General features: G+C 39.2%; 16 protein-coding genes, 2 non-coding genes and 3 pseudogenes across 25 annotated transcripts; 15 read left to right on the forward strand and 6 right to left on the reverse strand.

Moving 5' to 3' along the window:
• Positions 1-30,519: 30,519 nt before the first annotated feature.
• LOC148926727 (putative E3 ubiquitin-protein ligase RHC1A pseudogene) lies at positions 30,520-32,194 on the forward strand (annotated as a pseudogene). The gene is made up of 2 exons (XR_016130554.1): positions 30,520-30,584; positions 31,062-32,194. The product of XR_016130554.1 is annotated as a putative E3 ubiquitin-protein ligase RHC1A pseudogene (transcript).
• LOC125187005 (nascent polypeptide-associated complex subunit alpha-like protein 1) lies at positions 31,751-34,051 on the reverse strand. The gene is made up of 4 exons (XM_048083504.2): positions 33,892-34,051; positions 32,915-32,984; positions 32,319-32,446; positions 31,751-32,237 (listed from the first exon to the last, which is right to left on the reverse strand). The coding sequence occupies exons 1-4, from the start codon at positions 33,949-33,951 to the stop codon at positions 31,905-31,907; spliced, it is 591 nt and encodes a 196-aa protein (XP_047939461.1). The 5' UTR covers positions 33,952-34,051; the 3' UTR covers positions 31,751-31,904.
• Positions 34,052-34,435: 384 nt separating this feature from the next.
• Positions 34,436-37,087, reverse strand: LOC125187004 (nascent polypeptide-associated complex subunit alpha-like protein). The gene is made up of 4 exons (XM_048083503.2): positions 36,928-37,087; positions 35,613-35,688; positions 34,999-35,126; positions 34,436-34,897 (listed from the first exon to the last, which is right to left on the reverse strand). Exons 1-4 carry the CDS (start codon positions 36,985-36,987, stop codon positions 34,565-34,567), a joined length of 597 nt encoding a protein of 198 aa, XP_047939460.1. The 5' UTR covers positions 36,988-37,087; the 3' UTR covers positions 34,436-34,564.
• Positions 37,088-41,272: 4,185 nt separating this feature from the next.
• Positions 41,273-43,348, forward strand: LOC148926728 (uncharacterized; annotated as a pseudogene).
• A 247-nt stretch (positions 43,349-43,595) lies between these two features.
• On the forward strand, positions 43,596-45,991 carry LOC148926729 (uncharacterized). Its single transcript, XM_089059231.1, has 10 exons — positions 43,596-43,692; positions 43,768-43,842; positions 44,019-44,113; positions 44,247-44,354; positions 44,444-44,590; positions 44,705-44,841; positions 44,914-45,094; positions 45,180-45,302; positions 45,387-45,530; positions 45,623-45,991. The coding sequence occupies exons 1-10, from the start codon at positions 43,596-43,598 to the stop codon at positions 45,989-45,991; spliced, it is 1,476 nt and encodes a 491-aa protein (XP_088915357.1).
• A 568-nt stretch (positions 45,992-46,559) lies between these two features.
• Positions 46,560-49,246, reverse strand: LOC125189442 (protein FAR1-RELATED SEQUENCE 5-like). The gene is made up of 3 exons (XM_048086720.2): positions 49,237-49,246; positions 48,129-48,891; positions 46,560-48,012 (listed from the first exon to the last, which is right to left on the reverse strand). The coding sequence occupies exons 1-3, from the start codon at positions 49,244-49,246 to the stop codon at positions 46,560-46,562; spliced, it is 2,226 nt and encodes a 741-aa protein (XP_047942677.2).
• Positions 49,247-51,555: 2,309 nt separating this feature from the next.
• Positions 51,556-55,398, forward strand: LOC125198042 (uncharacterized). The gene is made up of 5 exons (XM_089059641.1): positions 51,556-52,086; positions 53,024-53,136; positions 53,452-53,799; positions 53,884-54,583; positions 54,783-55,398. Exons 1-5 carry the CDS (start codon positions 51,849-51,851, stop codon positions 54,854-54,856), a joined length of 1,473 nt encoding a protein of 490 aa, XP_088915767.1. The 5' UTR covers positions 51,556-51,848; the 3' UTR covers positions 54,857-55,398.
• A 1,034-nt stretch (positions 55,399-56,432) lies between these two features.
• LOC148926730 (4-alpha-glucanotransferase DPE2-like) lies at positions 56,433-62,878 on the forward strand. Of its 2 annotated transcripts, none has more exons than XM_089058939.1 (23): positions 56,433-56,654; positions 57,226-57,611; positions 57,894-58,011; positions 58,088-58,143; positions 58,250-58,377; positions 58,489-58,615; positions 58,690-58,886; positions 58,982-59,060; positions 59,176-59,214; positions 59,390-59,509; positions 59,584-59,685; positions 59,781-59,864; positions 59,948-60,190; positions 60,280-60,405; positions 60,496-60,570; positions 60,659-60,730; positions 60,887-61,006; positions 61,083-61,180; positions 61,278-61,437; positions 61,537-61,635; positions 61,768-61,965; positions 62,155-62,248; positions 62,410-62,878. In XM_089058939.1, the coding sequence occupies exons 2-23, from the start codon at positions 57,258-57,260 to the stop codon at positions 62,622-62,624; spliced, it is 2,904 nt and encodes a 967-aa protein (XP_088915065.1). In that variant the 5' UTR covers positions 56,433-56,654; positions 57,226-57,257; the 3' UTR covers positions 62,625-62,878. The 2 variants fall into 2 exon arrangements, with proteins under 2 accessions (XP_088915065.1, XP_088915064.1); XM_089058938.1 differs by having other exon boundaries at positions 56,434-56,654; positions 57,239-57,611.
• Positions 62,879-63,015: 137 nt separating this feature from the next.
• On the forward strand, positions 63,016-64,853 carry LOC125200288 (uncharacterized). The gene is made up of 3 exons (XM_089058940.1): positions 63,016-63,450; positions 63,522-63,874; positions 63,963-64,853. The coding sequence occupies exons 1-3, from the start codon at positions 63,399-63,401 to the stop codon at positions 64,593-64,595; spliced, it is 1,038 nt and encodes a 345-aa protein (XP_088915066.1). The 5' UTR covers positions 63,016-63,398; the 3' UTR covers positions 64,596-64,853.
• Positions 64,854-67,490: 2,637 nt separating this feature from the next.
• On the forward strand, positions 67,491-70,007 carry LOC125198965 (uncharacterized). Its single transcript, XM_048097174.1, has 5 exons — positions 67,491-67,588; positions 67,936-68,074; positions 68,283-68,408; positions 68,493-69,192; positions 69,392-70,007. Exons 1-5 carry the CDS (start codon positions 67,491-67,493, stop codon positions 69,463-69,465), a joined length of 1,137 nt encoding a protein of 378 aa, XP_047953131.1. The 3' UTR covers positions 69,466-70,007.
• A 1,034-nt stretch (positions 70,008-71,041) lies between these two features.
• LOC148926731 (4-alpha-glucanotransferase DPE2-like) lies at positions 71,042-77,487 on the forward strand. 2 transcript variants are annotated; one of them, XM_089058936.1, is made up of 23 exons: positions 71,042-71,263; positions 71,835-72,220; positions 72,503-72,620; positions 72,697-72,752; positions 72,859-72,986; positions 73,098-73,224; positions 73,299-73,495; positions 73,591-73,669; positions 73,785-73,823; positions 73,999-74,118; positions 74,193-74,294; positions 74,390-74,473; positions 74,557-74,799; positions 74,889-75,014; positions 75,105-75,179; positions 75,268-75,339; positions 75,496-75,615; positions 75,692-75,789; positions 75,887-76,046; positions 76,146-76,244; positions 76,377-76,574; positions 76,764-76,857; positions 77,019-77,487. In XM_089058936.1, exons 2-23 carry the CDS (start codon positions 71,867-71,869, stop codon positions 77,231-77,233), a joined length of 2,904 nt encoding a protein of 967 aa, XP_088915062.1. In that variant the 5' UTR covers positions 71,042-71,263; positions 71,835-71,866; the 3' UTR covers positions 77,234-77,487. The 2 variants fall into 2 exon arrangements, with proteins under 2 accessions (XP_088915062.1, XP_088915061.1); XM_089058935.1 differs by having other exon boundaries at positions 71,043-71,263; positions 71,848-72,220.
• Positions 77,488-77,624: 137 nt separating this feature from the next.
• Positions 77,625-79,462, forward strand: LOC148926732 (uncharacterized). Its single transcript, XM_089058937.1, has 3 exons — positions 77,625-78,059; positions 78,131-78,483; positions 78,572-79,462. The coding sequence occupies exons 1-3, from the start codon at positions 78,008-78,010 to the stop codon at positions 79,202-79,204; spliced, it is 1,038 nt and encodes a 345-aa protein (XP_088915063.1). The 5' UTR covers positions 77,625-78,007; the 3' UTR covers positions 79,205-79,462.
• A 2,637-nt stretch (positions 79,463-82,099) lies between these two features.
• On the forward strand, positions 82,100-84,616 carry LOC148926733 (uncharacterized). The gene is made up of 5 exons (XM_089059232.1): positions 82,100-82,197; positions 82,545-82,683; positions 82,892-83,017; positions 83,102-83,801; positions 84,001-84,616. Exons 1-5 carry the CDS (start codon positions 82,100-82,102, stop codon positions 84,072-84,074), a joined length of 1,137 nt encoding a protein of 378 aa, XP_088915358.1. The 3' UTR covers positions 84,075-84,616.
• A 1,034-nt stretch (positions 84,617-85,650) lies between these two features.
• On the forward strand, positions 85,651-91,976 carry LOC125198962 (4-alpha-glucanotransferase DPE2). Of its 2 annotated transcripts, none has more exons than XM_048097172.2 (23): positions 85,651-85,872; positions 86,444-86,829; positions 87,112-87,229; positions 87,306-87,361; positions 87,468-87,595; positions 87,707-87,833; positions 87,908-88,104; positions 88,200-88,278; positions 88,394-88,432; positions 88,608-88,727; positions 88,802-88,903; positions 88,999-89,082; positions 89,166-89,408; positions 89,498-89,623; positions 89,714-89,788; positions 89,877-89,948; positions 90,105-90,224; positions 90,301-90,398; positions 90,496-90,655; positions 90,755-90,853; positions 90,986-91,183; positions 91,373-91,466; positions 91,628-91,976. In XM_048097172.2, the coding sequence occupies exons 2-23, from the start codon at positions 86,476-86,478 to the stop codon at positions 91,840-91,842; spliced, it is 2,904 nt and encodes a 967-aa protein (XP_047953129.1). In that variant the 5' UTR covers positions 85,651-85,872; positions 86,444-86,475; the 3' UTR covers positions 91,843-91,976. The 2 variants fall into 2 exon arrangements, with proteins under 2 accessions (XP_047953129.1, XP_047953128.1); XM_048097171.2 differs by having other exon boundaries at positions 86,457-86,829.
• Positions 91,977-92,340: 364 nt separating this feature from the next.
• LOC125198964 (phosphatidylinositol 4-kinase gamma 8-like) lies at positions 92,341-95,321 on the forward strand. 2 transcript variants are annotated; one of them, XM_048097173.2, is made up of 5 exons: positions 92,341-92,548; positions 92,848-92,899; positions 93,026-93,095; positions 93,192-94,519; positions 94,602-95,321. In XM_048097173.2, the coding sequence occupies exons 4-5, from the start codon at positions 93,298-93,300 to the stop codon at positions 94,793-94,795; spliced, it is 1,416 nt and encodes a 471-aa protein (XP_047953130.1). In that variant the 5' UTR covers positions 92,341-92,548; positions 92,848-92,899; positions 93,026-93,095; positions 93,192-93,297; the 3' UTR covers positions 94,796-95,321. The 2 variants fall into 2 exon arrangements, with proteins under 2 accessions (XP_047953130.1, XP_088914075.1); XM_089057949.1 differs by having other exon boundaries at positions 93,026-94,519.
• A 768-nt stretch (positions 95,322-96,089) lies between these two features.
• Positions 96,090-97,309, forward strand: LOC125189440 (3'-5' exonuclease-like). 2 transcript variants are annotated; one of them, XM_089057950.1, is made up of 2 exons: positions 96,090-96,872; positions 96,961-97,309. In XM_089057950.1, exons 1-2 carry the CDS (start codon positions 96,291-96,293, stop codon positions 97,189-97,191), a joined length of 813 nt encoding a protein of 270 aa, XP_088914076.1. In that variant the 5' UTR covers positions 96,090-96,290; the 3' UTR covers positions 97,192-97,309. The 2 variants fall into 2 exon arrangements, with proteins under 2 accessions (XP_088914076.1, XP_047942676.1); XM_048086719.2 differs by having other exon boundaries at positions 96,096-97,309.
• Positions 97,310-100,089: 2,780 nt separating this feature from the next.
• TRNAP-UGG (transfer RNA proline (anticodon UGG)) lies at positions 100,090-100,163 on the forward strand. Its single transcript has one exon. It is a non-coding gene; the product is annotated as a tRNA-Pro (tRNA).
• Positions 100,164-100,338: 175 nt separating this feature from the next.
• Positions 100,339-100,412, forward strand: TRNAW-CCA (transfer RNA tryptophan (anticodon CCA)). Its single transcript has one exon. It is a non-coding gene; the product is annotated as a tRNA-Trp (tRNA).
• Positions 100,413-101,477: 1,065 nt separating this feature from the next.
• On the reverse strand, positions 101,478-103,327 carry LOC125189439 (cytochrome P450 98A2-like). The gene is made up of 3 exons (XM_089059683.1): positions 102,774-103,327; positions 102,305-102,705; positions 101,478-102,229 (listed from the first exon to the last, which is right to left on the reverse strand). Exons 1-3 carry the CDS (start codon positions 103,258-103,260, stop codon positions 101,582-101,584), a joined length of 1,536 nt encoding a protein of 511 aa, XP_088915809.1. The 5' UTR covers positions 103,261-103,327; the 3' UTR covers positions 101,478-101,581.
• A 4,326-nt stretch (positions 103,328-107,653) lies between these two features.
• On the reverse strand, positions 107,654-110,606 carry LOC125187722 (70 kDa peptidyl-prolyl isomerase-like; annotated as a pseudogene). The gene is made up of 12 exons (XR_016130393.1): positions 110,390-110,606; positions 109,958-110,044; positions 109,597-109,857; positions 109,446-109,523; positions 109,284-109,364; positions 109,001-109,186; positions 108,830-108,919; positions 108,605-108,729; positions 108,395-108,518; positions 108,163-108,308; positions 107,968-108,095; positions 107,654-107,875 (listed from the first exon to the last, which is right to left on the reverse strand). The product of XR_016130393.1 is annotated as a 70 kDa peptidyl-prolyl isomerase-like (transcript).
• A 462-nt stretch (positions 110,607-111,068) lies between these two features.
• Positions 111,069-113,113, reverse strand: LOC125187474 (WAT1-related protein At5g07050). Its single transcript, XM_048084071.2, has 7 exons — positions 112,852-113,113; positions 112,713-112,775; positions 112,526-112,642; positions 112,208-112,451; positions 111,976-112,134; positions 111,738-111,889; positions 111,069-111,654 (listed from the first exon to the last, which is right to left on the reverse strand). The coding sequence occupies exons 1-7, from the start codon at positions 113,055-113,057 to the stop codon at positions 111,420-111,422; spliced, it is 1,176 nt and encodes a 391-aa protein (XP_047940028.1). The 5' UTR covers positions 113,058-113,113; the 3' UTR covers positions 111,069-111,419.
• Positions 113,114-117,905: the final 4,792 nt, after the last annotated feature.

A 117,905-nucleotide genomic window follows, 5' to 3' on the forward strand; every position in this document is an offset into this window, starting at 1 on the left:
TTTCGTATCAGTCTTTCTCGCTCCTACCAGTTTTTTATATATGGAAAGCGGTAACACATTAATAGATGCTCCTAGATCACACATAGCATGTTCGACTCTGACACCTCCTATAGTGATAGGTAAGGTAAACATACCTGGGTCAGTTTACTTCGAAGGCATTATCCTCTTCTGAATTACTGCAGATACATTCTCCCCGATCACGATCTTTCCATCGGATTTTGCCTTGCCCGCAATGAACTCCTTAATGAATTTGCTGAACGGGGGCAGCTTCATAGCCTCCAGGAACGGGAGATTGATCTCCAGCTTCCCAAAGATCTCCATGAAATCCACGGGGTTGTCCTTTTTCTTCTTGGCATCCCCTCGGTAGGGGAAAGGTTTAATCCTCTTTGCTGCGTTGGTCAGATCTTCCTTAGAGGGCTCTTCCGCCTCTCCTTTCTCTTTTTCAGTCTCTACCTCAGGCTCCGGGTCTAAGAAAAATGGGTCAGCCATCCGAGATAACGATCCTTCCAAGTCACCGGCTTGGATATCATCCTCTGCTCTAACTTCTTCTTTTTGCTGGACCGGGCGGATAACATCTTCGCTCATCGGCACAGGCATTTCATCTTTATCTTCAGCTTGGGTCCTTTATATGCTTTCCCGGATCTCAGGGTAACTTGGCTGATATTTGCCCTTTCTGGTGGCTTTACTGAGGCTGGAATCCTCCCTTCATTTCCTCGCATGTCGCTCAGGGACGTTGCGATCTGAGATAATTGTTTCGACATCAGATCCATCGCGGCCTTGTGTTCCTGCTGAGCATCCTGTAGCTTGTGGACCACGCCATTGTTTGCCAGTAAGTTATTTTGCATGTGTTGTTGAGAACTCACTAGGTCATGGACCATATCGTCCAGATTCCTCTGGGTCCGGGAGTTCGGTTGACTGCCACTTGGCCCTTGACTTTGATTTGGTCCACCCCCTTGAGGCGGGTGAAAGTTTCCTTGACCTCCTTTGTTATTGTTGTACTGATTCCCTGGTCCCTGATAGTTGTTTTGATTATTTTGATTCCTATTGTTCCAGCTGGGTTGATTTCCTTGACCTCCCTGACTCCAATTACCTTGTGCTCCTTGATTCCAGTTGCCCTGTCCCTCTTGATTCCTTCCGGGCCAGTTGGACTGGTTCTCTTGGTTTCCTTCTGAGTTAGTAATCTGGAGTTGATGATTTTGATTCCCAGCGCACCACCTGAAGCATGGATTGTCCCTCCATGGAGCGTCTTTAATTCTCCACTGGTTCCAATTGCTGCCTTGATTATTTTGGTTCCAATTTCCTACAACATTTATGTGGGCCGGACAATCCGTCCCTCCTTGAGATCCGCAATAATTGTAACCATCCTCTGGACCCAGTGCTTGTTTTTCTTTTTCTGTTGGACCCGGTGAATCGTTCTTCCATAGGGCAGTTAGAATAGTCTTCTACAGCTGCTCCATTCTAACATCCATCCTTGCATCCACTCGGGCATCCATCACTTCTTCATTTTGCACTGTGACTGCATCCTCACTTCCCCTCCTTAAGATGGTACGAGGTGAATCGTATGCCTTTTTTGCATCAATTAATCTTCCCAGTATCTCTCGGGCCTCGCTCACCTTCCTCTTGGTTAAATTTCCTCTACTAGCGGTATTCATCAGATCTTTGGACTCAGGTTTTGCCCCTTCATAGAATAGATAGTAGGTTTTGGCTTCCATCATCCGGTGGTTTGGGCAAGCATCGAGCAGCCCCTTAAATCTGGACCAGTATTGGCTCAACGATTCATCATACTCCTGCTTGCATTCTTGGATCTCCTTCTTAAGAGCATTTGTTTTGTTAGAAGGGAAAAAGTAATCCAGAAATTCCAACTTGAAGTCCTTCCACGTATGGATCGAGTCGGGAGGCAACCTTAATAACCACGTGTTAGCCTCTCCCTTCAGCGCTAACGGGATCGCGCGTAGTCGGTAATCCTCCTCTGTTGCATCGTTGGGCCTCTTCTGAATACTGCAAAGCTTACTGAACTCATTGAGGAATTCATATGGACACTCATTCCTCCGACCCGAGAAATTGGGTAAAATTCCCAGCACATTAGTTTTGATGTCAATCGCCCTCTGGCGCTGGGTAGAGACGATAGCCTGGGCTGGCTTGCCATCTAAATGGGCAGTGAGCCAGCCGATCTCCGGATCGTCGTAGCCTGCGTTGGCCATACCTTCAAAGCTTTCCTCCTCTGTTTCTGAGGTTGAATTTGGTTCCTTCTTAACTGACGAAGTTGACTCCTCGTCGCTCTCCGAACTCAGGTGAACTGGATCCCCTGTTGTAAGCCCCGATCTGGTGGTAACTGGGAATATCGCTTCCTTGACCCGCCAACTAGTTTGGGCGCTCCTCCAACCAGGTGAGTTGTTCCAGTGTCCGAACCGGTAGCTCCTGTTCATAAACTGAAAAAAGAAACAAAAGAAAACATAGTAAATAAACTATTTACACCAAAACATTCGCAAACACACAAATAACACCATGTTATCCCCGGCAACGGCGCCATTTTGACAGGATCTCTAGAGTGCAGTGCAGGTGCGGTGTGATATGTGTCACTCGATCTAACAGGTCCAGAGTATTCGACTAAACTTCAGAGGCTAGAAGATCATGAAAATTATCAGAAAGGGGTCGTTGGGTGCACTCTGTTCCTTCAAAAACCTCAACCCACTATACTACAACTTAGCACAGGGAAGTAAAGGATCAATCCCACGATGACGAAGGTGCTACGAAAATGCATTTGAGGATGTTTTGGGAAAAAGTGGTTGGCTGCTGCCACGCAATTTTGTGGGTCGAGAACTTAAAACTACTGGGTCTGAGAGATAAGCAAAACTTTACTCTACCTACTGGGTCTAAGAGATCAGAAGAACTTTACTCTACCTACTGGGTCTAAGAACTGAGAGCGTACGGAACATACATGACTTAGAGAAACTGAGATATTTTAAAGTTCTAAAGCAGCTGGAGTAAACTTAACTAGAAAGGCTTTCCTAATTTGGACAAACAAGCATAAAACAAAAAGCAAGACAAGTTTCCTTAAACTACCAGCGTCTGGAAAAGCATGCAGAAAAGTAAAAGAGACAAAGTGGATCTTACTGACAGGTCTAGGGGACATGCAGAAAAAGCAAAGTACATGCTGAAAAGTACTGACATAAAGCAGATCTGGTTCTAACTATCAACAACTTCATCTTCTTCGGGAATCAAACGAGAATAGCAGAGAAAACAGAGTTTTAAACACCATGAAAACAGAGCAAACCTTAGATCTAGACTTAAAACGAGAAATTAAAGCCTAAACTAACAGATCTACGCTACTGGACCTAAAGGATGCAGAAAAAGAAAGTAAATAGCCATAATCATGCACGACGTAAACATCAAGCACCAAATATGCGCAACTTCAACTCTAAAACACCAAGATTCAACAAATCCAAACATCTCCATATGCAAATACCCAGCCTCCATCAACAAACCAACGTATTTCAGCTCCAAACATCCAATAACAAACAAGAACAAAAGCTAAAAGCAAGAGATAAACATAAACTCAGAGACATCCAACCAAAAGCAAACATAAACTTCCATAATCACTCGAAATAGGTCTGAATCCACTAGATCAAAGCAAGAAACTAGAGTTACGAACTTAAAACCAACAAGTTCTAAACGAAAGCAAGTAAAGATTGTTTCTTCGCCTTCACAAGGCGGTGTTACATAGCAAAATAACGATGACGATGAGAACCACGGTGGCCAGAATCTTCCATATCCAAGTGCGCAGCAGTCGAAAATGAAAAAATTGAAGTATGGAACTAGAACTAGAGCTAGGAGAGCGTAGAAGTGGCTGTTCACGGATTGTCTTGTTCTTCAAGGTTGAACTCTTTATATATGTGAGGCTCTGATCCCTAGGGTATCCCCTCTGGTGATTTTACGCCCTTGCCCTTGAGTAAGACTCTTTAAAATAATCTGCTCTCACTCCGTTGCTCCTGTCGCCAACTTTTGATTCTCCCAGGTCTGAACGACGACTTCTGATTTTTGCTTCAATTTCATCTCTTTTGCATCTGTCAGGTCCGGTAACAGCAACTCCTAGGTCCGGCAGATTTACTACGCACCTGAACTCAATAACGCACATTAGCGCCCCAAATGCACAGAATTTTAACCCTAAACCAATGCATGAAACGAGCCTTATCAAGGCATGAAGTTTTGGGAAGATTTTATTCTACACAATTAAATAAAATATTGTGGAGTAGGGAGGAAGAAATAAAAAAAAAAGTGAGCTAGGGTTCAAGGCATGAAGTTTTCGAAAAATATGGCTCTTATTTAGCCAAGATTTCGTTTAGTATATTTTACGGAGTAGAATAAAATATCATGAAGCAAAATAAAAATCCTCCAAATAAATAGGAAAAATAGGCGTGTAGAAGGGGTTCTTGAAAGTACGGATTTGTGTTCACGGTGCGCACAGAAGGAAATAACAGGTTCCCTTGGTCCAGCAAATCCACTAGATCACGCGGTCTAGGAACTCGTTGGTCGTAGGAAATCCTGGTCGTCGGACACACAGAGCACTTTTTTCAAAAACCCTCAACCACTTTACTAAACCTAGTATAGGGAAGTAGGGATCGATCCCACAGAGAAGGATGCGTAATAATCATGTTCAAGGATTTGGACTTGTTTTTGGTGTTGGCTGCTGCCACGCATTTTTCTTGGGTTGAGGAAATCAAATTAAACTTGACTTGGGAATTTTAAAACTCCTTCGCTAATAGCTAGACTTAGGCGAAATAACAAGAGAACGTTGCAAAGAAAATTAACTGCTCAATTACCAGATCTAAGAAAACTACTCTAATTACCTAGACCTAGGAAACAAACTGACTGTGGGGACCATGAATGAAAAAGCAGGGTACGGACGAAAAGCTGGCAGAATAACTAACTCGGGTACTAACTAACAGCGACATCATCTTCTTCAACCAAATTGCGTAAAAAAACTCATAAGAAAAACAACATGAACGAAATCAGAGCAGAGCAAACTAAATCTAAATCAAATTGATGCATAACAACGAAGAACTGAACGGATCTACAGATGCTAGACGAAGTAAAACAGGAAACAAGCAGAAAACTCAAATCCATCCAACGACTTCCTTTTCTCACTTCGGATCCAACCTCAGACGCTAAATCCACTCCGGATCCAAGCGTCCGACACAAACTCCACCCAACAGAAACACTTCATCACTTCAGATTTAAACAACAACCTCCAATCAGTCAACAAACCACAGATCTATCACCAAATTCCCAGATCGAGTACCACAACATCAAAATAAAACAGAGATCGACATAAAACTTGTTAAAATAAACTCTCAGCAGCAAGATCTACGTAAATCAACTTGAAATATCACAACTAAACGCAAACCAACAGAAGCGAAAAGATAACAAGTAACATCAACAGCCAAGTCGACTCCCGAAAGTGAAGTTCGACCGCAAAAGTGCAAAACAACTGAAATTAAAAGAGATTGTATCTTCGTCCACACTCGGACGGTGTTGCAACTGAGACTTTCTAAAGAAATGGACCCTTTCGTAACCTGAACTACCCCAGATCTCCCATTCCCAAGTGTGTGTTATGTGTGTGAGCTAAAAGAGAGTGAAAAAAGTGATCCCCTTGTGCGTTGCATGCTCTTCTATGTATAGGCGTTGGAGTGGGGTCCAGCGAGGTATAGATCGACTTTGTTGCCCTCAGCCACTGACTCCCTCCGTCACGCCTTCTTTTCTTTTGAATTCTGCTCACTTCACTTCATTCCTTTGCTAGACCGTTCCTTCAGCATTCCCTCGATCTAGCGATTTTATCACACACCTGGCTTAGGAAATATGTTAGACCCAGTGATGCACTTTTTATTTGCACTATAAATACCTGCAAGTATACAGAGTAGGTATAGTATAGCAAAAGGTTAGTACCGGGTATCGAACACGGGGAAGATGTACACAAAGTGTCTATCTTCTACTAGAACTCAATTACTATCTGGAGAAACAAGAATTTTTGGAAACTTTTGAAAACAGTAAATATTAAAAACAGTAAACAACTAAATGCAAGCAAATCACGGAAAGAAAAGTATAGAGATAAGGGGAATTCCAGGGATGTGCTTTCGCTTTTATGGTTATACAAATTCCAAACTACAATACCCTAGCACAGTTAATACTTTGAAAGGACGAGTCACCTAGCTTATGCTCATGCGATACAAACGTTGATTACTAACATTAGGGTTGTCAATCCTAACATGTAACTCCAAAAAGCTCCTAAGACCCTTGAAAAGTCCTCACTCTCAATTAACAGTGCCGTTTTAAAGGAAGCTAACTGTAGTGTCTACTAAGTGGATCTAACTCGCTAGAACTCTGTCACAGTTATGAAGCAAGTTGTATTGAATCATACATAATTGTGTCACTCAATTATGAAGCATCATGATTAACTTAGGGAAGAAACAAAGTAAAAACAAAACGGATATTAAATAGAAAACGGAATTGTATAACCGAAGTTGCTACTAACACATCCCTAGAATCCTATGAGTTTAGTTACACATGACTGAATAAACTAAAAACATAGATTGAAGGGAAAACAATCTGAACATAAAACTAAAGCAAATAAAACCCGTAGGTTGAATCCTTGTCGTTCTTGATGTTCTTGAAATCCTTCTTCAACTCCTTGCACAATTGAAGTACTCTAGCTTTTGATCTCTATGCATGTGTTCTTGTTGTGTGTCCTCAAAAAACCCTCCCCTTTTTTGATGAAGCTTGAGGTCCTATTTATAGGGGAAGATTATTCCTCATCATAGAAGGAAAAGATTTTCAAAATTTGGTAAATCTTGGAGCAAATCTAGGGCTGGTCGGATTTACCGCCTTTCTCCGGCGGGCCGCCGCACCTTGGCCGGCGGTCGCCGGGCTGGAGTCCAGAGAATCTGACCCTTCGGTGGCGGACCGCCACATGTCCTCTGGCGGTCGCCGGGCGCAACTCTTCTCCTAGCGTAAATTTCCGAGGCGGGCCGCCACATAGCTCTGACCGCCGGGAGCCGGCGGTCGCCGTACAACTTCGCGGCGGTCGCTGGTCGCCGTCTGACTCCAGATTTCCAGACTATGCGTTTTTACTCCCCTTTTCGGCTCAAATATGCACATTTCTCACAAAACACGTCAAAATACCAAAATGTATAGAATATGCAAATAATGGACATGTAGAGTGATTTTGATAACAAAAACGGACCAAATAATGGCCTTAAAACAGTGCAAAATCCGGGCGTATCACCCAGCAAATTGTAACGCTTTTTACATATAACCGATGCATGAAATTAGCCTTATCAAACTGCTCACACTTAGACCATACTTGTCCTCAAGTATAAAGACAAGAAAAGAAAAAGAATAAGGCGAATTTCAAGCAAGGTTATCTCCTGACCGACTCCTTAGACTCTAGACACAATTAAAAACTTAAAAGGTTTAAGAAAAAAAAAAAAAAAAAAAACATACAAACACGTAAACACATATACATGAGCTAGCTCCAACTTTTAGGCATCCGTCCCCACAAGATTAAGGTCAATTCAATAGGTTCCACTCCTCCAAATAGGCCCTTTCCCTTCCTTTACCTAGCCAATCTGTCAGCTTGTCAAGATAGCCTTTTACTTACCCGATTGTTGGATTCATTCGATCACTCATTCCTCACCAGGGATGTTAGGATCGATTCTCTCTTAAGTTAATGCTACACCACTGAAGCGTCGGGTTATGAGAGTTCCTCCTTTTCCTGGGTCAGGCTATTATCATTCCTGCCTTCTAGACAACTTCCCTCTGGACTTCGTCCAGCTTATTCCTCTTTTTTTATATATATCTTTTCTTTTTTTATTCTCCTTTTATATATATATTTTTTTTTCTTTTTTTCTTTTCCTCTCTGGACTTCGTCCAGCTTATTCCTCCATTCCTCCTCTCTTCTAGAATTCGTCCAGCTTATAACACCTTACCCTGGACTTCGTCCAGCTTATACCTTCATAACCTAATTTCCCATTTTTTCCTCCTTCACAACTCTTCTCCCTAATCATTCAGTGGCGGCCCTTAAACATGTGTTAGCTCGAAGTTATTTAAGGCTTATAACTCACTATTATAGTAGGGCTTCACAACTGAGTAAGTAGAGGCATCCTCCATCGTTCTCGCTTCACTCAGATTAACTAGGCTTATTACAGGAAAAAGCTTCTAAGTTGAAATGCCTCCTAGTTTCAATTACTTTCAATTACTCTCCCCCTCCCACTTCACTCAAGCTTGTCCCCAAGCCATCGTCGTGAAGGGGGGAAATAGAGAGATCAATGCAAAACAACAAAACAGGTTACAAAAACAGAAACTTCTCACACTTAGACCAAGCATTGGGCTAAGTGGGAGAAAAACACAATAAAACAGAAAACACAAACTTCTCACACTTAGACCAAGCAGTGGGCTAAGTGGGAGAAGACACAAACAATTATAAAACACACATAGGTAACAGAAATAATAAAAAAAACTAAAAGAATGAAAATTAAAAGTTACTTGGTCATGGGATGGTGATTCAATTCTGGGGCTGGCTCCCTCGAGAGCCAGACTGGGGTGGGATTCCGGGTCGGGTCATTCTTACTTTCTTCTTTGCTGGCTGTTCCAGCTCTTCCTCCTCCTGTGCTGCTTGCTCGAGTACTGGCTTCCTCACTATAGACTTTGATTTAGATGGGGCTGGAACTTGTTTGGGAACAGCCGGGGAGATCAACTGCTTGAGCGATTGCTGCGGTTGCCTGACGGAGGGACTGCTCTGAATGGGCTGCTTGACTTCACTGCTGGACCCAGGAGTTGCCTTCGACTGGGTCAAGGGGAGCGTCTGCTGCATCCACTTCAACATTTTCATTGAAAGCTCCACCGCTTCCGTCATTCGCTCATTTTGTTTGGCGCCCTTCACCGCCAAATCTGCAATGTTGCCCCTCAGGGTCTTCACTTCCTCCCGATTCCCATTCAATTCCTTTCTGATCCCACCAAGTTCCTTTATCATTTCCCTCCTCATTGACTGCATTTCCTTCTTCACATCCTGGACTTCCTTGCGCAGTTTTTCAACCTCTTCACTTGGCATGGCTTCCTCGACTTCCTCAGGCTCTGCTTTAACCTTATCCCCTAACGAGTAGAAGAGGGTCTTGGCGCCATGAGTTTGCAGTAACCCCTTGTTGAAGAAATAATCAACACTGAACACCTCCGGGGGTTCGCACATGACTACCAAATGAGCAGTCTTGGCAATTTTCATTTCTATGTTCCGCTGGAGGAAAGCACCAAAGAGGTGGCAGGTGTACATATGACGCGCAGGGTTGCTCGTCATTTGGTGGCATGCCTGCGCCAGCCAATATCCTAGGTGCACCTTTACACCTTTCGTCATGCACCATGTGAAGTAGAGGTCGGTGGTTGTAAGAGCTGAACTAGAGGTACCCATCAAGTTGTAACTGACAAACGTCTGAGCAAAGCGGAGAATTCGGTCTTCGATGTGGGAGGCCTTGGAGTAGCTGTACTTAAACGTCCCCGCCTTGGGGTGCGTGATCAGTTCCCATGCCGTTTGCATCTAGAAACCGGGCGTGTTCTTCGGCACTCCAACCATCCTATCATTCCATGCCCCCTCTTCATCCTCGGCTTGGGTAAACAACCCCATCCGCAGAGACCATTCCCGAATGCTCATCTCATACTCTTCATTAAAAAGCCTGAACGTTATAGAATCCGCGTCGAGATTAGTGGTGTTCTTCAAACGAAAGGTGGAGAAAAACTCCCTTGCTAGATCCACTGGCACCTTTTCCTGGCTGTGCTGCAGCAACCACTCAAATCCAATCGAATGGATACAGGCGCGGAACTCCTTGTCACATGCAATCATTTTAAGCTCCCTTGAGCTGCACTGCTTCCCCGACTTGGCCATCTTCCCGGCGCCACATCGTTCCTTGTACACTGCGATCCTCTTCTGATCTTCGAACTGCCTCATCTCCTCCAGCAGTTCTTTAGTCAACCAAATTTCTGGACGTCCTGGAATAGGCTCCTCTTCGGCTTCTTCAGAGTCATAGATGGGCTCAGAAATGGGTTCATCTTGTTCCTCGACAGGGGGATCCTCGGTTATAGGGGAAAGGGTCTCCTCGACCTCCTTGATGGAGGGAGCTTTCCTTGACCGAGTAGATGAGGTCGCCGCCGCCTTTCCTTTTCTCGCCCTTTCCTTGGCCAGGCGGCGTTCCTCTGCCTCCGCAGCATCAGGAACTAAGTCATCGACCTCATCGAGGAGACTCCTCCTGGTGCGCCTCCTTTCTACCCTCTCATCTATCTTTGGTAATTTTTCCTCCCGGTCATCAACCAGGTCCACAATCAAGTGTAGCCCCTCCACAACGGGCTCCGGTTCTCCAGTCATCTGTAATTCTTCCATCAATTTTCCTGGGGTTTCCCCCTCGCCATCCAACATCGGGGTTGCCCCCTCAATATAAATGGGGTTCTCCCCCCTGACATCTCCTGGGGTTGCCCCCTCTTCCATGGGTTCAGGGGTTGCGCGGGTTGCGCCCCTGAAATCAGTTGGGGTCTCGTCCCCAAAGTCCATAGGGGTTTCCCCCTCAGCACCTTTCTCCACAATAGGGGTTTCCCCCTCAGCAACTACATCTACAACAGGGGTTTCCCCCTCACAAACTTTATCAAAAACAGGGGTTTCCCCCTCACAAACTTCCCTACCTTCAAGATTAAGGTTCTCATTTTCTTGCCTTTCTGTCCCCACCATGGTTTCGTCGTTCGTTAATCCGTCACCCCCCGGTCATTTCCACCGCCACCTCTTTCTCTGCCTCTTGTGAAGCGGTTTCTGCATGTTGAGATCCAGAATCGTGCGACCTTTCTTCACGAATATCCGCCGGTTGTGCAGCCGAATCGGCCGGAATCGTTAGTGGTGGTATGACCGGCGCTGACGGCATCAGGCTAGCGGCGAACAAGGCATACACTTCTTTTGTTTTCTCGACGCTCCCCAATTTCTGCGTCAATTCCGCCAACAGAGTTGGGTCGTACATCGTGCTTTGTGAACTTCCGGTGAGTTGGGTCGAATCCATCACTGCAGATCTGAAATCGGGCAAAAAAAACTGGACTGAATTTGGGCTAGGGTTTCTATTTTAGAGAGAGACAATGAAAGTAGAGAGAAGGGAGAGTAAATCAGATTTCGTCGATTTGCGATTATTGGAGAGAGAGAGACGATGGTTGCTTTTCTGATGAAAAGATGGTGCGGTTGCAGGCATGATGTAAGCAACCGTACAACTTCGATAAATATCGGCCAGATTTTGAATTTCGAAATATCTTTTTTCCCTCCTTGACCCCTTCCTCCAGGCTTCCCTTGACTTCTCCCTACAGGTTCTTCTCTAGCTGATTCCCTTGACCATGACCTATATAAAAAAAATATGAAGGTTCCAGACTCCTAGGTCAAGGTTAGAGTATAAAATATCAGTTTCCTTCTGAGTCTGGTGCTTCGAAAATATTTTTGGATTTTCTAAGTTTGAAAAGTAATTAAACTATTTACACACTTTTTTAGAGTATTCCCGAGATTCCCTGGTTCAATTTGTATTTTCAAAATTGTTAACCTACTACTTGACCCAGGAATTCATCGGGAATATCCCCTCGTCTGTCTAGGCGATAGTAGGGAGTGCATGTAGTGGAACTTCGTCCACAACACACAACTCGGAATTATCCCTATAGACTTACACTCTATGACCATTGACAAGGAAAGGAAGGTCGGAGCACTTCCCTGGATCTCCACTGCTCCGTTTGCTCGGATACCGATGATGGTATATGGGCCGATCCATTTAGACTTCAATTTTCCTGGCATTAGCTTGAGCCGGGACTGGAAAAGGAGCACTTTCTGTCCCACATGAAGTTCCTTGACCCGGAGATTCTTATCATGCCATAACTTCGTCCTTTCTTTGTACCACATGGCAGACTCAAATGACTCCAGCCGAAGTTCCTCCAATTCTTGCAATTGTAACTTCCGCTCTTCTTCGCAAGCTATCAGTTTCATGTTCATTTCTTTCACTGCCCAGTACGCCTTGTGCTCAATACCAACAGGTAAGTGACACATCTTGCCAAACACAAGTCTGTAAGGCGACATTCCAATAGGCGTTTTAAAAGCAGTTCTGTAAGCCCACAATGCGTCTCCGAGCCTCTTGCTCCAGTCCTTCCTTGACGGATTAACTGTTTTCTCCAATATCGCCTTGATCTCGCGATTAGAAATCTCCGCCTGGCCATTAGACTGAGGATGGTATGGAGTCGACACTCTATGGTGAACACCATATTTCTTCATCAAAGCCTCGATTGGCCTTCAAAAATTTTGCCACCTCCTTCGATTCGCATGTTGTGGTGGCCTTAGCTTCTATCCACTTAGACACATAGTCCACTGCAACCAATATATACGTGTTCCCACAAGACGACGGGAACGGTCCCATAAAGTCCATTCCCCACACATCAAAAATTTCGCACACGATCACCGGGACCTTAAGCATCTCGTCTCTCCTTGAAATTCCCCCCGTCTGCTGACACCTCTCACAACATTGGCAGAAATCAAAGGCATCCCTATTTAGCGTCGGCCAATAAAAACCGCTGTCCAAGACTTTCCTCGCTGTCTTCCTTGGTCCAAAGTGGCCTCCACATGCTAAGGTGTGGCAATGAATTAACACATCTCTTTGTTCCCATTCGGGAATGCAGCGTCTAATCACTTGATCTGAGCACATATTCCACAGGTAAGGGTCGTCCCAAAAGTAATATTTAGCTTCACTCCTAATTTTCATCCTCTGGGCCCGGGAAACTTTGCCTGAACTTGGCATCTCTCCTGTGACCTAGTAGTTGGCTAAATCAGCAAACCACGCTTCTGCATTTAGTGTGCGCTTCCCTTTATCCGATTCCCCTAGACCGGTCAGAGCCAAAACTGCTTCCCAGTTAGGTGGTCTAGGAAATTTCTCCAGAAGGTACAAATGCTCCTCGGGGAAGGCATCGGGTATGGCCTCTTCTGTTTCCCCCTGATGTATTCTGCTCAAGTGATCAGCTACTCTATTCTCCGTTCCTCTTTTGTCTCTTACTTCCCAATCAAACTCCTGCAAGAGTAACACCCAACGGATTAATCTCGGCTTAGACTCTTTCTTAGACAGCAAGTACTTAATCGCCGCGTGATCTGTGAAGACTATAACCCTCGACCCAAGGAGATAAGGTCGAAATTTTTCAAACGAGTATACGACCGCCAACATTTCCTTCTCCGTGGTGTCATAATTTTTCTGAGCCTGATTCAGCATCTTGGAAGCATAGAAGATCACATAGCTTTTTCCATCAATTTTCTGTCCTAGGACAGCTCCCACAGCAAAATCGCCCGCATCACACATTATCTCGAAAGGATGGCTCCAGTCTGGTGCCCTGATAATTGGTGCTGATACTAACCTGTCCTTAAGCAACTGGAACGCCCTTTCGCATCCTTCGTCAAAGACGAATTCCACATCATTATGTAACAACCGAGTGAGTGGTTGCGCGATTTTTGCAAAATCCTTGATAAACCTCCTATAGAACCCTGCATGGCCTAGGAAGCCTCTCACCTCTTTTTGGTTCATAGGGTATGGTAATTTTGATATCACATCCACCTTTGCTTTGTCTACTTGAATACCTCTCTCAGAAACCACGTGACCCAGGACAATGCCTTCAGTCACCATGAAATGGCATTTCTCGAAATTCAACACTAAATGCTTCTCTTGGCATCTCTGTAACACTAGATCAAGGCTGGCTAAACAAGTATCAAATGAGTTCCCATATACGGTGAAATCGTCCATGAATATCTCAATGCATACTTCCAACAGACCCGAGAAAATGCTCATCATACACCGTTGGAAAGTTCCCGGTGCATTACACAATCCAAACGGCATTCTTCGGTATGCATAGGTACCAAAGGGGCACGTGAATGTGGTTTACCCTTGGTCCTCTGGATTAACGTAAATTTGGAAATAGCCGCTGTATCCATCAAGGAAACAAAAGTATTGTTTGTCAGCCAGTGTTTCCAGCATCTGATCAATGAAAGGTAGGGGAAAATGATCCTTCTTTGTGGCTTCGTTCAACTTCCTGTAGTCGATGCACATCCTCCATCCTGTCACTAGTCTGGTGGGTACCAACTCATTCCTTTCATTCTTAACAACCTGTATTCCAGATTTTTTTGGTACCATATGGACAGGACTGACCCACTCACTGTCAGGAATGGAGTAGATAATCCCTAGAGCAAGCAATTTTAACACCTCCTTTAGGACCTCCTCTCGCATGTTCGGGTTCAGTTTCCGTTGTGCATCTCGATGAGCCTTCGCACCTTCTTCTAAACGAATGTGGTACATACAAAGATCCGGACTTATTCCCACCAAATCTGAGAGAGTCCATCCTATTACTTTCTTGTTTCTTTTGATGACTTCCAATAACTCCTTCTCTTGCTCCTTGGTCAGGTTGCTGTTGACTATTACCGGAAATGTCTCATCCTCCTCCAAGTAAGCGTACTTGAGGCCTGGTGGAAGTGTCTTCAGCTCCTTTCTTGTTCCATTCGTCTCCTGGGGCAAGGGACTTTTGTCTGCAATTTCTGGTGATGCCTCCTTCCCAGACCCAGGAGATGTTTCCAGACTAGCCACGTGAGCTAATCCCTTAGATTTGGCAGACTCAGGACTTCTGCAGAATTCCATAATGGCCTCCGTGAGTTCTTCATCTGTTAATTTCTTTGTGTTCATTGCTGCACACCATCCTACAACTTCTCTGTCAATCGAATGACTCAACTCCGAGTTGTCGATTTGTTCATGTATCAATTCCGTCTCAAGATACTCTTGGACTAAAGGGTTAATAACATCAATAGCATAGAGATTCTCAACATCTAAAGGCCTTTTCATCCCCTCATCTATGCTAAAGGTATACTTTTCCCCGTTATAGTCCAAGCAAATTGTTCCATCAAAGACATCGATAATGGTCTTAGCGGTACGCAAAAATGGTCTCCCTAAAAGTACCCCACTGGACTCAGCAGACTCATTATCATTCATCTTGATTACATAAAAATCAGCAGGATATAGAAAATCATGCACTTTGACTATAACATTTTCCAACACTCCTTCAGGGCAGATGCAAGTTCTATTTGCTAACTGGATCACTACCTTGGTAGCAACCATTCTCACCCTGGGTCAACTTCTTACAGATCGAAAGCGGTAAAACATTTATTGACGCCCCTAGATCACACATAGCATGCTCGACCTTGATATCCCCTAGAGAGATGGGTAATGTGAACATACCTGGGTAGGTGCATTTTGAGGGCATCCTTCTCTTTTGTATCACAGCAGACACAGTCTCCCCGGTCACAATCTTTCCATCTGGCTTGGTCTTCCCTGCAATAAACTCCTTGATAAACTTGCTGAAGGCAGGCATTTTAAGGGCTTGCAAGAATGGCAGGTTGATTTCCAACTTGCTAAAAATCTCCATGAAATCCTCTGTATCATCCTTTTTCTTCTTCGTTTCCCTTCGGTATGGAAATGGTTTTGCTCGCTTTACTGCATTTGTGGAAGTCCCAGCCTGGGTTTCATCAACTCCCTTGTTTCCTTCCTTGTTCACTCCTTCCGGTTCTGGGTCTAGGAAGAATGGGTCTCTCTGTCGAGGTAGGGACCCCCCTAAATCTCCCTTCTGGAGGTCATCTTGAACAAGGCTTTCCCTGGGTCTAGGGTTATCCCCTTGATGCATCTGGCCTTTTTGTCCTCCACTAACCTGCACGGGTACTTCCTCGTCATTTTCCACAGTCGGCCCTTCATAACCCCGCCCAGATCTCAAGGTGATTTGACTAATGTTTGCTCGGTCTGGCGGTTTGACAGTGGCGGGAAGTTTCCCTTCATTCCCTCGCATCTCATTCAAGGAAACTGCGATCTGGGACAGTTGCTTTGCCATCATGTCCATGGCAGCCTTATGTTCAGACTGAGCGTCTTGCAATTTGTGCACCACGTCATTGTTGGAGTGCAGGTTACTCTGCATGAACTGCTGTGAATTCACTAGATCATGTACCATGTCGTCCAAACTCCTCTGTGTTCTGAAGTTAAATTGACCAGAATTTGGTCCTTGACCTTGGTTCTGACGATAGTTACCTTGATGATTGTTGTATTGGTTGTTAGACCCTTGATTTCCCTGATGGTTGTTGTACTGGCTACCAGACCCTTGATTCCCTTGATGATTTGGTTGGGAATTCTGGTAGTTCCCTTGGTTATTCCTCTGATGAGGTGTCACATAGGAGCTCCCTAGGTTGTTCTGATTCCTATTTCCCCAATTAGTATGGTCCTGATTCCTGTACCCCAGCTGCAATTGCCCCTCTTGACCTTTCCCTGACCAGTTGGACTGCCTCTCCGGAGGGTGTGCATAATTCGTGAGCTGAAGTGGGGGTGGCTGGCCTTGATCATGGTCAGTCCATCTGAAGTTTGGGTGAGTCCTCCATGGAGCGTCCCTCTGTCTTCCTTGGTTCCAACTTCCGTCGGGGTTCCAACTTCCCATCGAATTTGCCTGAGCTTGACACTCCCCTTCGCAGGGCTGACTGTAGTACGGTTGAAGTTGCCTTTCCTCCTGACCAGGGGGTTTCTCAATTTCCACTGGAGCATGCGGATTGTATTTCTCAATTGCATTTAGCAAGGCCTTTTCCAGTTTATCGATCTTATCTTCCACCTTCTTGTCTTCTTGTTCCATCACTGCATTGGCTGATCCTCTCCTCAATATGCTTCGCGGGTTATCATAGGCCTTCTTCGCATCGATCAGCCTTCCCAAGGTTTCCCGAGCTTCACTTGCCTTATTCTTGGTAAAATTTCCCCCGCTCGAGGAGTTCATCAAGTCCTTTGATTCAGGGTTTGCACCTTCGTAGAACAGATAGTAAGTCTCCGCTTCTATCATCCTGTGGTTCGGACAAGCATCCAGCAGCCCCTTGAAACGGGACCAATAAGAACTCAGAGACTCATCGTATTCTTGTTTGCACTCCTGAATCTCCTTCTTCAAGGCATTCGTCTTGTTGGATGGAAAAAAGTAATCCAGAAACTCTAGTTTAAAATCTTTCCACGTGTTGATCGAGTCCGGTGAGAGCCTTAGCAGCCATGTGTTCGCCTCCCCTTTGAGAGCAAACGGGATTGCTCGAAGACGGTAGTCCTCCTCTGTTGCCTCGTTAGGTCGCTTTTGAATGCTGCATAGTTTACTGAACTCGTTCAAAAATTCATAGGGGCATTCGTTCCTACGCCCAGAGAAAGTGGGTAGAACTCCGAGTACATTCGTCTTGATATCGATCGACCTCCGTCGTGGGTTCGAGACTATAGCATGAGCGGGTTCACCGTCAAGATGTGCGGTGAGCGACCCTATTTCCGGATCAGGGTCTACTAGATGAGCCATATTCGGGTCTTCCTCCTCCTCGGTCTCGGAATGCTCTGGTTCTGTTGACGACTCCGGGTTCTCCTCTGTCGACGAATTCCACTCTTTTTCACTCTCTGACGCGAACGGGAATGGATCCTCCGTCCTCAATCCTGATCTGGTGGTGATGGTAGATGTAGATTCCTTGACTCGCCACCTGTATTGGCCACTCCCTGACCCAGATGAGCTTGCCCAACTTCCAAAATGGAAGCCTGCGTTCATAAACTGTCAAGGAGAAAGAAAATAACAGAAATTAAAATATTTACACCAGATCCTTAAACGAAATAACAATAAACGCCATCCTTCCCCAGCAACGGCGCCATTTGAAAGTACGGATTTGTGTTCACGGTGCGCACAGAAGGAAATAACAGGTTCCCTTGGTCCAGCAAATCCACTAGATCACGCAGTCTAGGAACTCGTTGGTCGTAGGAAATCCTGGTCGTCGGACACACAGAGTACTTCTTTCAAAATCCCTCAACCACTTTACTAAACCTAGTATAGGGAAGTAGGGATCGATTCCACAGAGAAGGATGCGTAATAATCATGTTCAAGGATTTGGACTTGTTTTTGGTGTTGGCTGCTGCCACGCATTTTTCTTGGGTTGAGGAAAACAAATTAAACTTGACTTGGGAATTTTAAAACTCCTTCACTAATAGCTAGACTTAGGCGAAATAACAAGAGAACGTTGCAAAGAAAATTAAATGCTCAATTACCAGATCTAAGAAAACTACTCTAATTACCTAGACCTAGGAAACAAACTGACTGTGGGGACCATGACTAAAAAAGCAGGGTACGGACGAAAAGCTGGCATAATAACTAACTCGGGTACTAACTAACAGCGACATCATCTTCTTCAACCAAATTGCGTAAAAAAACTCATAAGAAAAACAACATGAACGAAATCAGAGCAGAGCAAACTAAATCTAAATCAAATTGATGCATAACAACGAAGAACTGAACGGATCTACAGATGCTAGACGAAGTAAAACAGGAAACAAGCAAAAAACTCAAATCCATCCAACGACTTCCTTTTCTCACTTCGGATCCAACCTCAGACGCTAAATCCACTCCGGATCCAAGCGTCCGACACAAACTCCACCCAACAGAAACACTTCATCACTTCAGATTTAAACAACAACCTCCAATCAGTCAACAAACCACAGATCTATCACCAAATTCCCAGATCGAGTACCACAACATCAAAATAAAACAGAGATCGACATAAAACTTGTTAAAATAAACTCTCAGCAGCAAGATCTACGTAAATCAACTTGAAATATCACAACTAAACGCAAACCAACAGAAGCGAAAAGATAACAAGTAACATCAACAGCCAAGTCGACTCCCGAAAGTGAAGTTCGACCGCAAAAGTGCAAAACAACTGAAATTAAAAGAGATTGTATCTTCGTCCACACTCGGACGGTGTTGCAACTGAGACTTTCTAAAGAAATGAACCCTTTCGTAACCCGAACTACCCCAGATCTCCCATTCCCAAGTGTGTGTTATGTGTGTGAGCTAAAAAAGAGTGAAAAAAGTGATCCCCTTGTGCGTTGCATGCTCTTCTATTTATAGGCGTTGGAGTGGGGTCCAGCGAGATATAGATCGACTTTGTTGCCCTCAGCCACTGACTCCCTCCGTCACGCCTTCTTTTCTTTTGAATTCTGCTCACTTCACTTCATTCCTTTGCTAGACCGTTTCCTTCAGCATTCCCTCGATCTAACGATTTTATCACACACCTGGCTTAGGAAACATGTTAGACCCAACAAATTGTAACGCTTTTTACATATAACCGATGCATGAAATTAGCCTTATCAAACTGCTCACACTTAAACCATACTTGTCCTCAAGTATAAAGACAAGAAAAGAAAAAGAATAAGGCGAATTTCAAGCAAGGTTATCTCCTGGCCGACTCCTTAGACTCTAGACACAATTAAAAACTTAAAAGGTTTAAGAAAAAAAAAAAAAAAACATACAAACACGTAAACACATATACATGAGCTAGCTTCAACTTTTAGGCATCCGTCCCCACAAGATTAAGGTCAATTCAATAGGTTGCACTCCTCCAAATAGGCTCTTTCCCTTCCTTTACCTAGCCAATCTGTCAGCTTGTCAAGATAGCCTTTTACTTACCCGATTGTTGGATTCATTCGATCACTCATTCCTCACCAGGGATGTTAGGATCGATTCTCTCTTAAGTTAATGCTACACCACTGAAGCGTCGGGTTATGAGAGTTCCTCCTTTTCCTGGGTCAGGCTATTATCATTCCTGCCTTCTAGACAACTTCCCTCTGGACTTCGTCCAGCTTATTCCTCTTTTTTTATATATATCTTTTCTTTTTTTCTTCTCCTTTTATATATATCCCTCTGGACGAAATCCATGGCGATGTGCTCCCATTTCCACTCGGGTATCTCAAGCGATTGTAACTTCCCGTACGGCCATTGATGTAAGGATTTCACCTGTTGGCAGGCTAAGCAACGCTTCACAAATGCCGCGACATCCCTCTTCATGCCGTTCCACCAAAAGGACTTTTTCAGGTCCTGGTACATATTTGTACTCCCCAGGTGAGCAGTGTATGGGGTTTCGTGAGCTTCACTCATGATCTCGTTCTTGAGTCCCTCGTCGTCCGGCACGCACAGTCTCCCTTTAAAGATGAGAGCATTGTCGGAAGCCTCACTAAAACTTCTGGATTCACTGGTTCTTACTTCGACTCGAATCTCCTCCAACTTCGCATCCATCCGTTGTGCCGCAACGATCCTCGTCTTTAGATTAGGCTTTACTACTAAAGCGGCGATTTGGCCCTTCACGGTTTCGGGTGCCCTTACTACTTCTATTCGCAACTTACTCAACTCTCGTACCAAACTTTCCTCTTCTGTCAGAAAAGTAGCGAGTTGCGAACGGTCTCTACGGCTCAAAGCATCTGCCACTACGTTTGCCTTGCCAGGGTGGTAGTTGATGCCACAATCGTAGTCCTTCACTAGCTCGAGCCACCTCCGTTCTCGCATGTTCAGGTCTTTCTGCTCGAAGAAGTACTTCAAACTCTTATGGTCCGTAAAGATTTCGCACCTAACTCTGTAGAGATGATGCCTCCAAATCTTTAGGGCATGTACTACCGCTGCTAACTCTAAATCATGGGTTGGGTAGTTCAACTCGTGGGGTTTCAATTGTCGCGACGCATAGGCAATCACCTTGCTGTTTTGCATCAACACGCATCCTAATCCAACCTTCGAAGCATCGGTGTAGACTACGTAGTTCACTCCAAGCTCTGGCACAGCCAACACTGGTGCGGTGGTCAATTTCTCCTTCAAGAGTTGAAAGCTCGCTTCACACTCCGGCGTCCAGTTCACTTTGACTCCTTTCTTGAGTTGTTGGGTCATCGGCCTCGCTATCTTGGAGAATCCTTCTATGAACCTTCGGTAGTATCCTGCCAAGCCCAGGAAACTCCGAATCTCGTTCGGTGTCGAAGGCGACTTCCATTGTTGTACCACCTCAACCTTGGCGGGGTCCACTCGGATATCTTCTGCCGACACAATGTATCCTAGAAAGTTCACTTCCTTCAGCCAGAATTCACACTTGCTGAATTTGGCGTACAACTTCTCGGTCCTCAATGTCTCCAACGCGATTTGTAGATGCTCTGCGTGCTCCTTCTCGTTCTTCAAGTAGACTAGAATGTCATCTATGAATACTAGGAAGAATTTATCCAAGTATGGGTGAAATACCCGGTTCATCAAGTTCATAAATACTGCTGGGGCATTCGTCAGACCGAACGGCATCACGACGAACTCATAGTGACCATATCTGGTACGGAATGTGGTCTTCGGTATATCCTCCTTTCGAACTCTCAGCTGGTGGTATCCGGATTTTAAGTCCATCTTCGAGAACACGCCGGCTCCTCGGAGTTGATCGAACAGGTCGTCTATCCTCGGCAGTGGGTACTTGTTCTTGAGGGTCAATTTGTTCAACTCTCTATAGTCGATACACATTCTCATTGACCCGTCCTTCTTCTTGACGAAGAGCACCGGTGCGCCCCGCGGCGAGACACTAGGCCTAACGAAACCTAGGTCCATGAGCTCCTGCAATTGTATCTTGAGTTCCTCCAATTCCTTAGGCGCCATTCGGTACGGTGCCTTGGATACAGGTGCGGCTCCAGATTCAAGGTCGATCGTGAATTCTAACTGCCTATCCGGCGATGGTCCAGGTAACACCTCAGGAAAAATGTCTGGAAAATCTCGTACGACAGCGACGTCTTCGAGCCTCCTTTCCTCCTTCTCTTCTCTGTGGAGATAGACAAGGTAGGCAGGGCGTCTTTTCTTCATCATCGCGGTGGCTTGTAACGCCGAGATTATGGCGGTTCGCCGGTTCATCGAGATTCCGTGGTATACGATGGGTTCCGTACCCGGAGCTTGTAGGGATATTTGCCTCTCCTTACAACGAATCGTCACAAAGTTCGCGGTCAACCAGTCCGTTCCTAAGATTACGTCGATATCTCCCATCGCCATAACTCGCAGATCGTGAGCAACTAACTTAAGTTCTCCTAGTACGATTTCTACGTTCGAGCAAGTTCGGGAAATCTCTACTATCCCTCCTACCGGTGAGGACACCATCATTCTATGTTCAGATTCTCTAACAGGCAAGCTCAAGGTATGCACACATAACTCAGATATAAAAGAATGCGATGCACCCGTGTCAAACAGCACAACAATAGGGGTATCGAGGATTTCGCCTATACCTGCCAAGTTTCCACTCTCGTGATTCCCTTGCTCAATTCTGGGCTGCTTCTGACACACGGCGTACGCTCTAACTTGGGCGGGAAGTCTCAGGAGAAAAGGTTGTTGCTGCCGTTGAGGTTGATCCCGGTTCACTCCTGATCCCGTTGGTGGCGCCCTCGGCTGCTAACGAAAACCTTGATTCTTCTGTCTCGACACGGTTCCCATGTTCTTGCTTGGACACTCCCTATAGAAATGACCATTTCCACCACAGTTGAAGCACCTAGTCGGGTTCGGCACTCTACACTCCCCAAAATGGTACTTGGCGCAAACATTGCATTGGGGTGGTCTGGCCCGGGGGTTGTTTCTCTGGTTGAACGAGGTCTGCCCTCCTCCATACGGCGGTCAATTCGGGGTGGGGCAGTATCGCTTGTTGTCGTAGTGGGTCCTACTCTCGTCCCACCTCCTCTTATCATGGTTAGGGCGTGGCGAGGGTAGTGCCAGCGTAGTGTTCCCCACGCTCCTCTCCTTGGGCATCGCTGCCTCAACATTTAGTGCGAGGGCCAGCGCCTCGGCGTACGTAAGTCTCCCACGGACAGCCAATGCCATCTTAATCTCGTGTCTTAGGCCCTCACGAAACTTATGGCCAGCTTCTCGTCAGTATCTGTCTGTTCTGGCGCATAGCGGGTCATGTCACAAAGCGCGCGGTCGTATTCGGTCACTGACAGGCGTCCTTGAGTGAGGTTGTGAAATTCGGTTGCCTTTGTCTTGCGGTAGCTCTTAGGTATGTACTTGTCATATACCTCGGCCTTGAAGTCCTCCCACGTCATCCCGTCCACTCGGTCCTGGGGCATGGTCTTCAGCTTGGTATCCCACCAAAAGTCGGCAGACCCGGTCAGTTGATGCGTCATGCAGATCATCTTCTCCTCGTCGTTGCATACCAAGGTTTTGAAGATGCGTTCCAAAGCGCGTACCCAAGTTTCAGCCTTCAGAGGTTCACCCATTCCGTCGAAGGTAGGAGGCTTTTGGTCTAAGAACAGCTTCACGACTTCCCTATCTACCCGTGGAGGTGGTGGTGGCGGCGGCCTTGGTTGCGTCACACTTTCTTCTTCCGAAGCCTGGGAAGTGGGTTCCTCGTGCCTTACGTTGCGTCTAGGCGGCATTTTGATTCATTTTCACTCGAGTCGTTAGCGTACTTATTCAAACCCAAAAATAGTGATGTGATATATATTTGAAGGAAAAGTTTGATTCTTTCGACAAGTAAGGTCCAAGGAATGACCACACAATAGCATTGCAGGAAAACAGTTGCGCAAGAAAAGGCATAATAAAGTTGCACCACAAGATGAAAGATGCTTGGGAGAAAAATAGAATGAACAAGTACATTTACGCAATAAGGTATAAAAGAGTAGAAATAGCTCATTGCAAGATAAGATAATAAAAGGTGTGAATTCCCCATTAAATCTCAAAACGTGGCCAAAAAGGTATTAGTACATCGAACGAAAAGGAGTAAAGCAAATGCGAAGGAAAAGATAACGTAAGTAAAGGTTTTAGAATTCTCAAAACATGGGGAAAGGAAAACAAAAATCACTATTCGGTCTCTAATCATCTCCGCCCTCATCCTCTTTCGGTTCTTCCGACTCTCCGACACTTTCCGCGTTTGAGCTCTCTCCCTTCTCAGATGGTCCCATCTCCTCATCTTTCTTCTCGTCGCTTAGGGGCGAAGGAATTGAGGTGAGCATCTCTTCGACCTCCCTTCTAATCCTTAGAGGGGCCGAAGTGCGCATCCTAAGTGTCCTCCTTCGGGGAACGCGAGCAACGTGCGGCTCCTCGTCATCGCGATACTTCATTCGGCGCGCTGCTCCTGGCGAGTACTTTTGCGTTGGTGGATGGAGTAGAGGTCCGTCGGCCGCAGCTAACATGGCCGAAAGTAGGACTCCTATTAAGCCGACGAAGTCTCCTCGAGGCGTGTACTTGGGCGGGCTGAACCAAGTGTATGACACTGCGGCTTGGGTTGTCCACTCGCTCCAAGGGGAAGGTAGCATATGGATAAGTCTCATGATCCCCGCGTGATGGGTGGTTCCATACGCGTAAGCGTCCAGCTAGTGGTCATAAAAATTGGTGACATAGTTCAGGAGGAACTGTTTCCCGTCCCACTCCAGCTCCTCGTAGCGCTCCACCGGGAAATTCGCATTCTTGGCGTAACGGTGACGCATCAGGGCATGGTAGGGTTGAACCATCTATAAGAAGAAAAAGTCAGCATCGTCCCAAAGGGGTGGAAAGGAATAACAAGTGTGTGAGGTTTTGAAAGGTGCGGTGAAAAGGATGTGTATAAAACAAAAGATGGTGGTACGAAGATAGTATCGTCGGACGTTCTCGTTCCTAAGGCAGCTATTCGTCGAGTCCTTACATACACTAATTGCCTAATACTAGTCATTCCACGTTTCTACTGTTGATATAAGTGTTGTGATCGTATAGCTAAGTCATGCTAGGTTCCAATTAGTCCAGGTCTAAGTATCGCAAACATTGTAACATAAATCTCACTCAATCACATTCGCATTTCACAAATTTCCACAAGTTCACGTTCAATATTTGACGAATCCATTCGGGAAGCATCGCTTCATAATCACACATTATTTCCAACTCCTAAGGCATGCTTTTCACAAAAATAACATTTTCCACCGAAATTTCCAAGAGCATAATTTTCAACCGAAAGTCATAGTAATATTTTGTACCTCTTTCTTCGTGGTTGAACGGGATGAGTTGCGGTGTTGAGCCTTCCATATTTAGTACGTTAGAAAATGATTACAAGGATAACTTAAATTTTGAAAAGACTCTTGGGTCCAGAGCGGAAAGAACTTAGGCTCTGATACCAACTGTAACAGCCCGGATTTCTGGGGTATAATAAATACGGCGACTGCTACCAAAACGGACATAAAAGCAATAAAAACATAGGCTAGGTTTCATTTAAAGAGATTTGACCAAGGTATTAAAGGAACTATCAGAGCAATAAGCCAACGGTTTAACCTAGAAAATTTAATGAAAAATAGATACCACAAACTATGATCAAATATCTCAAAGTTTTGACATAATCTCCAACAAAACCACAACATGTATCAATCTTCTTAAACCAAAGGGAAACAAGTTCAGAATGACCAAAAGCTACTAAAGAGTTTCAAAAGTTCAGCGGAAACGACCAAGAGAAAGTGCAGCTATGTATGAAGACACAACTACACTCGAAGTTCAAAATATCCATCTTAATTGCTTAATATGCTCAACAACCCGCCACCGCTCGTCGTCGTTCAACCTGCACATAAGGAAAACACATGCAGGGCTGAGTATTTTGAAATACTCAGTGAACTCGTTGCCAAAACATTTTATAAGTTATGCCACCTTTACCATAGTGAACTCGAGGTTTTACAATTATCGAAATAAAGATCATCGAGTATCACAAAAATATTTCCATAGACTGGCCAGTCAAACAACTCCCCACTTTTCTCATCAATTTCCACAATCACAACATTTCCATGGTGCAACGAAAGTGTGGCCACACTTTTAGCCCACGAGACCGGCCGACTAGCAAGGACGGCTCCCGATCCCACCGTGTACACGGCCTGGTAGGGTTTGCGGCCCTACTCAGACCCGAATTCATTTAAACATATCCATAGCCCTATAGCCCAATGGAGCGAACTCTCAAACTGGGCATCAGGCGCACAATACAATAACAAAACAGACATAGGCATGGCATAACAGTTAAACCACCCTTATCTCTCCACATTCATAAATTTGCACATAAAAGAGTTTAAGAATAAAGCCCGCATCGACTGCTTAGATTTCAAGTATGTTCTTTCCCTTTGTTATCCTGCTTCGCAACCGAGGTTTCACCTTCCAATCACATAGGCACATATCATGAATCAGATTCAACACAAACTCCTAACTCATGCATGTCTCAATGTTTTCCCTTTTCCCATCGATTTATCTTAATATCACCAATCAAAATCATGTTCATCATATAGATTTCATTCGCATCTTAACTCTAGATCTAACATCAACATATATCACACATGAGTGTTTTGCCAACACACACACACACACAACACACACACACGACGCACACACGCACACACACCCACACGGTTTCACACACACACACACACACATACATCCAAGTCATCAATTTATTTCCCCCCTTTCACTCGTTCCATATGCATGAGGGTTCAAGAGCACCGATTAATCAGTTAGAAGAAGAAGATTAATATAAGAATACCTTTTTGAGAAAACGAACGGTAGAAATCAAAGTTTTAGCCTTGGTTCTTCAAGATTCTTGAATTAAACTTCAATTCTTCTCCAAAAGATGACGAAATATTGGAGAATAGAAGAAGAAAAATTGAGAGAGTGAGAGAAGAGAGGGAGGCGTGTACTTTGGGTGGGGGGTGAAAATTTGATGGCTAGGGTTTAGGGGTTTCTCTTATTTATAGAGTTAAATTGAATCTCTAAGTAAATAAAATAGAATATTTGGGAAGATTTGATTCTACACAATTAAATAAAATATTGTGGAGTAGGGAGGAAGAAATAAAAAAAAAGTGAGCTAGGGTTTTCAAGGCATGAAGTTTTCGAAAAATATGGCTCTTATTTAGCCAAGATTTCGTTTGGTATATTTTACGGAGTAGAATAAAATATCACGGAGCAAAATAAAAATCCTCCCAATAAATAGGAAAAATAGGCGTGTAGAAGGGGTTCTTCATAAGGAATGGATTTTGAATATTAACTAAAATAAGATATGGCAAGATCATTTGAGGTATGGTAAGATTTGGTAGAATATTTAAATTCTAGGTATGGAAGGAAATCACATAAGGGATCAATTAAACAATAAAATAAATTCTTCCTTCCCAAGAATAGGTGATTTTCGAAAATCACCTTAAAAACAATAGGGTTCGATTTTTCTCAATAAGAAGTAGAGAATAATTGGGTTTTGGATTTAATTTGGATAAATATCCCAAGAATTAAATTAAATCCGAAAAAAATAGAATTCCTTCCCCAAAAAGTGAAGGGGTCGAAAATCTCAAAATTATGTGGCTAGTATTTATGGAAATTTTCCCTAATATTCTCACTCACCCTTAAACAAATAATTCACCTCATAATTTAATTAATCACATGCCACATCATATGATCAACAAGTTTGACTTTTCAAACTTCCAACGCAACCCTAGGCTCGACTCGGTCAAAGAAACTCATGCAATAAATTCATTCATCATTTAATTCACGTCTCCCACGTCATCAATAAAATTTTAGTGCTCTAAAATTAGGGTTCGAAAATCCGGGATGTTACATTAGCCATTCCAAATTAATACTGGACTTTATTTAGCTTCCCAGTTTAGGAAAGACGCATGAGGATCATGCGTCTTCCGTTAATGAAACGCATGACCTTCATGCGTCTCTAGGTAAGACGCATAAGGGTCATGCGTCTCTATTTTGAACATAAATCGCGATAGACAGAGGCAGAATACCATTCTGCGAAAGATGGGAGAAAAAAAAAGAGGCAGTGCGATTTTGAGCCAATTTCCGACGATTTCGTTAATTTTGCCGGCGATTTCTTCCATTTTGTCGTTATATTTAGGTAAGTTTATCTCTTACTCTTAATTATTGAAAGTTATCATATCTAGAGATTTGCAATTTTGAAGAGAACATGATGCCATACCTGGAAAAGGCTCAGGGCAATGGAGAGCCATCTCAAGCCAGGAAAGAGCCAGATCATGAGGAATTGGTAGAAGTGGAGATATTGGAACCTGAGAGTTCAGATCAGGTGGAGGCTTCTGGAATTGGTGGGACTAATGAGGCTGAGCATTAGCCTGCTGCTAGTGAAGGAGAACCGAGCAATGACACACCAGAGCCTGAAGTTGATCAACGAAATCTAGATAACTACCTTCTAGCCAGAGATAGAACAAGAAGGGTACCTAAGCCATCATCTAGATACGGAATACTTGTTGTATGCACTTTGCATTGCAGAGAATATAGAGTATGCTGAGCCTGCAAACTTCAAGGAGGCCATGAATTCAAAGGAGAGCAAGCAGTGGATGGAAGCTATAATAGAGGAGATACAATCCTTGCTCAAGAACAAGACCTGGATCCTGGTTAAAAGGTCAGCCACGCAGAAACTAGTAAGTTGTAAATGGATTTTCAAGAAGAAGGTGGAGGCTGGAAATAAAATCAGGTTTAAGGCAAGATTGGTAGCTAGAGGCTTCAAACAAGAGGAGGGAATAGATTATAATGAAGTGTTTTCTCCCGTGGTAAAGCATGCCTCAATCAGAATTTTACTAGCCATTGTTGCACAAAGAAACTGGCATTTGGATCAACATGATGTGAAGGCAGCCTTTCTTCATGGAGACCTTGAGGAGACTATATATATGGATCAGCCAGAGGGGTTTGTGATACATGGCAGTGAGGATAAAGTATGCCTACTAAAGAAGAGTCTCTACGGTTTGAAGCAAGCAAGCAGACAGTGGCATATCAAATTTGATGAGCATATGAAGAAAATGGGATTTGTGAATTCCAAATATGACAGTTGTGTCTACTTCAAGTCTGAGGGTGAGGAGCCAGTGGTGTACCTGCTTCTATATGTAGACGATATATTACTTGCTGGACCAGATAGACAAGAGTTGGACAGAGTAAAGGGCTCGTTGAAAGAAGGTTTTGAGATCAAGGATCTTGGTAGTGCAAGAAAAATACTGGGTATGGATATATTCAGGGACAGAGGCAAAGGGATTTTGTGGTTGTCTCAAGAGAACTACATCAAGAAAGTCATACAAAAGTATCAGATCGAAAAGAGCAGAGTAACAGCAATTCCATTGTCACAGCAAATGAAACTGTCAAAGGATCAGTGTCCAAGAAGCCAGCTAGAAGAGAAGGAGAGCAAGATACCTTACTCAAACATAGTTGGAAGTGTGATGTATATGATGATCTGCACGAGGCCAGACATTGCTCATGCGATTAGTGTTGTCAGTAGATACATGTCCTGCCCAGGAAGAGAACATTGGTTAGCTTTGAAGGGAATTCTCAAATATCTCAGGGGCTGCAATGATTTGGGAATTATGTTTAAAGCAGAGGAGGATAGTGATGGAGATCCACTAATTGGGTTTTGTGTTTCGGACTACGCAGCCAATATTGATAATAGGCGCTCACAATCAGGATACATATTCACCTTGTTTGGAGCAGCGGTGAGTTGGAAATCCAATCTTCAATCTGTGATAGCCTTGTCAACCACGGAAGCGGAATATATAGCTTTGACAGAGGCTGTGAAAGAGAGCTTCTAGCTCAAAGGAATGTTAGGAGATTTCGGTGTGAAGCAGGAAAGTGTGACAGTTAGATGCGACAGCAACAGCGCCATTTGCCTAGCAAAGCATCAAACTTTTCACGAACACAGCAAACACATAGATGTGAGACTACATTTCATCCGTGATGAGGTTGACAAAGGATGGGTCAAGATTGAGAAAGTGAGCACTGATCACAATGCAGCGGACATGCTCACAAAGGCCTTACCAAAATCTAAGTTCAGATATTTCTTGGATTTGGTTGGGATAGTTCAAAGGTTGTAAGTGGCAAGAGGAAGACGGAGTTAGGGGTGTGAGTTATTGGATCACTCAAGGTGGAGGATTTTTTAGAGGTTGAGCTGATCAACAATTCAATTTGGGGAATTATTAAATATAGCCGTTGGAGAAGTGAAGACTCAAAATTGAAAGTGACCGTTGATTACAACCGATTTTGGGAGCTGAGCTGGTTTGGTAGTTGAGTTGGTTAGTTCTCTTGTGGAGTGATTGTAACAGCAGTGTTGTTTCCTCAGATTCATTCATTCAATTCACGAGTGGAAAAACAAGAGTGAAGTAAGGAATTCTTTCGACTGTGCGTGATAGCTCTCGAAACAAGTAGACTTTGAGCGAGTTGAGTAGGGTTCTTCATCTTGTAATTTCTGAGAGAGAAAGAGTGTTTCTTGTAATCCTTGTACTCGTTTGATAAATAAAGCATACACTGACGTAGGCCTAAGTGCCGAACCATGTAATCGTCTGAGTTCTTTTTGCTTCTCGTTCTTGGTCGAATACCGTTGCATAATTCACACTTATCTTTTATGCTTTTTCGATATGTTAATTTTGGAGTTTACCATGCAAACAATGACACACAATTATTGATTTAAATAATAAGTGATTAAACATTAATGTTGTTAAATTTTTTGGAAAAGGTAGTATACGTGTAAACATCAGGAGCTATAGTTTTGGTTTAATTTACATCATGGAGTAATTGGGATTTAGATCCAATTACGCCGTGTTTTTAGTGAAAGAGCTATTAAATGATCATGCATGGAATCATTCTCTTATTGTGTTACTCTTCAAAGGTATCAACTTTCTAGCTCTGGATTTATTTTTTGTATTAATCTCTTCATATTTGCATCGGCAGAGAAGGTGAGGAAATTTGTGCTTTTTTCTGTTGACAAAATGGATAATTTTAACACTCTTTTTATCAATTTTTATTGAGTTTTTCCAAAAGTGTGGTGAATTTGATCGATTGTCTCTTTCAGCATTGTTAGGGTTTGCTTGATCAATTTTGTTTATATCTCTTTTCAATTTGTATCGGTATAAGATTATGATTATGCTCTTCACATTGTTATGAGCTAGGTTTCTTGAGCAATGAATTGCAGAATATTACCATTATGATCCTTGAATGTCAAAGCCCTTTATTGTTTTATGATATAAATTTGAGTTACTTCACTTGATTCACATCTCATTTGAAAGAATGGAATTAATAAGGATGATAAAATTGATCAATCATAAAGGCGTTGATTATTTCCAAAGTTTATCCTCATTACTACTAGTAAAAATCAAATTCCTCTCATTCTTTTAGTAATGGATTAACCTATAGTACTACTATGTTTGAGTCAGGCTAAGTGACGTGATGGGTTCGATCAGGGTGTATTCCAAAAATGGTTCAACGACCAGCAATTCGTGGACTTCTGTGGATTTCGTTGTCAGTGGAACTGGCACCCTCACCGTGTCCAGCAATAGAGGCGTGGTAGCGAGGGGTGTTGGCGTGGAACAAATCCCCGAGCAAGCCATTCGAAAACCAGCTCCAAAATCTGCTATCAGTGCCTTACCAAAGGTCAAGGTTTCCAAGGAGCACATTCATGCAGATTCCACCTGCGCCGTGTGCAAGGAAAAATTCGAGCTCGGGTCTCAGGCGAGGAAGCTTCCGTGCAAGCATATCTACCACTCAGACTGCATCGTACCATGGCTTCAACGCCACAGTTCGTGCCCTATTTGCCGCCTGCCCGTCACTAGGGATAATGGTAAGGTTGCTACACTCAGGCGTTGGTCGTGTTTTTGCTCCTTTGGCTGCTAGTACTAGGCTCTTGGTTGCCCATTTTCCCTCAATCTTGCTATCTTTCCTGTATTTCTTTTTATCATCATAGCTGTTCAACGAATAACTCTAATAACACATTTTATTATAGTTCTCAATGAATGAAAAAAATAGCAAAGAACTGATTCCTGTTGAGATACCATTTTTCTGGATTCATTTAAATGTGGTGATTGAGCAGTAGCATTTCTTTCGGGGTAAAGGATGAATGAAGAAATAGACGCAAAAACTGATGAATACAAAGCATATGCAAAACTGAGAGCAGTCATCACAATTCCAGTATGGTACACACGGAAAACTGAATAATGAACCAGAGTTCTAAGAAAACGGTGGCCGTCAACAAGTAGACATATTTAAGCATGATGCGATGCCTAGTTTGTAAGCTCCATAATGGCAGAGACTATGTCTCCGTTGGCTTCCTTGAGAGATTTGACAGCCCTAGCTCTCGAAACCCCAGCTTGTGTCATCACCAGCTCAATGTCCTTGGGTTCAACACCAGTTTCGTCTACATCTTCATCATCTTGAATTACAACTGCTGGCTCTGCCTTTGGTGCAGCTTGGTTGATGTTGGGAACCTTGAACTGCTCTGCTGCTTGAGTCTGCAGTTGAGAGCTTAGATCCTCAATCTTTGCCTCACCAAAGATAACATAAGTATCTGAGTTCGGGCTCTTAAAGACATCTGGCTTTGAGATGACAAATAGGATCTGAAACATGTAACAATATTAACATGTCAGTGTAACAACATCTGAGTTGTTGATTAAGAGAAATAAGGGAATAAAACTAACATTCTTGCTCTTCTTCACAGTTACTCGGCTGACCCCTGGGATTGGCTTCATTCCTAGCTTTAGCATTGCCTTGCGACTTTTCTTCTCACTGCGACTCTGCTTTGACCTACCGCTGCCATCTTCTTGTCCTGGCAAAAGAACAAGCACAGATTGATTTGGGTTGAACTCCTGATGCTATAAGAATCTTTCATTGTTTGTCATACTTTAACAAACCCATTTCAAGTTTCAACTGACAATAAAACTGAAACTGGAACTAAAATTAATAGGTCAATCATCTACATTCATCAGATAGAAACTCTAATGAGCATTGTTATCCTGCATTTTTCAGGAAAAGAAGGAGAGTATAAAATTTAAGGGCAAAACAACTCATAAAGGTATCACATGTTACATAGGAAAAGAGGACAAATTAGCTGTTTCATTACCTAGATCTATCCTAAGAACATAACCAACATGATTTCCCCAAATCATTTAGAAAATCAAGAATCAGAAAGCAGAGATATCCTTGATCTTCAATAACTGTCTAGCCTTCAAAGAGGTGGCAAACTGAAAAGTGAGGAAATAGAGTATCTCTTTAATCTCCAGGTGCGGAAACATACCTTCAACATCATCATCATCTTCATCATCATCGTCGTCATCCTCTTCGTCCTCAATTATAGGCTCATCATTCTGCAGGCAATATCTAACAATGAGCAACCAAGTAACAAAAATTGTACTTTTTTTTTTCTTTTTTCATACAGGGTGGCCATCATTTACATGCATACAATCAAATCAATTGTCTGCCCATGCATATCTCCAGGACAGAGGTAGTGATGGTGGGAAGCTTTATAAACATGAGTGTTAAATGGAAACCAACCAGCAAAGATAAATGGACCAGTTTACATCCACACATGCCCCCCAATATGAAGTCCACACAAAAGTCTTCCATAATTCACATTTTGCTATTCCATTTTCTCAATCAAAACAAAGTGGAATGTAGATTCTATATTCTTAATTTCTAATTAACTTGAAAGTCAAATAAGCCATGAACTCCCTTCAGATGGGAAGCTAAGAAAATGCGTAATACACACTTGACAATACAAAGTCGTTCAGATAGTTGCTCTCAAGTGGATTTTAGATTACAGGATATGTAAAGTTCAATACTTTTCTCTTCCATACACTTTTACTTGCTTATTTATACAGGGACTCGTTTATACAAAAATGAATCCCTATACACACTTGTATATTAATTTCACAATCATAATCAACAAACAATAAAACATGCCTTTCATACCACTCACAAAATACTCTACAGCGATTAACCACTTATTTCATACATTTCTCAAAATAACAAATTGTCTCTACACTTAACTTGTATCAATTTGAAACCATCAAAATCATAAAAACCTAGATCGAAGAATAATTGGCATCCAAATAACACATACGTTTATAGCCATATCACCCTCTTATCTAATTAGCTCAAACCAGCCACCTCCAAGACCAAAAAAATATCGAATCGTAAAACTAAACGGAAAATGATGGAGAATACAAACTCAATCATACAAAACCCACACAAACTCAAAGAGAGAGAAGTTACATCAATCTTCTGATGTTCAAGATGGTGGGCCAATAACTCCTCCTGGGATTGTTGAGTCATGTTTGATTCTCTGCAAGTAAACGATGTAGAGAGAGAGGGGGGAGGGGAGGCAGAGTGTGTGCGCGCTTAAAAACCCTAGGGAGAAAACAAGGCAATGATACTGTAGAAAACCCTATTTTTATGTGCACATAGCTTAGTAAAAGCGGTCTTCGTTCCATTATAAAACGCTACCACTTCTTTGTTTTTTTTTTTTTCTATATCTATATTTTAGCATAACTAATAGGAGTAATCTCTCCGTCTTTCACATGCTATATTCACTCATTTTGGAGGTTTTTTTTTTATTATTTTCTTTTCTAAATACTTCGCCAAATATTTGAACATTTTGATTTTTGCCCCACATAAATCTATTTAAGTTTTTTAAAGAGAGAAGCTTTTAGTTTCGTTTGAACATTTTGATAGTAGGAGTCAAAAACGATGGGTCTGACATTCGCAAAAATAAAAGCACACACGACACAAACAATGAAATGATAATAGCAGAAACAGATAAAACTGAAAACACAGTTATCATAAGATAAAAGTAGACACATGGATACACTGAAAAGTGAAACTGAACAAAGCAGATGGTTGCTTGGCCCCAGTGATCAGATATTTGTAAGAAAACTGTGGTCCTAATCTAGTTTGTGAGCTCCATGATGGCGGAGACAATGTCTCCATCTGCATCCCTGAGAGCTTTGACGGCCCTAGCCCTTGAAACCCCGGCTTGTGTCATGACCAGCTCGACATCCTTGGGTTCAACACCTGTCTCGTCTACATCTTCGTCATCTTGAATTTCTGTTGTTGGCTCTGCCTTTGGTGCAGCAGGGACGAAGTTGGGAACCTTGAACTGCTCTGCAGCTTGAGTCTGCAATTGTGAGCTCAGATCCTCAATCTTGGCTTCGCCAAAGATGACATAAGTATCTGAGTTTGGGCTCTTGAAGACGTCTGGCTTTGAGATGACAAATAAGATCTGAAACACCGTGTCGCAATAGATTAAGCCACACCCAAGTTGTTGTTGATTAGAAACTGTCTAGGGGTATGACAAAAAATATTAAGAGCATAACAACTAACGTTCTTGCTCTTCTTCACAGTGACTCGGCTGACCCCCGGGATTGGCTTCATCCCCAGCTTTAGCATTGCCTTGCGACTTTTCTTCTCACTACGGCTCTGCTTTGACTTACCACTGGCATCTAACTCTCCTGCCAAGAGAAACAAATTCATTAAGAAATTTCTTTTTCTTGACTTAACTTTTACACATTTGTTTCAACTTATAGTGTGCTATCTTAATTGGTCAGGTCCACTACCAAGTTATTAACCATGAAAACAAAGCTGGAACTAAAATTGATAGTATAAGTTCAATGATCAAAATGAGCACAAAGCATGTTGTTATCCTACATTTTTTTAGAAACAGACACAGCCTGAAATGGAAGGGAAAACAACTGAATCCCATTTTTGAGAGGTAGGTGTATCAAATCTTAGTCAACTATGTGTTTCTCTATCCAGATTTTTATTAGTAACATAACCAATACTATGATTTCTCCAAATCATTTGCAAACTCAAGAACCACAAATCTGAGATATGCTAAATACTATTCAATTACCATCTAGCATCATTCAAAGGGATGAGAAGCTGCGATGAAAATGAAGAAATAGAGTATTTTTTTGGAGCCAAGGGAAGACACATACCTTCAGCATTGTCTTCGTCTTCTTCTTCATCATCATCCTCCTCATCCTCCTCATCCTCAATTATAGGCTCATCGTTCTGCAACCATTAATTCAAAAATAAGCAACCAAGTAAGAGAACATGGTTTTTTTCTTGTGCGGGGTGGTCATTGTGTGTATTCAAGCTACCAAATCAATTGAATGTCATGCATATCTCCAGTACGGAGGTAGGGATGGCTATCATGCACAAGAATCAAATTAACAAGTATGATCTATAAATCAGCAAGAGAATATAAACAGCCACATCTAATTAAACACAGGTTGCTACTCCACAATCATATATTCCAGAAATTCTTGAAGACAACTAGACCTGGAAGCATTGCATCACATATCTAGAAACAAGAAGTAAAATTCAGACTACATACATTATGGGGTTGTTCGGTTTGCAAGATTGTATCCGAGATTAATTTATAGTGCGTCTGGTTCATGAGATTCAACCCCACAACTCAATCCTAAATGGATAATCATTGGATAATTAGTTTTAGTTAACCCCCTATGACTAAAATAATCTCATAATTCAATCCTAGATTGTATCTTGGTATTATTTTATCTTGGAAACCGAACACCACCCAAATATAAGAGATGCTCAGCTCTGAACTCTTCACTGACTCACATTCTTAATGACTAAAAATGCAAAGAATTTTACTCTTCCAAACTTCTAATCTTTTTTCAACCAAAAAAAAAGTGATAATATAAATAACATCAAGCTCACATATCCATGAACTCATATTAGACTTTAAGGATTGAGATGGGGAGCTGAGAAAACGCTTTAGAACACAAATGAATCCAGATTTCTTTTCAACGGAGGAAATGCGAAGTTTTATGTTTCACAAGCACTATATTGAAATTCCAACTAAGTAAATCAAGCAATTACTGGATTTCTTTCATGCAACTTTACTGGTTTACTTAATACGGGAAAATCGCAATTTCCACTGAAACAACATACCTCAATACCGCAGAAATATACTCTACAAGTGATTAATTTAGTCACAGATACTTCTCAAAGAAATAAATTGACTCCCTAGTCTAATTAACTATAGTCATTTGAAACCATCATAACCAAAAAACCAAAACCCTAGAAATTTCCCCAAATGCCTGTATACAGCTTCTTCTTTATTTAGCTCAAGAAAGATGATGCATCAACAAAAAAATACTACCAAGATTAAAAGCTAAAAACTTATCAAAACCATGAACTTAATAATCCAAAAACCCACAGCTTAATCCGAATTCGCACGAGACGTGTGGCGTCTACATGTTTGAGAGAGAAAGAGAGGGTTACATCAATCTTCTGTTGCTCAAGATGGTGGGCCAATAACTCCTCGTGGGACTGTTGAGTCATGGTTGATTGTTGCGCAGGTGAAGGAGAGAAATGTAGAAAGAGATTGAGAAATGCAGAGAGAGTGCAGTGGATTTAATTGAAGCGGTTGCGGTGCTGTTAGATAACGATTGCGAGTTCTTCATTTTGTCGTTTTTATTTCATTCAACCAGTAACAGTAACTGTATTTTCTCCATATAAACATTTAACATAAAATCTTTAATTTCGGTGTTATTTATATTTACAATTTACAATTTACAATTACGGTCCTATTCTAATGCTTATAGCACCCTATTCCAAAATTAAGACTAAATCTCTATCTTTGGATTTTAAAATAAGTGGATGAGATTAAAACTCACGAATCTCAATAAATAATAGACAAAATATCAACAAAGTGTAATATCGTCATTATGTTATCATATGATAATTTTCGTGAGTGTTTTTTTATATCAACATTGAGTATTACAAATATCAACAATATGACATTAGAATATCAACACAAGGACAAGAAAATATCAACACATTTTTATTGAGATTGGACATGCATAATATTGAGATTTTGCCTACAATATATTGAGATTTTTTGTTGCATTTGATGATAAAAAGTTGTTTATCAACATGTACGAAAATTGAAATATAATTTATCAAATTTCATCACCCGAACATCGTCGGAACATATGCAATTGAGATCTCGTTGGAATCCTTGTTAAATTATCTTTAATTTGATATATTTTTTGCGAAAAAATAATTTAAATTGAGAGAGTTACGTAAATTTAAAGATTTGAGATGATTTTGAGGAGAGAGAAAGTAGTTAGTTATAATTACTACATATAAAATTTGACATTAATACCCTTTTAATTTAATTAATAATTATTTAAATTTAAAATATATTACTCTTGGCATTATATCAACTACAAGATCTTCTAATCTAATAGTCAAAAATTTGATTTTTGATTGATAATTAGTTAGCATCACATCCCTTACAATTACATCTCAATATTCATGTAACTTTTTTCCTTTATAGTTAAAAGAACAAATAGCTCCGAAACAAATGTTTGAGCATGAAAGTGTTCAAATATAAAAAGGTGACGAGAAGGAAATTATCAAAAAATAAGAAGTGCACTATTTTTTTAGAATCTTCCTTCCAATCTTTATTTAGTCAAGACTTTTATAAAAAAGAAGAAACTTTGAGCCTATATATTAATAAAAAAATAGTTATTGAGATCGTTGATAAATATTTTTTCCTGATAAAATAAATGAAAATTATTGGTAATATTACCGATAAATTTTCCACAAACATGCATAGTGCATTAAAGAATAAGAGGCACGTGCAAAATATTCCAAAATGCTAAAAAGTAGGTTGTGCCTTTCTATTTACACAACACGAATATAATATCCGAATTTTCAACTTATTCACCGTCACGATATATCGTTTCTGTTTATTGGTTGAAAATTAACATTTAGATATCGTAGAAATTAAATAAGGCAGTACTATGTTTATGACGGGCAGTGACTTAATACATATATATTGTAAGAATAGTGTTAACATTCAGTCTAGAAACTCAAAGATAGAGTGCTAAAGAATAAAGAAAGAAGCAAGTATATCCGTTAGAGTTAGTTAGTTTGTTAGAAAGTAGCCGTTGTAGGCTCTTGATTCTTGTTTCTTGTTTCAGTTAGTTAGTGGCAGTTACCACTCTTGTGTCAGCTTTAAGTAGCTCGATTATTGTATCTTGTAGAGTTAGAAAATTAGTCAATAAAGAGAATCTCTTTTCTCCAAGAAACTCTCTCGTTTTCTTCTTCAAGATTAGTGTGTGTTTTTTGTGTGTGTGAGATTATTCATACTGTGAGTGTGTGAGATAATCGAAGTGTTTAGATCTTGTTGTGTTAACATATATAAATAAGGCATACCTCTATTTACAACAGTAAATTGGTTTGTCCAGATAATAAACCAAAGCATTAATTTGAGAATTTGTTGGGTTTAGATAAACTCATAAAAACTAGCATACCTTCGGGCTTCGATGTACATGTATAATTATATGTTTGTATTATCGTTTTTTATTATATTAAATAGATTAATATGTTAATAGTGATTGGAAATAAGTATTTAATTTTGAAAAACAAACATTTAAAGGAACATTTCTTTGTTTATATCATTAAGGGACATTTTATTTGATGATTATATTATTTTGATTGTTTAGTTTAGTAATTGAAATGATTCATGGTGGTAGAAGATGAAATGAAGAATTACGTTTAAAATACCAAACAACGGGGTTTATTTTAAATCATGCAACAACGCATAAAATTAATGACAACACAACCCAACACCATAAGCACTTAATTGTTGTTGTGAAAGTATTTTTACAATTGCGTATGACGGGCAGTGGCGTATCCAAATATTTTAATTTGGGGGTGCAAAAAATAACTATGACGACTTAAAATTCCAAAATGTGACTAGTCTTTTTTGTTTTCTTTGTTATGTTCTTTTCAATTATTCTATTTTTTTAACTAATATGTTTGTCTTTATTTTTTTATCAAAAATAAATTATATTATAGTATTACATAAATTATACATTTAAAGTACAAGTATCCATGTTTTTTTCTAATTAGCAATATACTCCGTATTATATAGATATGAATATAATGAGAAGGTTAGTTTTATAAATATGGAGTACTACACTACTACTATTTCAATTCAGTTAGATTAAGTTTTTTTTAACGTACAAAAATATATATTATATTAGTCATATAAGTATCTATTAAAATATAATTAATGAAAATTAAATACGAAAGAATACGAAATTAAATTAAAAAATAGCAAGTTAGTGGTTAAACTAATAAATTTGTTAACAACAAAATAATTAATAAAACTTAAATATGAATTGAGAACAAAATAAAATTGAATTAGAGGTGATATTAATTAAAACAAAGTAAACTTGGAAAAGAGAAATTTAAATTGAAAAATTAAGGGTAAGAAACGTGCTCAAGAAGTTTCAAACCTAGGCCTCTAGAATGTTGAAAGAGCTAACTTTCCACTAGGCCACCCATGGAAATGTGACAAAATATACTATTAAACTATAAAATTTTGGGGGTATAGTTGTACCCCTTATTTCAACGTGTATACACCATACCGTAGATGACGGGTAGAAGGGCTGGTTAAATAATCAATCCTACACTGTGCTTGTACAATAATTATTCAAGATTATTAGGGTGCAAAGTGCAAATTGAGTTCATCACATGCCATACAAACCAAATATTTATTAAAATGATCAATCACGACTATCGAAAAGAATAACATCCATATTCAAAAGATGAAAATAAACATGTAATCTCCAATAAAAATGCAACATTCGCCCGATGAAAACAGTCGACCATGAGATGTTGAGGTCGACTGCGGTAGCAAGCGACTAGTGAAAGACAATGCAAGCAGTTGTGTGTCGCGAAAGGGGTTAAGAGGTGCACTGACGGATCTAGGGGGTGGCTCCGTGCCACTAATTTCCTCTTATTCGGACATAAAATTGTCATGTCAGCCCTCTCCATTTGTCCCTACATCGCCCCGAAGATCGAAAAAATAGTCATTTCCACACTAAATTTGTTGGTTACAAACATAAATATATTTTGGGATATGATCGGTGGGGAGCATTAAGCTCCTTTTAACCTTTAAGATACTATTTCCTTCTTAATCACTTCCATTAGATTAGAGTAGTGGACGGTCAAGATTAGATTTATGAATTTAATCCCGTATTGCATTATGAGTAGTATTTTGTGCATTATGAGGTTATAATAGTAAAAATGTAATGTCTGGAACACGTTTCAAAACGGAAGGTCGGGCTTTTCATAGACCTTCCAACTTCTTACTCTCTCTCATTCTATCACGTCAAACCACGATCAAAACAACTTCTCTCCTTTTTCAAACCCATTCAAACCCTAGCCGCCGCCGACAACTAGTCTCTCATTCGATTCTCACTGTGAAAATCGACCGTGGGTGGACGATTGCGAGTCTCAAAGTTCCGATTTTAGTTCGCGGGCGCCGTCGGACAACAATTCATCTCCGATTTTCATAAAGGGTAAGCTTATAAAGTCGCGAACTTTAGTTTGATTTCTTTGAAAAAAATGTGGAACTGTGAGCATTAGAAGATGGGTTATGAATATTTGGATGTTTATTGTTGGTTTCTGAATTGTATTTGGTTTGATGTTAGTTTTTTGGGTTGAATTCGTCCTGAATTTGTCGATTTTGCTTTAGGTTTGGGTATAGGTTGTATGTTTGTTGGTTCCGTAGACGAATGAGCTATCGTTCGGTGTAAAATCTAAAATGGTTTCTGTTGTTGTTGTGTTTGTTAGCGTTGAGATGTCGAAAAGAGGTCGCCCATACAAAACTCAGCCGACGCAGACCGAAGGTGAGAATGTTGCGCCATTTTAACACTCTGCAAGTTTCTTGTCTTCCATTTTGGTGCATTATTCAGTTTTTTTTCTGCATTTGTATCATTATTATTAGCATTATAAGTTTATTATATCTCTGTTCAATTGTTGCTTGAAGTGTTGTCCTTTGTTGTCACATTATTATGCACATATGCTGGATTATTTGGTTGGATTTGAACATTATTGATGTATGTGGATTATTTAGTTGATTATTAGGTTGAAATTATGCATTACTCTATGCTCTTTTAACATTATTGTACGGTCTGAAAGTATCTTGTCTTCAATTTTGGTGCATTATTCAGTTTTTTTGTGCATTTGTATCATTATTATTAGCATTATAAGTTTATTATATCTCTGTTCAAGTGTTGCTTGAAGGGTTGTCCTTTGTTGTCACATTATTATGCACATATGCGAGATTATTTGGTTGGATTTGAACTTTGCTGATGTATGTGTTCTGTAATATTGATTATTAGGTTGAAATTATGCATTATTCTATGCTCTATTATCATTTATTGAAGCTATCTTGTCTTTTATTTTGGTGCATCATTAAGTGTTTGTTGTGCATTTTTATCATTATTATTTGCATTATAAGTTTATTAAATCTCTGTTCAAGTGTTGCTTGAAGTGTTGTTCTTTGTTCACATTATTATGCACATATGCTGGATTATTAGGTTTAAATTAAGCATTATTCTATGCTCTGTTAACATTATCAGATGTGCACGTTATAAAGTTATTGTGTTGCAGTAATTGATTTGACTACTGTTTTTTTTCTCCAGCATCCAAGCTGCCAAGGTTGGCTATTGACGATGCAGTTGATGATGTTATTCCAATAGCAATTGCGCAAAAATTCCGGGAAAGACTTATGGAAGGGAATACGGCTGAGGCTAGTACGTCAGATCAAGAAGCCGACAAGAGGAAGCAGAGAGGAAAGAAAGTTGACCACTTATATAGTCGCAGCACTACAGAATTCCTCAATTGTTTGAAAGACCTCACTCCACGGCAGAAGGAGGCCATGCATGACCTTGGTTTCGGCGCTATACTCCACTTCAACGTCAAGGAAATCCCAGGTTACATTGCCTACTGGGTTTTAAAATCCTTTAATCTAGCTAGGTGCCAGATTCCGTTGTGTGGAGGTGGGGCGTTGACACTTGATGAGGAGGACGTCCACTTGACCCTAGGTTTTCCTAGAGGCCCCACACCAATCTCAAGGCCCGTCGATAAATAAACTGAGTTTCAGTTCAATGACTACGTTGCGGATAGGTGTGGCAAGAGTCGGTACAAAATGACGGCTGGAGACATTGCCAAACTGATCACGGCGGAGGTGAATGGTGGGCCCGATTTCAAGCGCATGTTTATGTTCATGCTAGAGAATGCAGTGATTGAGACACCGGCCGACGGAAATCTGAAGCCCAAAATTCTACATTTCATCAACGACGTTGATGAGATTAGAAATTTTAATTGGTGTGGGTACGTCTTATCCATCTTGGAGGCCACGTATCCTACCTGGGACAGAGGTGAAACCGTGTATTTTACGGGACCTATCCACTTTTTGTTGGTAAGTGAAACAATTACTGCATTAGTATATAATGTACATTCATTACTTACACAGAATAACATGCATTATTGATCTGTTTTATGTTTGATCATGTTTCATTATTCAGTTAAAGTATGCATTACTCCTAGTTGATCTAACCTTTTTGCGAACTGTGTTTATTGTCAGTGTGCGTATGTGGACCGCGTGGTTCACATACGGAGGCGTGTCAGCCGTTCCTGGCCAACAATAAAGGGCTGGACAACAGAAACCCTCAAAAAACGAGAGGATGTCGAGCGTCACCAGTTCGGTACTGGGAGGTTGGAGGAACGTGTGGATAAAGAAAAGTATTTGATGGATGAGGAAGCTAGGAGGATGGAGGCTGTGAACAGAGGTGACGGTGCAGCACCAAGCATGAATAGAGCAAAACGTATTTGAGATAAGTTCATCGCGTCAAGCGTGCTAATGGGCCACGCCATCACGACGTGGGTAGAGGATTTCAAATTGATACTGTTGAACTGCTGGAGGATCAGTGCATCCGCGTAGGGAGTCAGATAGGAAAGAAGTTGCTGGGATTAGAGGAGGAGAGAGAGGTTCACGATGAAGAAATTGTTACACAATTGACTCAAGCAAGGAAGACGAAGAGGAGTACAGTCCAGATTGGATTGCAGAGATGGAAAAAATGATGGCGGCCTATGACAAAAAGAAGACGATAACAAGAGGATTCGATAGGCCTTTATTTGTGCTGGACGGTTTTGACTGTCCTGACCCCTTTGCTACACAATAAACACGGAGGACAGAAGGTGTTGGTGGTTCAGGGGTTAAGATTAATGATGATATACTCCAACATGTGTCAGTTGGTGACCATCCTGCAGCTGATGACTTGGTAGAGGACATCCAAATGCACGAGCCGATAGGCAATGATACCACTGGTAGCATACACGAAGCTGGTGGTGGTGATGAGACTTGAAAATCCACCAATCTCGCACACTGAGGTAGTGTATGTAGAAACTATAGCCGTTAGTGTTTGTGTTTGTAATTATGTACATTATTATAATTTCTGAATAGCTCTCTCATTGTGTGCATGGTTCTAATCCGATTGCTGAAGATGTTGTTGGGAAAGAGGAGGATTCAAGGGTTAAGACAAAAGCCGAGAAAAAAAACGCACCATCAAAGAATGCAGCCGCTCAGGAGACCCTCAAGGTAAATACGTCTTCAGCATTACTTCCACTGTGTAATGGTAAATTTACATTATTGACATTGTTTTCTTACATTAAATGTCTGTCTGGCTGCATTATATTGATTATTTGTTAAAGTCATATATTTTTTTAATCAGAAAACCAAAGAGAAAAACGTTGACGCCCCGGTTACTAAGAGAAAACAACCTGTTAGGGAGGGCGCATCTAAGGGAGGCAAGGGAAAACAGTTGAACATTCAAAAAGTGGTTGGATATCTTAATTAAAGATCTTATTTGATACATTATTATGTTGATGTCATGCATTATTCGGTTGTTTGATTTTTTCCTTGTTAAAGGAACACACTGCAGCACCACTTAAGGGAATCGTGATAACAACACAGCCCGTAAAAGGTGTGAGTGCTAAATACAAGGTTATTGGGAAGGTTGTTGATCAAGGAAAAGGGAAAGGGAAACACATCCAACAGGATTCGGGTGCGGATGAGGTATCAAAAATCTTATTTAAGGCAAACATTAAAGAAGTAGACATGTGAATTGTAACATGTATGATTGTTGCTGTGTTTTTTATAATTTATGTCTATCTATATTTTGTTAAGAAGGCAACGGGTAGAGTGAAAAAACCAAGTCTGGCTGCCCGTTCTCCATTCAACGAGAGAGCAGTCAGAGTGACGGCAAAGCCACACATAGTGGACAAGCAGTTGTACTACTGGGTTCTTAGCACAACGGATAAGAACAAGTAAATGTTTTACCTTAGACGTTCTTATTTTTGGCACATGTGAAATTGTTTTAACGTATCAAACATGTACAGGGATTCAGTTGTCTACCACGACAACTTCAAGAGTACTGTGCAGATCGAGTTGCAATCTTTAGCCCCGTTCAAGGCGGTGAGCCTCGATGTTATCGATACGTGGAGCTCTTACCTGAATACAATGGAAAAGAACAAGGCGCTAGAGACGGTTTCCAGGCTTTTCTTCTCTACAAGACCATGCGTGGGTGTACACCGTTCCCTCTATGTTTCTGTCAAATTACTATAATAACTTCAAGTTTGTAACTGATAACACAAACAAACTACAGATTCAGTCAATGGTAGACGCACAACCCGAATGGACAGAAAAATTCCAGTTTGATACGTTCTGGACCAGGGTTTTGGAGGAAACAATTGGAACGGACAACTATCAGTGGGACAAATATGAAATGGTGAGTTATAGTAAAATAATGTAGTTGATTTTTAGTTGTAGTGGAGATAGTATTATGTGTTGTAATGTTCCTTTCGTTGTGCAGTTCTTCTTCCCAGTTTGGGGGACGACCCATCAGTATGTGGTCTGTTTTGATCTTCCAGATTCCAAGATGAACATCATTGACCACACCTTGGCTGAAACACACGGGTCATTCGGAGAAAAATATGGGCAGACTCCCTCCGTGCTGGTACTATACATGCAACTCCATCAATTATGCATTATATACCACGAATTGAACATTATATGCAATTGTTAAAGTTTTGTTTTCTTTGGGTGTAGAAAAAGTTCTTTGCAGCAGCACTTACGAAGTCCAAGGTTTCAAAAATGGCGGCACAGGTAAAAAAATGTAATGCGCATGTCGTGACCATGCCGTGGAGGAACAACAGCAGCACGATGGACACAGGGGTGTATGTGATGAGGCATATGGAGACGTACTTTGGAGAGAGGGAGAAAGATTGGGATTGCGGACTAACTGCCAAAGGAACAAAGAGTCTGGAAATATTGCGAATGAAGTTTGCAACGGCTCTGCTAACTTCTCCATATAACTCGAAGACTAGGACCAACCAAACACAAGCCACGAAGCATTGGATGGATCGGCAGCCTATATCCAGCTTCGAAAAGTTGGTCGAGAATTATGGGATCGAGTGAACTAGATGTTTTTAATTTGGATATGAACTAGATGTTTTTTGTTGATAACTCATGCTGGAAGGGTGAACATCGAAATTGTGGGTTGGTATGTTTTAGATATTTTGGTACTAAATTTTTGCTGCAAAAAACTTATAATGGCCACGCATAAGTTAATAATGACAATTTGTTGCTTAATAATGTAAAATATATAGGGAGTAATGTAGAACACAACTATTGAATATAATAATATTTCACAACAATCTCTATAATCAATGCATGTAATTAAAACAAATAATGTAAGTAAATTAATTAATAATGAACTTTTTCGGGATACTAATGCAATGACATACCAGTGCATATAACAAAATAATGTAATAAATCTGTATTTATAATGTATGAAACTAGGTATGTAATGCAAGGTTATTCACATTAAGGTAATGTAAAATATAGATAACAATAATGCACAAAAACCAATTTAAAATGACCAATCATTTCCAAAACCTTGTTCACAGTGGGAAGACATCGACCTCAATACTGAACATAAAACGCAAAAAATAAATAAAAATAATGCTGTTATAATCAAAATACATCAACATTTCCTCTTTCCCTTACGCTGTTCCTTCTCCTTTTCCAGCTCTTTAAGCATTGGACAATTTCTGGAGTCGTGATGGCCCAACTCATCGCATGCCTTACACCGTCTAAGGGGCCTAGTAGCATCCTTGATAGCCTTTTCTCTCTTGGAAATTAGACGACTAGCGGAGCTCGCGTGCCCCTTCGTCTTTACCACATCTGGAGGATGGACCTCGACAACTTCGGGCCTTTCCATTCCATAAAATTGTTCAATCATTCGCCTTTTTTCAGAGGCGGACGTTGTAGGATTACCACCTTGAAGAGAATTTCCAAGATCTTCAAGGCCACCAACAAACGCTCGAAGGACATCATTGTCTGACTCAAATCGGCGAAGAAAACCATAGAACAACGAAATCCCTTGCTTTGAAACGTTTTGCCTTTCATCAACGATGGCCTTGGTAGGTAGAGTGTCATCAAACTGACCATGAACAGTCTTGGCTAACGGAGTCTTCATCCATCTACTTGCGCAGTATTGATCCGGAATCTTTTTCACTTCATTGTTCCTGAACAAAAAGAAGATATGACTGCACAGATATCCCTGCCTACCGAAAAGTTTGCAATCGCAGGAGTATGACTCGTCACTCTTATCATGTCTAACAAAGTAAGAATTGCGAAGGCTGTCTCCAAGTTTGTAAGTGTCGACCATGTCTGTAGAGGAGAACCCCAACACGCGGCATCTGTCATTACCCTCAACAATTTCCTCTTGTATTTTCTTGAACATACTATCTGTGTACATCGTTGAAGCATGTTTCTCGAACGGCAAGGTAGTGGCCAATATAGGCAAGGCATTAGCGTCTTGGTAGTCCAACTTTGTTCTGCTATCCCGCTGAAATTCCAAAGCTTGGTTAAAATTCAAGTAGAATTCGGCAATATTGTTGCGTGACTTCAAAAAGTTTTTGTAGAAGCTGTTTTCCGACTCAGATATCGAGGTGGTCCTAATCGTCGACCCAAGTGGGAAATCTATGAAGTATGCAGGTATCCATAATTGCCTGTAGTCGTACAATGTCTTCAACCAACCATGGTCTTCCAGGCCATAACGTTCAAGTACTCCATTCCACTCTTCTTCGAACTCGTCGGGTTCAAGCAGATCCGACCAGACGCGGGCATTGAACTCTTTCTTGAAATCTTCGTCCCTCAATAATCGACCAGGAACTTTATTGGCCAACTTATGCATGATATGCCACATACACCATCTGTGGCGTGTCCCGACAAGAATCTCTTCAATAGCCGATCTCATGCCCAAATCTTGATCTGTAACGATCATCTTCGGAGCAACCCCCATACACTGGACAAAATGTCTAAACAACCATGCAAAAGCGTCTGCCTTCTCGCTGCTTACCAAACCAGCAGCGAAAGTTACTGGTCGTCCATGATTGTCCTTTCCCGTGAATGACGCGAAGATCATACAATACCTGCGTAGCAAAGGCAAACATAATTCATACTTCGAAACATATAATGCATATAAACAAAAATAATAATGCATGTAATAATGTACATATCCAAATGTTATAATGCACGTCATGCATACCTATTGGTGTTATAGGTGGTGTCAAAAGCCACTATATCACCAAACATATGGTAATTCCTCTTCATCAAACCATCACACCAAAAAAGAGCAACCAGTTGGTTGCTAGCATTAACCTTGTACTCGTATGTGAATGCCTCTGACATCTCCTTCTTCTTAGCCATATCATCCAAAACCATTTGCACGTCAATACCATGTGCGTATGCTTTGATGTCTCGAGAAGCATTCCTGATGTCCCCAACGTTGCAACCAACTAGCTGAAAATCACCGAGTATTTCCTTCAAAACATTGAACGTAAGTGTGGGGCCTATATTAGCCTTCGAACAATCCAAAATAAATTGGTGATGTACGTCCTCCAAGTTTCGATTGAGTGACATAAAATGCTGATGCTCTGACTCAACCATATAATGGTTATGAACCTCGGTGAAATCCTCGATAAAATAACATGGAACTCCTCCTTCAGAGAAAAACTTGAAAGATATCCTCGCTTTACATCCACACCGCTTGGATAACCGTCGGCGTTTGATCGAAAAACCAGACCGTGCATTCGCTTGGTCATCCTCGCTCGACTTCTTGCTGCCTTCCCTATTGCATACCACACTATACCAAGTAGTAACACCATCTATTTTCCTCATTTGGGATTTACGCGTATCAAAACCAACAGCACGTGCATACACATCATAGAACGCGAAACCAAAATCTAATGATTTGAACTTTTGCCCAACCACGGGCTTCAAATCTGAAGAGCAATCAGGAACAACAGCCACTGTATACAATCACAAAATACAAGTCTCAGCTAACAAACGCATTACGAATTATAAAACGTGCATTATATAATTGAAATTTTAAATTACACAGTACTAAATCTACATTAATTTTATCTACTCAAATAACACCCTGGCCGCCCAGATTTCTAAACCCTAGCCGAGACCATAACTAAACTCTTGATCCTAGAACACGGTTGTGGCAGTAACACCAATAAAAAATGATACAATTAGGAAACGAGCACAGAAAACCCTACAGCCTACATACAAGCAACAACGATTGTGTCTCTCCTTTGGAATAAATGAAACATGGGCCGAATATTCATAGAGTTTTCGCTAAAGATTACCTTCTTCCATTGTTGAAGAATAATCTTCTTCCATTGGAGACGAACAACCTTCTTGCATTGTAGAAGAAATTACGGGGACGCTCCGACAAAATATAATTATCAACGACTTATCAAAATCATGCAAATTTCGTGAGATTATTTAGAACAAGAATTGCCTTCAATGGAGAATGATGAGAAATTAATCAGTGAAGAAGAGAGATATATTTGAGTCTGGAATCGCTGCAATATTTTGAGAAAGAGTGAATCAAGGACTTACCATAACAGAAGCGCATGTGAATCTCCCTAAACGCCCTTTTCTCAATTTTTAATGATTAAAAATGATTAAATGAGGCTCTAATTTCGGCCCTAAGATCTTGAATATGGATGGTAGAGATTGAGAAAGAAAAAGTATAAAAGATGGGAAAAGTATATGAATACATCCCTATGATCGGTTGATAACTGACAACTATGTCAACAACCTATGTTATAGATGTCAGCTGATCATATTTGTACGTCAACTAAATGTAGTTCACATACGTATGTCTTCTGTTGACATGTAAATATTGATGTCAACAGAAGACATATGTATAACTACATTTGGTTGACATTTGAATCTTCATGTCAATATATTCATAATGTAGGTTGTTGATATAGTTGTGTATACGGACTTGTGAGAAGCATATGTGGATATGGTCGAGTTGTGCATGCGACCGATGCATGCCAAAGGAATGAATAGTTACAATGGCATTGGTGGATTGGGCAGAGGAGAGTACAATGTTAGGATGTAATTACGTATTGATTCAAAATAGAATAGATAAAGAAAGAAAAAACCTATTATATACTGTATTAATTACTGTGAAAGAGAGAAAGAGAGATAGTATGAACTATGAAGTGCAAAACTTAAGTGTGAAGTATTTTTTTTAATTTTAATGTTTGAAATAAAAATGTTTTGATAGATAGATTTGTTACTTAAATTTTAATTTGACTACACCACATTTTGGGGCAAATCCCTGAGCATGGAAAATTGAATAGAATGTCAATGTTCATTATTTTTGCAACAAACTTTAAATCAATGAAATATGTCAGCTGAAAAATTATGATATAATATGGAGTACCATTATGATGAAATAATATTTATTTAATATAAATGGGTTAACTCAAATCGATACATTAATTTTTTTTAATTAAGTAATTTGAATTGTTCAAAAATCCAACTTAATCTTTGAATTCATAACAATTTAGTCATTTTATATTCATTTTCTTAATAATATAAGTACTTCATTCGTCGACAAATAATGAGGAAAGTGTTTATTATAAGTATTTCATTCTTTTTGACATTTTGTGTAACAAAGTTATTAAACGGCAAAACTAAGTTTAGGGCATTGATTTATTATTCTCAAATCCAGTCCATTTTACATATGTTGAGTCAGTTGTTTTGAATACGACATTAAAAAATGACATATTATTGTTAAATGGAAAATGAATAAAATAGAAGAGAAAGAATAGGTAATATAAAAGAATAAAATGTATAGAAATTGCCTGTTTTTTTTTTTTTTTTTTTTTGTCATGTAAAATAACTTAAATAGTTACCGAATTCAAACATAAAATGAATGAAATACTAGTACTATGTTTTTAGTAATACGACGGCTGTAAATTAAAATAAATGCGAATTTGCAATAAGAATAACTAGATTATTGTAAGTAAATAAATAAATGTCTTTGAATTATGACACTCTATCCGCGAGTTGTGTTATTCAGGCTATTCGACATTTCATTTGCCTATAGTAGGTTTAGTTGGTGAATAATAAATTCCATTTAACAAAACTTCAATACCTACACGATTATTGTTTAATTATGAGCTAAAACGACACACATATATTCCATGAATTATATTACATTTACATACACAATTAGTTTTTAGCAGCCTTAAAATTACAATAAAATTCCGAACTACTATTTTGATGTATAATGAATGTCATTATAAAGGAGCATTATAAAGAATTAAATTCCTCACTATGTTAAGTTGTTAAAAATGTCCTCAATGAGCCAAAAAAAATAAAAAATAAATAGACGAAAGATAAAAGAAATTAACTCCACTAACAAAATCAAGAAACATCCCTTCAACAAAAAAAACAAAAATAAAATAAGAAACACACACACCACAACAAAAAGATGGATACCATATTGCAAATAATCAAACTGGTAATGATAAAATTAAAATTTTACAAATTTAAATTTCTGTAATACAGTACTACTAGTACTACGTTTATTTGTTTAATTTGCAAATTCACCTATTTAGCTTTAGGAAAAAAAAGAAGCAAAAAAAGACAGCACAGTGAGTTGTCTTTATCCTTAAGACGAGGAAAGAAACAGTTGATCTGCCGAAGTTACGCCCCAATCTCCCACTTCCGCCCCAAACTTTCAAACCCTAAAGTAAAGATTATTCCTTTTCTCCAACCCATAACCACTCACCAAAAATTGATATCTGTCTAAGCAAGAACAAGAAAAAGGGGAAAGAGAGAGAGAGAATGGCAATCAATGGAGTTTATTTCACTGAAAAAGATTTCAGTAATGGAGTGTAGCTGAAGAACCCACAAGGAAAAGACCCACATTGCGGGAAATTTCTTTCTGCAAATGGGAAAGGCAGAAAATTTGCAGTCTTTGGAGGGTACAGCATATGATGCTCAGGGTACAACCCCTGGTGCAGAGAGTAGTAATGGGTGCTGCTTGAGCTGCCGTAGGGTTAGAAAGTTGGTGTCTTTGAGATGTGTTCTCGCTTTGGTTCTTGGTTTTGGGGTGCTTTTGTCTGCTGTTTTTTTGCTGCCATTCTTTCATTTTGGAGACCAACGAGTTCTGGATCTGGATTTTCAAGGTTGGTGGGACTTTTTGTATGTTTCAATTATATTTTTTAAGTTTGGATTATTTTGGTGGGATGATTATTATTAGCTTATATTGTAATGTACATATCTTTTCTAGTTTTGGGATTTAGATGTTTTTGATGGATTGAGTTCTTGGATTTTTATGGTTGGAAGGAGGCATCATGATCCTTGATTGGCGTGATTTGAATTACTTTTTTTGATTCACAATAAATGCAAATGATTTTCTTCTTTCTGTAGTCGAGGATCCCTTGTCAATATCATGGCTTACGTTATGATTTAAAAATTCAGTTCTTGCTATTGTTCAATCACTTATTGTGGTGCTTTATATTGAATTTCGTTGAATTTGTTTTCCTGAGCGTAGCTGATGACATTCCATAATTACCGTTTGGTTGGTTCTTGGGTTTTCCGGATGGAGGGATAGCTATAGTTCGATCTTGTGCCATAGTTTTAGCTCTCAATTGCTACGTGCTATCAAAGAGATTTTTAGCCAGAGAATGATACTTTTGCTCTAGGAGTCATGCTAACTTATTCCAGTAGCTCAGCTGTCTCAATGTTCTAGTTGTTTTGTCGTTTCCAACTCAGTGTTCAAGTGTTCAGTTTTGGTATGATATGATGCATTGGCCACGAGACATGTGGAACACTGTGAGTAGAGAAGGTTAGCATTCATTTTGCAGTTTCAGTTAGGCCGTGGCCCCTTGAATCCAAGGGCTTAAAACCATTAGGGACTAGTGAAATGATTCAGGATGTAAACTGGGTTGTATTAGTTACTACAGCTAATGACAAAGGCGAAATCAATGGGTGGATGGGAAAAATTGGTATTCTGTATGCTCTGTTCATGAAAGTGAACTGCCTCTTAATTTGTTGTTTGATTTAATTTCCGTATGGAATTTTTTATGTGATGTAAAAAAATATTCATTTGGTGTTATGCAGGTTATGATGTTGTCGCAAGTTTTATGCTGAACAAGTCAGTTCCTTTTCTCTCAGACTGTAAGTTGCAACTTGAGTATGATATTTTTGATGAGATTCCCTTCTCCAATACTAAGGTACTCCTCAAAGCTCTCGGTTCGCTAATTTCTGCTTTGCTGCTATGTTTTGTTCTCTTTTCTAGATGGATGTGTAAGATGGAATCCACAATGAAACAATCCAATCAACCGAGTTACACGCTGCTAAAACCTTCTTGTATGCATAGTCTGAGTTAGATAAGCAATAGCTAGTATCTATGCCTATTACGTGCTGGAATTCTGTTGCCTAAACTGTGACGAGAAATCTCTGTGATAACAGGCATCCTTGTATGGAATACAAGGTTGCTCATATTCTTATCTTCTCTGAAGTTTGATACAGTTTCTTCCTTGCAATAGGTAGAAATAATACGTTTAGATCCGGCTGGACCTAACACGACAAAGGTTGTGTTTGCGGTTGAATCTGACGCGACGACACAGAGTTTAATAAGAGAACATTTTGTGTATCTAATATCAAATCAATCAGCTCTTAGCTTGACTGCACCTTTGTTTGGGGATACCTTCTCGTTCAATGTCCTTAAATTCAAAGGAGGAATCACTGCCAGTCCAGACCAGAAGGCATTCCTCTTGCAAAGTGTTAAGATTCCATTCAACTTTACCTTGAATTCCTCCATTGATGGACTGCTCACCAATTTTGATGAACTCACAAGCCAACTTAAAGTTGGCTTACGCCTAACTCCATATGAGGTGCGTGGCTTTCTTAGTGTTATCGCTTCAATTAAAAACGATATATTGATTGAGTATGATTCAATAATCTCCTCTGAAATGCAGAATTTGTTCATACGGCTCACTAATTTGAAGGGTTCGACGGTCCGTCCGCCAACAACTGTCGAGTCGCAAGTCGTGTTGGCCGTGGGCATGGACCCCTCGAGATTAAAGCAATTGGCTCAAACTATCTCTGGTTCACACTCTAAAAATCTTGGTCTGAACAACACCGAATTTGGCCGGGTTAAGCAAGTTCGTCTCTCGTCGATCTTACAACACTCCCTCAGCAACAATGGAGGCAGTCCTTCACCGTCACCCTCTCCTTCTCAATCTCCCATGTCGAAACCTGACCACCATAACCGCCACCATCACCACCACCACCATCATCATCACGCTGCTCCTGCCGTTTCGCCTTCTCCATCAACTGCGAGTGGTGGGTCTTTCAGCGGGAGAGGATCACCAGCATCCACACCCGCACCAGCTCCTGCAAAAACTGAGCCTCCGTGTCCTTTTGGTCACAATAACTGGTATCCGTGGAAGCACAGGCATTCTCGGATGGCACCTACTGCACCACCAGTTTACGCACCATACATAGCTCCATCGCAGCCAAGGCAAAAGGATACACCGGCGCCAGAAATTGCTCCAGCTTCCGCAGAACGGCCATCTCCAATTGCATCTCATGCTTATAACTGGCCCCCCTCACCAAGTGAACACCGTGCAAGGCCTCAGGACGTGATGTCAATAACATCACCTGCTCCATCTCCATGTGAGTATATGAATAAGCTACAATTCTTGAACTATAACGCTGACCACTGAATCACCTCGAGGAAAAGGATTAGTCAGGGATTGAGACAACGACATTCCTAAAATCTTTTTCTTTCAAGAATTATGCATACAATGGTGATAAGTTTACACGATTACACCCGTTGAAATATGTTGATATGATTATATTTTCTTTCCTGCAGCTTCTGCAAAGACATACTCCTCAAAACCATGGATTCTGCTGATGTTTACATTGGTCAGGATGGCACTGTTGTAGCTGCAGAGAACGATAGAGCACCTTTCTGGTTAGAGGAGGTACTCCACGAAAACTGAAATAACTAATTTTATCCAACCAAGCATTCTAAACTTGAGTTTTGCTGGTGAGAGCGACACACCCAAAGGGGCTTACCTCACTGTGAGTGCATATACGTTGTTGTGTTGTACGTGTAAATATGCGAGTAAAAAAATGATCTTGGTGGCTTAACAGCATGAAGGTCAAAGTCTCATAGGTGACAGGCTTCTCATGGTGTTGTAATGCCACTGATTTGTGTATTATGTCTCTTCTGCATAAATTTGAGGAGAGAAAACCAACAAATGTAAACAGCACCCTTTTCTTTTATTTTTTCTTTCTTTTCGGTATCAAATCTCTTACGAGTAGCCACGATTTTCCACATATGATTTCCACGTGGTCTGTAATTTATCAGCTGGGAGCTTTAGGAGAGGTCTACATTGAATCAGACATACTCTTTCTGTTGTCTTGTGAAGGATCTCACCATATTAGCAGCTGAGGAAGCAATAAGAATTGTTTCTTCTTAGTCATTTACCCCTTTCTTTTTTTTTCTTTTTTCTTTTTTTTTTTAAATTTTTTTTTAATTACAGCTGTTTTATTAGGATGTAGTATTCCTTTATATGGCAAAATCATGATACAGCTGTGATTGAGGTTACATGTGCTGATTTACCCATGCTTCATACCCAATTTTTGCTTCATCTATTTGGTAAGTTAGTTTGAGACAACACGTTCCTATTCTTATAGGAGTATATAACACATTACAGGACAAAATATATGCCCCACTTAAAAGTAACACAAATATCAAAATCATACAATCAGTGATGCATACCTATAAACAATTTTAAATATGTTTAAAATCGTGAAAACTAATGAAACCATTTTAAAGGTACTTGTAAAATGTGACTTGATCTATAAAGTGAAAGCCGTAAATAAATACATCATGTTACAATTGTAATATTTTCAAATTCAGGCTAAATCAGATCAGAGTAAAGGCTATATATTGAGCATAGCTGCATAAGCCTTGAATTATTTCGATAAAGTGTCTTCGATTTTCTAATTAGAGTCAAATCTCAAAAGTGTATAACGCTTAAAAAATAGACATTGTAATGATTTTCAACGAAGATATTTGTTTGCCAACAATAGTATTCAAATACACTGATCCCATTTGAGAAAAACTGGGACCGCAGAGGTTGCGATCGTTTATTTGCCATTTTCTTGTGCTTTTTTGCAATGTTCATGTCCAAAGGGTTGCGACAACAATACTTTAGAGTGAATGAGAGAGAAAGAGAATTATGACCATACAAAATGTTGATTTTTTTCAATCTCACGTAACTGTAATTAAATTATCAAAAAATCCTGGAAATAAGAGATTTTTCTGTAGGAACCGCCGTAATACGGCAAGACGGTAGCTTTATTTGGAGAAAATTCAGGGTCCGAGTCAAAACGCAGAATTTTGATTGAGCAAAGTGGGATTATTAAAATAAAACAGGAATTAAATCTTGCTTGTGCATTCTTTCACTTAAGTGTGAGTGTGTCACCTCAATTCTCAGTTTAACAACTTGAGAGGTAGGGGTTATTAATTATATTTTGCTTCACATGGCAAAATATCTCATCTTTGTCTATCTCCATCGCAATTCGCAACCCTATAAAAAAATCGTTCCTACACAAAAATGCAATAAATATATAGTATATCAGTCGCTCTTTTCACTATTTCAAGATACACCGAGAGACCCACCGCCTTCTTCTTCCTCCATTCTATAATCTCGCATTGCTAGCAAGGAAAAAGGTGCGTTCTTGATTTTCTTAAATATGAGGAAACATAATCATGCTTGGATTCGTTCTTGATTCTTTATGTGGTGTGCTGTTGTGCACTTTAGTGGTGTTTTTTTTTTAATTATCAGAAACTGTGGTATATTTGCTGGTTCAGTTAAAGAATTTAGCAGTTTGAGTGGTATGTGATCACTCTCAAGTCTCACCATTCACCAACTTTTTTCTTTAAAATTCCACCTTTTCAACTTTCTTGATTTTTTAGTCTGGATGCCGATATCGTGCTGTTTGTCTATAGAAATGTTCTCTCACTTCTCATGAATTAGGAATATTGAATTCGATACTGAAGAACAAATTTGTCTGTTTCGCAATTGCCTTTTTACATCTTAGTAGTTTATATTACTATTTGATTACACAACTCTTAAAATGTTTGAGCTGTTTAAAATGGTTTTAAGCTTGAAAAGTGAATCTAATAGCCATTTCAAAGCCACATTTGTAACTGTGTTGTTTGCTTTTATAAATGAACCCATAATTTGAGGTAGAAAGCCAAATTATTTGTTGCTTTTGTTACCAATTAACCCCATCTGCAGCACCCTGTTGCAGTTGACATCTTGTCCAAGAAATGTCAAACCTGAGTCTGTTAATCGGGGGAAAGCCGTCCAATTCGGTGATTATTAGCTTCAGAATACCGTACTTCACCCACTGGGGGCAGCAGATACTTGTGTGTGGCTCTGAACGTGTCCTTGGCTCGTGGGACGTGAAGAAAGGCCTTCTTTTGAGGCCCGCTCACCACGGGGATGATCTGATATGGTCTGGTAGTCTCTCTGTCCCGGCTGGTTTTACTTGCGAGTACAGCTACTATGTGGTAGATGATAAGAAAAACGTGATAAGATGGGAGGCGGGTAAGAAGAGAAAAATGTCATTGCCTGATAGTGCTCAACATGGGCAGTTGCTTGAGCTTCATGATCTATGGCAGGTGACTAATTTTTCATGTCTTTTCCTATCACCACATTGTTGTGGATATCTTTCTTTATGCGTATGTCTTGTATACTGTTCATGTGTTTTGGTTCTTCCTTTTGTTGGAGTTCTTGAGTTAACAATTGATTGATGACATTTCTTTTGGATTGATTAGTTATGCTAAAATTAGACGCGTATTTTGGAGGAGCTAGATATTTTGTAAAAGAAATATTTTCACTGGCAGGCCATATTTATCACGAGAAGAAGCTGCTAACTGAATTTTTCTGTATTCTAACTGCAGACTGGTTCTGATGATCTAGTTTTAAGAAGTGCATTTAAAAATGTCATATTTCGAAACAGTGCTAGTCTGAAAATCGAGAGACCCCTCGAATCAGTTCAGAATGTGTCGGATAATGAAGGTAAAGGACTTATGTTTATCTTTGGGTATCATTTCATCCTAGAGATACTAATTTGACATACTAATGTGTTGAACAGATTCAGTTGTCGTGCAATTCCGCATTTGCTGCCCGAATATTGAAGCTGACACATCGGTGAGTCCTTATTTTCCAAATCCCGTTTAGGTCCGAGCAATTTTAACATCGTGGAATTTGTTGAATCTCGAGTTTAATACATGGTTTCTTGTGTGAATATCGGTAGGTATATGTGATCGGTAGTCCTTCGAAGCTGGGGCAGTGGAAGACTGAGGGTGCCCTCAAACTCAGTTATGCCGGTGAATCAGTATGGGTGGCTGAATCTGTATTGAAGAAGGATGAATTTCCCGTAAAATATCCTTCATGTGTCTGCTGTAGGCACGAGGAACTGATTTATTAGATTCTCGTAACTACTAATATATATGTCTCTATCACGTATATCTCTGTTTCCTTAACAATGCTCACATATAGATATTGCAAATACGGCAAAACTAAAAAACTAGCCCTGGAAATTGGTGCTAATAGAGAACTCTCTGTCAATTTCTCAGCCGGTCAACCCAACTACATTATCCTTTCAGATGGCCAAATCAGAGTTAGTTATACATGTTTGTTTTTTCCTTGTTAATTTGAACCCTTAATATCAAAGTAACCCGATTGTTTTGTCAGGATATGCCTTGGAGGGGTGCCGGAGTAGCTATCCCCATGTTTTCCCTGCGGTCAGAGGCTGATTTGGGAGTTGGGGAGTTTCTTGATCTGAAGTTACTAGTCGACTGGTCAGTCAACTCGGGCTTCCATTTGGTTCAGCTTTTGCCAATTAACGATACCTCTGTACACGGAATGTGGTGGGACTCGTACCCCTACAGGTAAACAAACAGCCATATATAGTGAAATGTTTTGCTACTACATACATCACGTTGTCGACCATTTTAAATTAATGCTTGAATCTTCTGTCTTGTAGCTCTCTCTCGGTATTTGCATTACATCCGTTATACCTAAGAGTGCAGGCCCTCTCAGAAAATCTTTCAGAGGATATCAAGGTACGGTCTTGTAAATGCCGATTATTGTATAACATAGTAAAGTATCTCCGAGCCACAGGTGCATTTTCGTGGAAATAATGCAAACTTCATGTTTTACTTTTTTCGCCCCATGCAGCAAGAGATAGAGCAGACGAGAAAAGACCTTGATAAAAAGGTACCACTATTTCTTTTACTCTGTAACATATATGTTAATGCATGTATCCGCTATTTCCACCATGATATCATATGCATTGTTCGTTGTTTAAGATTGCTAAATTGATAAAGTTGGACCCGAAGGCGGAAGCATGCTTACAACCCACGATTCCAACTTTTCATATTTGCTCTTGCAGGATGTCGATTATGACGCTACCATGGCTGCAAAACTTTCGATTGCCAAGAAGATTTATGCTAAGGAGAAGGAAACTATACTTGGTTCGGCAGAATTCCAGAATTATTTTTCCGAGAACCAGGTTACTATATCTTTACCAAATTTACGGCTTTAACACTTTTTATGATTCTAAATTATAATTTTCTTGGATGATAGGAATGGTTGAAACCCTACGCGGCATTCTGTTTTCTGAGGGACTTTTTTGAAACATCGGATCACAGTCAGTGGGGTCGTTTTTCTAATTTTTCTACAGACAAGGTGACGGGGTGATGAATTAGTTTAACTCCGTTTACTTATATAAACTATTCCGATGCCAACCTCAGTTGTGTCAACCGTTTTTCCTTTATTTTCAGCTTGAGAAACTAGTCTCCAAAGAGAGCTTGCACTATGATATAATTGGATTTCATTACTACATCCAATTCCATTTACACAAACAAGTATGTATTCAATTTCAGTTTCAAAGCGTTTGTCTTCGATCTGAATTGCCATCGAGCAATTAGGGTTATTTTTGTGTTAATAGTTATCAGAAGCTGCTGAATATGCGAGAAAGAAAGGAGTAGTATTAAAAGGAGATCTTCCGATTGGAGTTGACCGCAACAGCGTAGATACTTGGGTATATCCAACTCTCTTTCGCATGAACACCTCGACCGGGGCTCCACCAGATTATTTTGATAAAAACGGACAAAATTGGGGCTTTCCGACTTATAATTGGGAAGAAATGTCCAAGGACAACTATGGCTGGTGGCGTGGTCGTTTATCACAGGTCCCATGCTCGACTTCTTCTAATCATACTCATCCCTTTTCATATGTGGTTTGAGTTTGTAATAACATGTTTTCTGTCTTTGTTTGCAGATGGCTAAGTACTTCACGGCATACAGGATCGATCACATTCTGGGCTTCTTCAGAATCTGGGAGCTTCCGGATCATTCCATGACGGGTCTCTGTGGAAAGTTCCGACCATCTATTCCTCTTAGCCAGGCATATATCTTAAATTTCAACCTTTGTACTCAATATTCTCGCCTATATTTTAGGCTTTTTGTTCACACACTTCAGCGATTATTATTGTAGGAAGAACTCGAAAAGGAAGGAATATGGGACTTTAATCGTTTGAGCCGCCCATACATTACAAAATCACTGTTACAGGTGCAAGTCTCGCTTGGGCTTTGTAGCATATAGTAACTAATGCATTTTCATATACGTATAATATTGCATCCACACGATTTTATTTCAGGAGAAGTTTGGAGCTTTGTGGACTGTAGTTGCTTCCAATTTCTTAAACGAATATCAGAAGGACCATTACGAGGTGTGATATATAGTCGAGAGCACATACGCGTTTCTTATCTTTTGATTACTCTTAACTGCACGCTGAATTAAAAAACCGAGGTCAACTAGTGAAACATGTAAAGAGCATAGCTACTCAGCTCAAAAGCGTTGATTCTACTCCACGTGATCAATGCAGTTCAAGGAGGACAGCAATACCGAAAAGAAAATTGCGGCCAAGCTGAAGTCGTGCTTGGAAAGATCAATCTTTTTGGAGAGTGAAGATAAACTTCGCCGCAGCCTCTTTGATCTTATTCAGGCAAGTATATGAAATGATCTCTTTCTCCATACTAGCTTGAGAAGGGATATTATAATATCTTTGAATACTATTGCAGAATGTCGTCCTCCTTAGAGACCCCGAAGATCCCAAGATGTTTTATCCCCGTTTCAACCTTGAAGACACGTCGAGCTTTACTGGTTTAGACCAGCACAGGTAGATGCTGTATTTGTACTGGAAAAAACATTTCATCATATATTTTCTCTTTCCGGTCACAATTGTTTATCTCTGACTAGCAACCACATTTTCGCAGCCAGAATGTGTTGAAAAGACTATATTACGATTACTATTTCCAGAGGCAAGAGGATCTGTGGCGTCAAAATGCGCTCAAGACATTGCCGGCTCTGTTGAACTCATCCGATATGCTGGCTTGTGGCGAAGATCTTGGCTTAATTCCTTCTTGCGTTCACCCTGTATGATTTTGTATCAAATCTCTTTACAAAACGCGAAACGCTTTTTTGTGTACCAAACTTTACAATATGCTCAAAATCTTGATTTATTCTTTGATGCAGGTGATGCAAGAATTAGGTTTGATTGGACTGCGCATACAACGCATGCCCAATGAGCCCGGGCTTGAATTCGGCATCCCCTCGCAATATAGCTATATGACAGTAACAGCCTGTTCCTAAACTATTTTTCTTGTGCATAAGTTTGATATGAAACGAACCGATGGCTATATTTGTGCCCTTGAAGAGTAGTAGTAGTAATAGGATAGAATAAAATGGTTTTCTGTTGCCGTTTAGGTATGTGCTCCATCGTGCCACGACTGCTCAACTCTCCGTGCTTGGTGGGAAGAAGATGAAGAGCGAAGGCGCAATTTTTTCAAGGCGATGCTGGGCTCCGACATGCTCCCACCCGACAGGTGTACTCCACAGATCGCACACTTCATTTTGCGGCAGCACGTTGAATCCCCATCCATGTGGGCGATTTTCCCGCTTCAGGTATTTCAAATAGCTGTGGTGGACGCTCTAATACGAAACATGATAGTTTTGATGGGATTTGAACACGTGATCTTGTTCGTATGCGTTTTAAACTCACGAAATGGGATTCGTTTTTTTGGTCGGGATTTGAACTCATGATCGCCGTTCTTCTGTATTTTGAACACACGACATGATATTCGTCTTTATCAGGATTTGCTAGCGCTGAAAGAAGAATACACAACACGCCCTGCTGTTGAGGAGACGATAAACGACCCCACGAATCCAAAACACTATTGGCGGTTCAGTATGTCATCTCCCTCAACCTGCAAGAATAGATGCCTATGAACTCTCTTTCTCTCGTTATTATGTCTTATAGCTTGAAATCTGCAACGATCTATGCATCTTCTTCTTGATCATTTATATATACGTCGTCTAGTTTCTTACCATAGGTTGTGTCTCGATCAGGAGTACACGTCACAATAGAGTCCTTGAAGAAGGATAAAGAGCTCGTATTGGCCATCAAGGATCTCATCCGCAGCAGTGGCCGTTCGTGCCCTTCTTCTCAGGGCGACGAGGTGCAGGAGGCGAAACTCGGCAAGGAGGTGGTAAAGCAACAGCCTGCAAATGGTGGTGGTCAGTTAAAAGGAGCAACTCCAAAAGCAGCAGCAGTCAAAGCTTGATTTGCTTTTGGAAATTAGAAGACAAAAAATTTAGTGGGAAAAGTGACCGTTGAAATTGTGATTTTATATATTATACATATAAAGATTGATTTTGCTCCCACAAAGTAAAATCAAACTATCCGTGTTTCTTGATAGATGATAATATAGTTAGGGTTCGTTTGATTAGATGAGTAGACTTCAAAAAATTTTGAAGGTTTGGTTTGCTACCTTCAAGTTTGTGGCAGAGTATATTTTCCAAAATGGTGTTTGGTTCTTTTAGTTGTGTTACAACATGTGGCTTACATCGGTGTTTGTCTGCATTAGTTGGAAGCAGGTTTTATTGGATTGTATGACATATTTGTCCCTAACAAATTACATTAATTCCAAATTTGCCCTTTAACCAAAATAAACATATATATTTTCTATTTGCCCCAAATTTTCACTCCCGCCTTCTTCTCTACATCTGCGAAAACTCCCCGCCCAAAGCAGATGGCCAACAGCTCACGGAGGTGAAGTGATTAGCGGCGAGAACAAACCGACGTCTTCTTAGGGCACACGGACAAGGTGATTTTCTTACCAATTCTCGTTCTATGTGTTGCTTAATCGTCCGTCGAATCATTCGGTGTATGTTCTCATATTATTCACGCCTTTCAGATGCATCTACGTTTTGTTGTCAACTACTGATTACCTTGCTCTCTCTCTGATATTACTTCATTTTTGTGTCATTATTTTTGTGTCATTATTTTTGTTTTTTGTTGGAGAACATGTAGTCATAAATCCAATCTGCTTGTGTGAATGATGTCTGACTCTCACATACCACCGGCATCGAAAAGCCACAACCCGAATGGTTAGTTTATGCACTGCAATTAACATGAACTTTGAGGATAAATAATTCATGAACACTTTATCGTTGTGAAGGTGGTGCTATTCGTGGTAAGACTGGTGGAATGAAGCCCGATAGGTCTAGGCGTGCTTGGTCACCTCGTGAGGAGGAAGTCCTCATACTTGCCTTGAAGGACCTAGTCACTAACCGTTGGAAGGCCGATAATGGGTTCCGAGCAGGATTCCTCACTCGTGTTGAAGAATATATCCGTCGAGAAATCCCTAACACAACTGTAAAAGCCCAACCTCATATTTCCTCTAAGATCAACACTTGGAAGAAATTCTACAATTCATTGAATTCGATGCTTGACCGTAGCGGTGTTGGATTCAACTCAGATGGTGACTGGAAGATAGAATGCAACGACGAGCAGTGGGCCCAAATCGTGAAGGTTACTCAGTCACATCTCCCCTGCTGTTCAGCATATTGTTTATCATCAGTGTGAGTTTTCATTTGAAGTTATTGTTTTTTCCTTGTAGGCTGATTCTAAAGCACGCTATATGAGGTATAAGTCTTGGCCATTTTACAATGACTGGAAGCACATATATGGGAAGGATCGTGCAGCTGGTATAAGATGCGAGGGCATGACTCAAGCTTTTGCCAAAATGGCTGCTGCCCCTTCTCCGACTGGTCGTGTCCCTTCACCAACTGGTGGTGACCCTTCTCCCATGCCGGAGCCTCATCCTGATGTGTACAATGTCAATCTAGAGGATTTGTACACCCAAGAGGAGATCCAAGAAAGCCTCAATCCGGATACCGGATGTGAAAGCTCTTACAAAAGCCACACTACATCCAACAAACCTAATCGCAAAAGGAAGGCAGGGGCTGCATTGGAATCCATCTTGGAGGCGATGTCAAAGATGAACGAAGAAACGAACCAGCGCCTGGACACTTTAACAACCCGTATCGGGTACGAGTTCGACCTAAGTGCTAAACGAACTGAAGTTTCAAAACTGCTGCGCACCGTCCCAGGTTTGGATAGGAAGCAAAAATTCCTTGCTAGCGACATACTTGTGAAGGAGCCCGAGAGGCTAGACCTTTTTATGGGCTACGACGATGATGAGAAGGCTGACTACCTCATGCATATCCTTGAGGAAAAAAATGGTAAGTGATCATACACCAAAGGGACGACATTGTTTTGGTGGACTTCAAAGCCTAGTAGCTCCAAGTATCCATTGTTTCTATATGGCTATATGTAAAAGCCTTATTACTAAACCTCTCGGCAATAGCCTCGATCTCTAGTTTTTGTTATTGGATACTCATATTTATCTTTTGTTCAGGCATGTATGGCAGACTATTAGAACTATAGGCAAGGGGGTGTCTGATTTTTTTGTATGACTGTGGGTTTGGTCCTCCACCATCCGTCCTAATGTAGAACTTCATTATTATGGTTGCATCTTTGCCTAACTGATTTACACTCCATCAACCATTTTTACAATTGGTTAACATATATACTTTTGCGGCATTTCAAAAAATATGCTTGAAAACAAGACAGGTAATTAGATCAAATGAAGAAGGATATAAATTTTTTTTTATCATGGATATTGTTAGGCTGCATCAATGCAAATGACTTCATCCAGAGGGTTTTCTCTATTTCTGAAACACTTCTTCCGTTAACTCAAATTTTTAAGAACCCTCTGCATTTAACATAATAATATAACATACGTTTGTTTATGACTTGTTTTAATCTTTGAAAAAAAATATGGTTGCAAATATTTCATTTTGTACATCAATTATAATATTTAATTTAGTTGTAGGTTAAATGTTATCCATAACTTTATTTGATTAGCCGTGATTCTAGCTATGGTATTATATATTTTAAATTATATTTGTTATTTATATTAAGACTGTGAATCTATTTAATTAGCATAATATAATTTTAAAGTGGTGGATGCACTCAATTACTAGTTTACAACTTACGGTTATATATAGGATTTGCAAATCTTCCATTAGATTTGATTCAAGGTTATTTATAATAGGATAATTGACTAGGATATTTGTCAAAAAAATAAGTATGCGATTTTTTTAAACCAACGAAGGAAAGTGTGCATTTTATTCTTGGAGAATAAATTGAAGATCTTTTCTGGGGTTTTACACTTGATTATTTCTTTACATTTTCAGCCCCCCTCCTCTAATCAATACATCCATAAAATAAAATAAAATGATTCTTCCACCCATTCCCTAAAAAACATATCACATTGTGTATTAATATTCCTCCAACAAATTGAATAAATATATGAAACATCAAGCTTCATGAAATTCATTTTATTTTACCTTTTATACACATCATCAACCCCACTACATTTAAGTCATTCACAACTTCCACTTAGTCCCATCATATAACTCCTGCGGTGAAAGGAAAATGGAGAATTCTATTGTATCATATAATACTCAAAGTAATATTCATTATTCACTTCACATCCCCCCATTACACCAAACACTGAATTAATTAGATTGGAAAGGTGAAGGAGTATGCAGTGTCATAAACTACTCAAACACCAAAATAATATTGAAATGAAAGAGTATGAAGTTAAATTCAATTAAACAAGTATGCATTGTCATAAACTACTGCCTGAGTTGCGCATTATTCCACATAAACTCAGCTATCTCGGTCCGGGTCTGGTTCCATGCTGGGGTAGATTCAACTGCATCAACATATTCCTGACCATCTCTTGTCAGCCTGGCTGAAATGTCCCCATTTGCGTGATCAAGGTCCTCAAGGTCCACAGTTGCATCACCTAGTTCCAACTCCACTGGATCAACTTGCATTTGGCTTCGAATGAAATTATGCAGAATGAAGCATGCCATTATGAGGCGCGATTGTGTTTCGATCGGGTAGAAGCTGGCACTACGTAATACCCCCCACCTCATCTTCAGAACCGCAAAAGCACGTTCGATGATATTCCGCGCCATGGTGTGCCTCATGTTAAACAATTCTTGAGGGTTTTGGGGCTTATGCGCAGCAGGTCCCCACTCCTTCAAGTGATACCGCACACCTTTGAATGGTGTGAGGAATCCTTCGCTGTTTGCATATCCATTATCGCACAAGTAATAGCAGTCTGAGTGTGGAAAGATGAGAGCTGTAAGTTAGAAACACATAGTATCCATAACCGCATCAACCGATCGCAGACTACAACCTAGCTTTCGTACCTTTAGGGACACGTAGATTGTCAACTTCTCGTGTGACAGCATCACGTAGAACACGAGCATCAGCGGCTGATCCCTCCCACCCAGGTAGGACGTAGACAAATCGCATAAACCGATCACAGACAGCCAAAGTATTGGTGGCGATGTGGCCCTTTCGTGTTCTGTACCGCGGTGCATCCCCAACACTCACACGGACGTCGATATATGTTCCATCCAATGCCCCTAGACAGCCCTAATAAAATACGAACAGTCAAGTCGATCTAAATTTATTTAAGATATGCATTTGTGTAAAACATATACAGTAACGTTTTGTTGATAATACCTTGAACCATTTCCAACGGGGATCGTCGCAATTCTCGTCCACGGGCGTGGGTTTAGACATGAATACCTCATGAAGTCCAATCACCCCTCTCAACACCTCATGAATATATCGAGAAACGGTCTGACCAGATCGTATAAAATCATACCCTACTATCCGATTCTTTTTGTGATGAGCGAGGAGGCTCAAGAGCATAGACACTTGCTCTTCCAAACTTACATATTTCCGATCGCCCAAACCCATGCGCTCACGTAGAAGCAAGCACAACCGTCCAAAGCAGTTACGATCCATCCGGAGATTGTTCACACAGTCCGTGTCAGTAGAACGCACCAGCCTATCCATACGTCGAATTTGCTTTGGTATCCTGTCTAGCATATCAATAACCACAGTTGTATCGTCTTCATTTTCACTAGTCCTCCGCCGACTAAAATACTCAGCCAAACTGAGCAGTAGCAAAGATTGTTGGCGCTGCCGACGAACCAAATCTTCAACGATTACCAAGACATTTTCAATTTCCTTTCGTTTTTTTTGTACCCGATCCATGCCTGTGAACAACTACAACACAGAGCGACCAATAGCAGTTAAAAAGCATTGCTACTTGTATTCATTTGGAAAAGCTAGCTTATGGCTTTTATCCAGGTAGATATTTTCCATCAAGTTACAAGTTTGAAAAAAATCACCTAGTACCAGAGAGTGTACAATGAACATAAATGTCACAAACATACAGGTAAATCGACCTTCAAAATGGGTTAAAGATAGTCAAATTTTCCCATTCAATCAATGTGCAAATCAGATCGGTCAAAAATAATAAAAATTAATAAATTATTACAGGACAAATCACACGAACACATCAAAGAGGATAATAACATAATGAAATTGAATTACAATCGAATTGTAGTACCTAAACCCTTTAAACCACCTCATAATTCAAATCTAAGCTCATTTGCATGTTCAATCAAATTGGGGGTAAATGATAAATGTTGCAGACAACAACCAGATACCAGCGACAACGACTATGGAGCTCGAAAGTCTACGGAACAACCAAAATGGTTTGAATTGCCGACCTTTATGGCGTGCAAGCAATGGGCTTTGAGCAGATTTGCGGCGACGGCAGATTTGCTGCGTGTGAGCAATGGGTTTCGAGCAGCGAAGGGGATGGAGAGAGAGGGTAAAAAAGGGAAGAAGAGGTGTTGGTCTGCTCAAACAATGAAACTCTGTCTACTAAACCAACTATTTTGGGGGTTAGAGTTACCCATTAAATTGGGTTAGGTAACATTTATTTTCAGCGGGCCGACTTTTTTGGAATGGGCTTGATAGAAAACAACTCATGCAGACAAACAATGAGTTGTTTAGTCCACGTCAGCATTTTCCATCCTTAACCTCCATTGATGGACTGCTCACCAATTTTGATGAACTCACAAGCCAACTTAAAGTTGGCTTACGCTTAACTCCATATGAGGTGCGTGGCTTTCTTAGTGTTATCGCTTCAATTAAAAACGATATATTGATTGAGTATGATTCAATAATCTCCTCTGAAATGCAGAATTTGTTCATACGGCTCACTAATTTGAAGGGTTCGACGGTCCGTCCGCCAACAACTGTCGAGTCGCAAGTCGTGTTGGCCGTGGGCATGGACCCCTCGAGATTAAAGCAATTGGCTCAAACTATCTCTGGTTCACACTCTAAAAATCTTGGTCTGAACAACACCGAATTTGGCCGGGTTAAGCAAGTTCGTCTCTCGTCGATCTTACAACACTCCCTCAGCAACAATGGAGGCAGTCCTTCACCGTCACCCTCTCCTTCTCAATCTCCCATGTCGAAACCTGACCACCATAACCGCCACCATCACCACCACCACCATCATCATCACGCTGCTCCTGCCGTTTCGCCTTCTCCATCAACTGCGAGTGGTGGGTCTTTCAGCGGGAGAGGATCACCAGCATCCACACCCGCACCAGCTCCTGCAAAAACTGAGCCTCCGTGTCCTTTTGGTCACAATAACTGGTATCCGTGGAAGCACAGGCATTCTCGGATGGCACCTACTGCACCACCAGTTTACGCACCATACATAGCTCCATCGCAGCCAAGGCAAAAGGATACACCGGCGCCAGAAATTGCTCCAGCTTCCGCAGAACGGCCATCTCCAATTGCATCTCATGCTTATAACTGGCCCCCCTCACCAAGTGAACACCGTGCAAGGCCTCAGGACGTGATGTCAATAACATCACCTGCTCCATCTCCATGTGAGTATATGAATAAGCTACAATTCTTGAACTATAACGCTGACCACTGAATCACCTCGAGGAAAAGGATTAGTCAGGGATTGAGACAACGACATTCCTAAAATCTTTTTCTTTCAAGAATTATGCATACAATGGTGATAAGTTTACACGATTACACCCGTTGAAATATGTTGATATGATTATATTTTCTTTCCTGCAGCTTCTGCAAAGACATACTCCTCAAAACCATGGATTCTGCTGATGTTTACATTGGTCAGGATGGCACTGTTGTAGCTGCAGAGAACGATAGAGCACCTTTCTGGTTAGAGGAGGTACTCCACGAAAACTGAAATAACTAATTTTATCCAACCAAGCATTCTAAACTTGAGTTTTGCTGGTGAGAGCGACACACCCAAAGGGGCTTACCTCACTGTGAGTGCATATACGTTGTTGTGTTGTACGTGTAAATATGCGAGTAAAAAAATGATCTTGGTGGCTTAACAGCATGAAGGTCAAAGTCTCATAGGTGACAGGCTTCTCATGGTGTTGTAATGCCACTGATTTGTGTATTATGTCTCTTCTGCATAAATTTGAGGAGAGAAAACCAACAAATGTAAACAGCACCCTTTTCTTTTATTTTTTCTTTCTTTTCGGTATCAAATCTCTTACGAGTAGCCACGATTTTCCACATATGATTTCCACGTGGTCTGTAATTTATCAGCTGGGAGCTTTAGGAGAGGTCTACATTGAATCAGACATACTCTTTCTGTTGTCTTGTGAAGGATCTCACCATATTAGCAGCTGAGGAAGCAATAAGAATTGTTTCTTCTTAGTCATTTACCCCTTTCTTTTTTTTTCTTTTTTCTTTTTTTTTTTAAATTTTTTTTTAATTACAGCTGTTTTATTAGGATGTAGTATTCCTTTATATGGCAAAATCATGATACAGCTGTGATTGAGGTTACATGTGCTGATTTACCCATGCTTCATACCCAATTTTTGCTTCATCTATTTGGTAAGTTAGTTTGAGACAACACGTTCCTATTCTTATAGGAGTATATAACACATTACAGGACAAAATATATGCCCCACTTAAAAGTAACACAAATATCAAAATCATACAATCAGTGATGCATACCTATAAACAATTTTAAATATGTTTAAAATCGTGAAAACTAATGAAACCATTTTAAAGGTACTTGTAAAATGTGACTTGATCTATAAAGTGAAAGCCGTAAATAAATACATCATGTTACAATTGTAATATTTTCAAATTCAGGCTAAATCAGATCAGAGTAAAGGCTATATATTGAGCATAGCTGCATAAGCCTTGAATTATTTCGATAAAGTGTCTTCGATTTTCTAATTAGAGTCAAATCTCAAAAGTGTATAACGCTTAAAAAATAGACATTGTAATGATTTTCAACGAAGATATTTGTTTGCCAACAATAGTATTCAAATACACTGATCCCATTTGAGAAAAACTGGGACCGCAGAGGTTGCGATCGTTTATTTGCCATTTTCTTGTGCTTTTTTGCAATGTTCATGTCCAAAGGGTTGCGACAACAATACTTTAGAGTGAATGAGAGAGAAAGAGAATTATGACCATACAAAATGTTGATTTTTTTCAATCTCACGTAACTGTAATTAAATTATCAAAAAATCCTGGAAATAAGAGATTTTTCTGTAGGAACCGCCGTAATACGGCAAGACGGTAGCTTTATTTGGAGAAAATTCAGGGTCCGAGTCAAAACGCAGAATTTTGATTGAGCAAAGTGGGATTATTAAAATAAAACAGGAATTAAATCTTGCTTGTGCATTCTTTCACTTAAGTGTGAGTGTGTCACCTCAATTCTCAGTTTAACAACTTGAGAGGTAGGGGTTATTAATTATATTTTGCTTCACATGGCAAAATATCTCATCTTTGTCTATCTCCATCGCAATTCGCAACCCTATAAAAAAATCGTTCCTACACAAAAATGCAATAAATATATAGTATATCAGTCGCTCTTTTCACTATTTCAAGATACACCGAGAGACCCACCGCCTTCTTCTTCCTCCATTCTATAATCTCGCATTGCTAGCAAGGAAAAAGGTGCGTTCTTGATTTTCTTAAATATGAGGAAACATAATCATGCTTGGATTCGTTCTTGATTCTTTATGTGGTGTGCTGTTGTGCACTTTAGTGGTGTTTTTTTTTTAATTATCAGAAACTGTGGTATATTTGCTGGTTCAGTTAAAGAATTTAGCAGTTTGAGTGGTATGTGATCACTCTCAAGTCTCACCATTCACCAACTTTTTTCTTTAAAATTCCACCTTTTCAACTTTCTTGATTTTTTAGTCTGGATGCCGATATCGTGCTGTTTGTCTATAGAAATGTTCTCTCACTTCTCATGAATTAGGAATATTGAATTCGATACTGAAGAACAAATTTGTCTGTTTCGCAATTGCCTTTTTACATCTTAGTAGTTTATATTACTATTTGATTACACAACTCTTAAAATGTTTGAGCTGTTTAAAATGGTTTTAAGCTTGAAAAGTGAATCTAATAGCCATTTCAAAGCCACATTTGTAACTGTGTTGTTTGCTTTTATAAATGAACCCATAATTTGAGGTAGAAAGCCAAATTATTTGTTGCTTTTGTTACCAATTAACCCCATCTGCAGCACCCTGTTGCAGTTGACATCTTGTCCAAGAAATGTCAAACCTGAGTCTGTTAATCGGGGGAAAGCCGTCCAATTCGGTGATTATTAGCTTCAGAATACCGTACTTCACCCACTGGGGGCAGCAGATACTTGTGTGTGGCTCTGAACGTGTCCTTGGCTCGTGGGACGTGAAGAAAGGCCTTCTTTTGAGGCCCGCTCACCACGGGGATGATCTGATATGGTCTGGTAGTCTCTCTGTCCCGGCTGGTTTTACTTGCGAGTACAGCTACTATGTGGTAGATGATAAGAAAAACGTGATAAGATGGGAGGCGGGTAAGAAGAGAAAAATGTCATTGCCTGATAGTGCTCAACATGGGCAGTTGCTTGAGCTTCATGATCTATGGCAGGTGACTAATTTTTCATGTCTTTTCCTATCACCACATTGTTGTGGATATCTTTCTTTATGCGTATGTCTTGTATACTGTTCATGTGTTTTGGTTCTTCCTTTTGTTGGAGTTCTTGAGTTAACAATTGATTGATGACATTTCTTTTGGATTGATTAGTTATGCTAAAATTAGACGCGTATTTTGGAGGAGCTAGATATTTTGTAAAAGAAATATTTTCACTGGCAGGCCATATTTATCACGAGAAGAAGCTGCTAACTGAATTTTTCTGTATTCTAACTGCAGACTGGTTCTGATGATCTAGTTTTAAGAAGTGCATTTAAAAATGTCATATTTCGAAACAGTGCTAGTCTGAAAATCGAGAGACCCCTCGAATCAGTTCAGAATGTGTCGGATAATGAAGGTAAAGGACTTATGTTTATCTTTGGGTATCATTTCATCCTAGAGATACTAATTTGACATACTAATGTGTTGAACAGATTCAGTTGTCGTGCAATTCCGCATTTGCTGCCCGAATATTGAAGCTGACACATCGGTGAGTCCTTATTTTCCAAATCCCGTTTAGGTCCGAGCAATTTTAACATCGTGGAATTTGTTGAATCTCGAGTTTAATACATGGTTTCTTGTGTGAATATCGGTAGGTATATGTGATCGGTAGTCCTTCGAAGCTGGGGCAGTGGAAGACTGAGGGTGCCCTCAAACTCAGTTATGCCGGTGAATCAGTATGGGTGGCTGAATCTGTATTGAAGAAGGATGAATTTCCCGTAAAATATCCTTCATGTGTCTGCTGTAGGCACGAGGAACTGATTTATTAGATTCTCGTAACTACTAATATATATGTCTCTATCACGTATATCTCTGTTTCCTTAACAATGCTCACATATAGATATTGCAAATACGGCAAAACTAAAAAACTAGCCCTGGAAATTGGTGCTAATAGAGAACTCTCTGTCAATTTCTCAGCCGGTCAACCCAACTACATTATCCTTTCAGATGGCCAAATCAGAGTTAGTTATACATGTTTGTTTTTTCCTTGTTAATTTGAACCCTTAATATCAAAGTAACCCGATTGTTTTGTCAGGATATGCCTTGGAGGGGTGCCGGAGTAGCTATCCCCATGTTTTCCCTGCGGTCAGAGGCTGATTTGGGAGTTGGGGAGTTTCTTGATCTGAAGTTACTAGTCGACTGGTCAGTCAACTCGGGCTTCCATTTGGTTCAGCTTTTGCCAATTAACGATACCTCTGTACACGGAATGTGGTGGGACTCGTACCCCTACAGGTAAACAAACAGCCATATATAGTGAAATGTTTTGCTACTACATACATCACGTTGTCGACCATTTTAAATTAATGCTTGAATCTTCTGTCTTGTAGCTCTCTCTCGGTATTTGCATTACATCCGTTATACCTAAGAGTGCAGGCCCTCTCAGAAAATCTTTCAGAGGATATCAAGGTACGGTCTTGTAAATGCCGATTATTGTATAACATAGTAAAGTATCTCCGAGCCACAGGTGCATTTTCGTGGAAATAATGCAAACTTCATGTTTTACTTTTTTCGCCCCATGCAGCAAGAGATAGAGCAGACGAGAAAAGACCTTGATAAAAAGGTACCACTATTTCTTTTACTCTGTAACATATATGTTAATGCATGTATCCGCTATTTCCACCATGATATCATATGCATTGTTCGTTGTTTAAGATTGCTAAATTGATAAAGTTGGACCCGAAGGCGGAAGCATGCTTACAACCCACGATTCCAACTTTTCATATTTGCTCTTGCAGGATGTCGATTATGACGCTACCATGGCTGCAAAACTTTCGATTGCCAAGAAGATTTATGCTAAGGAGAAGGAAACTATACTTGGTTCGGCAGAATTCCAGAATTATTTTTCCGAGAACCAGGTTACTATATCTTTACCAAATTTACGGCTTTAACACTTTTTATGATTCTAAATTATAATTTTCTTGGATGATAGGAATGGTTGAAACCCTACGCGGCATTCTGTTTTCTGAGGGACTTTTTTGAAACATCGGATCACAGTCAGTGGGGTCGTTTTTCTAATTTTTCTACAGACAAGGTGACGGGGTGATGAATTAGTTTAACTCCGTTTACTTATATAAACTATTCCGATGCCAACCTCAGTTGTGTCAACCGTTTTTCCTTTATTTTCAGCTTGAGAAACTAGTCTCCAAAGAGAGCTTGCACTATGATATAATTGGATTTCATTACTACATCCAATTCCATTTACACAAACAAGTATGTATTCAATTTCAGTTTCAAAGCGTTTGTCTTCGATCTGAATTGCCATCGAGCAATTAGGGTTATTTTTGTGTTAATAGTTATCAGAAGCTGCTGAATATGCGAGAAAGAAAGGAGTAGTATTAAAAGGAGATCTTCCGATTGGAGTTGACCGCAACAGCGTAGATACTTGGGTATATCCAACTCTCTTTCGCATGAACACCTCGACCGGGGCTCCACCAGATTATTTTGATAAAAACGGACAAAATTGGGGCTTTCCGACTTATAATTGGGAAGAAATGTCCAAGGACAACTATGGCTGGTGGCGTGGTCGTTTATCACAGGTCCCATGCTCGACTTCTTCTAATCATACTCATCCCTTTTCATATGTGGTTTGAGTTTGTAATAACATGTTTTCTGTCTTTGTTTGCAGATGGCTAAGTACTTCACGGCATACAGGATCGATCACATTCTGGGCTTCTTCAGAATCTGGGAGCTTCCGGATCATTCCATGACGGGTCTCTGTGGAAAGTTCCGACCATCTATTCCTCTTAGCCAGGCATATATCTTAAATTTCAACCTTTGTACTCAATATTCTCGCCTATATTTTAGGCTTTTTGTTCACACACTTCAGCGATTATTATTGTAGGAAGAACTCGAAAAGGAAGGAATATGGGACTTTAATCGTTTGAGCCGCCCATACATTACAAAATCACTGTTACAGGTGCAAGTCTCGCTTGGGCTTTGTAGCATATAGTAACTAATGCATTTTCATATACGTATAATATTGCATCCACACGATTTTATTTCAGGAGAAGTTTGGAGCTTTGTGGACTGTAGTTGCTTCCAATTTCTTAAACGAATATCAGAAGGACCATTACGAGGTGTGATATATAGTCGAGAGCACATACGCGTTTCTTATCTTTTGATTACTCTTAACTGCACGCTGAATTAAAAAACCGAGGTCAACTAGTGAAACATGTAAAGAGCATAGCTACTCAGCTCAAAAGCGTTGATTCTACTCCACGTGATCAATGCAGTTCAAGGAGGACAGCAATACCGAAAAGAAAATTGCGGCCAAGCTGAAGTCGTGCTTGGAAAGATCAATCTTTTTGGAGAGTGAAGATAAACTTCGCCGCAGCCTCTTTGATCTTATTCAGGCAAGTATATGAAATGATCTCTTTCTCCATACTAGCTTGAGAAGGGATATTATAATATCTTTGAATACTATTGCAGAATGTCGTCCTCCTTAGAGACCCCGAAGATCCCAAGATGTTTTATCCCCGTTTCAACCTTGAAGACACGTCGAGCTTTACTGGTTTAGACCAGCACAGGTAGATGCTGTATTTGTACTGGAAAAAACATTTCATCATATATTTTCTCTTTCCGGTCACAATTGTTTATCTCTGACTAGCAACCACATTTTCGCAGCCAGAATGTGTTGAAAAGACTATATTACGATTACTATTTCCAGAGGCAAGAGGATCTGTGGCGTCAAAATGCGCTCAAGACATTGCCGGCTCTGTTGAACTCATCCGATATGCTGGCTTGTGGCGAAGATCTTGGCTTAATTCCTTCTTGCGTTCACCCTGTATGATTTTGTATCAAATCTCTTTACAAAACGCGAAACGCTTTTTTGTGTACCAAACTTTACAATATGCTCAAAATCTTGATTTATTCTTTGATGCAGGTGATGCAAGAATTAGGTTTGATTGGACTGCGCATACAACGCATGCCCAATGAGCCCGGGCTTGAATTCGGCATCCCCTCGCAATATAGCTATATGACAGTAACAGCCTGTTCCTAAACTATTTTTCTTGTGCATAAGTTTGATATGAAACGAACCGATGGCTATATTTGTGCCCTTGAAGAGTAGTAGTAGTAATAGGATAGAATAAAATGGTTTTCTGTTGCCGTTTAGGTATGTGCTCCATCGTGCCACGACTGCTCAACTCTCCGTGCTTGGTGGGAAGAAGATGAAGAGCGAAGGCGCAATTTTTTCAAGGCGATGCTGGGCTCCGACATGCTCCCACCCGACAGGTGTACTCCACAGATCGCACACTTCATTTTGCGGCAGCACGTTGAATCCCCATCCATGTGGGCGATTTTCCCGCTTCAGGTATTTCAAATAGCTGTGGTGGACGCTCTAATACGAAACATGATAGTTTTGATGGGATTTGAACACGTGATCTTGTTCGTATGCGTTTTAAACTCACGAAATGGGATTCGTTTTTTTGGTCGGGATTTGAACTCATGATCGCCGTTCTTCTGTATTTTGAACACACGACATGATATTCGTCTTTATCAGGATTTGCTAGCGCTGAAAGAAGAATACACAACACGCCCTGCTGTTGAGGAGACGATAAACGACCCCACGAATCCAAAACACTATTGGCGGTTCAGTATGTCATCTCCCTCAACCTGCAAGAATAGATGCCTATGAACTCTCTTTCTCTCGTTATTATGTCTTATAGCTTGAAATCTGCAACGATCTATGCATCTTCTTCTTGATCATTTATATATACGTCGTCTAGTTTCTTACCATAGGTTGTGTCTCGATCAGGAGTACACGTCACAATAGAGTCCTTGAAGAAGGATAAAGAGCTCGTATTGGCCATCAAGGATCTCATCCGCAGCAGTGGCCGTTCGTGCCCTTCTTCTCAGGGCGACGAGGTGCAGGAGGCGAAACTCGGCAAGGAGGTGGTAAAGCAACAGCCTGCAAATGGTGGTGGTCAGTTAAAAGGAGCAACTCCAAAAGCAGCAGCAGTCAAAGCTTGATTTGCTTTTGGAAATTAGAAGACAAAAAATTTAGTGGGAAAAGTGACCGTTGAAATTGTGATTTTATATATTATACATATAAAGATTGATTTTGCTCCCACAAAGTAAAATCAAACTATCCGTGTTTCTTGATAGATGATAATATAGTTAGGGTTCGTTTGATTAGATGAGTAGACTTCAAAAAATTTTGAAGGTTTGGTTTGCTACCTTCAAGTTTGTGGCAGAGTATATTTTCCAAAATGGTGTTTGGTTCTTTTAGTTGTGTTACAACATGTGGCTTACATCGGTGTTTGTCTGCATTAGTTGGAAGCAGGTTTTATTGGATTGTATGACATATTTGTCCCTAACAAATTACATTAATTCCAAATTTGCCCTTTAACCAAAATAAACATATATATTTTCTATTTGCCCCAAATTTTCACTCCCGCCTTCTTCTCTACATCTGCGAAAACTCCCCGCCCAAAGCAGATGGCCAACAGCTCACGGAGGTGAAGTGATTAGCGGCGAGAACAAACCGACGTCTTCTTAGGGCACACGGACAAGGTGATTTTCTTACCAATTCTCGTTCTATGTGTTGCTTAATCGTCCGTCGAATCATTCGGTGTATGTTCTCATATTATTCACGCCTTTCAGATGCATCTACGTTTTGTTGTCAACTACTGATTACCTTGCTCTCTCTCTGATATTACTTCATTTTTGTGTCATTATTTTTGTGTCATTATTTTTGTTTTTTGTTGGAGAACATGTAGTCATAAATCCAATCTGCTTGTGTGAATGATGTCTGACTCTCACATACCACCGGCATCGAAAAGCCACAACCCGAATGGTTAGTTTATGCACTGCAATTAACATGAACTTTGAGGATAAATAATTCATGAACACTTTATCGTTGTGAAGGTGGTGCTATTCGTGGTAAGACTGGTGGAATGAAGCCCGATAGGTCTAGGCGTGCTTGGTCACCTCGTGAGGAGGAAGTCCTCATACTTGCCTTGAAGGACCTAGTCACTAACCGTTGGAAGGCCGATAATGGGTTCCGAGCAGGATTCCTCACTCGTGTTGAAGAATATATCCGTCGAGAAATCCCTAACACAACTGTAAAAGCCCAACCTCATATTTCCTCTAAGATCAACACTTGGAAGAAATTCTACAATTCATTGAATTCGATGCTTGACCGTAGCGGTGTTGGATTCAACTCAGATGGTGACTGGAAGATAGAATGCAACGACGAGCAGTGGGCCCAAATCGTGAAGGTTACTCAGTCACATCTCCCCTGCTGTTCAGCATATTGTTTATCATCAGTGTGAGTTTTCATTTGAAGTTATTGTTTTTTCCTTGTAGGCTGATTCTAAAGCACGCTATATGAGGTATAAGTCTTGGCCATTTTACAATGACTGGAAGCACATATATGGGAAGGATCGTGCAGCTGGTATAAGATGCGAGGGCATGACTCAAGCTTTTGCCAAAATGGCTGCTGCCCCTTCTCCGACTGGTCGTGTCCCTTCACCAACTGGTGGTGACCCTTCTCCCATGCCGGAGCCTCATCCTGATGTGTACAATGTCAATCTAGAGGATTTGTACACCCAAGAGGAGATCCAAGAAAGCCTCAATCCGGATACCGGATGTGAAAGCTCTTACAAAAGCCACACTACATCCAACAAACCTAATCGCAAAAGGAAGGCAGGGGCTGCATTGGAATCCATCTTGGAGGCGATGTCAAAGATGAACGAAGAAACGAACCAGCGCCTGGACACTTTAACAACCCGTATCGGGTACGAGTTCGACCTAAGTGCTAAACGAACTGAAGTTTCAAAACTGCTGCGCACCGTCCCAGGTTTGGATAGGAAGCAAAAATTCCTTGCTAGCGACATACTTGTGAAGGAGCCCGAGAGGCTAGACCTTTTTATGGGCTACGACGATGATGAGAAGGCTGACTACCTCATGCATATCCTTGAGGAAAAAAATGGTAAGTGATCATACACCAAAGGGACGACATTGTTTTGGTGGACTTCAAAGCCTAGTAGCTCCAAGTATCCATTGTTTCTATATGGCTATATGTAAAAGCCTTATTACTAAACCTCTCGGCAATAGCCTCGATCTCTAGTTTTTGTTATTGGATACTCATATTTATCTTTTGTTCAGGCATGTATGGCAGACTATTAGAACTATAGGCAAGGGGGTGTCTGATTTTTTTGTATGACTGTGGGTTTGGTCCTCCACCATCCGTCCTAATGTAGAACTTCATTATTATGGTTGCATCTTTGCCTAACTGATTTACACTCCATCAACCATTTTTACAATTGGTTAACATATATACTTTTGCGGCATTTCAAAAAATATGCTTGAAAACAAGACAGGTAATTAGATCAAATGAAGAAGGATATAAATTTTTTTTTATCATGGATATTGTTAGGCTGCATCAATGCAAATGACTTCATCCAGAGGGTTTTCTCTATTTCTGAAACACTTCTTCCGTTAACTCAAATTTTTAAGAACCCTCTGCATTTAACATAATAATATAACATACGTTTGTTTATGACTTGTTTTAATCTTTGAAAAAAAATATGGTTGCAAATATTTCATTTTGTACATCAATTATAATATTTAATTTAGTTGTAGGTTAAATGTTATCCATAACTTTATTTGATTAGCCGTGATTCTAGCTATGGTATTATATATTTTAAATTATATTTGTTATTTATATTAAGACTGTGAATCTATTTAATTAGCATAATATAATTTTAAAGTGGTGGATGCACTCAATTACTAGTTTACAACTTACGGTTATATATAGGATTTGCAAATCTTCCATTAGATTTGATTCAAGGTTATTTATAATAGGATAATTGACTAGGATATTTGTCAAAAAAATAAGTATGCGATTTTTTTAAACCAACGAAGGAAAGTGTGCATTTTATTCTTGGAGAATAAATTGAAGATCTTTTCTGGGGTTTTACACTTGATTATTTCTTTACATTTTCAGCCCCCCTCCTCTAATCAATACATCCATAAAATAAAATAAAATGATTCTTCCACCCATTCCCTAAAAAACATATCACATTGTGTATTAATATTCCTCCAACAAATTGAATAAATATATGAAACATCAAGCTTCATGAAATTCATTTTATTTTACCTTTTATACACATCATCAACCCCACTACATTTAAGTCATTCACAACTTCCACTTAGTCCCATCATATAACTCCTGCGGTGAAAGGAAAATGGAGAATTCTATTGTATCATATAATACTCAAAGTAATATTCATTATTCACTTCACATCCCCCCATTACACCAAACACTGAATTAATTAGATTGGAAAGGTGAAGGAGTATGCAGTGTCATAAACTACTCAAACACCAAAATAATATTGAAATGAAAGAGTATGAAGTTAAATTCAATTAAACAAGTATGCATTGTCATAAACTACTGCCTGAGTTGCGCATTATTCCACATAAACTCAGCTATCTCGGTCCGGGTCTGGTTCCATGCTGGGGTAGATTCAACTGCATCAACATATTCCTGACCATCTCTTGTCAGCCTGGCTGAAATGTCCCCATTTGCGTGATCAAGGTCCTCAAGGTCCACAGTTGCATCACCTAGTTCCAACTCCACTGGATCAACTTGCATTTGGCTTCGAATGAAATTATGCAGAATGAAGCATGCCATTATGAGGCGCGATTGTGTTTCGATCGGGTAGAAGCTGGCACTACGTAATACCCCCCACCTCATCTTCAGAACCGCAAAAGCACGTTCGATGATATTCCGCGCCATGGTGTGCCTCATGTTAAACAATTCTTGAGGGTTTTGGGGCTTATGCGCAGCAGGTCCCCACTCCTTCAAGTGATACCGCACACCTTTGAATGGTGTGAGGAATCCTTCGCTGTTTGCATATCCATTATCGCACAAGTAATAGCAGTCTGAGTGTGGAAAGATGAGAGCTGTAAGTTAGAAACACATAGTATCCATAACCGCATCAACCGATCGCAGACTACAACCTAGCTTTCGTACCTTTAGGGACACGTAGATTGTCAACTTCTCGTGTGACAGCATCACGTAGAACACGAGCATCAGCGGCTGATCCCTCCCACCCAGGTAGGACGTAGACAAATCGCATAAACCGATCACAGACAGCCAAAGTATTGGTGGCGATGTGGCCCTTTCGTGTTCTGTACCGCGGTGCATCCCCAACACTCACACGGACGTCGATATATGTTCCATCCAATGCCCCTAGACAGCCCTAATAAAATACGAACAGTCAAGTCGATCTAAATTTATTTAAGATATGCATTTGTGTAAAACATATACAGTAACGTTTTGTTGATAATACCTTGAACCATTTCCAACGGGGATCGTCGCAATTCTCGTCCACGGGCGTGGGTTTAGACATGAATACCTCATGAAGTCCAATCACCCCTCTCAACACCTCATGAATATATCGAGAAACGGTCTGACCAGATCGTATAAAATCATACCCTACTATCCGATTCTTTTTGTGATGAGCGAGGAGGCTCAAGAGCATAGACACTTGCTCTTCCAAACTTACATATTTCCGATCGCCCAAACCCATGCGCTCACGTAGAAGCAAGCACAACCGTCCAAAGCAGTTACGATCCATCCGGAGATTGTTCACACAGTCCGTGTCAGTAGAACGCACCAGCCTATCCATACGTCGAATTTGCTTTGGTATCCTGTCTAGCATATCAATAACCACAGTTGTATCGTCTTCATTTTCACTAGTCCTCCGCCGACTAAAATACTCAGCCAAACTGAGCAGTAGCAAAGATTGTTGGCGCTGCCGACGAACCAAATCTTCAACGATTACCAAGACATTTTCAATTTCCTTTCGTTTTTTTTGTACCCGATCCATGCCTGTGAACAACTACAACACAGAGCGACCAATAGCAGTTAAAAAGCATTGCTACTTGTATTCATTTGGAAAAGCTAGCTTATGGCTTTTATCCAGGTAGATATTTTCCATCAAGTTACAAGTTTGAAAAAAATCACCTAGTACCAGAGAGTGTACAATGAACATAAATGTCACAAACATACAGGTAAATCGACCTTCAAAATGGGTTAAAGATAGTCAAATTTTCCCATTCAATCAATGTGCAAATCAGATCGGTCAAAAATAATAAAAATTAATAAATTATTACAGGACAAATCACACGAACACATCAAAGAGGATAATAACATAATGAAATTGAATTACAATCGAATTGTAGTACCTAAACCCTTTAAACCACCTCATAATTCAAATCTAAGCTCATTTGCATGTTCAATCAAATTGGGGGTAAATGATAAATGTTGCAGACAACAACCAGATACCAGCGACAACGACTATGGAGCTCGAAAGTCTACGGAACAACCAAAATGGTTTGAATTGCCGACCTTTATGGCGTGCAAGCAATGGGCTTTGAGCAGATTTGCGGCGACGGCAGATTTGCTGCGTGTGAGCAATGGGTTTCGAGCAGCGAAGGGGATGGAGAGAGAGGGTAAAAAAGGGAAGAAGAGGTGTTGGTCTGCTCAAACAATGAAACTCTGTCTACTAAACCAACTATTTTGGGGGTTAGAGTTACCCATTAAATTGGGTTAGGTAACATTTATTTTCAGCGGGCCGACTTTTTTGGAATGGGCTTGATAGAAAACAACTCATGCAGACAAACAATGAGTTGTTTAGTCCACGTCAGCATTTTCCATCCTTAACCTCCATTGATGGACTGCTCACCAATTTTGATGAACTCACAAGCCAACTTAAAGTTGGCTTACGCTTAACTCCATATGAGGTGCGTGGCTTTCTTAGTGTTATCGCTTCAATTAAAAACGATATATTGATTGAGTATGATTCAATAATCTCCTCTGAAATGCAGAATTTGTTCATACGGCTCACTAATTTGAAGGGTTCGACGGTCCGTCCGCCAACAACTGTCGAGTCGCAAGTCGTGTTGGCCGTGGGCATGGACCCCTCGAGATTAAAGCAATTGGCTCAAACTATCTCTGGTTCACACTCTAAAAATCTTGGTCTGAACAACACCGAATTTGGCCGGGTTAAGCAAGTTCGTCTCTCGTCGATCTTACAACACTCCCTCAGCAACAATGGAGGCAGTCCTTCACCGTCACCCTCTCCTTCTCAATCTCCCATGTCGAAACCTGACCACCATAACCGCCACCATCACCACCACCACCATCATCATCACGCTGCTCCTGCCGTTTCGCCTTCTCCATCAACTGCGAGTGGTGGGTCTTTCAGCGGGAGAGGATCACCAGCATCCACACCCGCACCAGCTCCTGCAAAAACTGAGCCTCCGTGTCCTTTTGGTCACAATAACTGGTATCCGTGGAAGCACAGGCATTCTCGGATGGCACCTACTGCACCACCAGTTTACGCACCATACATAGCTCCATCGCAGCCAAGGCAAAAGGATACACCGGCGCCAGAAATTGCTCCAGCTTCCGCAGAACGGCCATCTCCAATTGCATCTCATGCTTATAACTGGCCCCCCTCACCAAGTGAACACCGTGCAAGGCCTCAGGACGTGATGTCAATAACATCACCTGCTCCATCTCCATGTGAGTATATGAATAAGCTACAATTCTTGAACTATAACGCTGACCACTGAATCACCTCGAGGAAAAGGATTAGTCAGGGATTGAGACAACGACATTCCTAAAATCTTTTTCTTTCAAGAATTATGCATACAATGGTGATAAGTTTACACGATTACACCCGTTGAAATATGTTGATATGATTATATTTTCTTTCCTGCAGCTTCTGCAAAGACATACTCCTCAAAACCATGGATTCTGCTGATGTTTACATTGGTCAGGATGGCACTGTTGTAGCTGCAGAGAACGATAGAGCACCTTTCTGGTTAGAGGAGGTACTCCACGAAAACTGAAATAACTAATTTTATCCAACCAAGCATTCTAAACTTGAGTTTTGCTGGTGAGAGCGACACACCCAAAGGGGCTTACCTCACTGTGAGTGCATATACGTTGTTGTGTTGTACGTGTAAATATGCGAGTAAAAAAATGATCTTGGTGGCTTAACAGCATGAAGGTCAAAGTCTCATAGGTGACAGGCTTCTCATGGTGTTGTAATGCCACTGATTTGTGTATTATGTCTCTTCTGCATAAATTTGAGGAGAGAAAACCAACAAATGTAAACAGCACCCTTTTCTTTTATTTTTTCTTTCTTTTCGGTATCAAATCTCTTACGAGTAGCCACGATTTTCCACATATGATTTCCACGTGGTCTGTAATTTATCAGCTGGGAGCTTTAGGAGAGGTCTACATTGAATCAGACATACTCTTTCTGTTGTCTTGTGAAGGATCTCACCATATTAGCAGCTGAGGAAGCAATAAGAATTGTTTCTTCTTAGTCATTTACCCCTTTCTTTTTTTTTCTTTTTTCTTTTTTTTTTTAAATTTTTTTTTAATTACAGCTGTTTTATTAGGATGTAGTATTCCTTTATATGGCAAAATCATGATACAGCTGTGATTGAGGTTACATGTGCTGATTTACCCATGCTTCATACCCAATTTTTGCTTCATCTATTTGGTAAGTTAGTTTGAGACAACACGTTCCTATTCTTATAGGAGTATATAACACATTACAGGACAAAATATATGCCCCACTTAAAAGTAACACAAATATCAAAATCATACAATCAGTGATGCATACCTATAAACAATTTTAAATATGTTTAAAATCGTGAAAACTAATGAAACCATTTTAAAGGTACTTGTAAAATGTGACTTGATCTATAAAGTGAAAGCCGTAAATAAATACATCATGTTACAATTGTAATATTTTCAAATTCAGGCTAAATCAGATCAGAGTAAAGGCTATATATTGAGCATAGCTGCATAAGCCTTGAATTATTTCGATAAAGTGTCTTCGATTTTCTAATTAGAGTCAAATCTCAAAAGTGTATAACGCTTAAAAAATAGACATTGTAATGATTTTCAACGAAGATATTTGTTTGCCAACAATAGTATTCAAATACACTGATCCCATTTGAGAAAAACTGGGACCGCAGAGGTTGCGATCGTTTATTTGCCATTTTCTTGTGCTTTTTTGCAATGTTCATGTCCAAAGGGTTGCGACAACAATACTTTAGAGTGAATGAGAGAGAAAGAGAATTATGACCATACAAAATGTTGATTTTTTTCAATCTCACGTAACTGTAATTAAATTATCAAAAAATCCTGGAAATAAGAGATTTTTCTGTAGGAACCGCCGTAATACGGCAAGACGGTAGCTTTATTTGGAGAAAATTCAGGGTCCGAGTCAAAACGCAGAATTTTGATTGAGCAAAGTGGGATTATTAAAATAAAACAGGAATTAAATCTTGCTTGTGCATTCTTTCACTTAAGTGTGAGTGTGTCACCTCAATTCTCAGTTTAACAACTTGAGAGGTAGGGGTTATTAATTATATTTTGCTTCACATGGCAAAATATCTCATCTTTGTCTATCTCCATCGCAATTCGCAACCCTATAAAAAAATCGTTCCTACACAAAAATGCAATAAATATATAGTATATCAGTCGCTCTTTTCACTATTTCAAGATACACCGAGAGACCCACCGCCTTCTTCTTCCTCCATTCTATAATCTCGCATTGCTAGCAAGGAAAAAGGTGCGTTCTTGATTTTCTTAAATATGAGGAAACATAATCATGCTTGGATTCGTTCTTGATTCTTTATGTGGTGTGCTGTTGTGCACTTTAGTGGTGTTTTTTTTTTAATTATCAGAAACTGTGGTATATTTGCTGGTTCAGTTAAAGAATTTAGCAGTTTGAGTGGTATGTGATCACTCTCAAGTCTCACCATTCACCAACTTTTTTCTTTAAAATTCCACCTTTTCAACTTTCTTGATTTTTTAGTCTGGATGCCGATATCGTGCTGTTTGTCTATAGAAATGTTCTCTCACTTCTCATGAATTAGGAATATTGAATTCGATACTGAAGAACAAATTTGTCTGTTTCGCAATTGCCTTTTTACATCTTAGTAGTTTATATTACTATTTGATTACACAACTCTTAAAATGTTTGAGCTGTTTAAAATGGTTTTAAGCTTGAAAAGTGAATCTAATAGCCATTTCAAAGCCACATTTGTAACTGTGTTGTTTGCTTTTATAAATGAACCCATAATTTGAGGTAGAAAGCCAAATTATTTGTTGCTTTTGTTACCAATTAACCCCATCTGCAGCACCCTGTTGCAGTTGACATCTTGTCCAAGAAATGTCAAACCTGAGTCTGTTAATCGGGGGAAAGCCGTCCAATTCGGTGATTATTAGCTTCAGAATACCGTACTTCACCCACTGGGGGCAGCAGATACTTGTGTGTGGCTCTGAACGTGTCCTTGGCTCGTGGGACGTGAAGAAAGGCCTTCTTTTGAGGCCCGCTCACCACGGGGATGATCTGATATGGTCTGGTAGTCTCTCTGTCCCGGCTGGTTTTACTTGCGAGTACAGCTACTATGTGGTAGATGATAAGAAAAACGTGATAAGATGGGAGGCGGGTAAGAAGAGAAAAATGTCATTGCCTGATAGTGCTCAACATGGGCAGTTGCTTGAGCTTCATGATCTATGGCAGGTGACTAATTTTTCATGTCTTTTCCTATCACCACATTGTTGTGGATATCTTTCTTTATGCGTATGTCTTGTATACTGTTCATGTGTTTTGGTTCTTCCTTTTGTTGGAGTTCTTGAGTTAACAATTGATTGATGACATTTCTTTTGGATTGATTAGTTATGCTAAAATTAGACGCGTATTTTGGAGGAGCTAGATATTTTGTAAAAGAAATATTTTCACTGGCAGGCCATATTTATCACGAGAAGAAGCTGCTAACTGAATTTTTCTGTATTCTAACTGCAGACTGGTTCTGATGATCTAGTTTTAAGAAGTGCATTTAAAAATGTCATATTTCGAAACAGTGCTAGTCTGAAAATCGAGAGACCCCTCGAATCAGTTCAGAATGTGTCGGATAATGAAGGTAAAGGACTTATGTTTATCTTTGGGTATCATTTCATCCTAGAGATACTAATTTGACATACTAATGTGTTGAACAGATTCAGTTGTCGTGCAATTCCGCATTTGCTGCCCGAATATTGAAGCTGACACATCGGTGAGTCCTTATTTTCCAAATCCCGTTTAGGTCCGAGCAATTTTAACATCGTGGAATTTGTTGAATCTCGAGTTTAATACATGGTTTCTTGTGTGAATATCGGTAGGTATATGTGATCGGTAGTCCTTCGAAGCTGGGGCAGTGGAAGACTGAGGGTGCCCTCAAACTCAGTTATGCCGGTGAATCAGTATGGGTGGCTGAATCTGTATTGAAGAAGGATGAATTTCCCGTAAAATATCCTTCATGTGTCTGCTGTAGGCACGAGGAACTGATTTATTAGATTCTCGTAACTACTAATATATATGTCTCTATCACGTATATCTCTGTTTCCTTAACAATGCTCACATATAGATATTGCAAATACGGCAAAACTAAAAAACTAGCCCTGGAAATTGGTGCTAATAGAGAACTCTCTGTCAATTTCTCAGCCGGTCAACCCAACTACATTATCCTTTCAGATGGCCAAATCAGAGTTAGTTATACATGTTTGTTTTTTCCTTGTTAATTTGAACCCTTAATATCAAAGTAACCCGATTGTTTTGTCAGGATATGCCTTGGAGGGGTGCCGGAGTAGCTATCCCCATGTTTTCCCTGCGGTCAGAGGCTGATTTGGGAGTTGGGGAGTTTCTTGATCTGAAGTTACTAGTCGACTGGTCAGTCAACTCGGGCTTCCATTTGGTTCAGCTTTTGCCAATTAACGATACCTCTGTACACGGAATGTGGTGGGACTCGTACCCCTACAGGTAAACAAACAGCCATATATAGTGAAATGTTTTGCTACTACATACATCACGTTGTCGACCATTTTAAATTAATGCTTGAATCTTCTGTCTTGTAGCTCTCTCTCGGTATTTGCATTACATCCGTTATACCTAAGAGTGCAGGCCCTCTCAGAAAATCTTTCAGAGGATATCAAGGTACGGTCTTGTAAATGCCGATTATTGTATAACATAGTAAAGTATCTCCGAGCCACAGGTGCATTTTCGTGGAAATAATGCAAACTTCATGTTTTACTTTTTTCGCCCCATGCAGCAAGAGATAGAGCAGACGAGAAAAGACCTTGATAAAAAGGTACCACTATTTCTTTTACTCTGTAACATATATGTTAATGCATGTATCCGCTATTTCCACCATGATATCATATGCATTGTTCGTTGTTTAAGATTGCTAAATTGATAAAGTTGGACCCGAAGGCGGAAGCATGCTTACAACCCACGATTCCAACTTTTCATATTTGCTCTTGCAGGATGTCGATTATGACGCTACCATGGCTGCAAAACTTTCGATTGCCAAGAAGATTTATGCTAAGGAGAAGGAAACTATACTTGGTTCGGCAGAATTCCAGAATTATTTTTCCGAGAACCAGGTTACTATATCTTTACCAAATTTACGGCTTTAACACTTTTTATGATTCTAAATTATAATTTTCTTGGATGATAGGAATGGTTGAAACCCTACGCGGCATTCTGTTTTCTGAGGGACTTTTTTGAAACATCGGATCACAGTCAGTGGGGTCGTTTTTCTAATTTTTCTACAGACAAGGTGACGGGGTGATGAATTAGTTTAACTCCGTTTACTTATATAAACTATTCCGATGCCAACCTCAGTTGTGTCAACCGTTTTTCCTTTATTTTCAGCTTGAGAAACTAGTCTCCAAAGAGAGCTTGCACTATGATATAATTGGATTTCATTACTACATCCAATTCCATTTACACAAACAAGTATGTATTCAATTTCAGTTTCAAAGCGTTTGTCTTCGATCTGAATTGCCATCGAGCAATTAGGGTTATTTTTGTGTTAATAGTTATCAGAAGCTGCTGAATATGCGAGAAAGAAAGGAGTAGTATTAAAAGGAGATCTTCCGATTGGAGTTGACCGCAACAGCGTAGATACTTGGGTATATCCAACTCTCTTTCGCATGAACACCTCGACCGGGGCTCCACCAGATTATTTTGATAAAAACGGACAAAATTGGGGCTTTCCGACTTATAATTGGGAAGAAATGTCCAAGGACAACTATGGCTGGTGGCGTGGTCGTTTATCACAGGTCCCATGCTCGACTTCTTCTAATCATACTCATCCCTTTTCATATGTGGTTTGAGTTTGTAATAACATGTTTTCTGTCTTTGTTTGCAGATGGCTAAGTACTTCACGGCATACAGGATCGATCACATTCTGGGCTTCTTCAGAATCTGGGAGCTTCCGGATCATTCCATGACGGGTCTCTGTGGAAAGTTCCGACCATCTATTCCTCTTAGCCAGGCATATATCTTAAATTTCAACCTTTGTACTCAATATTCTCGCCTATATTTTAGGCTTTTTGTTCACACACTTCAGCGATTATTATTGTAGGAAGAACTCGAAAAGGAAGGAATATGGGACTTTAATCGTTTGAGCCGCCCATACATTACAAAATCACTGTTACAGGTGCAAGTCTCGCTTGGGCTTTGTAGCATATAGTAACTAATGCATTTTCATATACGTATAATATTGCATCCACACGATTTTATTTCAGGAGAAGTTTGGAGCTTTGTGGACTGTAGTTGCTTCCAATTTCTTAAACGAATATCAGAAGGACCATTACGAGGTGTGATATATAGTCGAGAGCACATACGCGTTTCTTATCTTTTGATTACTCTTAACTGCACGCTGAATTAAAAAACCGAGGTCAACTAGTGAAACATGTAAAGAGCATAGCTACTCAGCTCAAAAGCGTTGATTCTACTCCACGTGATCAATGCAGTTCAAGGAGGACAGCAATACCGAAAAGAAAATTGCGGCCAAGCTGAAGTCGTGCTTGGAAAGATCAATCTTTTTGGAGAGTGAAGATAAACTTCGCCGCAGCCTCTTTGATCTTATTCAGGCAAGTATATGAAATGATCTCTTTCTCCATACTAGCTTGAGAAGGGATATTATAATATCTTTGAATACTATTGCAGAATGTCGTCCTCCTTAGAGACCCCGAAGATCCCAAGATGTTTTATCCCCGTTTCAACCTTGAAGACACGTCGAGCTTTACTGGTTTAGACCAGCACAGGTAGATGCTGTATTTGTACTGGAAAAAACATTTCATCATATATTTTCTCTTTCCGGTCACAATTGTTTATCTCTGACTAGCAACCACATTTTCGCAGCCAGAATGTGTTGAAAAGACTATATTACGATTACTATTTCCAGAGGCAAGAGGATCTGTGGCGTCAAAATGCGCTCAAGACATTGCCGGCTCTGTTGAACTCATCCGATATGCTGGCTTGTGGCGAAGATCTTGGCTTAATTCCTTCTTGCGTTCACCCTGTATGATTTTGTATAATATCTCTTTACAAAACGCGAAACGCTTTTTTGTGTACCAAACTTTACAATATGCTCAAAATCTTGATTTATTCTTTGATGCAGGTGATGCAAGAATTAGGTTTGATTGGACTGCGCATACAACGCATGCCCAATGAGCCCGGGCTTGAATTCGGCATCCCCTCGCAATATAGCTATATGACAGTAACAGCCTGTTCCTAAACTATTTTTCTTGTGCATAAGTTTGATATGAAACGAACCGATGGCTATATTTGTGCCCTTGAAGAGTAGTAGTAGTAATAGGATAGAATAAAATGGTTTTCTGTTGCCGTTTAGGTATGTGCTCCATCGTGCCACGACTGCTCAACTCTCCGTGCTTGGTGGGAAGAAGATGAAGAGCGAAGGCGCAATTTTTTCAAGGCGATGCTGGGCTCCGACATGCTCCCACCCGACAGGTGTACTCCACAGATCGCACACTTCATTTTGCGGCAGCACGTTGAATCCCCATCCATGTGGGCGATTTTCCCGCTTCAGGTATTTCAAATAGCTGTGGTGGACGCTCTAATACGAAACATGATAGTTTTGATGGGATTTGAACACGTGATCTTGTTCGTATGCGTTTTAAACTCACGAAATGGGATTCGTTTTTTTGGTCGGGATTTGAACTCATGATCGCCGTTCTTCTGTATTTTGAACACACGACATGATATTCGTCTTTATCAGGATTTGCTAGCGCTGAAAGAAGAATACACAACACGCCCTGCTGTTGAGGAGACGATAAACGACCCCACGAATCCAAAACACTATTGGCGGTTCAGTATGTCATCTCCCTCAACCTGCAAGAATAGATGCCTATGAACTCTCTTTCTCTCGTTATTATGTCTTATAGCTTGAAATCTGCAACGATCTATGCATCTTCTTCTTGATCATTTATATATACGTCGTCTAGTTTCTTACCATAGGTTGTGTCTCGATCAGGAGTACACGTCACAATAGAGTCCTTGAAGAAGGATAAAGAGCTCGTATTGGCCATCAAGGATCTCATCCGCAGCAGTGGCCGTTCGTGCCCTTCTTCTCAGGGCGACGAGGTGCAGGAGGCGAAACTCGGCAAGGAGGTGGTAAAGCAACAGCCTGCAAATGGTGGTGGTCAGTTAAAAGGAGCAACTCCAAAAGCAGCAGCAGTCAAAGCTTGATTTGCTTTTGGAAATTAGAAGACAAAAAATTTAGTGGGAAAAGTGACCGTTGAAATTGTGATTTTATATATTATACATATAAAGATTGATTTTGCTCCCACAAAGTAAAATCAAACTATCCGTGTTTCTTGATAGATGATAATATAGTTGCAATGAACTATTATTAAAAAAAATTAACTATATAATAAAGGACCCCTTTCAGAAAATAAGTTGTATCACTTTCATTCTGTAGGACAATATTCTTCAATATTCACATACAATATTTATCTTGTCCACAAAATCTGAATAGTGAATTATGTGTTGTTTTCATTATCATTTGATTATATTTGAGAAGACACCATAATATTTATTTTTGCATGGACAATTTGGTTTAAATATTGCCACCCAAACAAAATACTAAGGACGTAAAAACGTCAAGTAAAAAAATAAAAGTAGGAGTAATTAATTAATTAGAGAAAACAATAAAATTATTGAAGCGATTAAATACGATGTTGTTCAAAAAAAGGCGTTGCACCATTTCTGCAAAAACATCGGAGCGGTGGTGGGGAAGTGAGAAAGAAAATTGTCCCAATTTTAGAGAGAAATAAAGGAAGGCATCATTTCTCTATTCTATCTCCACGAGGATTTCTTTTACTTGACGGAATAATCCGTTCCCGCGCTCTTCCGTTGCCGTTTCATCTTCCTGAACGCTTCGCCGGTGTTCAGAGTCTCTCCCTTCCCTCTCTCTCTCTCTCTCTCTCTATTTCATATTACAAACAACGTGATAATGATGTTCATTTAATCGATTTTTGTATAATTTATCAATTTTCCCTGATTATTGTCAATCTCTGCATTCGTTTTCGAGATTTTGTTGTTTTTGTTACTTTTTGATCCAATTTACCGATGTTAAACGATAAAACACGTCAAATTGGTTCTCACATTTTATAACATTATCAAATCTCTAACATTGAAATCGGAATGATTTTTGTGCATAAAAATTTTACATGTATTGCATTTTTATTGCAGACAAATTTGGCGACTTCTAAGCGGAGGGGCGAGCGAGAGCTTTATTTCGACGGTAGGTTTTGATGAAATACTGCAAATCAATCTATAATTCCTTGTTCATTGATGATCAGTTTAAATTTCTGTTTATTCAAAGCCTCAGATCATAATGTATGCTTAGTTGTGTTTGTTTCATCTGTAGGTCTACGGAGATTAGCGCACATTTCTTTTTCTTGTTCTTGAATCTAACCGCCTCTTTTTTGAAACCTTGGGTGAGTTTGATGCTTCTTCCTCTTTCATACCGTTGCTGCACTCTTTGATGTAGACGAAGGCGATGATACCTCGTATATATGTATCCTTTGTTGCAGAAATGTGATGTCTAATCTCCTAAGCAGACTAATCCTCTAGAGAGAATTTTGCAAACAAGCAGCCCTTTAGTATGCGTAGTAGTGATAATTTGAGACTCCCCCTGAGATGGCTGCAGCTGTTAATCAAGTTCATGGATTCAAACCGTTAGCCTTCCCTCCGCGATGCCATCCTCACCTTGACTGCAAAATGATCGAGTTGAGTCAATCCAAGTTCAACTTCTCTTGCATCCACAGGAGCTCCTCCACGCCATGCCTCTCCCACAATTCCTCCAATGCAGAGGATGACTTCTCAGCGAGCCCAAGGATTGAGATCATTGTGGGGCACGCCCTGCCCCAAGTGAATGCCCTCGTTGTGGAGGTTGCCATGGCAATGTCCACTGGTGTTGAACTAGAGAGGGCTCCGAGTGGCCTTGGTGGTGCCTACTTCTTACATGCTCGGAATGGTCGCACTATAGCTGTTGCGAAGCCGGTTGATGAGGAGCCTCTAGCGATCAACAATCCGAAAGGCTTTGGTGGACGGATGTTAGGGCAACCGGGGATGAAAAGCTCTATCAGGATTGGTGAGACCGGTGCTCGTGAATCCGCTGCTTATCTCCTTGACCATGGTGGTTTCTCCGGTGTCCCTCCAACTGCATTAGTTAAACTCTCGCATTTCAACTTCGGTCTACTCAAGTCTGGCTCAGATTCAGGTTCAAACCCGAGTTACAAGATTGCATCCCTCCAGCGCTTCGTCAATCATGACTCTGACGCTGGAGATTTGGGCCCTTCGAGCTTCTCAGTCACCTGTGTTCATCGCATTGGCATTCTAGACATAAGGCTGATGAATCTCGACAGGCACGCCGGGAACCTTCTCGTGAGGCAAGAAAACGAGAGTTACGGCCTAGGAAAAGCTGAGCTCGTCCCCATAGATCATGGCTTCTGCTTGCCTGAGTGCCTTGACAATCCTTATTACGAGTGGCAGCACTGGCCTCAGGCTTCCCTGCCTTTCTCGGAGGCTGAAGCTGATTACATCTCCAGCCTCGACCCCTTTAAGGACGCCGAGCTGCTAAGGACTCACATCCCATCAATCAGGGAGTCCTCCGTTCGTGTTCTTATCCTCTGCACGATATTCTTGAAACAAGCAGTGGCCTACGGTTTATGCCTTGTCGACATAGGTGAGATGATGACCCGAGAATTGCTTGGTGGGAAAGAGCATTGCAGCTCTTTGGAGAACTTATGTGTTGCTGCTAAGGCTAGCTTGAACATGGGACTCATCGATGAGGATCATCACATTGCAGAAGCTGATGAAGTGCTCATTCCTCGTACTTTCAAGAACCGCCACAAAGCAGGTGATAAACTCCTCATCAAAAACTCCCATTTTCAAATATTTTGAAATGAATGTGTGTGCATATATGTATGTTATGTATATAGGTGGATTGATGAGGAGTCTGAGCTCCCCTGCACCATACAACTCTAACAGCCAAAGCATTTCCTTTGCGGACATGGGCAACGAGGAATGGCATTCATTCCTGGAGGCATTCCAACACCTCCTGCCCGAGGCCTTCGAGGAGAAAACATCCATGTGCTTGGCCAAACACAGGTTAAGAACTTCTTGTGCCTTCTAAGAACGTAAAACAAGTATAAAAATGAGGTGTATAAAACCGCGACCCCACCTGTATGTAGCATCGGATAACTGTGTATATGGTCTACTAACACCGTAGATGACATTGGATATAATGTAGATAACAAAATTGGTAGTGTGTGTGAGGGAAAAGGGATATGGCAAGATTGCCATCCTTTCTATTAGAGCTTGTGTTTAGCTGTTTGTTTTCTTCCTTGTTTCTATTGTCTTTGTTGTTCTTGTCTTTATCGTATCGATCGAACATCAACTGTGTTTAGTATCGAAGGCTTTTCATCTTGGACAAAGCCTTTGTAATAAGTCAGTTAGATCAGTGTTCAGACAGAGATTGTTATTGCTTTAGCTTTTACTCAAGATTGGTTTGTGGGGGTGTGATTTGAATAAATTTGTTGTGTTTTTATCCATAGATTCAGTTTTTGCAGATGGTGTTCAGGGAATGGATCTTTGATGATCCCAACTGAACTCTCGTGTTCTATAATGTGTTTCTAATTTTGAATTTTTCATATTTTGTTCGAATCTATTGCCATCTTTTTAACTTAGTAGTACTGTATCAATTTTATCATTGAAACCTGCCTCCTATTGTCCTTCCTTTTGATTGGTATTTTCTTTTTATCTTGCTTTTTTGTTCACTTTTTCCACCTTTTCCAAAGCTCCAATATAAATTTCCTATATTGGATGCTGACTCATGACATGACTTTGAGTTCTTCATTCACTATTTTGTTTCAATAAACACCATATCGTCACAGATTTTGTCATGTCTTGTAAAGTATGCTCATATTCGTAAAATAAATCTGGAATGTAGATAATCGAACTTATGGAGTAGTATGTACTATGCAAAAGCAGAAAAAACTTGTTTAAGATCAGTGACATCAGTCATGCATACTCATGCTATTAAACAAAAGAATGGTAAATGTAAAATTATACCAGTACTTCTTAAATAATGTCCCCAAATTTGAAATTGAATTGTACCAATTTATTTAAATCTGTTATGTTAGTATGGAATGGAGTATATTCCTTATTAAAATTGGTCCAATATTTTAAAAGATATCACTAAAAAGAGTTTGATTTATGATAAAGTCACTCAAGATTTTCAATTTGATTTGTAGATAATTATGTAGATATCATCTTTTCTAATTATTTTTAAATTAATTAATAGTAGTACTACTCTACTGTTTATGAAGTAAGTTAAATTTGAAATATCTATAAAGTCCAATTATTTACTCCATATACTTATGTACATTAATTTTATCTTGACATGCAAGACTGCTTCCAAAGAAGTTAATATCTCGATTGAAATTCATAAATACTGTAAGACTGCAGATATGCAAGACTGCTTCGGGAATCATAACTAATCTTTGGTAAAATTACAATAAATTTATAAATCTATATAAATACTTTTCGTTGAGAGATTAACCTGAATCGACGGTTGAGATCCCTTTCCTCTCAATTTGTTATTCTCCACATCAATTTCACAGGCGGAGATGCCGCCGTCGAGCGCCATCGTCGACCACAAGCTTCCCTACCAGACGCACAACACCTATGACGTCACCTTCTTCGGCGACTCCGTCTTCACCACCCTCACCTGGGATCCCACCATCGTCTCGCAGTGGATTTCCGGAGTCCAGGCCGTCTACCGCCGCCAAATCGACGCCGGCCACCTCATCGTCGGCCTCGACGTCGAGTGGCGCCCCTCCTTCCAGCGCCACGTCACCCACCCCGCCGCCACCCTCCAGCTCTGCGTCGGCCGCCGCTGCCTCATCTTCCAGCTGATCCACAGCCCCTCCGTGCCGCCGTCGCTCGTCTCCTTCCTCGCGAACCCTAGGCACACGTTCGTCGGGATCGGTATCGCGGAGGATCTGAAGAAGCTGCAGAAGGACTACCGGTTCGGATTCAACACCAATCCCGTGGATCTGAGGGAGCTTGCGGCGGAGAGGTACGGGCGGCGCGATCTGAAGAACTCCGGCGTGAAAAGCCTGGCGGCGCTGGTGCTGGGGAAGGCGGTGGAAAAGCCGAAGAATGTGACGATGAGCCGCTGGGACAATCCGTGGCTCACGCCAACGCAGGTGCGCTACGCGTGTGTTGATGCGTTCGTTTGCTTTGAGATTGGTAGGGTTTTGAATGCTTCTTCTCCCTCCACCGTTGGGGCTGCAGTTTCGGCTAGGGGTATTAGGGATTCGAATGATTCCTCTGCTTCCACCGTTGGGTATGCAGTTTCGGACTCGAATGATTCTTCTGCTTCCACCGTTGGGCCTGCAGTTTCGGCTAGGGCTGTTAGGGATTCGAATGATTCTTCTCCTTCCACCGTTGGGTATGCAGTTGCGGCTTGGGCCGTTTGACTTATATGAATTAGGGATTTTTGAAAACATCATTCGAATTGAATGATTTCTACTTTTGTGTGGATAGATTTCGATGAATTTCTTCAGTTGAGAATGCAGATTTTATTTGGAAATTCAATATTTTGGTTTCTCGAATTACTTTTTCTGTTTCTCCCCTTTTCTAAGTGCTAATCCAGTTCATAGTTCATACATAATGCGTTCTCTTAAAAATGACAAGATATAGTGAAATTAGTCATGTTATTCTACATCAAAATTAGTAGGTGATTAACTGGTCTAACACTAAGAGCATGTTTGATAAATTAGTAATAGCAAGATAAAGAATTATATATGGACATTTCTAATTGTTTGATATCATAGTTAAGCTTAACTCAAAGCCCAATATAAGACCAGGACCCTATCTAATCTTACCAAAATTATAACATTAACCTTGTTTATGTATCTCACTAATTTGTCAAGTTAAGCCATGTTATTTAATATACAATACAAATTTAGATAATTTCTTTTCTATCAAACAACAACGGGAAAAAAAAATATCTTTGCATATCTTGACATGAAGCCCGTATTTCTTATCTTGTTTTACATATCTTTTCATATCCCATCTTTTTTATCAAACGAGTCCTAAGTTTATCATTATGATGAGATAGACTCATAAATAATACTTCTATCACTTTTTCTTCTATCTATTTTACTGTAGAATCAATTTTGCGTTATACTCCCTCCATTCTATAAATTTTATTACACTTTAACCATACATGAATTTAGAAAATGTATTGGAAAATGTGTCTTTTATATGGAGCACTATTAGTTTAATAACAAAATGCGAGTGAAAATGAGTTAGCATAAGATGAGATCAATATGAAATGTGATCAATTTCGTGGGATGAACAGAAATAGAAAAATGATCAATTTCGTGGGATGAACAGAAATAGAAAAATGTGACAAACATTCATTTCTAGAACGGGGGAGTAATTCGGTGACATTCTATTACTTTCTAGAATGAGTCATTCATTGCTAACATCATTTTCTATGGACGAAAATGGTATAATTTGGCAGGAGGGAAGAAACTGCTGAGAAGGCGGAGGGAGTACCCAAATAGCTATATCAAATAGGAATTGTCTTTATATGATTTCTAATGAAATTAGAGAAAAAGTGGATTGGAAAGAATACATCGAAATAATTTAAATGAGGTTCCCCGGAGAATGCACTCTGGGAGGGTGGAGTTGGAGTCAAAATGACTATGAGAATGCGCTTAAAGTAGTCAAAATGAATGAACACGTTCAATAAAAAAATATTTTTTTTCTGATTAGTTTTTTTTTACGACACAAAAATCTGGATTCTAAGATTTGTCAAAAAAAAAAAAACCAATCCATGTTTGAGTTCAGGTTGGAATTCTGATTGAAGTGAACAAAAAACAAGCCTATTTATTTCTGGTTCTAAGACCGGTAGTTCTAGTAGTCGACTCAATTCTTTCAAATTGTTTCTCATTATTAAGAAAGGGTAACAAAGATAAAATATGAGCTTGTTTTATAGCAATAGTAATTAATCGTTGTTGTTTCAAGGTCAATCTATTCACTCGTCTAGATAAGATTTTTCCATGTTCACTAATAAATCGACTAATTAAACTCATGTTTCTATAATCAATTCGATCCCCCAATTGAATCGGGGGCAAACGCCTACGAAAAGATCGCTTGGATTTAAGAAAGGGTCGCTTGGATTTATCCATGGTTTGTTTGTTTAGTTTATTTCTTATCCCGAAAATCCTATTCCTTAATTGTCATTTGAACTACAAATAGGATTCATTTTATTTAAATGCAATATCTTCTATTTCAATTTCAATGTGTTCTATATAATGTCATTTTTCTCCCCTTTCAAGGATAAGACATCCTTGGTTCAATCTATTTCTTTATTTCCCCATGAACCGTATGTTTGTAACAATAGGGACAGGATTTTCTCAATTCTAATCGATTGGGCGTATTGTGCCGATTCTTTTGAGTAATATATCTAGAAATACCCGTTGATACCTTCTTAACATCTTTTTGTATACAACTGGTACATTCCAAAATGACCGTTACCCGCGCACCTTTCTTCTTGGCCATGAACCTCCTTTGGATTTTTGATTTACTCAACTCTTCTATTTTAATTCGAAATGAAGAAAAAGAAAGGAAGGAAAAAATAGAAGTTATTAACTTGAAATCCACCTTTAAAAGATAAAAATAAATGAAATCAAAGCCCAAAGTCATACATAATAAATAATAAGTAAGACAATGAGTTCAAAAATCTATTTAAATCCGAAGGGCAGTTAAAGATCTTGTATTCTTGCCCTAGACCGCGACTTTCCTACTCTATCCTCACCTTTCATTTTTTTAATTCGAGTTTGAGACTGAGTCTCGCAGAGGTTGAATCCACTTTTATTCTTTCCCTTTCATCCCTTATTCTAAATTAGAAAAAAAGGGAAAAAAGAGAAAATAAGGGGGGATTAGTCAAAGGTATTTGATTGTATTTCTAATCTTCTTCATTCCTTCCGGTGTCAATAGCTATAATGAAAAAAAGGGGAATGTCAACGCATCGGGGAAAAAACGATTAATCTCTATCAATAGACCTGCTAAAGCCCCGAACCATAGCGTACTTAGTTCTGGGGCCACAGAGAGATATGTTTTTAGATCTCGCATTGAAAAACCTCCTTTTTTTTATTTTAATACATAAAGCATATATAATCAGATGTATATGTAGTTAAGGGTTACTTAGAGTTGTACACGGAATCCCTAATTCCAATTGAAATGTACAACGATCCATAAGATTTCCCTTTCTTATTATTATATATTCAAAAATGTTAAATGAGGCCAAAAAAAGACGAAATGGTCAGAAAACTTTGTTTCTCAATGCAGTAAATAGGGATGTGGAAAACAAGACAGGAATTCTCTACAATTATACTGTAGAACAATTGAAGGGATGTGGCGCAGCTTGGTAGCGCGTTTGTTTTGGGTACAAAATGTCATAGGTTCAAATCCTGTCATCCCTACCTATTACTGACCCTTTGAGCAGTAACGAGGAATCAACCAAGATCGGTTCAAATTGCGTTGCGCGGAATCGTTCATTTTTATGAAACTATAGCATATATGCATATAAAATAAAAATGGATTCTTTTAAAAAAAAAAGAATTTTTTCTTTACATTCTTTTCTATTCTGATAAGAAAGCGCTCTTAGTTTAGTTCGGTAGAACGTGGGTCTCCAAAACCCGATGTCGTGGGTTCAAATCCCACAGAGCGTGATTTTTTCTTCATGGATCCAATTAAAATAAAATGAATTCAGTCGCTTGCACAATAATTCAAATTGGACCTCCTGTGGATTAAAGAAAGGAGGAGGCCAATCAAATTTGAATTAATCAAAGGTCCAACTGATCGCCACGCCTGTATTGTAAATATGCAGTTACGAATAATCTAGCCAAAGTAATAGGAATTAGACCTAAGACGATTCCAAATAGAAAAACTTCAATCATTTCAATTTTGTTTTTGAAAAGGAGAAAAAAGCGGTAATATCTATACCTAAATATTAATCCGAATTGATGTGAATCTCAATGACCAAGAATTGATAATTGACATGGTAAGTAACTCTAGAATACACAGAATCTCACAGAAGGATTTCCTTTCTAAATAGTTTCTTTTGAATAGAAAGTTTAAATAAGTCGTATCTTGCTCAAACCAATAAATAGAGCTGAAGTTATAGTTAAAGCCACTAGTAGAAAACCAAAATAACTGGTTAGAGTAAGCATAAAGGGGCTAAATGAAATCTGGTATTTTTATACATATGTTTCTAAAGCATTTACCTAAGTTTCCATTTTCCTAAAATAAGAAGATATACAAAAATACCAATTGAAAGAATAAGTTCAATTGAAAATTTTTGATTCATCTATCATTACAGACAGCAGGAACAAAGAGAAAGTGACAGGCATATAAAATGAAACCGCTTCCTCATTTCTAAGATCTAGCCATCTCGCGATTCCTATCAACCAAGCCTTCGAGAATAAACGAACTGGATCGTGTAACTTCATTCAAAAACGAAACTCTTTTTGAATTATTATTTTGAATTCCATTTTTATGGAATACTATGTTTTCCATTTTTTCATTCGATATTTAAAAATAAAGCCTCTTTCTTGTAGCTAGATCCAAATTTGGATTGAGATCCAATCCAAGAATTCATTACAACTATTGATTCCATTTATTTTATTTTTTCTTCACTTTCTTTCATCGAATCATATTTGTTACCGGATAATTAAAAAATTCATTAAAATAAAAGGAGGGATTTGAACAAAAACCGCCTCTACAACCGTATCCAGTCGTGTAAATTTGAAGTTCAATTAATTGTTTGAAGAGGTACAATAACAGTTGTTTTATAACGACAAAATCAAAACGTAAAACAAGCAAGCAATATGCGACAGACTCAGACATTCCCAGCGGCCACACGCTTGTAGAGCTCCGCAGGGAGCCTGGGTGTGGGAATAGCCTCGAGAGGCTTGCTCATATAAGTAACCGTCCCGGGTTGCTCCATCATGTCCATATCTTCGGGCCTCACGCCCGAAGGTGGGGACCACGTGAAATGGTGCAACATGTGGCCCAACACCGACGTCACCAGATTTATCGCAAGTTGTGCTCCGGGGCAGATCCGCCTCCCCGAGCCGAACGGCAGTAGCCGGTAGTCCGTGCCCTTCATGTCGACGTCCTCCTCCTGGAACCTCTCCGGTCTGAACTCTAGGGGGTCCTTCCACACGGCCGGATCCCGGGAAATGGCCCACACGTTCACGCTCACGGTCGTGCCCTTGGGCACGTCGTACCCGCCTATCTTGACGTCCGTGCTGGCCTTGTGCGGGAGCATCAGGGGTGTCGGAGGGTGCATCCGATAGCACTCCTTGGTCACACACTGCAAGTACGGCAAGTTGGGGATGTCCGCCTCGGTCATGACACGGTCCCGGCCAACCACGCGGTCGAGCTCCTCCTGCACCTTCTTCTGCACCCTCGGGTTCCGGACCAGCTCGGCCACCGCCCACTCTGCGGTGATCGTGGCCGTGTCCATGCCCGCGGAGATCATATCCTGCATCAACCAAAATCACAAACTTATCAATACTACTACTCTTCATATGTGACCACTGACCACACATCTACTCACCCAGAGGAGGCTGGTGACGGTGTCATCACTAAGCTCGTACTCCTCCTGAAGCGTGAGCAGAGCATCGACGAAATGGTTCTTGGTGTTGCCGGTCTTCTGGCGGGCGAGCGTGTGCTCCTCCATGATCCTCGTGGTGAAGCTACTGGCGCGGGCGTCGTGGGCAGCGAGGGCCTCGTTCTGCTCCTTGAACAAGAAGCTGAGCCACGGAAGGAACTCTGCGAAAGCCGATTTCTTGGTGCCCAACATGATTGCGTTGTTGAGAATGTACTTCAGTTCTTGGCCTTGCTCATCAATCACACCATTTGAGTCTATGAACCGTTTCCCAAAAGTTAGCCTTGTTATGTGCAGGAAGGCCATCATTCCCAAGTAGTCACGCAGCACCACAGCCTTGCCCTTGTTTTCTGTTGTCGTTCGTTTCGTTAGACAAGATAATATGAACAGACAGAGAGATACAGAGAGAGGGGCTAACCAGGCTTGGCAGAGTGGTTGAAAATGGATTCAACCATGGCGGTGACCTCGTCTTCTCGAATAGGGCGGAGGCCCTCGAGGCGCTTGATGGAGAAGAGCTCGAGGGTGCAGAGCTTCCTGACTTTAACGTAGTGTGGGCCGTAGTCGGCCCAGATCAAGTCCATGCCGTTCTTGCTGAACTTGTTGATCTGCCTCGTGCGGTTGCGGTAGGCCAGCTGGACGTCGTTGTCCTTGAGAACCTCCTTGGCCAGGGCGGCCGAGTTTACAACGACGCTGTGGTGGGACCCGAGGTACACGGAGAAGATGGGGCCATACTTGTCGGACCACTCCGTGAAGCACCGCACCAGCACCGGCTTTATGTCGTAGAGGTTGCCTACGATCGGGAGCGGGCGAGGTCCTGGCGGCAGCTTGTAGCGGAGGCGGCTGAAGAGCTTGTAGGCAAGGAGGAGGGCCGCGGCGGCGGCGAGGAGGATGAGAGGAAGGGCCATTTTTGGGTTTGGGGTGATGAGGCCGGCTGTAGTTTTTATATAGTGGTGTGGTTGGTGGAGAGAAAGGGACAGTGGTATGAATGTATGATCCAATGATTTGTTTATTGTAGGAGAAGTGTTTTAACAAACTAGCTCTTTAACTATTGAACATGATTGGATCTATTGTATTTTCAATTTCGAGTAGTTATTATTCTCTCAATTTGTCGAACAAAACATTTAGTAGGGAACAAGAAAAAAAGTTAAATAGAAATCCTCGTAAACTATTACCTAACTCGTCCCTGCGTGTTGAAACATTCATATTCATGAGGGCTCGTCTCTAACGTGCCTTTTTTAATTAATGTTCAATTATATAGAAAATGGTGGTTGACCAAATATTTTCTGATTTTCTTTAAGCCATGGGAATCATTTAAAAGATTTCTTTGTCAGGCCACCTCCTAATTTCTATCCAATTTTTTCGAGCACTATATCACTATGCAGATAATATCAACGTAGTAAAATATAACTAGAAAAAAATAGAGAGGTGACAAGTACTAATCCAAATCGCATAAATTCAATCGTAAAACATTAAATTTGGGTATGCTTCCATGAAAAAGTTGACTTAAGCTGGCAATGAGTGCGTTAGGTCTAAAAGCTTAAGGCATGAATGATCAGATTAAAAATATAAGCATAAAAGATAAAAACCTCCCACCAACCCACTTTGTGTAATATTCTACATTTGATTTGGTTTAGTAAATAAGAGTCAATATAATTATTGCATCTTCGGAGCTATTCAATTGAAAAATGAAAATCCATACTATTATTGAAAATGCACATTATTATCTCGCGAAGTGGACTTTCGCTACAATTATTTAATCAGATGCACTTGAACTGCTCATATTGTAATAGTAAAATAAAAATACTCCTATAAAGCTAAAAGATTCGATAGAATTATTAGAGCATTATATATAGATATATGGTGGTTCGATTGAATAAAATAAAATACATAAATTGAATTTTTGATGATCAGCATTCTCTCCCCTCTTCAGCCTTAATTTGCTTACACCAGAAAGTTAGGTCTAAGAAGGAGTTAGTAGTGTGAGATTTTATAATTTTAGAATAAAATCCACTTAACAACTTTGTAGTATTTTATACTTTAATTTGTAAATAATAATAAGATGAACTTATACATGACGAGGGCCATTTCAGTTAGGGAAATGCTATGTGGCCACATTATGGCCGGCCATAAACTGGTTTAATAGCTAAAAAAACCGATTTACTTAAAATTTCCGGTTTAATACTACTTGACTTTACATTTATGTCCTTTTCATACTTGGAAGAAAATTTGGCGGCCTCTATTTTCTAGTCCCGCTTAATATTATTCTCCCGCCATCATTACACAAAATGGAGCCATTTTTAGTTTCTCTTTGGCCTCACCCATTTTCTTTTCGATTTGCTCGCAAAGTCCCTAATTTACAACACCTAAACTTCTCTCTTATGACTTATGAGTTTAGCTTCATGTCAAGTCTAGCAAATAAGTGTTGATTTATTTAACTTAAACTGGAGCTGGAGAAGTTGTCAAGCAGGAGGATAAAAAGCTGGCCGTCGTTGAGTATCCTGGCGCAGGAGCACGATTGATGCAGCGGCGATGAAAAAGACTCTCGTTTTGATGTTTTTGGTTTTTTGTAAAATTTGGATGGATTTCTTCAATGTTTTCAATAAAGTTATATGTGTATGTGTGACGATAAATCAATAGAGAGAAGAAGTTTGATTGTTTTTGAAGAAGCATTGTTGCAGATGGCGTACAACATTGGAATAAGAGAGATGGAGGAAGAAGATGTGTTGGGAGTTGGCCCATACTTACTATTCTCACCGATGCCAACTACCTAAAGAAAATGTTTTAATTATTTCAATTTTAGAGCTTACATAGTTTCAAATTCTAATTTTCAATTTTGATAGATCAAATTCTAATTTTCAATTTTGATAAATTTATTCTATCTTGTCACATATTGTCATTATCTAAGGCTTTTTATTCATGGAATTTTTTATTTTTATCTTAAAATTTCAAATTGAAACATGTTATTTGAGGCAAGTTGTAATTCTCAAGCCACATATTTTGACATTGATTTTGAGCAGGAAAAAAAAACTTGCAACGACGAATATAATCTTGACGGCACATTTTTGATTAATTTTAGTGTGGATAATACAATGACGATATAATTAAAATTTAATAAAATAAAATTATAATCATCATATAATCAAAATTCCCAAAAATCTAATACCCGATATCCGACCTGAATTTGATTACGGGTATCCAGTCCCGATTGTGATTTTGATTTTTTTTTTATTTTTCATTTTTGGAAATTAACTATAAACTTTTAGAATTTATTTAATATTATTTAATTTGAATTTAATACAAAGTTGAAGTAGTATTCAAGAGAAAATAACTACAAATTTTTAGAAATACAAAATTTTTGTAGTAGTTCGAATTTAAGAGAAGATAACTACAAACTTTTAGGAATACAAAATTCTTGTAGTAGTTTGAATTTAAAAGAAAATAACTACAAACATTGAAAAATACAAAATTCATAAATTATATTAACATCTTTCATCCATCTACAATAAGTCAATAACCATCAAAATTTATAAAAGTTCAAACATCCATCCCTTATAAGCATCACAATTAAAAAATTCATATGAATCGAGATCTAACAATAACATCATCAAAAATTCAAAATATCACAAGTTAGTAAAATTAAAGTATAATTAAAAAATTAAATTATACTCCCTCCGTCCCGCTTTAGCAGTCCCATTAACTTTTCTGCACTCATTTTGTAATAATGATAATAAATAGTTAAAGTGGAGAAATAATAAAGTAAAAAAGAGAATAATGTAGATAAGATTCTTCTCTATATTATTCCCTTTTTTACTTTATTATTTCTCCACTTTAACTATTTATTATCATTATTACAAAATGAGTGCAGAAAAGTCAATGGGACTGCTAAAGCGGGACGGAGGGAGTATATCTTATGCGCTAACTATTCAGTATTAATTAAAATATAGTTAAGAAATTAAACTACATTTAATTATAATAAAACATGGAGTAATTTATTAATTTTAGAAAACAAATCGGATAATTCGGGTATACCCGATCGGATATCGGGCAACCCGATACCCGATAATCCAAAATCGTAAATAATTCAATTGAACTTATAATTAATTGAATATAAAATTAATTGAGCAATTCAATAGTCCTTAGATTCACTCGATTGTAAATGTAACTTATAGTTAACTAAACATAGAATCAATTGAACTTATAGTTAACTAAACATAGAATGATAGAATCAATTGGACAATTCAATAGTGCTTAGATTTACTAGATTAGAAGGTGTAATTAAACATTTAATTGAACTTATAATCAATTAAACAATTAGATTCACTTGAAATATTTATTTGAATCTAAATTCACCTTAATTGCTCAATTACATCTAAAAATAGAATAAAAAAGGCACATAGATTAATTTGATACAGTTGAGATTTTTTTTATTGATACTACTCAATTCAATTAAATCTTAGATCAAATCGGACAATTCAATAGAGTTTAGTTTCAATTCACTATTAGATATGAATTTTAGATTAAAATTATACACTAATCAGTAATCACTATTGAATTGTTCATTTGAATCTAAAATTCATCTTAATTGTTCAATTATCATTTCCATTAGGATGATTTTCTTTAATACAAATATTTACAAAAATTTCCTTTTAAAAATTATAACAAAGATTCATGCTGTCATGCATCATTATATATTTTAAATTAATAAATAAATTTGGTAATCTATAATTTAATTTTATAATACTCCTAAGAATGAAAAATCTTACTAACACGGCATTTCTCGTACCATCACTAACATGTTCAAGAGATGATATAGGTAGAAAAAACAAGTTAGAAGAGATGGAGATAAAGTCCGTAACTGTGACATAAAATATTCTCTTCAATTTCCAATTTGCTATTAAGTATTAAATCTGCTATTAACTACTGTAGTAATTAAATTTGCTATTAAGTGGAGCAGTAATTAATGCATCATTAATTCAAAATTTAAAATTTGAAAGAGGCTGAATTCTTTATCATCGGTGGAGGGAAACAAAGACTGAAAATGAGGAAAGGATATTTAAGTAATTTTTTAATTTTCTGATACCTATAAATTGACTAAATTAACCCTGTGTGGCTGGCCATAATGTGGCCATTTAGCATCACCCTTCCAGTTAATGTCTCTGTTTTGACCATTTTGATGTATAAGTAGTACAACATTTATTATATGCTGGCCTCACTTACTAGGAACATGTCTTGTTGTATTTGTTTTTTTGAGAGTTTGAACCTTCTAAAATTGTTGAAATAATGATGCAAATGGGGACAAACAATCAAATGACAAATTAAAATTGAGAAAATAGGTACGATCATAGAATTTCCAATTTACGTAGTCTTTTTAATGTAAAATTGGCAGTGATCTCAACATCAGGATTTCCAACATTAAATCAAACAACTTAACCTGGAAACAGTGGAGTTGGAAATCTTGGCTTCATGTTTAACATATTCCTTTGTTTCTCTTTCACCTCCTTGTATTTCATCTTCACATCTCTGAGAAACTCAAGATTATATCTCCATCTCCATCAACATTAGCATTTAAAAACAAACAATGTTCTTAATATTTATAAAAAAAGTATGCATACCTATTTTGTGGATCAATGGAAAGAGCTCTATTGATATCCTCCCCAGCTTTCTCAAGATCACATGTTCTTATATATGCCTGAGATCGTCTGAACAAAGCCTTAACGTTGCACGAATCGAGCTCAAGAACCTGTTCCATACCTTCAAGATCATCACAATGCATGAAATTACAGAGAAAATAAATAACTAAATTAGACCTTGGTGCAAAGTCTTGATGCACATTCATACTCTCCTAGCTTCAGCTTGCATGCTGCGTTGTTTAAATAGCACAACGCCCTCAAAGAGTTCGCCTCAAGCTTGTCTTGATAGCTGAAGGAATGGCTGTATTCGACGTAGTTTAAGGCCTGCAGAGTGACTAAACAATCAGCACAAGATATGATGTTAATTTACAATCTACGTATGCAAAATTAGTTGGTTAGATATCACATTCCTTGTCATACTTATTTGAGGCAAGTTGAAATTTCCCATTTTGGAAAAGTGTGTTTCCCTCTTGTTTCTTTGATTTGCACATTGCTATTCTTTCATGAGTATCCATTTTCCAAAAGGGCTTCTCCTGAAACATAATTTGGTGGAAATTGTTGATAAAAAGAGTGGAAAATCTATGATTTTTTTTTTGGAGTAGAATGTTTCCTTTGGCACCTTGATGAAGTCAACAATTTTGATTTGATAATGCAATGAATTTTCTGCAGATTTGATCTTCACTTCAGCTTCTTCTCCTTTCTTCATCGTCATCACAGCTCTGTCCAAACCTTCATCGATTTCCTCTGCAGAAGAATGGGCAATTTCATTACAAGAAAATGACAAATTAATGAAGAAAGTGAAGAAGAAGGAAGCAATGATCATGCAATGTAGCTAGGAAGGCACCTTCTTCTCCACACACATACTCGAAGGGCTCGTCTTCTGATCCACGTCTTTCCAGAACCGTGCCATCTTCGAGTTTCTTGAGGACAACCACTGCATAAACTGATCTTGAGCCAATTGGGACAGAAAGCTAGAAGACGATCACAAGTTGAGAATCATCATGATCATCATCACCTCTTGCAAGGGATCCCTCCTTGGCACGATCAAATCCTTCGCCCTTCTTCGTGATCTTCTTTAGGACTGTGCTGTCTCCCTTGGCACAAATGACAGCATTCCATGACACTAGCTCAAGATGGATGATCAAATCTCGATGTGGTGGTGGTGGCATTTCATCATTTATTAAACTCTGAATCAGGCCATCTAGAAATTCACTATGTAGTTGAGAGTCAAATTTGTGGTAAGTTTTAGATGCCAACTATGCAACATTAATAATTGATAAGAAACATAAGTAACATACAAGAAAACTTCACAGATAGCTCAGCTTTCTCTCCCTTCCTCATAGTTCTCACAGCTTTGCTCATTGCAGGGCACAGATGGCCTAATTCAGCATAACCAATCAATCTAAATTCTTCAAATCAAATATTTTAATAACAAAAATCTAGAATTCATAACAACTCACCATTTGTCAAAGAGAACTCCAACCCTTCATCACATTTGGAGACAACTACCCCATTCTCATCTTTAGCTATATACTTAACTACAACAAACCAAATAATCAAGAACAAGGGAAGGAGGGAGGTAGAGAAAGAGAGAGAGTTAAGAAAGCTAACCAAAGACTTCATCTTTTTCATTTGGAGTAGCCCACCCCTCTCCTTCCCTCACTATCTTCTTCACAACATCTCCATCCCCACAAACATCCCTAATAGGGCACCAAGATATCAACTCCACATCGAAAACAAGAGTCGAATTCGGAGGTACTAAAGGAGGAGAGCCACTCTCACCATAGGCCAAGAATGGTGGGATAGTGAAGACAGCTCTCTCTCCCTTTCTCATTGTCCCAATCCCTTCATCCAACCCCTTAATCACCTCACCTGTTCACAAAAACACCCTTTTCACCTCGCAATAAAAAAAACACGAAAAACAACACAATCACACAAACTTTAGATGATGGAAAAGGGAAAACAAGCATACAATGTCCTAATCTGAACTTGAAAGGCCTTCCTCTCTCCCAACTCGAATCGAAGTAGTCTCCTTCTTGCAACCTCACATTGTAATGAACTGAAATCAAGAATCAAACAGAGCACTTCAAGAATCAAGAAACATATTCTAATTTCTAATAATGAGTAGCAAGAAAAAAACCATTAATAAATAAATATGAACAAGATAAATGAGATATTAATAGTAATTTAAATTGAAATAAAAATCTTCCAAAATTAGGAGTCAATTCAAGAGAATATTTTGATGTTCTATGTTAAGTTCTTTCCAACTAAAAGTGGATATCAAGTCTAAAAAAGAAAATACAAATTAAATTTAATTTATATAGTCAAAACATTTATTTATTAACGTGGCAAGTAACAAATTCACAGACACAAAAAAATGATTTAATTCATAAAAATATTATACCTGCAACTTCATCACCTGGGATTGGAGTTTGCCATGAAATACCTTTTTGAATAATCTGTTTGCATAAATGAAGATTTAGGGGAGAGATTGATTTGTGGCAAGAAATTAACGTTTCCTTCTCCATTGCAGTTTTGAGAAGGTGTGTTTTTCTAGAGAGAGAGAGGGATGAGAGATAAGGGTCTGAATCCTTATTGCATTTGAGTTGAGGATAAGTCGTTAGTTTCCCTCCTTTCAGTTGGAAGATAACTAACAAATGGAGTCATTGGGCCTATTTACGTTTAGGTAGTTTTGTTTCTTTGGGCCTGGCCTAATTTAATTTGGGCTAGAATGGATTTCTTTCATATTGATTTTCTTACAATATTCTGAAAAACGCCACTTTTTGTTGGGCCACTAATTTTATTTTATTCTAGTCGTGCAATTATTATTAATATATTTTAAAATTGGATATTAGTTCAAAATAATTTTCATTTTCAGACTTGGAATCCAATTTTCAATCCAAATTAAATGTTAATCAAAATTCATTCTTGAAGTCATTAATGAATGTTTCTAAAAACAATATACTAATTCCTCCATTATTTTTTCAACTCTTCGAGATTAATATAGCAACATCTTATCAAGATAAGATTTATTTCATAGTAGCATTAAAACCGTAATTACGTCATATATTAACAAAAAAGCATAAAGCAATCAAACCATGCCGATTCAAATAATTTCACAAGTGGGAGTCTGAATCAGACGTTTACAATATGTCTATTCAAAGTGGAAACATATATAGAAAACCACTATCACCAATTTCCCACTAATATTAGTATTATTTTTTTTGAAAAAAAAGAGTCATTTACCATTTCATATCTCCTCAGTAAATTCTTACAACCTCAGTAGTAGTCCACTACAGATTAGAGTACACAACAAAACAACAAAAACCCAAATCAAAATGGGAGGAAAAGAAATTATAAAGAAAAGAAAAATAAATAAAGATGGGTATTATCCATGTCATTTTTTATTATATATTTTGTTCTAGTTGCTTCAGTTAAATTTTAGTGGTATCCACAGTATTTGCAGCTGCAGGGACATTAATCTTTTTTGACTGACTGGTCTGAATTCCATCATGATTTGCTTCAATATCATGAATTATTGGGGTCTCATTTTGAGTGCAATCCTTTATTGGCTCAAGAAATTCCTCAGCTTCCTTCTCTTTATATTCTTTGTATTTTCCCCACAAAACAGAATACAATCCAATCACAATCAAGACTGCTCCAAGAACCCTGGATTCCAAATGAGAAAAACAACAAATTAATAATGTACTAATAAAAAAAAATCAATTGGTAAAAATAATTAAGACAATTACCCTCCAACATAAATCTTCTCAGCCAAGATGAAAGAGCCCATGATGGCTACAATCACCATCATCAATGGACTGAATGCTGTGACAAAAACAGGCCCCCTTTGTTGCATCACCACACCTTGAACATAGTATGCTATCCCTGAGGATATGATACCCTGTCCACCCATATTAATTATATTAATTTAAAAAAATTACTAAAAAAATAAAATAATTACTATAAAGTTAGAGAGTGAGCTCTTACAGCATAGGCAGCAGCTAACAAATTCATGTCCCAACCAATAGTCCAAGAATTTGGTTTGTGTTCCATCACAAATGTGACTGCAATAGATTGAAGTGTGCCCAAGAAACACACAATGGCTGTGAGAGATAGCTGGGCTGTGTATTTCCTCAATGTGATTGCCTATTTAACAATATTCATTATAAATATAAGATTATAACCTTAAAACAAAAAATGATTTAAAAAAAGGTATAACCTGAAGGATGAAGAAGGAAGCCCAAGCAAAAGTGGCAATGATGAGAAGAATTGAGCCCCTGACCCAATCCTTGTCCGCATCTTCTTGATTTGGGGCAGGAACATTTGAGTGAGTGTAGTGTGACCACACCATGTTTATCTCGTGCCCTTTGTAAACTGTCATAAGCATAGCTCCACCAACTGTCACTAGTGTTCCCACCACCTTTGCTTGGCATCTCACCTTCTTCATGTCCACCTTCTCCATCCTAAATTTAATTCATCCAAAACAATAATTAACAGTCTATTTGAGTCCGAATTGTGTATGTCGTTTTGGCCGTACCTGCAGATGACTGCCATGACGAATGTCATGGCCGGGAGCATGTTGCTCATGGCACATGAGAAAGTTGGAGAAGTGAATTTCAGCCCAGCATAGTAGAGATTCTGATCAATCACAGGTCTAATAAACAAGAACTGATTAACTTAAATAAAATAAATAGGAGTATATATATAATTTAAAAAAAACTTACCCAAGAAGTGCAAGAACAAATAGGTGCATGAAAATAGTGAATGTGATCTTTGGTCTCACCTTCCTGTTCCAAAATAATTATAATATCAGTAAGAAAAGAAAGGGGCAATTAATTGATATGATTTGGCAAAAAAAGAAACCTTTCAAGAATGAGGGCAAAAGGAGCAATGACAGCAGTGGCAAAGGCATGTCTGTAGACAACCAAAACATAGTGGCTCATGCCTCTGTTGAGAGAAACTTTGGTAATGATATTCATTCCAGCATACCCAAATTGCAATGATATCATGGCTATGTAAGGTTTAGCCTTGTCATAAAAACTGGTGCAACAACAATTTTTTCCTTCCATTTTGTTTGAGCTGGAGCCTGGAAGAGAAGTGAGGAAAACACTTGAATTGCTTGCGTTTGTCCTAAGGAATGGGTGCTTGGAACTAGGGTATTTGTAAGATTTTTTGGTGGTGGTGGTGGGGTAGGGGTGGGAGTGGGAGTGGTTATTATTTATCTAGTTTTTTTTTGTTTGTTTTTTTTTACTTACAGCTCTCAATCTTATTATTTATCTAGTTTATAATGCATAGATTTTTACTTCACTATCTTTAGTATACTACTAGCATTTAATTTATCTTTTCTATTACAATATTGTCGATTGATCTCTAAAATCAATCTTAATATGAGTACTCTCTTATGCAACTTGATATATGCGTCCATTCTAAATTAATTACAATCAATAAATTTTAATTAAAAATTTATAATTTTTAATTAACCAGTAAGAGTATATGAATTTGAGCATCAGGCCTTCAGCTGAATCTAATTGAATATTCTGATTTTTATGCTTACATCACTACGTGAGTTCCAGGTGGCTTCATCATAATTTGATTTTTTTTTTTCTTCATAATTAATTAAATTTGTAGGTTCCTTTTGCTATGTTGTTTTTTTTCTCAGAGTGGGTTGAGAGAGTTGCCAAAAAAGATAAAGTTAGAGTTAGTGGTAGCTGATGCCAATTTGCGGGCACCACCTCTTGTCAGCAGTCAGCCCCGATGCCTTTGCTCCGCTACTAGTTTTAGTTCCCAAAATTAATTACTAATTATATTGTGGTTAATTGCTAGGGCTTAGTTTCTTTCTCGTCTAATTTTGTGATTAATCTAATATGCTTTTGGTAAAAAGAATTCATACTAGTACTAGTTTTGATAATTCCAATTTCGTGCATAAGCTTAAAAATACAACTAAATATTAAGGAATTTCAATTTCAGTTTTGATACTATTTTTTAATGGTAAGTATATACCTAAGTGGAGTATATAATAGATTGTATCGTGAAGGCTATAATCAAATGGATTTATTAGAAAGTTAGGGTAAATCGAAGGCAACTATGAACTATGCATATGGTTGTGAAAGTATAATCACTCATAACTCAATATGTGGTATATATATCTTATTATATTGATTTGATTAAATTCATAATAGGTGCATAGTATTAATGCTCAAGAATTATATAATGGAGTACTAATAATTTGCAGATTTATGTATATAAATGATCAGGTGTTGTAATTATTTCCAACTATGATCTGCTTCCATAGCCAATCTCCAACCACAAAAAAATAATATACTAATTCAATTATTTCACATGATAATATATAGCAACAAAGTTAGTCGGTAGCTAGCCATATTTGGGCATGATTTTGTGTAAAAAAAGTGGACAATTAGGCATAAAGTCATTTCTCACACGATATTTAGCCGGGACTCACTCTATAAGTTATTGTGAGAGATATTATATTATGATGATACTTATAATATACTCTTAGCTCAGTTGGCTCCAGAGTCGGAGATCTGTAACAATGAGCAGGTGTTCGAATCCCACTATCATCGTGAGAAGACTGCCACCTCTCGGGCACAAGCGTGAGGCCTCTGTGGAGGTGGGTCTCCGGTGAGACAGTGGATTGAACTCTCCCCTCTAGTGAGCCGTTGAGTACCGTGATTTAACTTCCCTCACTAATGTCGGGCTGGGAGTGGGGGTGCTGGGTTGGCGATACAACCTTTTTTTTAACAAGGAGTGTCAAATAAATAAAGAAATCTAGAGAAAATATGGCGGTTACATAGGAAATCGCTCATAATCGATGTGTGATTGATGTGTAACTGAAACTTTGAACAATTTTTAATTATTTGACATTTGTTGTAGCTTGTAAATTCTTATTCATCATACATAAACAAAAGAGCTGTATTCTACTACTAGTATTAAATACGTTAGCATAATCCCTTTAATTAGTTGGAGGTGTGTGTACAGTGTACATAAATAGTAGTATGACTCTATTATTTAAATTATGTGTATAGTTTATATTTTATTTGACGTACGTGATAAATATATTTAATTTATCGTCGTGTGTGCCAATATAAAGTCTCCATAATTAATTCCCTCAACTTCATAAAATAGCGATGAAATGGAAAAGAGTAAAAGACCAAGAATGTTGGAGAAAGAACAAAACTTGTAGAATCTACTAGAGCTTTAATAAGCAATCACGACATATCAATTATTGTTACTTTTACATTAAAATCATATAAAACGAACTAAGAAAAAGAAAAATTGAGTAGAAAAGTTAATAGATATGCATCTTGTAAAGTAGGTTTAGGTACCAAATAAGAATATTATTTCAATTTAATAATTAAAAAAAGAATGTTATCTCATTGTTACAAAATTCCGAAATAAGAGCATCCATGCAATTGCACAACTAAATTTGTTTCTCCGGAACAAGAAAAAAGGCCACAAAAGGCACCACTCAAAAGCATTCCACCTTTTTTTAATCATAAACTTAAAAACAAAAGCTTTTAATAATCACAAATTATTTCAAAAGAAGAAAAGAAAAGAATGTTTTCTCTCCGTTCTTTTTCATAACACGAGCAACAAAAAAAAGTTAAACCAATAAAAGTAGACTCGTTGTTTTTTGTGCTCTTTATTAAAATACCTTTTACGAAATATATATAATAAAAAAATGAAAAATAAAATAATTTTAGAGTATTCATTTAATTGTTTATACCATTACCTCAAGTTTCACTATAGCTTATTTGGGAAGAAAATAACAAGAGCTAAAATCTTGAAACATAAATGAAAAATAGAGGAACTCTAATCTATTTTTTAAGTTTTCATCAAGTAAAAGGTTATTCTTAATTAACTTCTAACCCAAATTTTGAGCACTGCATGATGAATTTTACCTTAAATTTAAAAATATTAGTATGTGCTTTTCTCTGTTACTCATTTACTAGGTCGATTAACAATTTTAGGCAAATTAAAAAGTTTTTCAAACTTTCGTTGATTTTTTAATTTAGTATTTAACAAATCATTTATATGTAGGCGTATCATTATTTTGATGCATCTTTATTCAAGATAAACAATCCGAATTGATCAAAAAATTTGGCTTAGACTATTAAGTGAATAGTTTAAAAGTTCATATAAGTGTGTATTGGCTGAGATAAAAAAAAAACTTGAGTTCGAGCCCAGCATATATACCAACGTAAGTTTTATATTTCTATTCATTTATCATAAAAAAGTCGCCATGAACTTAAAGTTCATTCTATAATTTATTTAAAATATAGATAGTATAATACTAGAGAGCATAAAGCTGTATAATTCCAAGAAATAAAAGTGGAAATTAATTAGTGGATTCTGTAATGCATCGCGACCAATCCTAACGAGTTCATAAACCTATGGTATAATTGATTAATATTGGACCTTTTGAATAAATTATTATGATATTCGTGTGTAGTACAGGGCTCATCAATCAAGTATGTTAGTTTAATACTCTCTCTGTCCCATTAAAAATGCAACATTTTCCTTTTTTGGTTGGACATTAAAAATGAAATGCTTCCTTAAATGGAAACAACTCTATCTTTATTTTTTCATCTCTCTTACTTTACTCTCTCTTCATTAGCTCATAAAACAACACTACATAAAATCTCGTGCCGATTCTCAAATGTTGCATTTTAAGTGGGACGGAGGGAGTATTTATTTTTATATATGTCATTTTTTATTGAAGGTATTTCGATTATGGTAGTACCAATTTTCACCAACAAAAAGCTCGAATTATTGAGGGCAAGGGACAAATATCGCATTCAAGAAAAAAGAAAAAGAAAAAGAAAAGTTATGGTCAAAGATTCAGTTGGTTTGATTTGTTAGTGCAATTCATTTTATTTCAATCATATAAGAAAAGCTATGGCTTTTAAATATTTTTGTTTTTTTTCTTTACATGCATGTACTTCAATCAATATGCATAAATAATTAGTACTCCATTTAGATTAAATACGATCAGTTCTTAGTTCTTTAATAAGTTGGAACAATTTTGAGTAGGCTAATAACTAAAATAATTCCGAAATATTTATAAACATATTTTTCCATTCATATATTTTCATGTGGTTATTCTATTAATTGTAAATAAGAATGGAAGTTTAAAGTTTTTTTTATTGTTAATGCGGCACTATGCATATATACTAATTCTATAGAATGTTTGGATTGAAAAAACAAATAGATTCTTCCAAATGAGTAGTAATTGGTAAAATAGTTGTGTTTTAGCAATTCCGAATGTATACATATTGTATTTATGAGAATATTCATATTCTACTATTGTATAATAGTATCATACATATTGGGAAATTAGTCAGCTTTTATGTTTTGAAAATAAATATATCTTGTCCTTCAAGTCGATAAGTTTTTCAAACTAATTAAGGATATGGTATTTTCCTACTCGTTAACCCTTTATTTTTTAATTACCTAATAAAGAAGAAAAATTTAAGATATTTCTTCATGGACATGGCAAGTCCATAAAAACTACTTGGCCCAGTATGATTTTTATATTTTTGACCAACTTTTAGGGTCTTTTTACCTTGTACTATATCCGTCCCTGAAAATTTATCATTTATTTTCCATTTTCATTCATTCCTAAAAATTTGTCATATTTAGTGGATCCATATTCCACTAACTAGATCCCACTCACATTTTATTATAAAACTAGGAGTATATAAAAGTAGGACTCACATTACATTAATTTTTTCAATCCATTTTCTATTAAATTTCTTAAAATCTGTGTCGAGTCAAATGGTAACAAATTATAAGAGATGGAGGGAGTAAGTTATTTCAAAAAAGAATTTTTATAGGGATTTTACATGCGTTTATTTTGCAAGTTAATGGGTCGTCAAAGTCAGAACAACCTTAGGCCT

This window comes from Salvia hispanica, chromosome 5 (genome assembly GCF_029641045.1).
Source record: "Salvia hispanica isolate PSC_SH4W2 chromosome 5, Shi_PSC_v1, whole genome shotgun sequence".
NCBI classification, from domain to species: domain Eukaryota; kingdom Viridiplantae; phylum Streptophyta; class Magnoliopsida; order Lamiales; family Lamiaceae; genus Salvia; species Salvia hispanica.

Coding starts and splice junctions, on each gene's coding strand:
- LOC125200288 (XM_089058940.1), top strand. CDS start 63,399: ATGATGTCTGACTCTCACATACCACCGGCATCGAAAAGCCACAACCCG. Junction 63,451..63,521: donor GAAAAGCCACAACCCGAATG/GTTAGTTTATGC, acceptor ATCGTTGTGAAG/GTGGTGCTATTCGTGGTAAG. Junction 63,875..63,962: donor AGTGGGCCCAAATCGTGAAG/GTTACTCAGTCA, acceptor TTTTCCTTGTAG/GCTGATTCTAAAGCACGCTA.
- LOC125187474 (XM_048084071.2), bottom strand. CDS start 113,057: ATGGAAGGAAAAAATTGTTGTTGCACCAGTTTTTATGACAAGGCTAAA. Junction 112,643..112,712: donor TTTGTTCTTGCACTTCTTGG/GTAAGTTTTTTT, acceptor CTTGTTTATTAG/ACCTGTGATTGATCAGAATC. Junction 112,135..112,207: donor CTTCCTTCTTCATCCTTCAG/GTTATACCTTTT, acceptor ATTGTTAAATAG/GCAATCACATTGAGGAAATA.
- LOC125198042 (XM_089059641.1), top strand. CDS start 51,849: ATGGGAAAGGCAGAAAATTTGCAGTCTTTGGAGGGTACAGCATATGAT. Junction 52,087..53,023: donor TCTGGATCTGGATTTTCAAG/GTTGGTGGGACT, acceptor GGTGTTATGCAG/GTTATGATGTTGTCGCAAGT. Junction 53,137..53,451: donor TTCCCTTCTCCAATACTAAG/GTACTCCTCAAA, acceptor TCCTTGCAATAG/GTAGAAATAATACGTTTAGA.
- LOC148926729 (XM_089059231.1), top strand. CDS start 43,596: ATGGCGGCCTATGACAAAAAGAAGACGATAACAAGAGGATTCGATAGG. Junction 44,591..44,704: donor AGGATTCGGGTGCGGATGAG/GTATCAAAAATC, acceptor TTTGTTAAGAAG/GCAACGGGTAGAGTGAAAAA. Junction 44,842..44,913: donor AGCACAACGGATAAGAACAA/GTAAATGTTTTA, acceptor AAACATGTACAG/GGATTCAGTTGTCTACCACG.
- LOC148926733 (XM_089059232.1), top strand. CDS start 82,100: ATGCCTGTGAACAACTACAACACAGAGCGACCAATAGCAGTTAAAAAG. Junction 82,198..82,544: donor AGCTTATGGCTTTTATCCAG/GTAGATATTTTC, acceptor TAAATGTTGCAG/ACAACAACCAGATACCAGCG. Junction 82,684..82,891: donor CGACGGCAGATTTGCTGCGT/GTGAGCAATGGG, acceptor CAACTCATGCAG/ACAAACAATGAGTTGTTTAG.
- LOC148926730 (XM_089058939.1), top strand. CDS start 57,258: ATGTCAAACCTGAGTCTGTTAATCGGGGGAAAGCCGTCCAATTCGGTG. Junction 61,007..61,082: donor GCCTCTTTGATCTTATTCAG/GCAAGTATATGA, acceptor ATACTATTGCAG/AATGTCGTCCTCCTTAGAGA. Junction 61,181..61,277: donor ACTGGTTTAGACCAGCACAG/GTAGATGCTGTA, acceptor ACATTTTCGCAG/CCAGAATGTGTTGAAAAGAC.
- LOC125187005 (XM_048083504.2), bottom strand. CDS start 33,951: ATGACTCAACAATCCCAGGAGGAGTTATTGGCCCACCATCTTGAACAT. Junction 32,985..33,891: donor TTGAACATCAGAAGATTGAT/GTAACTTCTCTC, acceptor TATTGCCTGCAG/AATGATGAGCCTATAATTGA. Junction 32,447..32,914: donor AGATGATGATGATGTTGAAG/GTATGTTTCCGC, acceptor TTCTTTTGCCAG/GACAAGAAGATGGCAGCGGT.
- LOC125198965 (XM_048097174.1), top strand. CDS start 67,491: ATGCCTGTGAACAACTACAACACAGAGCGACCAATAGCAGTTAAAAAG. Junction 67,589..67,935: donor AGCTTATGGCTTTTATCCAG/GTAGATATTTTC, acceptor TAAATGTTGCAG/ACAACAACCAGATACCAGCG. Junction 68,409..68,492: donor TACGCTTAACTCCATATGAG/GTGCGTGGCTTT, acceptor TCTGAAATGCAG/AATTTGTTCATACGGCTCAC.
- LOC148926731 (XM_089058936.1), top strand. CDS start 71,867: ATGTCAAACCTGAGTCTGTTAATCGGGGGAAAGCCGTCCAATTCGGTG. Junction 72,221..72,502: donor AGCTTCATGATCTATGGCAG/GTGACTAATTTT, acceptor TTCTAACTGCAG/ACTGGTTCTGATGATCTAGT. Junction 76,858..77,018: donor AAAACACTATTGGCGGTTCA/GTATGTCATCTC, acceptor TGTCTCGATCAG/GAGTACACGTCACAATAGAG.
- LOC125189439 (XM_089059683.1), bottom strand. CDS start 103,260: ATGGCCCTTCCTCTCATCCTCCTCGCCGCCGCCGCGGCCCTCCTCCTT. Junction 102,706..102,773: donor CAACCACTCTGCCAAGCCTG/GTTAGCCCCTCT, acceptor GAACGACAACAG/AAAACAAGGGCAAGGCTGTG. Junction 102,230..102,304: donor CCGTCACCAGCCTCCTCTGG/GTGAGTAGATGT, acceptor TGGTTGATGCAG/GATATGATCTCCGCGGGCAT.
- LOC125187004 (XM_048083503.2), bottom strand. CDS start 36,987: ATGACTCAACAGTCCCACGAGGAGTTATTGGCCCACCATCTTGAGCAA. Junction 35,127..35,612: donor AGACGAAGACAATGCTGAAG/GTATGTGTCTTC, acceptor TTCTCTTGGCAG/GAGAGTTAGATGCCAGTGGT. Junction 34,898..34,998: donor CTGTGAAGAAGAGCAAGAAC/GTTAGTTGTTAT, acceptor ACGGTGTTTCAG/ATCTTATTTGTCATCTCAAA.
- LOC125198964 (XM_089057949.1), top strand. CDS start 93,298: ATGGCTGCAGCTGTTAATCAAGTTCATGGATTCAAACCGTTAGCCTTC. Junction 94,520..94,601: donor CAAGAACCGCCACAAAGCAG/GTGATAAACTCC, acceptor TTATGTATATAG/GTGGATTGATGAGGAGTCTG.
- LOC125189442 (XM_048086720.2), bottom strand. Junction 48,013..48,128: donor ACCACCTATAACACCAATAG/GTATGCATGACG, acceptor TTTGCTACGCAG/GTATTGTATGATCTTCGCGT.
- LOC125198962 (XM_048097172.2), top strand. CDS start 86,476: ATGTCAAACCTGAGTCTGTTAATCGGGGGAAAGCCGTCCAATTCGGTG. Junction 88,279..88,393: donor ATCTTTCAGAGGATATCAAG/GTACGGTCTTGT, acceptor CGCCCCATGCAG/CAAGAGATAGAGCAGACGAG. Junction 91,467..91,627: donor AAAACACTATTGGCGGTTCA/GTATGTCATCTC, acceptor TGTCTCGATCAG/GAGTACACGTCACAATAGAG.
- LOC148926732 (XM_089058937.1), top strand. CDS start 78,008: ATGATGTCTGACTCTCACATACCACCGGCATCGAAAAGCCACAACCCG. Junction 78,060..78,130: donor GAAAAGCCACAACCCGAATG/GTTAGTTTATGC, acceptor ATCGTTGTGAAG/GTGGTGCTATTCGTGGTAAG. Junction 78,484..78,571: donor AGTGGGCCCAAATCGTGAAG/GTTACTCAGTCA, acceptor TTTTCCTTGTAG/GCTGATTCTAAAGCACGCTA.
- LOC125189440 (XM_048086719.2), top strand. CDS start 96,291: ATGCCGCCGTCGAGCGCCATCGTCGACCACAAGCTTCCCTACCAGACG.